The following is a 137,774-nucleotide window of genomic DNA, read 5'->3' on the forward strand; positions in this document are numbered from 1 at the left end:
GATCAGGGGCCTTCTTGGGGCCTCCGTGTTCCTGGCAGGGGCTTGTGCTGGCGGAGGGTGGTGGTGGGGCAGTGTGAGGGCCTCTCAGGGGCCATTAGCGTCAAGTGGATCTGCAAAACTCCATGCCCTTCCCGGAGGCCAGACCCATTCTGGGCATCTGCCTTTAGGGTCCTTGGAGACGGGGTGGTATGCTGCCAGGAGTTGGTGCCAGCCCTACGAGGCCTAGGAAGAGGGCGCCAGGGGCTGTGGGTGCAGGTCTAACTCCGAGTGCGGGGCAGGCTTGACGCTCTGTTCCTCCAGTCTAGAATCTCAGCGTGATGGGCTCTGCATCCCAGATAACCAGAGTCCCGTCCAGCCCTGGGGCTGGGGGCTCCCCAAGCAGAGAGCCTGGGGGCCTGGCAGGACCTACAGAACACTGCTCCCAGCCGCCCAGGTCAGCCCAGCTGCCTGTGTGAATACAGATGCCAGGGTCCCCGGTGGGTAGGAGGCCTGGGCCCAGAACGGTGGACACCCCATGTCTGTGTGGGGGACCCAGGCAGCGTCAGGGCAGAGGGCTGGGAGGTTGCTGAAGAGGGCTTTGGGGGTTGGCCGAGGCACTGGGTGGTCATGAGGGGCTGAACCTGGGTGATAGACCCTGGGGGAAGGGCCTCCATCTGGGGTGGTGGCCGGTGGGGACCAGCGGGGATCTAGCGATGGGGCAGGGAGGGGGAGGTTATGGGCGGCCGAATGCGTGGCGGAGGGTAGGAACTGCCCCTGTTGCACACCGGGTGGGATGCAAGCAGAGCATGGCCTGCCTCTGCCCCCAGGAAGTACAGGCCTGGGGGCTGGGGGAGCCTGAAATACACACCCCACCCCGGCCTTGTGGGTTCCACCCCTCCTGATGTCACCAAGACAGGGGCAGCATCCTGGTGGGGGAGGGACGAGTGACCCTGACCCTGGGAAGCAGGAACGGCCCTTCCCCCACGGGCGGGGGTTCCCGCTTCCTTAGTGTGTTTGCTGCCGGCTCCCAGGCCTGGGTGGGGTGTGCTAACCTGCCTGTTAGCTTTCTCCCCCACTTCCTTGTGGAGGAAATGGGACAATAGGAGGAACTGAGCACTGAGCTCCGAGGGGGCTCTGGGCAAACCTGGTTGCCCCCTTGAGTAGCCTGGGGGGGGTCCTGGGGGACTTCTTATGTGGGGGGCAGACTGCAGAGGGCTGGGCTGTTTCTCTGGAGGTTCAGTGAGCTCCCCTCTGCAAGGAAAGGGCCCCAAGAGCCCCTTTCCAACCCACAGCAGGCAGTGGAGAGACAGGCTAGAGACCTGGCTGTCTCGAAGTGCCCACCCTGCCATCCATGGGCTTGGGCTGGGCCTCTGACCCCTCCCCTCCCCAGTGGCTCTGCTGCCGCCCACCTGCCCCGCCTGTCCCCTTCAGCTCTGCCTGCCAGCGGTTACAGCGCCCTGGGGACAGTCCTGCCCCCAGTAGGCCCCAGAGCCTGGCCCAAGGGGGAGGGGTTCTCCTGCCCTCTTCGCGACGAGACCGGGGTGCCCGCTGTGACCTCCGACTTGTGTCCCGGATCCCCCCCTCCCCCCGCTTGGCCGCTGGGACTGCCCTGGGAGCCCGGATCCTTCCGGGGCTGCCCCTGCCTGAGCCCCCGCCTCCTTGGCCGGCGGGCGGTCCCAGGGCCTTTGACGTGGGGAGGTCAGGGAGGGCCGGAGGCCAGACCGGGGATAAAGCTGGGGGGGGGGGGGCGCGGCCTCTTCAGGCCTCCAGGACTCAGGACGCGGGACAGCGAGTGAGTGTCTGTGGGCTCCTGGCAGGCTCAGGTGGGTGGGGACTGGGATGTGGGCACCGTGGGGGCAGAGCCCAAGAGATCACGGGGCCCCGGGGTCCCCAGGTTGTCCTGCTCATGCTTGTGGCTCAGCGGGGAGCCTCAGTGGTTTCCTCCGTCAATGGGGCGAGGGGGCCTTGTCCTTGCAGAGCCCAAACTGCACACTCTCCTTCCAGGCTCTGTGATATTGCGGTGCGCCCTGGGCCTCTGGGGCGTGGCCGCCCTGCCTCAGTGGTACAGGGCGCGGGTGACCGGGATCGCAGGTCACACAGTTGGAGGTGGGACAGGGTCACAGTGCGGAGCAGGGCCCCAGGGCCGGTGGGGGGTGTCCAGCCTGGCTCTGCCCCGTGGGCAGCGACCGAGACCGCTGCACCCATGTCCTGTCTTGTTAGACGAGGGTCACGACACCACCACATGGTTGGTCACGTGTCACCACGCTGGGGCGTGAAAGGGGGTGGCAGTCCTTGCCACCCGTGGTAAGGGGGGCTGCCTGGGGTCACCTGGTCAGCAGGTGCCCTAGGGGGTGCTCTGGGGCTGGCAATAGCCTGACCCACGTGCCTCTGTGGTTGGTGTGGCCGTTAATGCGGATTGGGACTCTGAGCCTCACAGTGACCAGCTGGGCCTCGTCCAGCCCCCGTGTACCAAACGGATCAGGGAGGTGGAACCCCCAGCCCAGAAGTGAGGACCTCCTGGCCTTTGACTCCAGCTATCTTCGGGCTTCCTCAGAAAGCAGGTTCTCTACAATCGTTGATGTTTATTGTTAACGAGTGGCAGCTTAGACTGTCAGCCATTGTTATCTTGGGTTTTAATAACCCCCTGAGGGGTTGGTGCTAATTGTGTTGAGCCGGAGAGCTGCTGGGCTCTGAGTTGAGGACCTGGAGCTGGGAGGCTGGCGCTGCTGCTTGCTGCTGGGCTGCTGTTGCGGCTGCACTGAAGGGCTTGTCTGTGTTAGCACGCCCCCGGGCCCGGGCTCCAAACCGTGAGGTTTCTGTGACTCACTGGGGCGAAGAGAAGGATCCCAGGTCTCAGACAGCCCTGCTCTGCGTCTCCGTCTGGCCTCCGTGTGGAACGGGGCACTCAGTCTTCCGCCTCAGGTTGGGGGTGCGTAGGGTGAGGGCGATGGTGGTGGTGGAAAGGTCCTGGACTGGCAAGCAGTGCTAGACAGGGTGCGCTGTTCTCGCGGGGTTCAAGGGGGTCTGATGTGTCCCTTCTCGGGGACCTGTGCCATGCGTGTGTGTCCTGACTCTCTGCCCAAAGGCCACGTCCTCTGAGAAGCCTCGTGTTTACCCCCTTACCCCCCACCAGGGTCCTTTCTGTCTAACAGTCCATTGCCTGGTTGTGTGTCCTGCCACCGACCCCCACTCCACCTGGGGTCGTGGAGGTTTGCTCACTCTTGACCCCCAGTGTCCACCCCCGGAGGCGAGGAGGCAGTTGCAGGGGGGTGGTGCTCCCCTGGTGGAAGCCAGGGGAGGGGCGGCTGGGCCGTTGGCCGGTGTGGTCCAGGTGAGACCTGGTAGCCCAGTGACAGGTGGCACTGTGAAAATGCCACATTCTATCCCTGCAGGTGGCAGCCTGGGAAACTGAGGCACTGGGGGAGTGAGGTCTCTTTGCGGTGACCCCAGGGTCAGTAATGCCACCTGGATGGGGTTGGGGGGCACTCCCAGCCCCTCTGGGCAGCCACAGTATTATCCAGCCCCACCTGTGAGGGGCAGTCTAGGAGGTGGCTTCTCAGGGTGGGGGTTGGGGTGCAGAGGGGTGGCCAGATGCCCCATCAGGGCGGAGGTGGGGCAGGAGAGGGCAGGGCAGGCTTTTTGCATCTACTGGTGACTTCTTCCCTTGTGTCCCTAAGCTCAGCCTGGCACTCGGCAGTGAAGCAAGATGCTCAGTGAACACTTGTGAATTGGATGGATGAATGAATGAACGGATGCTGGCTCCCCTGTCCCCCTTGGAGGAATCCTGAGGTCCGGGGTGGGAGCAGGGGAGGCTGCAGGTAGGACCCAGGGGCCAGACTGGGCTCAGAGCCAGGGCTGAGGCCTCGGGTCGGGGGAGGGGTCCTGGTCAGTGACAGGTGAACAGTGGGGCTTCGAGCAGAGGCCGCAGCCCCAGGGGTGCACTCCCTCCTTGTGCAGGACGCCGGGATGAGCTGCGGCCAGCGTGTCACTGTGTGATGGCACAGGCAGCCTGCCTGGGCAGCTGGAGCCACCCCTCCCACGTGCCGCTGACCCTGCATGTGCCCCCAGCTGTGAGCCCCCAGCAGGAGGAGCTGGCCAGGATGTGGGAGAGGGGGCTGGCTCCGGTGGGGGCCCTCGCCGTGGGGGCAGAGGTGACACCTGGAGGGCTCCTGGTCGTGCTTCCCCTGCTGCCCTGTTCCCTCGTCGGAGCTGCTGTCTGGTGGCCACAGAGGCCCCGTTTTCCAGCCATCAGTGCCCACGGGCCCTCCTCCTGGCCGGGCAGGGCTTGTCATACCTTTTTCCGATGAGGAGCTGGGACCCCCAAGGGCAGGTGGTCCCAGACAGCATCAGGCTCAACCCCAGACCCCGTGGGCAGGTCGGCCCTCTGTCCGTCCTCTGCCCTCTCCTCTCGTGCTGGGCCCTTCAGGGGAGGCTCCAGGCCCTGCACGGTGAGGCCAGGCCAGCTGAGGCCAAGGTGGGGAGGGCCAGGGCCCCAGGAGCCCGGCTGTGGGGAAGGCCAAACCCCTCTCCTGGGTGCCTGTCCAATGGTGCCATTGAGACCAGGGAGGCTTCGGGTGGGCCTGGTGGATTCGGGGTCGCCACAGGGTTCAGAAGACCCGAGGTGCCTGGTCTGGCTCACCTGGCTGCCTGCTCTGTGCCCACCACAGGTGGCGGCCAGGCTGGGGCCCCGCAGCCTCGCCCACAGCCACCAACCTGCTCCTGAGTCCGCAGTGGCGCTGTGGCCCACCCGGGCCATGCTGGGGGCTGATGGCATGTGGGTGCCAGCCACTTGAGTTGGCAAGAGTGTACCACGCCCATGAGGCATCGTTAAACCCGGTGTGGTGAGGGTGACCCCGTGCAGCGTCTGGGGGCAGTGTGTTTGCAGCCCTCTTCTCATCCCCAGATCCTGGCAGAGAACAGGCGCCTTCCCCGGGTGGAAACTCAAGCCTGCTCCTAACAGCTCTGCTTCCAGGTCAGAGCCTGGGCGTCTCTTGACTGGCTTGGAGCTGGCACCACTGGAAAGTGGCTTCCCTTCCTGGCGGTGTCACCACTTACAGAAGAGGTCTCAAGCTCCAGAGAGAGCAAGTGACAGCCCCAGGTTGCAAAGAGTCAGGGCAGCTGGTCGAGCCCTGATGATGAGCTTCCAGTTGTGACCTGCATGCCTGTTGCCCTCCCTGGCCAGCTCTTCCAGGAAGCCTTCCCTGACCACCCTATCCTCCAATTCTGCCCTCCACAGCGCCTGCTGTGCTGGCTTAGTCTGCTCTGCAGGGTGCCTCCTGCTGGGCCCCATCCAGGAGGCCCCAGAGTAGGTGGACACATAACTCGGGGAGCTGCCCAGGGTGGAAGGTGCCGCCAAAGAGCAGCGAGCCCCCCATCACCAGAGGTGTGCAAGCTGGTGATGAGACGGTGTGGGTGACCTCTGAGGTTCCTCTGGACTTCAGGGGCTGCGATCCCGTGATGGTTTCTGGATGTTGCCCAGATCTGGAGCTCTGCCCAGGATGTTGGGTCATTTGTTCCTTCCACAATAAGTGGGGGGCCTCCTGGTGCCAGGCTCTGTGCAGAGGAGGCGGGTGGAGTTGAGCCCCTCCTTCAGGACACACGTTCCCCGGGGGTGGGGAAACTGCTCTGAAGGGCCTGTGGCTGCAGGGAGGGCAGGCGGCCGAACTTGGTCAGTGAGGGGGCCAGATCCTCGGTGCTGTGGGCGCAAGAGCAGGGGGCTCTGGGTAGACTCCCCCGGGGGGGGGGGGGCGTGGGCTCGGCCTGTTGGGTCCCCTCCCTGCCCTCAAGCAGCATGTGGACTTGGGCTTGTCTGGGAGGATTCCAGGAACGGCTCCTGCCCTGATAAAAATAGACTTCTCCGAAGGGCTTGGGATGGTGCCAGGCCAGCAGGTGGCCCCCAGGCCTGGCCAGAGTGGGTGCCCCCAGTGGAGGGGGGGACAGGGGTGCTGGTTTGCGGGCTCAGCAGCCCGGTGGGCTCTGGGTCCTGGGTGCAGGTCCACAAAGCTGATGGGACCTCTCAGCTTGTATGGATGGGGATGCAGCGTGACGTGGAGGGAGAGCAGCTTGCCCAGGGGTCCTCTCTCCAGAGGGTCAGGGTCTCCGGGTCAGCAGAACTCAGCTGGACTTTGGTTCTTCTGCTTGTCGGCTGTGTGTCTCGGGTTAAGTCCCTCGACCCCTCTGAGCTGCTATTTTATTAATACAGTGTGTCCGATGGGCTTTTCTCATGGCATGCAGCGTCCAGCACGGTGTCTGAGGGGACAGACTCTCAGGAAGCCGTCAAGATGGGAGACTGGTGGGGCCCTAAGTGCCCAGAGCTGGCCTTTAGAAAGAGGCTGCTGGAAGCTGGGGCCTAAGAGCACTGGAATGGGTGTCCCGGGCCGAGCCCACCTTGGTTCTGGGTGGAGGAGCCCTTGCCCCGGGGCTCCTGAGCTGGTGGGCAGGGACCTGGCTTGGCTGGGGCGGGGCTCCGGCCGGCCTTTCTGCCCTGCACACGGCCGTCCTCTCCTTGCCTCTGCCTGCTCGCCTGGCAGGGGTCGGGGAGCGCGGGTCCCCGGGCCTGGCTGACACTCTGGGTATGTGTGTGGGGAGAGCCTGGGACCCGGCCCTGCTCTGGGCTGGGCCCCTGGCCAGTTCCTCCCACCCCGCCCCTGCGGCGCTGACCGATGATTGCAGGGGCCAGGCTGGCTGGCTGGGAGCTGGGCTCAGAGCCGGGTTCCCAGCGAGGCAGGGCCCCTGAGGACCCTGTGTGCTGGGGGCTCTACCCACCCTGCTCCACCCCGTTCCATGGGCCCCCGGGCTGGCTGGGGCAGGTACACGGTTGCCTGCGGTGCCTGGCTGCGCGCTCTCGGGGCTCACAGTCTGCGGAGCGCGCGTGTTCCTGAGCTGGTGCTTCCAGGAGGTGAAGCCAGCACCCTGCTCGGGCTTCAGGCCTCGGCCCAGGGGAGGGTTTCCCACCACAGAGAGCCTCCTGGGGAGGGGGCCTCTGCACTGAGCACTGGAGAAAGAGCGGGAGGTGGAGACCCTCCCTGGGTGAAGGCTGCCTCCTTGAGTGCCCCCCCGCCTCAGTTTCCCTACCTGCATACTGGGGGGTTGGGGGGGAGGGAGTGATAGCAGCACCCCCAGGGGTATGTCGAGGGTTCAGTGAGGGACAGCAGTGTCTGGCACACAGTAGGTACTCAGGAAATAGAGAGGTCCTGGGGTTTGAGGCTGGAGAGCTGGGCTGGGCTCTGAGCAGGGCCAGACCAGGTGTCGGTCACCGTCCTTCATCCTGTGGGCACCAGCTTCTGGAGCCCACCTGGGCCACGAGGCACCCTCCTTTCCATTCCCAAAAGGAAGCTCGCCCTCTGGACCTGAACTGAGGTCCCCGCCAGGGCCCCGGCTCCAGCTGAGCTCCTCCGGACCTGGGGCAGCGCCCGCTCCCTGCTGGGGCAGCCGCTGGAGGGTTCAGGGCACGGCGGGAGGAAGGCGGGGTGCGCGGGCGGCGCCCCCGCCCTTGCGTTTCCCCTTCCTCCGCCGGCGCTGCTTCCTCTCCCGGCCTGGCCCGCTTTGTTTGCCCCAGCGTGCGGGCTGGCCTGTGGTTATATTTAGGCGGCAGGTGTCGGAGTCACTAGGAGTCACTACCAGCCGGGTCGCCCGCTGGTCACGGCCACGCCGCCCACGTGATGCCCGGGCGCTAGAAATAGCCCCCCCACAGCCCGGCCGCCGAGCGTTCGCGGGGAGGCCGGCGCGCCCCGCGCACTGAGCCTTGGCCGCCGCGCCCCGGCCCTGCCCGGCCCGCGCGAACGGAGGCGGCGGCAGGACGCTTGCCAGCCGGTGAGCCGGGGCCGCGAGGGCGGGGTGTGCCGGGAGGACCCCAGCCCCGCCCCGGGAAGGAGCCGCACCCTCCGCACGAGCCCCTCCCGCACCCGCCCTGCGTGCGCTGCGGGACAGGCGCTCGCCGCCGCCCCACCCGCGCCCTCCCGGCCCGGTCCTGCGCACTCCCACGCTCCCCCTCCTTAGCTCTCCTGGGACCCCCAGGAACCCTGGCCCTGCAGCCTTCCCCCATGTCGGACAGGGTCCCGGGTCCACGGAGGCTGGCACTCTGGAAGCCCTCTGGAGTCAAACTCCAGCTCCTCAGTCAGCTGTGCCACCGGGACTTGAGGCTGGGAACTCCCACGGGGAGCTCTTCCCGGGCCTAGCCTGCTCAGGGCCCTGGAAGTTCCCCCAGCCTGCCCTGGCCTGTTTACTCATCTGCGGACAGGGGCCAGGCCGGGGCCTCTCCTAATGGGTCTGGAAAGGAGGACTGTCCTGGACATAGCAGAGAGCTCAGAGTCTGTGTGCAGGGCAGCTGGGGCCCCAGGACTGCAGTGTGGGGCCGGTGGTGGGAAGGCCAGAGGGAGGGGCCTGGGGCTTCCAGGAGGGCATCTGTGTCCGGGGGTGGAGGTGAGGGTGGACGTAAGGGGTACCGGCTGGTGGACTTGGGTCAGCCCTGCCTGGGGGCCTGCTCGGTGACCTCAAGGTGGGGGTGGTGTGGTTAGGAAGGGGGGCTCTGCCCTGGGGTGGGGGCACAGCCTGGTTGAGCCTGGTGGGACAGCCTGGGGGCAGCAAGGGGGGTTTCACAGTTTCCTTCTCACCTGAGGGTGGGGGCCCTAGACGTTGAGGAGACAAGTGGGGTGTCTGGCAAGACCCCAGCTCAGCTGGGCAGTGATCTTAATCCAGCCTCAGCCCAGATCCTGACCCCATTCCAGCTGGGGCCCTGACCCCTGCCCCCAGCCAGCCTGACCCTGGGCCCCTGCCTGCAGGTGAGAGGTTTCACATGGGCAGGACTGTGGGGGGGCTCTCCAGGGACGCTGTCAGGAGAGCCAGGCCGTCTGCCCTTGCCCACGGGGTCTCCCCAGGTGTCCGGCAGGTGGGGAGGTGGTGGGTCGGGCCCTCGGGAGAGGCCTGTCGTCCTGTGGCTTCCCTGGGCCCCTTTCCTCCCTTCTGTAAACATGCATGCACGGGGACCTCCCGCAGCCCCAGGAGGGCAGGTTTTCACGTGCTGTTCAGGGCGCCTGGTGGGTGGCTCTTTCCTTGCCCACACTCCAAGCAGAAGCCCACTCTGGGATGGTGCGCGGTCCCTTCTCCCTGCCTTTGACCCCCTCCCTGGGGACCCCTGCGTAACCTTCCTGAACCGGGCAAGGGGCAGAGTGTAAGCCTGGAGCAGCCGTGGAGTCGCCCGCCGTCCACACCCCGCGGTGTCCGGGTCCCAGCTGCAGGCCTGGTCCGCACCCAGGCTGAGGCTCCAGGGGCCCAGCTGGCCTGGTTGGCAGCTGGGGAAAGGGGTGCTGGGCGGGGCAGAGGTAAGAGGTGTTGGGTGGGTGGATGGAGGACCTGCCCGGTAAGCAGGTGTGGGTTCTGATGGCGGGGCCAGGCTAAGCCCAGTGGCTGGAGGAGTCTGCTGACCACTGGGTAGTGCCGGAGGGGCCTTGGGGGCATCTTCTCTGGCCCCTCAGTTTGCAGATGGGGAAACCGAGGCTAGTGACGTGCTAAAGGTCTCCCAGCCTGTCCGTGGGGATGGGAGTGGGGCTCATTGCGCCTGTTGGGGCCCCTGGCACTGGCCTTTTGGGGCCTAGAGAGGGAGAGGCAGGCCTGCAGGTGCTTGACGGCCACCTCTGGGGCCCGGCAATGTCCCTGTTTGCGGCCCTGTCATGGTGGGACCCCCGTCCCGGCCACCTGTTGTCACCACCTTGGCAAGGGCCTGGCGGCCGGCCCCGGCCTGTGGGCTCCTGTGGGCTGTCCCTGCTTCTTTGAGTTCCTGGAGGGCAGTGGCTTGTTTGCTTCCATTGTGTGGCCAGCCCTGTGGGCGAGTGGTGGACAGCGGCCCAGGGCAGAGGCTGAGCAGAGCCTCTGGTTTCCACGGGGAGCTGCTGGGAGACGTGTAAGGTGGCTCGTGTCTGTGTGTGGGGATGCTGCCACGCTGCCCCCACCCCCTACTGTGCTCTGTCACCTTGGCTTCCATGCCGGAGCCCCTTCCCCCGAGGACCAGGGCTGCTGCAGAGTGATCTGGGCTTAGAGACGCCCCAGAGGCCAGAATTCCGCAGAGTAGGGGACTGACTGGCTGGTGGTGGGGGCGGGGCGTCATGGAGGGGCCTGGGCTTCGGGGGGTGGCTCTGTCACCATAAATGCCTTGAAATCATGTGTTGCAGTTCAGCACACTCATGGTTTCCCTGAGAGGGAAACCGAGGCCCAATGAGAGAGGGGTACGGGCCAGGACCCCTTTTCATTGCCTTCTCCCCCCTCCCCAGACGCTGCCTGCCGCTGACCAGCCTGGGATTTATGGAGAAGCCCTTGCGGGGGCAGCCCTGAGTATTGCCGCGTCCAGCATCCTCACTGCACCCGCTGCTGAGGCCCCCGCGCCTCCGGCCTCACCATTGCCCTCGCCCGCCCATGGCCCCCGCCGCCTGGCCCAGGGCTGGCTCTGCGGCCTGAGTCCCACGCCCCGCTCCAGGTCTCTCTGTACCCCAGTGGGGTAACGTGACGGAGGCCCCGCGTTACTGCCACCCGCTGTCGGCCTCCGGCTGCTGCCTGCCACCCCCACCCCATGGCAGCCCCATTGGTTCAGTTTCAAGTTTGTTCTTCCTTTAATCCTTGGGGGTCTGGGGCCTTGGAGCAGAGGTGGCCCTCTAGCCGTCCACCGATGCTGAGGGGGTGTCCCTGGCGACAGGCGCAGTGCCGGCCACGGCTTCGGCAGCCGGATTCACTTTGGGCTTTTTAGAGTTTTCTTTGCTGAGTTTTTTGGTGGTTGTTATTTTTGCTTTTGCCCCCTTGTAATTCTCCAGCCCTGAGAGGCAGGAGCTTGGACTCGGCCTGTTTTACTTCTGGTGGTGGGGGGGGGCCTCTTTTGTTCTTTTTGTTTTGTAAAGGGTTGGGTTTTGTTTTTTTATCATCCACCCGTGATCCGGGCAGTATCCTCCCCCCCACCCAAGTATTTGCACAATATTTGTGCGGGGTCTGGGGGCAGGTTTTTTTTTTTGTTGTTTGTTTTTTAAAAGCATTTTCTCTGTCTCAGACAAGCACAGGCATCTCGTGCTCCTTGGGTTCTGGGGGTGGTGGGCCCTTCTTGCGTTCACATCCCCAGCCCCATCTGCGGGCAGCAGCCATGGCACGGATGAACCGGCCGGCCCCCGTGGAGGTCAGCTACAAGAACATGAGCTTCCTCATCACGCACAACCCCACCAACGCCACCCTCAGCAGCTTCATCGAGGTGAGCATCCGGCACGCCTGATGGCGAGGCTGGGAGCCTCCAAGTGAGAGGAGAGCTTGGGATGACAGGGCCCCCGGGAGAGGCACACGAAGAGTGTGTGGGGGGCTGGGGTGTGAGGGCTGCGGGGGGTCAGCGGGGTGGGCACTGGGACCCATGCCGCGTGAGCAGAGACAGGTGCAGAGGTACTGTCTCGCCTCCTCAGGACATCCCTGTGGCTGGTGCAGTCCTGAGCCCTTTGCTGGCCATCTGGCCTCTGTACAGAGGCTGAGCAGGAGGAGAAGGGGGTGGTGGTCCCCGCAGGAGAGGACCGGCTGCTTAAACAGCCTGGAGAAAGCAGGACGGGGACAGGGCGTGAAGACCAGCTCCACAGCCAGCCCAGGCCATGGGAAGCCCATGGGCTCCAGGGGCTCCTTGGAACTGGGCTGGGAGCTCCTGGCACAGGTATCTGTGTGAGGAAGGGCTGGGCAGCAGTCTAAGCCGGCCGTGGGAGAGAGTGACCACTGTACCCCGAGAGCCAGCAGGTGAGCTGTCTGCTGCTCGTCGCCCCAGCTGCTAAGTTACTTCAATCGTGTCCGACTCTGTGTGACCCCATAGACGGAAGCCCACCAGGCTCCCCCGTCCCTGGGATTCTCCAGGCAAGAACACTGGAGTGGGTTGCCATTTCCTTCTCCAATGTGTGAAAGTGAAAAGTGAAAGTGAAGTCGTGTCCGACCCCTAGCGACCCCACGGACTGCAGCCTACCATGCTCCTCCATCCATGGGATTTTCCAGGCAAGAGTACTGGAGTGGCTTGCCATTGCCTTCTCCACATGGCCCCGGCAGATAGGACCAAATGTCTGCAGAGCCTGCCGTTCTCTGCAGGACTCCCGAAGAAGCCTGAACTCCGCAGCAATCCTTGCTGTTTGCAGAGCCTGTGGCTGTGTGCTGGGCCTTTTGTGACCTCAGACCTCCAGCCGTTCTCTCAGCAACAAGAGATAAGCCCCTCTGAGTGCTCTTCATGGCTGAACAGGAGCCCGGGCACAGAAGGACGTCAGCAACTGTGCAGATGCTAGACTAGGGAGGGAGGCAGTGGGCACCCTGCCATCGGGAGACCTGGGCTCTGGACACTGAGCTGCGGACCCTGTGGAGGAGGGCTGTCCCCCTGCAGGGCCCATGATGGGGGTCAGGCCTCAGACCGGGACCGGGGTCAGGGCTAAGTGTGGGACCAGGGTCAGGGCTCAGAGTGTGAGCAGGGTCAGGGCTCAGTGTGAGTAGGGTCAGGGCTCAGAGTGTGAGCAGGGCCAGGAGTCAGAGTGTGACCAGGGTCAGGGCTCAGTGTGACCAGGGTCAGGGCTTAGAGTGTGAGCAGGTTCAGGGCTCAGAGTGTGAGCAGAGTCAAGGTTCAGAGTGGGACCGGGGTCAGGGCTCAGAGTGTGAGCAGGGCCAGGAGTCAGAGTGTGAGCAGGGTCAGGGCTCAGAGTGTGAGCAGGGTCAGGGCTCAGAGTGTGACCAGGGTCAGGGCTCAGTGTGTGACCAGTGTCAGGAGTCAGAGTGTGAGCAAGGTCAGGGCTCAGTTTGTGAGCAGGGTCAGGAGTCAGAGTGTGACCAGGGTCAGGAGTCAGCGTGTAACCAGGATCAGGGCTCAGAATGTGACCTGGGTCAGGGCTCAGAGTGTGACCTAGGTCAGAGCTTAGAGTAGGACCAGGGTCAGGGCTCAGTGTGTGACCAGGGTCAGCGCAAGACCAGGGTCAGGGCTCAGTGTGTGACCAGGGTCAGTGCAGGACCAGGGTCAGGGCTCAGTGTGGGACCAGGCTCAGGGCTCAGAGTGGGACCAGGATCAGAGCTCAGAGTGGGACCAGGATCAGAGCTCAGAGTAGGACCAGGCTCAGGGCTCAGAGTGGGACCAGGATCAGAGCTCAGAGCGGGACCAGGCTCAGGGCTCAGAGTAGGACCAGGGTCAGGGCTCAGAGCGGGACCAGGCTCAGGGCTCAGAGCGGGACCAGGATCAGAGCTCAGAGTAGGACCAGGGTCAGGGCTCAGAGCGGGACCAGGCTCAGGGCTCAGAGCGGGACTGGGGTCAGCACTCAGTCTGTCATGAGGTCTGGGCCCAGCCTGGTCTGGGTGGCAGCACCCTGGGCTGCAGGCCCAGAGGAATCTGTGATGCCCCTTTGGCCTCAGAGTTCTGCTCCGGCCCTGCTCCCCGCACTCTCAGAATAGCTCTGTGCTCTCCTCACTGTGTCCAGTGTCCCCGTCGCATGGTGAGCAAGGTCCAGCAGCTGGTTCCTCGCTGCTCCTAAAATAGCTGCCGGGAGCGGGTGGGGGTGGGTGCACGTGGACCCCATGAAGTGGAGCGCCCCCACCCCAGCGTATAAATATCCCTGCGCTGGCTGTGGACTGACTTGACTTTTCCCCGGGTAGCTTGGGGCTTCCCCGCTGGTGTGTGGGGCCTGGCTCCCTCCTGGGCGCCCTCTGGGCCCAGGTGCTGACCCTCCCCGCCCCGAGGTGACCCGCCCCTGAGACCCTGAAGGCCCCCGTGCGGGGCCTGGCTCTGCCCCTGGGTGGACCTGTCCCTGCAGTCCGGGCTGGGAGGGCTGCTCAACACGGGGGCTCACGTGTGGGCTCTGGTGTCCTCACCCTGCCTGGGGACCCGGGATCTCGGTCTGGAAGTTGCTGGTGTGCTCTGGGGTCCTGGGCATCCGAGAGGAGGGAGGTCATGCTGGAAGTTGGGCTCCCAGCTGTGTTGCCTCAGTGGTGATGCGGGTGGGTGGGTTCCCCTGCCTGCTGCGGGGCGAGCTCAGGGACACTTGCTCCAGAAGCATCAGGAAGAGCTGTCCCACCCCCGCAGGTCCCTGAGCCCGAAAGTCCGTGCGTGAGCCGCTGGCGATTCACGCTGGGCCCCAGCCTTACTGTCCCCCGCCCAGCCCCGCCTGCCTCCTCCCTCCCTGCCAGGACCTGAAGAAGTACGGGGCCACCACCGTGGTGCGCGTGTGTGAGGTGACCTACGACAAGGCCCCGCTGGAGAAGGACGGCATCACGGTTGTGGTGAGGGCCGCGTGCGGCGGGGTGGGGGTGGCCGGCTTGGGCGGGGAGGCAGGCACGTGTGGCCTTGCTGCGCGCCGCCGCCCCCGCCGTGTGTGCGCGCAGGCTGCGTCTGGGGCCTTGGCGCCGGGCAGCGGGTGCCTCCCGGGGGCGGGCTGGGTGCACCTGGCGGGTCCCTGGGGAGGCTCTCCTGAGGCCGTGGGGAGGGACCCTTGGGGCGGTTTCCTTGGTCCCCGGTGCTGGGGACTGGCATCCAGGCAGCAGGCCCCGTGGGATGGGCCACGTGGTTCCTGCCCTGTGGGGAGGCCCCCGAGCCAGGTGACAGTGACGAAGCTGGTGAGAGGGGCCGGAGCCTTTAGGGGGACAGGCCTGTCCCTTCCCCGCTGAGTGACCCGGGGTCCTCCCGTCTAGAGTGGGGGTGCCTGAAGGGCGCCAGACGAACGCTGTAAAGTAGCCCGGAGCACAGGGCTCAGCGGCTTTCCCATGCCTCCCCGGGTGGGAAGGGGTTTGGGTTACACATGCGGTTGCCAGGCAGACCTGTGTCCTCTGGGGGCCCTCCAGGGGTGCTGAATCTGGAGCTTGGGAACAGGATCAGATGCCCAGGTGCCTGGCCTCTGTGGACACGTGGATGCACTCCTGGTGCCAAGTGGTGCTGATTCTGGGGTGGCCCCGCTGCCCCTGTGAATGTGCTCCATGGGAAGTGCACTGACTCCAGCCTCAGGGCCCGGCCTGCTGTGTGCCGCTGTGCTGGGGGCTGGGGACACAGAAAGGCCTATGTCAGCCACGTTCATGGACCAGACCCCTTGGGTCTGTGGGCCCAGAACAGCTCAGGCTGGGTGAGTCCAGAACCATGGCATGGACTGATGAGAGGGGAGTAGGGCTCCCGGGGCTGCTCCCCCAAAAAGAGCAGGGTGTTCTGGGAAGACTTCCTGGAGGAGACGATGGGGAGGAGCCCTGTAGGGGGGTGCTCTCTGGGGCCTGTGCCCCGACTGTCAGCCATACAGGGGGCTCCCGGTATCCTCCTTGCTTATCAGAGTGCCCCTGGGTAGGCTGGCCTGGGCCCCAGCTCTCACCCCACCTTCAAGTTGGGGGTCCTCACGGGCTGCTGCCTTCTGCAGGACTGGCCGTTTGATGACGGGGCACCCCCTCCCGGCAAAGTGGTGGAGGACTGGCTGAGCCTGCTGAAGAACAAGTTCTGTGATGACCCTGGCAGCTGTGTAGCTGTGCACTGCGTGGCCGGCCTGGGGCAGTGAGCCAGTGGGGCAGGGTGGCTGGCTTGAACTTGGGGACCTCTTGGCCTGGTTTGCCCTTGGGCGTGGGTGCTGAGCCCACGTCACGTGACTTCCTTCTGGGGGGGCGGGGCGGAAGTCCTTCCCAAAGTCTGATCCTGCTCCCCGCGGCTGTGGCTGGGACTTCGTGAGGGAAGGAGCTGACAGCCCTGCCCCTCCCCAGACACAAAGACCCCACACTCACCAGCTAGTCATGGGAATCGTGAATGTGGTTCATAACCGAGAATCAAGCTCATGATCATCCACGGCCAGATCTGAGCCCAGCACTTTGCTCTCCCTCCTTCAACCCTCCCACCTACACGTTTATACACGAGCAGCCTGAGGCATAGAGAGGTGGCCCCGCCCACCTGAGGTCACACCGCAGGCGCAGGAGGAGCCTGTGCCCTCCCTGGGGGCGGGAAGGCCACTGGGGAAGCCTGGGCTGCCCCCAGGCCCCGAGGGTGAAGGCGTTGGGGAGGGGGTAGGTGCCCAGGCCTGGGTGACCTGGCCCTGCCATCCGCCCAGGGCTCCAGTCCTCGTGGCGCTGGCCCTCATCGAGAGCGGGATGAAATACGAGGACGCCATCCAGTTCATCCGACAGTGAGTGGCTGGTGGGGAAGGGCGCTGGGGGTGCTCGGGGGTCTGGGTGCAGGGGGTCCTTATCCTTCCCTCCCTACCCTGCAGGGGCCCAGGGCCCTGCCAGGAGGCGCTCCTGAGCCCTGGCCCCGGGCCGTCCTCTGAGGCCTTCCCCGGTTCAGTGCAGCCTCCTGCTGTGGAACCAGCGTACCACTCAGGCTGCCTCGCCCTGACAGAGGACAGGTCCCTGTGTGTGGTCTGCTCCCCAGACTGGGAGGAGAGGGTGAGGAGAGGCTCCACGGAGGGCCTGGCTGGTCCCCTCTTGGGCCCATGGCTCCTTCAGCCTGGGGTGCATCAGTGCACACAGGCCCTGCGGTGCTGAGGAACAGGCTGGCCCACACCCATCGCTGACACAGGGAGCTGGGGCAGACACCTCTTTAAGCCTCCAGCACTCCTGACGCGGGGTGTCACTCTCCTCAGCTCTTGGGAGAGGAAGAACCCCCAGAAGCCATCCAACCCAGCCCAGCAGTGAAAGGAGCCCCCCAGTGCCACCTGCCCCAGCTACCCCAACCCCCTGGGACAGCTGCCACCCCAGGATCTTTGAGGACTGCCCTTGTGAAGCCCTGGCCCCTGGGCCCTCTGCGCCCCATTCTAGGCCCCCACGGAGGTCTCCCAGTCTCCTCTCCTTGCGGGCAGGGACTCCTGTCTGCTGCTGCCCCCGGGAAATGTGCCCCGGCGGAACAGGGTCCTGGGGTGGCAGCAGGGACAGTGGGGTGGGCGGGTGGGCACAGAGGACCTGAGCCTGCCCCTAGCCCACCCACTGTGTGTGTGTGTGTGTGAGACACGCACACAGTCCGTGCCTGGGTGTCTTCTTGTGCTGCTCCCCCGACGACAGTTTCCAGGGCACAGCCATCTCTTTCTCCCAGAGGCAGGCTTGTTTATCAGTCAGGCAGGCAGCCCTGCCTGTGCCTGCAGGAGCTCTGGCCTCCTTGGGACCCTGGCACGTGTGCACACACGCCGGGCACACGGCTTCTCTCCATGAGCCTGTGTACAGCTCTGTGCCTTGGCACAGATCTGAGGCGGCCCCAGGGTAAGGGCCAGGCCTTCACCGTCACCTCTGCCCCCATGCACCTTGCTGAGCCCGCGGTTCCCTAGTTCCAGGTCCAAGGCCTGTGGCTGGGGGCTGGGCCCAACCTGGTGACTCAGAACAGTGCAGGCTTGCTCCTCCCTGCCCATGCGTCATTGACCAGAGCCAGTCCACAGCCATGTCCGAGGTCACGGGTGGTGGGGACAGGTGACTTCTGGAAGCGCCTGGTGGGCAGTGCTAGGTACCCCCACACCCAGGCACCTGAGGGCCACCTCCTGCCTCCTCTCCTCTCCCTCCCAGCCAGCCAGCATGCCAGGCTCCATGCCTGTGGGCTCTGCTTTTGGGGGGTGGTACCCAGATAAACACAGGGGCCTTGGAAAGTGGGGACCTTGGGGTTGGGCAGATGAGGTGGTCAGCCTGGAGGAGTGATAGCCAGGTGACCTGAAGGTCAGCAGCGGTGGCTGCAGTGACTGATTCTGGCAGTAGGAACAGCCTGGGCAAAGGCCCAGAGGTGGGAGGGCTCTGTGGGTCACGGGGACCCACTCCAGCCCCTCGCGCCTCTGGGACCTGCAGCTCTGGGGCAGGGCGGGTGGCCGAGCCTGGGTCCTGCCTGACCCCCAGCTCGGTCCCATCTGCCCAGGAAGCGGCGCGGAGCCATCAACAGCAAACAGCTGACCTACCTGGAAAAATACCAGCCGAAGCAGAGACTGCGGTTCAAGGACCCCCACGCGCACAAGAGCAAGTGCTGCACCATGTAGCTCGGGGACCTGGGTGCCCGGCCGCGGGCTCAGCAGGGCTCCCGCCACGGGCCGCACTCTGCCGCTGCCCTCAGCTCCCCGGGCACACCCGCCACCAGCCGTGCAGCCCGCCCCCCACCCCTCACGGGTGTTTTCTGTCTGCCCCTCCCTCCGTCCACACCAGCAGGTGTGCGCGCGCGCGCGCGCGTGCGTGCCCACGTGTGCGTGCGCGCGCACAGCTGTCTGGACCATCCTTCCTTTTGTCTTTGCCCTCGTGTCTGTCTCTCTGTGCCCTCAGCCCTCACTGTCTCTCTGAGGCTTAATCCTCTCCAATCCCCCTGCCCTATGTCCCTGGCTGTCCTGCTAATGCCCTGCCCACACCGCCTCCGGGCAGCTCTCCTTCCTGGCCTGTTTGGGGGCTGCTGTATTTTTTAACCACTGGGCCCAGCCCCTGGTCTGCGGCCCCTCACCCTGACCTGTTCTTGGCACCTTAAATTATTGGGTCTGGGGCAGTCAGGTGTTCTGGACACTTGAAGGCAATAAAACCAGACCCTGTGGCTGCGTGTGCCTGGAAAACGGGGTGTGGGCGGCCTTGGGAGGCTGGCGGGACCCAGGGATGCTGCAGGACGCAGCCCCTCCTACCAGCTGTGCTCGGCTGCCCTCTGGTGTCCACGCTGGGTCCCTGCACTCCCTGGCTCAGGGTGCGGCCGTCCCAGATTGAATAGAGTAGGGGCTGAGGCCCAGTGGGCTCTGCCCAGTTGCACTGTTGCTGTGTTGGGGGCCGGGTCACTGGCATGGCCCCCGTGCGGGACGGGATGGGTCACTTGGTAATTCTTCTGGGCATGTGTCAGGTGGGGTGGCTGCCCCGTGTGCCCCCCACTAAGTGTCCTCACATCAGTCTTGGAAGCCCAGAGAACGGAGGGGGTGATGGTGCCCACTGGGCTTGGGGTGGGGGGACACGCCAACTCCTCACCCTGGGGCGGGGAGGGGAGGCTGAAGGGGTGGAGGGTGACCCCGGGGCTCCTGGGGTGAAAGGTCAGAGTGTGTTGGGGACTGGGCCTGCTAGAAGGCATGGATGTTGCCCTGCTCCGTAAGCAGCTCTCTGCTCTCGCAGAGCCGGGGCCGGCCCTCCCCGGGTCAGGTTGGCCGTGCCTCCCCCAGGTGGGATGGTGGCCCACCCACTAGGACTCAGGCCCTTTCTCCCGCCCCTGGCCTGCTGTGGCCGGCCTGGTAGTCAACTGTTGCTGCTGGTTAGTGGGGCAGCTCCTTTGTGCCTGGGTCTAGAGCCCTCCACCCTGCTGGTGAGGCCTGTGCTCCCTCAACTTCAGGCTTCACCTGTCTTGGTTCCCCCAGGGGCTTATCCAGTCACCATCAGCTGCAGAAGCCTCTGGGGTCCAGGCCTACCCAGCTCCAGGCTTTTACTAAGACCAGACTTCCCAGGGGCTGGATGAACTGGGGTGAGGCAGGGGGATGTGTAAGAGGCCCCCCCTGGGCTCGGGGACCCTCTTCCTAGCCAGGGGTTGTAGCAGAAGTAGGATGGGGGCACCCACAGGGCCGTGGGCAAAGTGGAGAGCTGTGAATAGCCAAACCCACCCAAAGCCCCTCCTAAAGTGGCGCCATTCAGAGACTCGCAGATGGGTGGGTGGGGCCCAGCTCTGCCCAGGGTCTTTCACTCCTCTCCCCGCTCATATTGAATGACACCAGTGAGTTTGCAGTTGCTGTATTTTTTTCAACCCACCATCCAAGTTGTGGGGCCTTGTGGGTGCAACCCCAGGTCTACCCCGAGGGGCTCACAGTCTATGGAGAGTGGTGGGAGAGCCTGACGAGGCGTGGGGGGCCTTGTTTGGCAGGCCCTCGAGGGCTGGGTCACGTGGAGGTCCCAAGGCAGGGGATGTGGGGCGAGTTCTCCGGATAGAAGCTCTGCCTGGGCCGAGTGGGGAGGGCCTGGGAGGGCACGTGGGGGGAATGGCAGGGGGTAAGCTGGACCTCCTGCTGGACAGCGGCCACCTGGGGGAGGCCCTAGGGAGGACTCCGGCAGGGAGGCTCTCTCAGGCGAGGGAAGAGCCCACCTGCCCATTGCACAAGTGGAAAAACCAAGGCTGGGAGGGGAAGGACCCGCCGAAGCTCAGGTGGGTCTTCAGGGGCTCCCTCGGAGTCCGGGGACCTCTTCTGGACTCAACCTTCCACGGGGTCTCGATGGGACAGCTGAGGCTCAGAGTGTTGAGACCCTCGCCTCAGTCATTCAGGGTGGGCCAAGCCCACCTGGAAGATCTGACTGAGCCAGGCTGGTTCTGCTGCCAACCCCAGCTGCCAGCCCTGACAGGGCTCAGGAGGCTAGAGACGGGGTGGAGGGTGACTTTGAGTCCCCTGGGCAGAGGGATACCAGCCAAGGGACCTCTTCCTCACCATCAGCCTCCCAGTGACTACGGAGCTCTAAGCTGGACACAGACGGAAGCCTGCGGGGGTGCCATGGTGAGCGACTCCACTCAGCCATGAGCCCCAAGGGCTATGGAGGCCTTGGGAGTGCCCGCTCAGCACCCAGGTCATCAGTGGGCCGTGGCTTGGCTCTGGTCACCGGAAGCCACCTGGTGGCCACAAGTGGGAGTCCCTGCCCAGACTACACAGTTTGTCTCTGGGGGACACACCGTCCGCACCCACCCCCTGGCTTGCCAGTGTCTCCGGGGGGCCCATGGGATGGTGGGCAGGGAGCGCAGAGGTGTGACGCTTCTTTGTCGAATCTAGATCTTTCTTTCAAATGGAAAAATGTCATGCAGCCAAGCTCTGTGCGGACACGGCAGGGCTGCGCGGTGCGGTGGGCACGGGGGAGGGGGCAGGGGGTAGGGGGGCGGTGGGGGACGACAGCTGGAGGTCACCGCGGTCTGGCTGCCAGCTTCTGCAGGAAGGAAGCCTGCCTGCTGGCGAAGTCTCGGATGCTGGGTTCGGGGTTCTTTTTGAGATCCTCAAAAGCTCCAGGAAAGGAGGGACGAATCAGAGGTAACCTCCACGCCCTGTCTGCCCACAGCCCTGGTGGAGGAGCGTCCTCCTTCCCACGTGGGGTGGGGCAGTTGGGCACCCAGACCCTGCCTCCTTGGCCTTCCGGGCGTGGGCGCTCCCCTTCCCCACCCTGCCTGCTGTGTTTGGGGGCCCATGCTCCCTGCTGACACGGATGGGGGTGGATGGAGCAAGAGTGTTCCCTTACTGCGGAACAGCAGCTCTGTGTCCACGTCACTGACCATCTGGGACATGGCCTGGGGGTGGTGGCAGATGGTATAACCTGCGTGACAGACGAGCATGCCGGCCAGTGGGAGGGGGCTCCCGAACCTCTCCCCCTCCCTGGCCTAGGGAAGGAGTTCTGTGTGAGGGACCGCTGGAAAGACACGGCCAGAACACAGAAGGGCCCGGCCCAAAGAACTGAACCCCTGAGACGCCCTCATTCGCCCCTCTCCTCGCGTGTCAGCGGAACCCATGTTCCAGCCGCAGTGGAGACATGGGCGAGGCTGAGGGTCGGGGTGCTCAGGCAGGGCAGGCCTGGGGGTCCCTAAGCCCGGCCCCCCGCCCCGCTCACCTATGAAGAGCGCCGCCCAGGTCTTGATGTGGTGGTGGCGGCTGTGGAGGTAGCTGAGGGCCTGCGCCAAGTGGATGCCGAACTCCTCCTGGCTGTGGCTCATCTGGGGAGCACGTTTCTGTCACTCTCTGGGGCCAGAGCCAGCCGGCCCGGGAACCCGGCGGCCAGCCGCCCACCCCTCCCCGCTGCGGGCCCTCACCAGGCAGCTCCAGAGGAAGTGGCGGGTGCTAAGGCCCTTCTCCCAGGCCAGCGTGCAGAAGACGGTGTGCTGCAGCCGCCACTGGAGCAGCACGGAGCAGCGGTAGAAGGTGAACTTGGCCTGCTGCGGGGACGGCAGGGAGGGCCGGGCTTGGGCGGCGGCTCCGAGGAAGCTGCAGCGGGCGCGGCCCTCCTGGGCTCCCTGGCTCCTTCCCGCTGCCTTCAGGCTGCGCTCTGAGCCCACCCGCCTCCCTGGCCAGCACCACGGCCCCGCTGGACCGAAGGTAGCATTCAGTCCCCATCCGCTTGGAAACTGGCTGCTTGTTTATCCCCGCAGCGGCTGGGAGCTGCAGGAAGGCTGGGCATTTCTTAATGGCCTGGTGCAGGGCACCGGCTGGCACACATAGGGCTCAGCCCATATTTCAAGTTCAATGAACCACCTGCGCCCGAGGACATGCCCGGCGCTTGAGACACAGCAGTGGGCAGGACGGACGGTGTCCTGAGCACAGACACACGGCCACATGTGAGCACGTGTGTGAGTGCGCATGTGAGCACACAGGGAGGAGCAGGAAGACCAGCGAGGGGGCCAGACCCTCCGGCCCAGGGCGTGTCCCAGGCTCTCAGGCAGGCCCTGCCCGCCGTGGGTCCCCAGCCCTGCCAAGGCGAGGGCCCGGCGCCGGGCACTGACCGTGGCGACGGCGGGGCAGCGGTCCTCCAGGTGCAGGAGCAGGGGCACCATGGTCTGGAGCACTTGGGTTCGCAGGCCGCCCAGCCGCTGGCCCGTCACCGACGCCACCAGGTCCCCGAACAGTGCTATGGCTGCTGCCCGGACCCCGTCCCGCTCCTGCAAGGCAGAGGCTCAGAGCCCAGCGGACCCACCTTGGGACCCTTCACTCCGGCGGGACGTGGGGCCCAGTCCCTCAGCAGGACCCCTTCATCAGGACTACAGGCTCCGGGGACAGACCTCAGCCTCCCCCCTCAGACATCTCTCGGGGCAGGGCTGCGCCTGCCCCTTCAGACATCTCTCGGGGCAGGGCTGTGCTTCCCACCTCTGCCGGCTCCTGGGGAGGGTCACAGGCCGTCCTCAGGGACCTACACTCATTCCTCTCTCATGCCTATGGTCGCATCCTGACAACCCACGTGTCACCGATGCTGACTTGGGAGGGCGGGCTTATCCCTCTGACTTGCCCTGAAGGAGAATCTGTCATCCACAGGGGCTGATGAGTCAGGAGGGTGAGGACGTGGGGCTGAGATGAAGGTGTGGCGTTCACTGAAGGTGCAGGGCGAGTGCCAGCGGCAGGCCCACCTGTGCCATGCACGCCACACCCGGGGAGTTGCCCTGCCCCTCCGCCTCCCTGCCCCAGTGGGATAGCGGCTTTCGAGGAAGGGAGCGTGGGGAGGCACCGCAGGGGCGCGAGATGGGGTGCCCGCCCCTCCCGGGCGCACTCACGTCATCGAAGAAGGAGCGGGCATTGGTGGCGATGCTGAGGCCCTGGGCCTTCGTGCTGTGTGCGCCCAGGCGGTGCAGCACGTCCGACACGGTGCCCATGAGGCACTCCAGCACCGGCCCGCTGTTCTGGAAGAAGCCCTTGAGGAAGGGCGGCAGCTGTCTGCGGAGCAGGCTTGCCTGCGGGGGTGGGGGCGGGGGGTGGTGGGCCACATGTGCCGGGGCTGGCTCCCTCTGCGACCCCTTCCCAGACCCCCATCCAGGCCTGGGCACCCGCACTGTACCCACCCTGCTCCATCTCACCCTGGCTCTGCCGTCCGGGGAGATGTGCTCCTAGCCCTGGTCTGTCCCCCGGGAGTTGTGGACAGACGGGACAGGCTTCCCCTCTCTGAGATCCTGGGGTCCTCCTGGGGTTAGGGGAGCACTAACCCATGTCAATGGCCTCCAGGTCCTTCCTGTCGGACCCCTTTCTGGCCAGAGGGCTCCCCTCCAAGTCCTGGAGACCAACTTTCCCTTCCTATGCCCTACCCTGCCTTTGCCCCCATTCCTGGCTTCCCCAGGGGTCAGAGGGGTCTTGGAGGCCAGACGACAAATTTGGTTGAGTGGGCACCGCTGAAGTCACTGGCATCTCACGTGCGGGGAGGTGGGTGCACCAGTGGTGACCCCAGACCTTCTAACTGGCAATGACCATTTCCCAGTCTGACATTACTTTAGAAAGGAAAAGCTAAGTTCATTTTCCGCCAGTTCTTTCTGCTCCTCTCGGGTGCAGTGTGAACTCTCTGGATGAGCTGTCAGGAAGTGACATGCCAGCAAATGAACAGTTCCTACTGTCACACACCTGATCAGGGACTCCTCGTGCAAGCTAGGCTGGTTTTGCACCTTTCAAACAAGTTTTCGGCAACTTCATTGGGTTCCTAAACTCTGTTTGGTTCTACAATATTAGATTTATTTTCAGCCTGTGAGTCACTTAACAGCAACAAACACTCTCTGAGCATCACCTGGGTGCTGGGACGGAGGTCCGACCGTGGACTGGACCAGCAGAGCAGATTTCTAACGGGAACGACACAAAGGTTCCGTGTGCCCAGCTGCTCTGCAGGGCGTCTGTCACCGCTCCCCGCACCCACTTACCTTTTTCGGGTGGAAAAGAATGTTCCCTAGGCCCTGTAGGCTCAGCACGCGGATCTCGGGGCTGGGGTCCCTGAGGCTTCGCACCAGCACGGACAGGGTGACCTCTTTGGGGAGTACCTCCAGCAGGATGGGGCTGTAGAGGAACTGGACGCCCGGGCAGGCGGGTCAGGCCTGGCAGCCTCTCGTAGGGGGTCTGCGTCTGTGGCAGCCAGGCTCTAGGACCAGGGCTGGGGCTCGGGGAGCGTGGCTGACCTGCCCCTCTCTGGGTATCTTGGTTAATGAGTGTTAGAAACCCAATGCCAAGCTGCTTCAATCCTTCAGTGCATAGCTAGGGAAATGGGCCCAGAGGGGGAAAGGGCCTTGCTGAGGTCACACAGCAAAGCTGGGACCAACATACTCAATACAGCCTGACTCATGGGGTACCTGGAGACTCAGCCCCATGGAGGAAGAGCCAGATGTCACTACAGGGGTGGCGTGTGGAGTCGCACCAGGCTGTGTCCATTACGGAAAAGACAAAGGCCCCCGCCCTGTCCGGCCACGGCCCAGCTCTCAGCCCCAGGGCCCAGTACACCCAGTGCCTGTCTGGTTCCAGCCATTTCCCTTTCAGCCTCACCGTTCCAGGGGCGGGACCCCAAGACATCAGGGCTGGGGGAGTAGAAAGACAGTCCCCCAGGATGCAGGTGGAGAGGGGCCTAAACCAGGAGCCCCTGACCGTGGGCCCCGAGGAGCTGGGAGTGGGAAGGTGGGGTGTGCGGAATCTGTTGGTCAAGGGAGGTCCTGGTGGGTTCAGCTGGAGACGGGGTGCAGGCTGTCCCTGAGGGGCCCCCAGGCCCCCACCTCCGTGAAGATGATGATGGCCGCCTTCCTCTCCCACTCCTCCGGGCTCTGTAGGTTGGGCAGCAGATGGAAGGTCAGCGCCTTCATCTGCCCGCAGTGGTTCTGCACCATGGCCCTGGGCACAGGGGGAAGGGCGGGCCGGGCTCGTGGGCACAGCCCATGTCCACCCTCCCGCCACCACCCAACCTGGGGGCCCGGCGGCCAGAAGTGCTGCTGAGCGGACTGGGCACGCCTCTGTTTGACCTTTTCCTGCTCCCTCTGCACCCACTGGCCACCCATTGGCTGCCAGGCATGGGCCAAGCGTGGGGTGGACAGGGGAGCGGACCTGCTCCGGTCCCCTAGGAGCCCATGGCCAAGGCGGGGGCCAGGTGTTGGGCAAGAGGTCTGCATTCTAGGCCCCCAGGGTGTGCCAGTGAGCCCGTGTCATCCATGCCCCTGTGCCCTGTGTGTACACGCGTGAGTCCTTGGGGCTGTGCTCACGGCAGGTCCTGGGGGCCTCTGCAGTCTGTAGCCCAGCCTCCTGGGCAGGGATGACCCAGGATGGGCCCCTTTCCCTGGCCCCGCCCCTCCCCTACCTGGCGAGGAGGCCCACGCCCTGTGGGTAGGTGTGGATGGTGGCAAAGAGGTCCCAGGCGCCCTGCAGCTCCATGTGGGCGAAGTCCCGCCAGTGCCTGGTGGTGAACAGCAGGCTCTTCAGTGCCTTCAGCGTCGTGCTGCGGGGGAGCAGAGGGGTCACTAGGCAGCCTCGGCCTCGGGGAGAGTGCCCACCTGCCCTGGGTGGAAAGGTGCCTCCTGGCTTCTGTCTCTGCTCCGGGCCTGGCAGCACCAAGCCTCTCTGGGACAGCTCGCTCCTGCCCTCCTTCAGCAGAAATGTTGGGGTGTAGAATGGGCAGGGGCTGTCCTGGGAGGGGGGTGGTTCCAGGGGGAAGCTCCAGATAGGCTAGGCGCGTGGCCAGTGGGAGATGCCTGCAGCTGGCTTTTCAGGGCTGAGGCTGAGAGGACAGGGCTGGAGAGAGAAGTAGAGATATCGGGAACAGTGGTTCCCCAAGTTGCAGGGTGGAGGGGGTCTGACTGAGCCTTGACAGACTGTGGTATTTGAATGTGGGGCTGAGAATGCAGGGGGAGTGGACGGGGTGGGAGGGCAGCTGGGGGTGTGGGATTACGGGAGCCCAGAGAGTGCCGGGACCCTGAAGATGCGGGAAACTGGCTTCTGCTGGCGGCGTGTTTGCATGGGCTCAAGACAGTGCGCCGGACTGCGGCAGGGTGGGACCGCATGCAGGTCAGGGACTGTTCCGCCCGGGGCCCTGTCCTGCTCACACAGCCCTGCCAGGGCCCACAGAAGCAGAGTCCAGCCAGGCTCCGGGCTCCATGCCTGCACAGTGCTCTCGAGCCACAGGCCCAGGGCTGCCCCAGGCCCCACAGGGTCAAGGGCCCCGGAATAGCTCTGTGGTCTGTCTCCCTGCCCAGCCACCCTGCACCTGGTGGCTTCCCATGGACCTGTGAGCGGCCCCTGGAGTGAGGCTGTCAGCTCTGACCAGGCGCCACTCTGATCAGATTTGCAAAACCCGACGTGAAGGGATGAAATGCCACTCCGTGAGTCCCCGGTGGCGCCAGCACAAATGTCAGCGGGCCTGTTCTCTCGCCTCAAGCCGTGCCACCAAGAAGAGGCTGCATTTTCTGGGTCACTGGTCTCAGCCGGAGTGACGACGGCTTTGGGAGAACGGGGCTCTGGGCACGGTGGTATTTTGTCTGCTCTGTGAGGACTCTTGGAATCTTCTGGTCCCACGGCACCGTGGGGTCACTGTGTCCCCACAGCTGTACCAGGGCATCCGGCTGGTGGGGCGTCCTTGGGGCTCCCTTGCTGATTCTTGGGGTGAATGTCCTCCCTCGTGGGGCCCTAAAGACCATGACCCCCAGCCCAGGACCCCTGGCCTTGCACCAGGAGCTGTGTCACCTGAAACCCACGCAGCCCCATGACCGACAGAGAGCAGAGCCCCTGGGGTCCAAGGCCAGCCGTGCAGGACTCCCCTCTGTTCCTCCTTCAGCCCCAGGGGGGCCGGGGGCAGAGGGCCCTGAAGATGAGGTGGGGCTGGAGGGCAGGGTGCGGAGGTGGGGAGCCCGCGGGGTCCGCCTGGAGCTGGGGCTTCCTTGCGTCAGCGCCCCGGGACGCATCCCCAGGCCGGTGAGGGACTGGGGCGGGACCTTTCTTCTCCACCTGGAGCCCCCCAGCCGGACGCGAGCCTCCGGAGGCAGTGTGGGTCTCCTCATGCTTCTACGTCTCTCCAGTGCCGACCAGGTCCTGTCACTCCCTCGATGTGGAGCCCCCGTGGCTCCCCCCGCTTCAGGGTCCCCTCCTTCCTGTCCCTTCTGCTTTGGGGTCCCCCTGCCTGGAAGGCTGTGTGCTCTTCCTTCCCCACACGGTGACCTCTAACCGTCTTTCAGGTCTGTGCTCAGAGTCGGTCCTCAGGGACCCACATGCAGGGGCACCCCTGTGTCTTCCCCGCGAGGCTCTGCCTCTCCTCAGGGCCCTCTCCAGGCAAGGTCACCGGGCCGTCCCCGGACCCTGTCTGCATTTCCACGGGGTTGAGCTCCCGAGCGCATGGGTGCCTGTCCGCTGACAGCACGGTCAGGGGCAGGGCACGCACCGTCTGTATCCATTAGTACGAGTGGGGCCCCCACTACACTTAGCAAGTATCGACCGAATGATCCACGGTCTGTTAATCCTTTCCTCTTTTCGACCTCAGAGCGGGAGGGCAGCCAAGGCTGAGGGCAGGGAAGGAGGCCGGTCCGAGCAGGACTGTGGGGACTCCAGGCTGGGGCACAGCACCTCCCCATCCATCCCTCCCTGCTCAGGGATCCCGGCTCACTCCCTGTGACGTCACAACTCACCGTGAGTCTGAGGAATCAGGGGGCCCCCGGGGCCCGAGACCACGGCACCCCAACTGGACAAATCCAGGAGAAGATGCGTGGGCTGGGGTCCTGACTTCCAACCCTCAACTGATGCCCAGAGTGTCGGCTGCTCGCCCAGGGTCGCCCTAGCATAGAGGCTGCCCAGTCCTCTGCTGCTCCTGACCCTCCCAACACCTAGGGAGGGCCCAGCCCCTCCCACAGAAGAAGAAACCAAGGCCGTGAGACGGAGCAACCAGCTCGGAGCGCTCACAGCAGGGTTAGGAGGCGATCTTAGATCTCAGATCCAGGTGGCACACAGCATGTCATTATTCATTGCTGATTTTTACTTGTCAACTGCCAAAACCTAGGATCGCGAATACAGTTTAAATAAAAGAGCTTTAAATTAAAGCTTTAAGTTGAAAAGAAGACTAATCAGGAAGTAAGACAGAGAAGGAAGCACCCTGTGCCACAGTGAGAGATTGCTCAACAATAACTTTACAGACTCTCAGCAGGGCCCCAGCCAGTCAGTCCTAAAGACATTCAGTCCTGAATATTCACTGGAAGGCCTGATGCTGAAGCTGAAGCTCCAGTACTTTGGCCCCCTGATGTGAAGAACCAACTCATTGGAAAAGACCCTGATGCTGGGAAAGATTGAGGGCAGGAGGAGAAGGGGACGACAGAGGATGAGATGGTTGGATGGCATCACCGACTTGATGGATGTGAGTTTGAGCAAGCTCTGGGAGTTGGTGATGGACGGGGAAGCCTGGCCTGCAGCAGTCCATGGGGTTGCAAAGGGTCAGACACATCTGAGCAACTGAACTGAACTTCATTTACGAGCTTCCTGGCAGCCAGGGCAAAAAGGGAAATGTGTTGGCTTATGCCTCTAAGTGGTCGATGGGCACGTCTTTGGAATGAGGAGAAATGAGATGCTCCATTAGAGTTAAAGAGACTCAGCCCATAATGGATGAAACAAGAGGAATGAGAAGTCCTTCGTAGGGCAGGATGGACATCAACTTGAGAAGGAGCTGGCTGAGAACTGACCAAAGCAGGAAACGTCTCTACAAGAAAGGGGTTCTGTTCATCAGAGTTGCACAGGAAGGGGAGGGCCCCACAGTCAGAGCTGGAATGGGTGCTTGTGCCCTGGCAGGAAGTGGAACCAAACCCTCACTTGTTGGTCCCAGGGGCCAGCCCAGCTCAGCAGGATGCCAGGAACCTCAGAGGCCCAGGACTAGCCTGACTCTGCCTTGAGTCTTGCATGGCTGTCACAGGTATGGCTGCAACCTCTCCCCCCGACACTCTTGGGGGCAACCACAGGACAGTGGGTCTCTCAACAGCTGCACCCAGATTCTTCCTCGGCACCCGGCTCCCTCAACGGTACCATTGCCTCCTCCAGGCATCGGACTTGGGACTGCAGTGCTCCGCCTGGGCAGGGCTGCCCTCTGAGACCTGGGAGTGGCTGCAGACCTCCTCACCGTCCTTGACGGCTGGCCAGCATCACTGCTGATTGGCCTGCCCCACTCTCGGGTCCCTGGGGATGGTACCAGTATTGCAGCTGTCCTCTGGGGAAGGGAGCCCAGGTCCCCTCCTAGCTCCAGGGAGGGTGTGACCCCAGACCTGCTTAGTAGGAGTCCCACCTGCCCCCGTGGCCAAGGCGATTGGTTCAGGGGTGAGTGTGTGAACTAAACTGGGCCCATCAAAGCCGAGGGAATGAGCCCAGGGTGCCAGTCTGTTCTGTGGTTGCTGGGCCCCCACCCTTCTCTTTGGGAGAATCTGCCCAGAGAGAAGCCAAGACTCGAGAGGTGGAGGGGGAGGGCTGACGCTGCTGGAGCATCTTGGTACAGCTGGGTCTGAGCAGGAGGCCCCCGGCCCCCCAGTGAGATGACAGACACCCTTGCTGTCTGGGGGAGAGCCCTGCATGAGACAGACGTCCCTGCTCCCCAGAGCCTCCATCGTACGGGGCACGGGTGACAGCTGTAGATGGGAGAACGTAACAGTGTGAAAGCAGGACTGCTCGTGCACAGAAGGCGGCTGGGAGCCATGGAGGTGAGGCTGTCGGGAAGAACGTCCCAGGAAGAGGGTGCAGCAAGTGCAAAGGCCCTGAGGCAGGAGCGTGGGGTCCGAGGAATGGCAGGAAGACACTGAGGCTGGAGCAGAGGGTGCATGTGGAGGGTGAGGGTGTGTGGCAGAAAGGAGGCTCTGGAGGTGATGGGGAGCTAGATGCAGGGCCACTGGACCGCTGGAAGGATTCGGCCCTTCTCGGAGTTGAAAGAAGGGGAAGAGGAAGGGAGGATCCTAAGCACAGGTGAGGCCTGGTCTGACTTGGGGTGGTGGGCAGCAAGGGGGTCAGGGGAGGAACAGGTGGAGGCTGGCCCCATGGGGGCAGGGGAGGGAAGCTGATGGATGGAGGCGGTTCATCAGAGCTTTCTCCTAACCCTCCTATTTTGGGGAGGAGAATGTTTTATTAGCTTATTAGGGAAGATTCATGCATTTTGCATGGTTGATTTGCATAAAAAAGAACTTTATGCACATTCGAATTCAGAAGCAATATGAGAGAAGTGACTTTTTTTTCAGTGATATGCCTTGGGGAAAGCTGTTCAAACTGTCAAATTGTGTGAAGCACATCGTAATACAAACAAATGAATAGAGTCGGCCCCAGCGGCTTTTAAAGACTCGCTTAATGGATTTCTCAAGATGCGCCCTAGTGCAGGGGAAGGCCAGGCGGCCAGCCAGTGCCACCACCCGAGTGAGGGGTGGGGCGCGGACCCTCCCACACGAGTCCTGTCCACGCCGGCCAAGGGTGCGCACTTGGGGGAGGCCGATGACTGTCCATGACATCAGAGGCATAAGGCGTCGGGGTTGAGCACTCTGTGCAACAGGACCTTGTGGGCATCTGCCTGCAGGGCCAAGTGATCGCTGGGCAGACACCCCTGCCATTCTATGGGCTCTCGGTCAGCAGCGCACAGACACTGTGTGGCTCGGGGGAAGCCTCTGGCCCTCTCTGAGCCTCAGTTTCCTCATCCGTCAAAGGGGAAGGCAACACTCATCTCTCAGAATCCCCGCAGGGACCATATTTGGGTAAGATACGCTGTGCCATGTGGGCCCCTGGAGTCCCCATGGGTCAGCTGTACCCGGGCGTCTAGGCTGCCAGGCACCTGCAGTCCAAGGAAGCAGGATGCCCACCTGCCCTCCATGCTGACTGCTGGAGGCAGCTGTGTTTGGAATCATGTCTATTGGGGATCCAACTGTGTCCCCAGAAACCATCCAAGTCCTGACACTCATTTGGGTCTTTGCAGATGGAATCAAGTTACAATGAGGTCAGTAGGATGGCCTGAGTTCACCAGGACTGACGTCCTCATAAGAAGAGAGCAATAGACACAGAGACACATGGTGAAGCTGGAGGCTGAAACGGGAGGGGGACGTCTACAAGCCAGGAGCACCCAGGAGACGGGGAGGAGCCTCCCCTGCAGGTTTTGGAGGAGCGCGGCTCTGCCAGCCTTGGATCCGGAGTGCCAGCCTCTGGCACCGTGCGAGAATACCCGCCTGCAGCTCTAAGCTGCCCGGCTGTGGAGCTCTGTCCCTCAGCCCTGGGAAGCCCATGCACCGCCTCTCTGGGGCCCAGGCCTTACCTCTGGGGGTCGAACAGGGCTGTCTCGTGGGCCTCCTTGCCGGGTTGGGGCTCCTTGGACAGGTTCATCTCCAGGAGGTAGTGCGTCTGGGAGAGGAAGGCCAGGAGGAGCTCGGGAAAGGCCTCCCGCATGGCCTGCTTGAACTCATGGGCGAAGTGCAGCTCGCACAGCACGTTCATGGCCTGCGGGGGCGGCAGGGGCTGCTGAGGGGCCAGCTTCCCACAAAACCCACGCCGACCTTGCCTCCCTGTGTCTGCCCGCTGTCTCCGGGACCACAGCCAAGTCCCCGCGTGAGACGTACCTCCTGGGGGCGTGGCCCGCTCTCTGGACCCTGCATGCTTCCCGCCCGCCCCCTCCCATTGCCGACCCTGCAGGCGGGTCCTACAGCCCACCATCCCTGTCCACTCTGCCCTCCGCCCTCAGTCACTGCCTTGTGTCTGGCCCCTCAGTCCCCTGGGCTGTGCTCCCTGCAATGCCCCCAACACAGAGCCTGGCACATGGCAGGTGCCCGTGAATGAACGCTGGGTGGGGGACACACGGTCCTGGAAGGGGGAGCTACCAGACAGCAGCCCCAGGGCCTCCCACACCTGGAGAGGGGCCTTGGGCCCAGAACATTCTCAAGGTGGGGGGGAATGAGAATAGGAGGGCAGGACCCATGAAGGCAGCCCTGCTGACCCCATGCTGAGTCTGGTTTCCTACAGGGAGGGTCCGGGTCTGGGGGTGTCGAGGGGCCGGGCTGATGGAGGGCTGGCATGGAGACAGGGTGGGCTTCTCCAGGCACCAAGTGTGGCTGTCACACCCCTCGGCTGGGGGCAGCAGCTTGCCTAGGAGCTCTGCCCACTGCTCTGGGGGCTGGGGTTGCGAGTGGGTTCTCAGCCCTGGATCAAATGGTTGGAGCACAGCTGCGGCCCCGTCAGAGTCCAGCCCAGGTGAAGCGTGTTAGGAAACAAGCCTCCTGTTCCGGGGGCTGTGCAAGCAGAATCCAGGCTTGTGGGGCAAGCTGGGGGGAGTGGTGGGCAGTGGGTGTGGACTTCTACAGGAGGGTGGGAGCTGCTGGAGACAGTCTCTAAGATTCCTCCAGAACCCACGTATGGGGGCAGGGGTTCACTTGTCTCTCCATGCCCTTCCTCGCTGCCTGAACCTGGCTGGAGGGGTCCAGGGCCTTTGGTTGGGAAGTGGGGAGCTGGGCCTGGACCCAGGGTCAGCTCCCAGCTGGGGCCACCTTGGAGGCCCCCTCATCCAAGCCAGGCTGGGCAGGACAGGGCTTTCACAGCCTGAGTATGGGGCCCCCCCTCCCCGGGGCCTGGCACACACTATGGGTGCCTCACACCCATGTGTGACTGAACACACTCGAGAAGGCAGCTGGGACGGCATCTGGGGTGGTGGGGGCAGAGACTCACAGCCAGGGAGCGCAGGTAGGCCTTCTCCTTGGGCTGGCGGCTGCCGCCGCTGGTCCTAATAAGCAGGGACCGCTTCTGCAGCCAGCCCAGCAGCTTGGCCAGCACCAGGTGGCTCACGGGTTGCTCGGCACCCAGGGCCCTCCACAACCGGCAGACGTCACTGCAGGCAAAGGGTGGCTGTGAGGGTGGCACTGAGACTCCGGCCCGCCCAGCCTGGGTCACAGCAGCAGCCACCATGCCCAGGGCCTCAGGTGCCTGCAGTCGGGTGCCTGGGAGGAAGCCAGGCTGGTCCTGAACTGAACCCTGGCAGGATGGGTGGGTGAGATGGGGAAGGGGCACGCGGACTGGGGCCTGGACAACAGTGTGTGCAGCCCCGGCTACAGCAGAGGTGGGGCTGGCTGCCCTGGCCCATGGTCCCGGGTCTTTCCTCTTTGAGGCCCCTCTCATCCCAGTGGCAGACTCTGTCACCCTCCATGGCGCCTAAGTACAGTCAGGACAAGTCTAGCTGGTGCCCGAATCTATCAGCCTCTGACCCCTGCCCTCTGACCTCTAGCACCTGCCTGCCTTCCCTCCTCTCTTGCCTCTGGGCCTCCTCACAGGACCTGGTCCCGCTCAGCCTTTAGGGCTTGCCATACAGTGGCCATTTCCTTCTAGGCCTGGGTTTGCTGAGGACCACCAGCTCCCTCGGGCCTGACCTGGGCCAACTTAGGGGCCGTCACTGGTGTATGTAGGGCTTTGCAGAGTCCTTGTGCCCATTTTGCACGAGGGGAAACTGAGGACTAGAGACACGGTGTGCCCTGAGCAGGGCCCTGCCTCATAACGGGGAGCTGATATTGGAGGTCAGGCGTGTCTAGTCCCATGGCCTTTCCGCCTGGTCTGGGGATGTGGCCATCAGGGAAGGAGTGTAAGTGGAGATGAGGCCTGAAGTCAGCCCTGCAATCCCCGAGCTAAGAGGTCAGGGGACAGGAAGAAGCAGCCAGGAGGCTGAGCAGTAGCAGCTTGGGAGGTCAGGCAAGTGTGGGCCTTGAAGCCATGTTAAGGAAGCATTCCCAGCCCAGAAATAAGCCCACACAGACGTGCTCAACTAATTTAAGACAAAGGAGCCAAGAATATACAATGGGGAAAGACAGACTTTTCAACAAATGTTGGGAAAAACTGGTCAGCCTCATGCAAAATAATAAAACTGGACCTCTATCTTACCCCAAATACAAAAATTAACTCTAAATGATTAAAGACTTGAATGTAAGGCCTGAAACTGTATAACGCCTAGAAGAAAACACAGGCGGCAAGCTCCTTGTCAGTCTTGGCAATCAGTTTTTGGATCTGACACCGAAAGCAGAGAGAACAAAAGCAAGAATCAACAAACAAGACTGCGTCAGACTGAAACGCTTCTGCAAAACAGTGTGAGCCGTCGACAGGATGAAAGGTGGCGCAGCAAATGGGGGAGAGTATCTACAGACCACACTTACAAAAGCGGGTTTCAGTGTCCAAGACACATGAAACACACACACAACTCAACATCAAAAGTAAACAAAAGCTCCCCACACCGTCCAATTAAAAAACGGGCGGAGGATCTGAACAGACACTTTCCAAAGAAGGTATACAGACGGCCAGTAGGTCCATGAAAAGATGCTCTGCGTCTCTCGTCATCAGGGAGATGGGAATCAAAACCACAATAAGCTGTCAGCTCACACCTGTTATCAAAACGATGGGGAATAATGAGTGCTGGCCAGGATGTGGAGAAAATAGAACCCTCATGCTCTATTGGTGGAAATGTAAATTGGTTCAGCCATTAAGGAAAATAGTATGAAGATTCATCAAAACACTAAAAATCGGACCACCACATGGCCTCATTTATGGGAATTTATATGAAGAATATGAAAACACTAATTTGAAAAGATATGTGAGCCCCCATGTTCACAGCAGCATTATTTATAATTGCCAAGATAAGGAGAAGACATAATTGCCCGTCAACAGACACATACATGCTGTTGTTGTGTAGTTGCTAAGTCACGTCCAACTCTTTTGCAACCCCCTGGATTGTAGCCTGTCAAACTCTTCTTGCCATGGGATTTCCCAGGCAATAATACCGGAGAGGGTTGCTGTTTCCTTCTCCAGGGGATCTTCCCTGACCAGGAATTGAACCCACATCTCCTGCATTGACAGGCAGATTCTCTACCAATGAGCCACCTGGGAAGCCCTGTGCATGTGTGTGTGTGTATGTGTATAAAATGAAATATCATTCAGCCATGAGAAAGAAGGAAATCTTGCCATTTGAGATAACACATATCAGCCCTGAGGGTATTGCTGCTAAGTCACTTCAGTTGTGTCTGGCTCTGTGAGACCCCATAGACGGCAGCCCACCAGGCTTCCCCGTCCCTGGGATTCTCCAGGCAAGAACACTGGAGTGGGTTGCCATTTCCTTCTCCAAGGTATGAAAGTGAAAATTGAAAGTGAAGTCGCTCAGTCGTGTCCGACTCTTAGCGACCCCATGGACTGCAGCCTATCAGGCTCCTCCGTCCATGGGATTTTCTAGGCAAGAGTACTGGAGTGGGGTGCCATTTCCTTCTCCTGAGGGTATTATGTTCAGTGAAATAAATCAGAGAAAGAAAGACAAATACCACATGATCTCGCTTATACATGGAATCTAAATGAAACCAAAATCCAACCCAAGGAAACAAAACCCAGGCTCCTCTCTACAGAGAACAGGTTGGGGGTTGCTAGAGGTGAGGAGTTGGAGGTAGGCGAAACGGGGAAATAAGTCACAGGGACGTAACCCAGTGCGGGGCGACTGGGATTGCTAACAATGTACTGCACGTTTTCAGCTTTTGCCACTTTACAAGTTCTCGTCACAGGACAAAGATCTGTACCTAGGAATGATGATGACTGCTGACTAGACTTACTGTGGGGATCGTTTCACACTCCCGCCCCCAACAACAAAGAAATAAGAAAGAGAGAGTTCCTAGGGGGTGAGAGTGGTTGACATGAAGACATAGAAGAACCTGAAAGCTTATCAGAAAGTGACAGAAGCTAACCTACAAAGGCTACATGGGACGATTCCAGCTCTATGACGTCTGAAAAAGGCAAAGGTCAGTCTTCATTCCAATCCCAAAGAAAGGCAATGCCAAGGAATGCTCAAACTACTGCACAATTGCACTCATCTCACACGCTAGTAAAGTCATGCTCAAAATTCTCCAAGCCAGGCTTCAGCAGTATGTAAACCGTGAACTCCCAGATGTTCAAGCAGGTTTTAGAAAAGGCAGAGGCACCAGAGATCAAATTGCCAACATCCGCTGGATCATGGAGAAAGCAAGAGAGTTTCAGTAAAACATCTATTTCTGCTTCATTGACTATGCCAAAGCCTTTGACTGTGTCGATCACAATAAACTGTGGAACATTCTGAAAGAGATGGGAATCCCAGACCACCTGACCTGCCTCTTGAGAAACCTGTATGCAGGTCAGGAAGCAACAGTTAGAACTGGACATGGAACAACAGACTGGTTCCAAATAGGAAAAGGTGTACGTCAAGGTTGTATATTGTCACCTTGCTTATTTAACTTATATGCAGAGTACATCATGAGGAACGCTGGGCTGGAAGAAGCACAAGCTGGAATCAAGATTGCTGGGAGAAATATCAATAACCTCAGATATGCAGATGACACCACCCTTATGGCAGAAAGTGAAGAGGAACTCAAGAGCCTCTTGATGAAAGTGAAAGAGGAGAGTGAAAAGATTGGCTTGAAGCTCACCATTCAGAAAACAAAGATCATGGCATCTGGTCCCATCACTTCATGAGAAATACATGGAAAAACAGTGGAAATAGTGTCAGACTTTATTTTTTTGGGCTCCAAAATCACTGCAGATGCTGATTGCAGCCATGAAATTAAAAGACGCTTGCTCCTTGGAAGGAAAGTTATGACCAACCTTGATAGTATATTAAAAAGCAGAGACAGTACTTTGCCAACCAAGGTCCGTCTAGTCAAGGCAATGGTTTTTCCCGTGGTCATGTATGGATGTGAGAGTTGGACTGTGAAGAAAGCTGATCGCCGAAGAATCGATGCTTTTGAACTGTGGTGTTGGAGAAGACTCTTGAGAGTCCCTTATACTGCAAGGAGATCCAACCAGTCCATTCTAAAGGAGATCAATCCTGGGTGTTCATTGGAGGGACTGATGCTAAAACTGAAACTGCAATACTTTGGCCACCTCATGCGACGAGTTGACTCACTGGAAAAGACTCTGATGCTGGGAAATGTTGGGGGCGGGAGGAGAAGGGGACGACAGAGAATGAGATGGCTGGATGGCATCACCGACTCTGTGGACATGAGTTTGAGTGAACTCCGGGAGCTGGTGATGGACAGGGAGGCCTGGCATGCTGTGATTCACGGGGTCGCGGAGAGTCAGACACGACTGAGCAACTGAACTGAACTGATGGAGACAGTCAAAAGATCAGAGGTTGCCAGGGGTTTAGAGGGAGGGAGGGGTGAGCAGACAGCGCAGGGGGGTTGGGGCCACAAAGCTATTCCGTTTGATACTATAATAGTCAATACCTGTCATCGCACATTTGTCCCATAGAATGTACATCCCCAAGAGTGGGCTCTAATGCAAACTATAGACTTGTTAACAATAATATATCAATATTGGTTTATCAAGTGTAATAAGTCTACCACACTGAGGCAAGATGTTACCAAGAAAAGAGCCTGGCAGGAGAGGGAAGTAGATGGGAACCTTGCAACTTCTGCTTAATTTTTCTGCAAATCTAAAACAGCTCCAAAAGAAGTCTATGAAAAATAAAAGTGGAAAGGGGCATACAATATAATCCTAAAGAAAGAACTGATGTTACTAGATTTAGGTTAGATAGAGAATCTAGACCTAAAAATCTACATTAATATCAGGCCAGTGAAAAAACTCTTCAAAGACTATATGCATCATGATGCTCTTTATATAAATTATAGAAACTGCAAATAAAATGTTTTGGAGAAGGCAATGGCAAGCCACTCCAGTACTCTTGCCTAGAAAATCCCATGGAGGGAGGAGCCTGGTAGGCTGCAGTCCGTGGGGTCGCTAAGGGTCGGACACGACTGAGCGACTTCACTTTCACTTTTCACTTTCACACATTGGAGAAGGAAATGGCAACCCACTCCAGTGTTCTTGCCTGGAGAATCCCAGGGACGGGGGAGCCTGGTGGGCTTCCGTCTATGGGGTCACACTGAGTCGGACACGACTGAAGTGACTTAGCAGCAGCAGCAGGAATATATTTGGATGCAAACACACTATATAAAATGAAAGAAAAAGAATGGAGACCCTTGGGTGGGTGAGCAGGGGATGGAGCCAGTGAGGGTGGGCAGCCTGGTCCTTAGGTGCAGCTTATAACCAGGGCCCTGGCATTTGTCCAGACGAGGGCCTCCCAGGTGAGCATTTGATTACCGAGAAGAATCCCTGTTCTAAGTAAAGAACTAAATTAAAGAAAGCTGGCCATGCCTAGAGCCAGGGTGGGTGAGCGTGACAAAGCAAGGGTTACTCCCAGTCCAGCTCTGAGGGCCAATCCAATAAAACCAGTCGCCCACGGGTGAATGAGGAAAAAGAAAACAAGGGAGCTTGGTGATGATTCTAAAGTTTATGGAGAAAGGCAAAGGGCCGTGAGTGGCCAGGACAGCCTCGCAGGAGGAGGAGGAGGAGGCGGGGAGGCTTTCTGGATGAGGGGGCGTGAATCGTTCTAAAGCTGTAGGAATGGGAACCTTGGGTGCTGGCCTGGCACAGGCAGCAGTGCCGGGCAGAGAGCCTGAAGGCAGGGCCCTGCACACGGTCCTCAGCTGGGCAGTCGGAGGGCTGAATGAGAAAGGCAAAGTCTTGGGTTTTTTTTTTTTTTGCCTGTGCCATGTGACATGTGGGATGTTAGTTCCTCGAGGAGGGATTGAGGGCCCCCTGAATTGGGAGAGCAGTCTTAACCACTGGGCCACCAGGGAAGTTCCCACACTCTAGGACTTTTATAAGGTAACGTCTGAGAATAAATGATGGACCTGGGAACTCCTCTTCATGAAAGGACCTAGTGAGGGAGAGACAGGAAAGCTGCAAAGTGGAGAAGATATGTAATATAATAATCAGCAGAGACCGTGTATCCAGATTACATAAAGAATTCCTAGAAATTGATAAGAAAAAGAGGGATAACCCAACAGAAAAATCTGTAGGATACTTGAACAGGCATCCCGAAGAAGATGTCCCAATGGCCAAGAATTGCATGAAAAGATGTACAACCTCATTATTTAATCAGCAAAATGAAAATTAACATGGAAATATGATTAATACCACCCACCAGATTGACTAAAATTTTGATGGTTGGCTAAAAGGTTGATGTTCAGTGTCAGTGAAGACATGGAGTAACAGGAGCTACATATACACAAATACCGTGGGTGGGAGAGGTGGTTTAAGCATGTTGAGAGTATTTTGCATCATGTTAGGTGAGTGACATGTCTGCACAAGGAAACTGAGCTTGGGTGTGTCTCAGGACACACGTATGTGCAGCTTCACAGCAGTGTTAAGCACAGACCCAGGCTCAAACGTCCGTCCACACTAACAAGGGTAGCTGGCGTTTACCAAGATGGGACATGACACAGCAACTCAAAGTGAATGAACCCCAACTAGACGTAACCTAACGGGATGAATCTTAAACACAAAATGTTGAGGGGAAAAGAAAACAGACAACAAAAGCATCCTGGAAGGGTACGGGTCACACAATCCTGTTGATGCTTTCGGGACACACCGCCCTTATTCCATGTGTTCCCAAGAAAGGGAGGCATCCAACAGGGGAGTCTAATAGGGGCCCCATCATAAAGGCTGGGCCCCACGGGCTGTGTGTACAGGTGACCGGGATGAAGCCAGAGAAGATGAAGAGCCTGTCCGGCAGGAAGACACAGCGAGAAGACCCGGTGCTCACTCAGCCTGTGAAGGGAAGGAGGGTGTGCCTGAGAGTCTGGACCACAAAACCGGCCCGGGGCGCTGAATTCACACCACCCGTGCGGGCCCCCAAAAGCCCTCCTGCAGGGACTTTAAAATGTGCACTGGCCTCCGGCTGAGAGTGCCCCCAGGCGACTGAGACCCCCCACCCCGTCAGCCCGGGAGAAGGCGCCATCGGTGCAAACTGTGCTCCGCTGCATGGACGCTGACACTTGAGAAATGTGCTGCTTAGCACTGGGGAAACGAGACACAAACTCCGGGATGGGCAAAACTGACCTATGGGCCTGAGCAGCCGAGGACAACGGTGGCTGCCGGGGTCCCCGCACCTCTCCAAATGTCCTTGAGAAGCAATACAGCAAGAAGCAAAGGAAGGCCACACCACACCACAGTGCGCCCTGAGAGACGCTGCAAGCAGGGGAGAGCTACCCGCCCCGCCTGTAGCGCCTCGTTCTCTCGCCCAACCCTGCTCCTCCGCAAAGCCCTGCGGCAGATAAAGGCAGGCTGAGAGAAACCCTGGGGAGGAGAGGGTACGGGAGCTGCCAACAGGGCTCGGAGCCGATCTAAATTATCTTCAGGAAGACGAGGTCCATCTTAAGCCTGAGGCTATGAAACAACAAAAAGAAGGGGAGCAAGTAAACCAAAGCAGGGATCCCAGGAAAGGGACTGGAAAGGATGCTCGTCTGAAGGGCAGCCTTCAAGACACACAGCTTTGGGGAGGAAAGAAAGGGCAGACAAGAAAGACGTACCCTTTGAAATTGGTTAGTGAAAGGTAAAAGTGAGAAATAGGAAACATTCAAGGAGCTGCACGAGAAAAAAAGCACCCCCGAGAGTGGAGGATACACAGCCCTCTCACCTACCACCGAAACTAAAAATCTGCTAAGTTATCTGGTCTTTGTTACGCTGACAGAAGAGGGTGCCATTGAACTTGAAATCCTACAAAACACTCCAATAGTGTATATAAACAGGAGAAAAATTAACAGAGTCACAGAGTTATTGCAACCCTTCCTTGGAAAACAGAAAACACAGATCCAATAAGAAAATTCCTCCCCTAATAAACAATCATGATGCAGAAAAAAAGTGTAAGACAAAGGCTCTCCTGCAGGTCAATATACTCAAGCAAGCATTTAAAGACGGGAAAAACCACCCTGCCCTGAATTATAAATTCAAAAAGGACCAAGAAACACCCTCTAATAAGAAAGGATAAAGAGAGTTGACTGAACTCGGAAGTGGTGCTCAAGAGAGATACGACTCAAGTGAAAATTTAGAAAGGAACATTGAGGAAGAGCAGAGAGGCCAAGACAGTAAAGGTGAGTTTAAGAGAAGCACTAAGGGGCACAGAGAAAGACACGGGGACGGAAGACAGGCAAGGGAGGAGCAGCATTTGAATCTCTGGAGTCTGGGGAGAAGGAGACAAACAATGGGATGGAACCAATACTTGAAATTATAACCAAGAGAGAAGTGGGTGAGGGAGACTAAGAGGCACAAAGTCCCAGCTGCACAGCGGGGGAGGCTCGGGGGTGGCGCGGGCAGGGGGCGTGCAGTGGAGAGGCAGCGCCTCTGCGCGCGGACAGCACTGTGGAGCGCGTGGAAACGCAGAATCGCCACGTTGCTCACTAGGCCCTGCTCGGTGTCGCAGGTCAGCTGCACTTCAAGACAAGCGAGCGCACAGAGAGGCCAGATTTGTGGTTACCAGAGGCGAGGGGTGGGGTGGGGGAATTAGGTGGAGGTGGTCTAAAGGCCTTCCAGTTGTAAGATAAAGAAGACTAGGGGTGCAACACACAGCACGATTAATGAACACCGCTGCATACTTCCATGTGGAAGTTACTAAGAAAGGAAATCCTAAGAGTTCTCATCACAAGGAAAAACAATTTTTCTTTTATTTTGTGTCTATATGAGATGATGAACGTTCACTAAATTCTTGCGGTAATCATTTCATGATATATGTAAGTCAAATCATCATCCTGTACACCTTAAACTTATCCAGCGCTGTATGTCCAATTATGTCTCAATAAACTGGAAGAGAAAAATTACAACCTAGAGAACTTTCTAGAAACGTTAGAGACGTAAATCTACATATTCAAAAGACTTTTCAGGTACCCGGGAAAATGAACACAGAATGGTCCAATCTTGACATTTCTTAGTAAAACTGTTGAATTTCAAAGATAAAGAAAACAATTTCCAAAGTCTCCAGGCCAAAAGATAACTTACAAAGACAACAAAACCAAACCAAACAAAAGCACTGTCATGAGGCTTTTCAAAAACAAAGCAAGGCAACACCTGAGCAGCACTAAAAGTCACTTAGAGGCTTCCCGGGCAGGCCAGTGGCTAAGACTCCATGCTCCCAATGCAGGGGGCTTGGGTTCAATCCTTGGTTGGGAAACTAGGATCCCACATTCTGCATGGTGTGGCCAAAAAACAAAAAAACAAACACACACACCAAAAAAACAAGTTAATAAAAGAAAGTGTGAACCAAGGATTTTATATTCAGCCAAGCCACCTTTCAAGTAAACAACTTTCAATATAAAAGAAGCTAGGGCATTCTGAATCCATGAGCCTTCTTGAGGAAACTGTCAGAGCATTAACTTTGTCAAGCTAAGGGATGACCTAGAAATCTTTGGCAAAGGGACTTAGGGTGAATGTCTGCATGCACTAAAAACCAACGTGGGAGGAGGACAGTGCAAATCCTGACAAAGAACAGTGCAAATGGAAACACAGCTGGACAGGGATGAATAATCTCACTGGTTGTTACATGGGCGTGGGTGGGAGTTTAAGGATATCAGTAGAAATGGGTAAACCAGATGTTAAAGAGTTAAACAAGGAAAAAAGGGAGTAAGGACACTAAAATAGGCTAGGAGTACCAATTAGAACAAAAATACACCTCTTCCTAAACAAAAAGCAGCCAAAGATCAAAGAACACACATTGCACAGAAAAACACGTAGCAAACAAAACGCACGCAATGACAAAATATGATGACAGAACTGAGGTTGACACATCAGTCGCATCAATAAATGCAAATGGACTCAACCCATCTATTAACATAAAAGGATTTTCAACCTGATCATAGGTCAAGACCGAACTACGTGCTATAAATACGATGACACCTGAAACAAATGGATCCTGAAAGGTTAAATGAAAGCACAGACAAATGAATATGGGCAAATGTGGAAAAATGGGCAAGTGGGGGACGTGACTCTGATGAGAAAATGGAATTCAAGCCCTTCAAGCATTAACTGTGACAAGGCAGGGCACTTTTTAGTGCTGAAAGTCACGATCCATAAAGAAGATATAGCACTTATGAATATGTATACACCAAATAACATGACAACCTTATGAAGTACTAATAAAAACCACAGGAGATGGAAGGATACATAGATAGAATCATATTAATAATAGGAAACTTTAACACACCACTCTCAGTACAAGACAGATCAAATAGACACAAGTTAAGTAAGGAGGTAGAAGATCTAAACAACAGAATCGATAAAGTAAATCTTTATAGCAAATCCTAGACCTGATAATAGAAAAGAAAAAAAAAAAAACCCTTTCAAGTGCCCATAGAATATTCACAAAAATTGTTTAAAAGATCAGTAAATTACATAAACCAGAAATATTTGGTGACACTCTCTGATCACAATGCAATAAAACTAGACATTGCTAATAAAACAAAAAGTCCCTTCCATATGAAAATTAGAAATCATCCTGGAAACAGGTCCTGGGCTCTGGGAGCTTGTGAGAGTTCTCTTCTGGTGGCTTCCAATTTTTCAGTGGTATGGAAGCAAGGTCGGCGGCCGAGTGTGAGGCGGGGGCACGGGGGGGCAGAGGCGCTGGGGGCTGCGGAGAGGGGAGGGCTCCATGGAGACGTGCGGCTGGGAATTTAGGGGGTGGCGGCACGCTCTTTCCTGCACTTGGCTGCACAGGCGCAGGTGTGGAGTAGACGGAGCCAGGTGAGTTTTGCAAGCTGAGTGTGACGAAGGGGCCCAGGGGCTTGGGGACTGTTCAGGGGGTTACTTTGACACCGGGAGGCAGGTTCTATGCTGGCAAGTAGGGAGGTGAGGACAGGGCGGGGCCATGAGGAGGTGAGCAAGGCAGTGAACGTGAAAGTCCCGGAGGGCAGAGGCTCACTGGTCGGGGGTGGGGGGGGCGGGTACCAGACGGAGTGAGGCGGGAGAGGGGGTCAGGGTAGGGGACAGATGCTTAAAACTGAAGGTGACTGAGCCGAGGCTATGACTGTGGGAGGGGGAGGCTGAGGGGGACGGGAGAGGAGGTCCAGGTCTTGGGGCATCAGGGTGAGCGAAAGATGCTGGCACCCCCAAGATCAAGGCAGCAGGAGTGAGCGAGAGGGAGTCGGCAACCAGGAGGTACAACCTCAAGGTTCCAGGAGTGACCCAGGGCAGCTGTGTGGTGGCTGGGTAAGCAGGTGGTATAGACTGAAGACCTGGGGCTCAGAACTGGGATTTTAGAGATAAGGTACTGTTCTCCAGGCTCAGGGGCCTGGGGACTGTGGTGCCACTGGGGGGTGGGGCCAGGGTGAGGGTCCCTGGAGGAGCAGGAAGGATGGAGAGGGTTTGGTGTTGACAGGGGTCTTGCCGGGAGCACCCAGCATCCCAGGCCCCTCTCCGCCAGGTGATGGGTGGTGGTGGCTGGGCGGGGTGTGTTATGGGGTCACCGAGAGAAGGGACGGTGGTGGTGCCTCCCCAGGGCTGGCCCCAGGAGGGGCACAGTAAATGAACAGGTAAGTGCTCCCTTGGGGCCCCCAGCCCTGTTCATGGGCAAGCAGGAGGGCAGGCAGGGTGCAGAGGTCCTGCCCTCTGCCTGGGGGAGGAAGGGCGGTGGGCACTGGGGCGGGGAGGGAAGGAGGGCTGGGCACCTGTCCAGGGTAATGGAGAAGTCCAGGAAGGTGGCCACCAGCTCGGAGGTGTGGTTCCGGGCCAGCAGGGTGATGGCCTGCAGGGCATTTTCCTTGGCTTGGGGGATGCGGACGAAACAGAGCTGCAGGTGGATGGCACGGCCCAGGCTGGCAACCTGTGTGGGGAGGAAGACTACGGGGAGAGGGCTGGTCCGGGCAGGGGGCCAGGCCCCACCGGGGGAGCCTGAATGGGGAGGGAGGAGCTGCCCTGATGGGCATGGAGCCCCTTCAGGTAGAGTGCTCTCCTGAGGGGGACGCACAGCCCTGCCCTGGGGGCTCTAAGAGGGAGGTCTGACGGGGAAGGTGCTTCTCTGCCCTGGACACGAGTCAGAAGGGGACCCCCGGGCTGATAGGGGGACAAGCATCATCTGCACAACATTTGGGGTCGTCCATGTCTGTCTAAACATTGCCCAATCACTGAAGGTCAGACACACCCAGGGGCTAGAGCCTCTAGCCCCTGTCTTGGGGTTGCGGGGACAGGGTGTCTGCCCTATGTTCAGATGACATTGTGTCCTGGGCATCACTTTGGTACCTACTGCTCTGATGTCTGGCAGGCCCCTCCCCTTCCACTTTCGGGTCTCATTACTCATCCATTCATGCCTGGCTCCAAGAGCACCCCCCCCCCGCCAAGGCATCAGTCATCCTCCATCTGGGAGTCCCCCCAGGGGCCCGCGCTGCCCCTCCTCATCAGTCTGGAGGCAGATCCAGAGCTCCTGGAGGGTCCGGGCTGGGCCTTCCTCCCCCCCACTCCCATCCTATCCCCACTCCATCAGCCCGTGTCTGCCCCAGACCCTGCAAACACCCCCCAGGGCCCCGGGACACCTGTGTGGGCCATTTCATCCTGCATTCACTCACTCACTGGGACCCATCAGAGGGTGGGGTCTGGGTCTCCCCCTCAGGCCCTAGCTTGGGGACTCCGCCTGGGACCCGCAGCTGTAGCCCCTGGGTGCCGATGCTGGGCCCGCCCCCCTGCCCCCTGCCCCATCCTGGCGGTCCCTCCGCGGGAGGCCCCACCACCCTCACAGTCTGCAGCTTGGCCTCGTGCTCCTGGATGACAGTGCGCAGCATGTCGGCGGCCGCCTGCACGCGGAAGGGGCTGGTGGAGCCCAGGCCATCAACGGCCGTCCAGATGAGGTCAGTCAGCTCTGCCCTCTTGAGATACTTCATGATCTCCTGTAGCGGTGGGAGGGAGGTGCCGTCACCATGGTCCCCGGCGCTGGGCACCCGCCTGCTTGGCTGCACTCATACCCCGTCTCAATGCTCCAGGCTCCCCAAGTCTCTAAGCACTGCCAGACGCCTGAGCCCCACGCCTCTGGGGCCCCAACAAGGGCACCCATCTTGCGGTGTGCTCTCCTGCACGTATCTCTGAGCCAGCCACAGCCCAGGGGCAGGAAGAGAGGGTGTGATGACCAGCAGAGGGGCAGGGACACGGCTCCTTCCTCACTCAGACCTCAGGGCTGTTCTGGGACACGCCTGCCCCGGCCAGCCTCATCCCTGCCCTTCCTCTGCCAGGTCCTCAGCTCATCTATTAGCCTCTGCCCAGGTGGCCACTCCCCACTCCCCTCCTTGCAGAGTTTTACCAAGAGCAACTCAACTTCAGATCTTTGAAGGATCTTCAGGGTCACCTTCACCAAGCCCCAGGCCTGGGAAGGCAGATGAGCTGCCCTCATTCACGGCGCCCGGGAGGGCTAGGCAGGGCCAGGCTGGGTCCAGAAGCCAGGGCTCCCATCCCCTAGCAGGGCTTGCCAGGGAGCCCGACTCTGCTTGCTGCCCACATTCTCCTGGGAGGGGGCGTCCAGGGAGGTGGGTCATCTCCCTAGTCCCTGAGCTGCTCTAGGGGGATGAGGGTACTCTCGGGGAATGAAAGGTCGAGGGGTGGGATCCCTGCTCCACAGCCTCAGACCATAGTCTCCAAGAGGGAGAATGCCCAGGTGGAACCTTCAGGAAAGACTTAGAGCAGTGCTGCTCCATATGGTAGCCACCAGCCATACCAAGCTGTTTAAATTTAATTACGAAAAATTCAGGGAATCCCTGGTGATCCAGTGGTTAGGACTCTGTACATTCACCGCCTAGGGTGTAGGATTGGGAACTAAGATCGTGCACGCTATGTGGTGAGCCCATAAAAGAAAATGAAGCAAAATTTAAAACTCAGTTCGTCAATTGCACCAGCTACATTTTTTTCTCTTTTTAATTTGGCTGCACTCGCTCGGCTCGAGGGGTCTTAGTTCCCTGTCCAGGGACTGAGCCGGGGCCCCAGCAGAGAAAGCGTTGAGCTCCAACCTCTGGACACCAGGGAAGTCCCTGCACTGCTGCATTTCAAGAGCTCAGTAGTCACAGAGGGACAGTGGCCACCTATGTGGTGCAGATACAGACACTTCATCCCTCCAGAAAGTTCTGTGGGAAAGCTCTGACTCTGAGCAACTGGTAACCAAAGGAAGACAGAACGCTGGTGGTGGAGTCATGCTTGGGAAGGCTAACTGAACACTAATGCTTGAGAAGATGGTCGGATGGTAAAATGTTCCTGGGCACTTCAGGGCATTTGTTGAGATGTCTGAAAGTCTGTTAGGATGTTTGCATGTACAATAGATATAAAAATACATGAATGTTAGAATAGTCATTATTAACAGAATCTTATTGTTCTAAAATTTTGGTAAACTGTGAGAATGTCAGTTTACCAGTTATCGATTAGGAGGTGAGGATAATTTTAATGGCATATTTGTTCAGTTCAGTTCAGTCCCTCAGTCATGTCCGACTCTTTGCAACCCCATGAACCGGGGCAAGCCAGGCTTCCCTGTCCATCACCAACTCCCAGAGCTTGCTCAAATTCATGTCCATTGAGTCGGTGATGCCATCCAAACATCTTATCCTCTGTCGTCCCCTTCTCCTCCTGCCCTCAATCTTTCCCAGCATCAGGGTCTTTTCTAGTGAGTCAGTTCTTTGCATCACGTGGCCAGAGTCTTGGAGCTTCAACATCAGTCCTTCCAATGAATATTCAGGATTGATTTCCTTTAGGATTGACTGGTTTGATCTCCTTGCTGTTCAAAGGACTCTCAAAGTCTTCTCCAACACCACAGTTCAAAAGCATTAACTGTTCAGCCCTCAGCTTTATTTATGGTCCAACTCTCACATGCATACACGACTACTGGAAAAACCACAGATTTGACTATACGGACCTTTGTCGGTAATGTCTCTGTTTTTTAATATGCTGTCTAGGTTGGTCAGAGCTGTTCTTCCAAGGAGCAAGCATCTCTTAATTTCATGGTTGCAATCACCATCTGCAGTGATTTTGGAGCCCAAGAAAATAAAGTCTGTCACTATTTCCATTGTATCCTCATCTATTTGCCATGAAGCGATGGGACTGGATGCCATGATCTTTGTTTCCTGAATGTTGAGTTTCAAGCCAGCTTTTTCACTCTCCTCTTTCACTTTGATCAAAAGGCTCTTTAGTTCCTCTTCACATTCTGCCATAAGGGTGGTGTCATCTGCATATCTGTGGTTATTGATATTTCTCCCGGCAATCTTGATTCCAGCTTATGCTTCATCCAGTCCAGCATTTCACATGATATACTCTGCATATAAGTTAGATAAGAAAGGTGACAATATACAGCTTTGACGTACTCATTTTCCCAATTTGGAACCAGTCTGTTGTTCCATGTCTGGTTCTAACTGCTGCTTCTTGACCTGCATATGGGCATATTTGTAGCTAAAAGTAACTTTTAGTGTTAGAATATTAGACTACTACGTAAATCTGGTTGATCATTTGTTTTACGATTGTATTTAAAGTTGTTTGCTAAAATGGTAAATTTTGGTTAAAGTTCTAGTATTAGAATGTTTTTGAGGAAATTCAATCTGGAATGATGGTTAAACTCTCAGAATCCCAGAATACTACAATCTCAGTTTTGCTAAGTACTTGTGAATATCTTCTTTTAGCCCAAGGAATGAAAAAATGTGAGCTGGAGGTGGCAGTGATGGTGGTTCTGTGGTGATGGTGTCGGTGGTGGTGGTGGTGGTGGTGGTGATGGTGGTGATGGTAGTGATGGTGGTGGTGATGGTGGTGGTGATGGTGGTGGTGGTGGTGATGGTGGTGGTGATGGTGGTGGTGGTGGTGATGGTGGTGGTGGTGGTGGTGGTGATGGTTGTGTTGATGGTGGTGGTGGTGGTGATGATGGTGGTGGTGGTGGTGATGGTGGTGGTGGTGGTGGTGATGGTGATGGTGGTGATGGTAGTGATGGTGGTGGTGATGGTGGTGGTGGTGGTGATGGTGGTGGTGGTGGTGGTGGTGATGGTGGTGGTGGTGGTGGTGGTGATGATGGTGGTGGTGATGGTGATGGTGATGGTGGTGGTGGTGGTGATGGTTGTGTTGATGGTGGTGGTGGTGGTGATGATGGTGGTGGTGGTGGTGATGGTGGTGGTGGTGGTGGTGATGGTGATGGTGGTGATGGTAGTGATGGTGGTGGTGATGGTGGTGGTGGTGGTGATGGTGGTGGTGGTGGTGGTGGTGATGGTGGTGGTGGTGGTGATGGTGATGATGGTGGTGGTGGTAGTGATGGTGGTAGTGATGGTGGTGGTGATGGTGGTGATGGTGGTGATGGTGGTGGTGGTGGTGATGGTGGTGGTGGTGGTGGTGGTGATGGTGGTGATGGTGGTGGTGATGGTGGTGGTGGTGATGATGGTGGTGATGGTGGTGGTGATGGTTGTGTTGATGGTGGTGATTGTGGTGATGGTGGTGGTGATGGTGGTGGTGATGGTAGGATTGTTGGTGGTGGTAGTGACAGTGGTGGTTGAGGTGGTGGTGAAGGTGGTGATGGCTCATGGTAGCGATGAAGTTATAGTGTTTACAAGACCACGTGGGGAATGCAGGGTAGACTTGGGACAAGAACCCAGGTCTGTTCTCCACCCCAAACCTTCTCAGAACCGCCATCCTTGATCAGCAGACCCTCCCATCCACTCCCCTTTCTGTGCTCTCTCCGTCACTGCTTCCTGTTCAAGGAGAAGCCGAGCTGAGTGCCCCGTCCCTGTGCACTGGGGACCCTGCAGGGTGGGGCAGACTGCTCTTCCCAGGTCCTGGACCCTATGTTCCTAGTCACTCCATCCACCTGAGAGCCCCAGTGCTCCAGGACCCCTTAACCCCTGGGCGCCTCTGAGCTGGCCCCAGGGAACCCTCCCTCCAGCCCTGTCTCTTCCCCTAGTCCAGGTCCTCAGGTGTAAACAGAAGCCCTGCCTGGTTTCCCCATCCTGGCCCTGGACAACTGATGTACTGGCTCCAGGGCTTTAGGCTTTTCCCTATTAACCGTTTCCGGATTGGCCTCAGTGGGCTGACAGTCACTGCAGCTGCAGAGAGCACAGTTCTGGAGTCAGACAGGGCTGGATTCAAAACCCACTGGGCACCTACTAGCCAGGTACTCCCTCTTCATCATTTGGTTCAAGCTGACTCCACTGAACGGGTGTTTACTGAAGCCTGATTCTACCACCAGAGCCTGTGTTGGGCCCAGGTGGGACTCGACTTCTGGCCCGGAGGTCTACTGGGCAGACTGACAGACACACTCCACACAGGAGTCGTCATTAGTCATGGGTTCAACAGCAAGAGGGGCCACCATAGCGGAGACATCATGAACTGACCACTCCAAACATGAGGCTCTAGGAAACTCGGCCAGTCCAGCCAACGCCAGCATCCAGCCCACATCCGGGGTCCCAGCCTCGCTCATCTTCAGAAAAGGCACAGTTCACACAGATATGGACGGTCCCAGAGACTCGGGATCTCACTGAGATGACAAAAGGGAGCCGGGGAGATGCTGGACACCCCAAGCCACTGACTAAGGAGGGCCTGGCTGCGGGAGGTCAGATGACAGCGGAAGAGGGGAGACATGGTATGCCTTCAAAGGAGGAGGGTTTGGCTCTCAGAGGATGGGGAGAAACCCCGGGAAAGTGAGGAAGTCGAGGCTGTATCTGCAGAGGGTCACCGAGAAGGACACCGTTTGGTGCCTCAGAGGATGCCCACCTTGGGAGCTAGCCAGCCAGCACCATCTATTAGGAATTCCTGCTGGCTGGAATTTTGTTGGCATCACTGCCCATTTCACGAGGAAGACTGAGGCGCAGACGGAAGGAGCTTGCTCAAGAGTGCACAGCCGCGAGAGACAGAGCTGGACTCAAGCCTGTGCTGCTGACCCCAGTGTCTATCTCCAGCCCCTGCTCCCCCAGCTCCTCCTTCCCAGGAGACATGGTCCTCCAAACCTCTAGTTAATTACCAGAGATACAGGTGAGATCCTGGCCTCGGTTTTAAACTCACACTCTGGCCTCAGGGGGAACCGCGGCAGAGGGGTAGTGGTAGGGGTCCGAGCAGAGCATGGCCACATCCCCCCACCCAGATCTGCCCAGGATTCTAAAGGCTTTGACCTTGATGACTTGGGAGCCGCCGGACTGTAAGAGATGGTCCTTCAAGGGTGCCACTTTGTAGCGGCTTGGGGGAGCAGCCTTCTGGTCCCTGCTGCTCCAGAGCAGGGGTCCTTCTTTGCTGGCCTGGGGATGGTTCTGGGGGCCCGGTGCTTGCTCCTGCGAAGCTTTTCCTCCTGGTCAGGGGTGGGATGGGGCAGGGGTGAGGGTGGGCAAAGGTGCCTTGGGGTCTAGGGCGGGACCTGCAGTGGGTGGGGTGGGGTCATCTCAAGTCAGGGTCACGCCTCGGTCCAAGTTTAGGGTGGGGAGTCAGTGGGTCTGCAGGTCGTGACAAAGCCATGACTGTGCTGCTGGCTGAGGTCAGAGGCTGGGTCTGGGGGAGGTCTGGGGGGAGCTGGGTTCAGGAGTGCTGGCGTGGGTTGGGCTGAGGCTGTGGCCGTGGTGGGAGCGGGTTCTCCGTGGGGACCCTCAGAGGCTCACCTCTCTGGTGCATGAGGAGCTTGTAGAGAAGGTCCACTCCTTCCAGGCTGAAGCGCCGGGTAGTCTTGTCCGGGTCCTGGCACAGAATCCCCAGCATGCCCACCAGCTGCCCAATTTGTTTCAAGTCCTCTCTGAGCTGTAGCGAGAGTGCAGAGAACCACTTACACAGATCCTAGCAGCCACGCACTCACCCCAGCATGGCTGGCGTCAGAAAGGATCCCTTCAAACTCTATGCAGGGCCGGGATTCAGGTCTGGACAAAACGTTTCTGTTTAGTTGCTCAGTTGTGTCCGACTCTTTTGCGACCCCATGGACTGGAGCCCGCCAGGCTCTTCTGTCCCTGGGATTTCCCAGGCAAGAATACTGAAGTGAGTTGCCATTTCCTTCTCCAGGGAGTTTTCCTGACCCAGGGATCGAACCTGTGTCTCCTGCATTGGCAGGCGATTCTTTACCACTGAGCCACCGGGGAAGCTCCCCAGACAAAATGTTAGGGGTTGCCAAAAAAGCTCAGGACACAAGAGAAAACTATCTTAATGCAATATTTATCGAAACCAAAATGGATGCTAAAAAACCCGTCTGAAAGAGTTTCAAAGTTTTCAATAAAGACAGGATCTGAGCCTGCACGTCCATGACCTTGCCTCACTCACCTCACCCTAATCCCAGCCCTGGTTCCAATAAAGCTTTATTTACAACAACAGGTGGCCAGCCCAAGGGCCACAGTTTGCTGATTTGATTGTTTAAAACATCCCATTAAAATATTTATCTTGCTTGCAGAGTCTTTTGGTGCCTCCACAAGTGTGCCCTAGGCAAGTGCCTGACTTGCCTCTCCCAGACCCAGTCTTATGTTGCAGAAGTTGATTTTGAGTAAGTGGAAGACACGTTGAACCCCTGCAGAGGGGTCCTCCTCACCAAAGGAATGCTGGAGGGGTCTGAACACTGAAAGCTTGCCTTTGGCAAAATGTGCCTGTTTCCCAGCCGCCCACCTGCCTTCATTAGAAAGGCATGCCCGCTGGGCACCAGGCCGAGGAAATAATTTCTCATCTCCCTGTGAGTCTCCCTGAGGAATTGATGCTGATTTTGGCTGATAAATGCAGAACCACTCACTCCCTGAACGCGTGCTGATGCTCACTCAACCCAAGGGCGTTAGTGACAGATGGTGGTTAAGCTGTGATCCGTGAAACGACGGAGATTGTGATGGACGAGGGCAGAGGGACAGTGGCTGCTCCGCACAGAGCTGCCTGCCCTAGTCTGGGGCAGGGCGGCACTTTTAAAGTCTCCCATTGGACACCCGCTGTGTCTCTCCGAGGAGGACTCCTTTCCTCCCATTTCCCTGAGAGACAGGCTCAGGGTGGACAACCTGCCTGAGGCTTCAGTCTGCGTTGGCAAAAGCCCAGTGTCCTGGATCGGGCGTCAGGGAGCCTGGGTTCAGCCTTCATCTGGGAGGCCTTCAGCAGGGGCCCCCCGACTCCCAACCCTGGCTGCATCCTTGTGTGTGAGGAGGAGGAGTGCCTGGCCAGGTCACAGGGGACTCGGGGATCCTGCCTGTCCTGGGGGCAGGGACCCCATGCGCCTTGGCAGGCTCGGGCGGGGGAAGAGCGGCTTGGCGGGTGTGGGCCTGGGGCCGGAGAGACGATACTCACGTCCAGGTGGAGGTTGTGGCTCAGGAATTTGAGGAGGCCCAAGCAGCTGTGGACAGCCCGCTGCCGCTCCTGTGCCTTCTCCGACTGCAGCCAGACGTACAGGTGCTGCAGGTGGTGGGGGCAGGGAGGGGGGCGGCCGCCTGGGATCCCAGCTCCCGACAGGCCCCGCCCCCAGCCCAGACCACACCCTAAGCCACACCCACTCAAGGCCAAGCCACACCCTCGGCTCAGGCCCCTCCCAGTCCCAGCCCCGCGCTGTCCACCACTCATCCTATCAAGCCTTCCTCCTCTCTTTTCACTGCCTCTGCTAATCCCTCTGCTCCAGGCCGGCGTTCCAAGAGGTGTTAATTCTTTCTCTTGTAGCTGACACGCACCTCCTACTGAAAGTCTTTTGAGCCGCCAGGTTCTTAACCTGTTTCTCTGCAATGTATATCTTTCCAGAACAATGCTTTTCTGTGCACACCGTAAAGGCACAGACTTACAAAGAAATTCAAACACATACTGAGACAGGTTGAACACTTCTTAAGCCGCGTTTGAGCCTTTTTGTTACGGGGATGGACGATTCTGCCTCTGGGTGAGGATGAAGTGCTGGGAGATCCTGTGACTCGGTTGTGTCCTGTGACAACGTTTTCTCCTGGCCAGGCTCACACACCCGACCCCGACTTCCATCTGTGCTCCCCAGGTCGGCAGTCCCTGCCGCAGCGGCTCCCCCTCAGCTCCACTGGGCCCCGAGCCTGAGATGGCCTGGCTCCTGCTGACCTAACCTCACTCTGACCCACTGCCGCCAGCTCTGTGCCCACCCCAGGATCCAGCCATGCAGAACCTCCCTCCATTCTCGCCCAGTGTGCTCGCTGGGCTGCTCAGCTTTGCTCCTGTGTGCCCTCTGCCCTGGGGTCCTCTCTGCCCCTCCTCTGCAGAGGCCTGCTAGCCCTGACCTCCACCCTCCCAGCAGAGGCAGCCTCCCCTGTCTGGGCCTCCCCTGACTGTTGGCTTCTCTCCCTCCTATCAGGGAAGGACTCTGGAGGGCACTGACAGAGTGGGAGTGGTAGGCTTGGGAGACGCCCTTGAAGCCGGGAACCTGCTGCAGGGGCTGTCCTCTCAGTGGGAAGGAGGGCAGGTCCCTCCGGGGCAGGGCCATGGCCTCTTTCCTCACCAACTCGCTTTGCTGTGGCCTTCATGGCACACTGGCCATCAGGCTGTGCTCACTGCACCTGCCCGCCCCATTTGTCCTAAACCACAGTGATCCCTAGAGATGGACAGCCCTTGTCTAGACCAGTCCCATGCCCGGCTTAGGCCCTGCGTCCTCTGCCCCCATCCCCTCCCCGCACTGCCCCGCACCCTCACCGACAGCAGGAAGTGCAGCTCCTTGGATGTGGGGTTCTGCATGATGAAGCTCTGCAGCATCTGCTCCAGGGCCTCTATGGTCTCCTTGTAGAGGGTCTGTGTGGGGCGTGGAGCAGGTCAGGGGGCAGCTGAGCCCCAGGGCCGGAGGGAAGGTTGAGGCCTCCTGGGGGGCCTATGTGCATCAGCCTCTCGCTGCCCGCTTCCTGCACGCTCCCCAGGATGGGCTGCACACCAGCGAGCTCACATCATGCCCAGGAAGGGCCCCCCCAGGACCCCCACTGGGCAGCCGTGGAGTATGGGTGGTCTGGAGCCTGCCCCAGGTCACAGGATTCTCAGTGGCGAGAAGATTTACGAGCATGTAACCCGCTCAAGACCTGGCCCGGAAGGCTCTCATGTCTACTTGAATGCTCTGCCATTGCCATCTTGAAATTCTCAAAAAGGTTTAAACAAAGGCCCCCGTTTTCATTTTGCACTGGTTCTGCAAACACAGGAGACCCTCAATCTTGGCCGCTTGGCAAGTCAGGCGTGCCCAGGGAGGGAAGGGCCACAGGGAGTATCCACTGGAGGAGAGCCTTGGGGCGCTGGCCGTCAGCTCCCTGGGGGCCACTTCAGCTCACTGAGCCTGCCTTTGTCACCTGAGAACTGGGCTGGAGCCAGGCCCCTGTCAGGGTGGACGTGGACACAGGGTGAGAGCAAACAGGAAGCCCCAGCCCAGCGCCTGGCTCCCGGCTGCACTCCCTGAGGGTCTGGCTGTGGGGTCATCACCTGGTAACCCGGGCACCTTGGACTCCCACAGGGTTGGATCTAGGCAGACGTCCTGCTTCTGGAGAGCCGCTGCAGTGGTGTCGCCCTGGGTCCAGGGGGCCCCTCACTCTCACCCACACCCAAGCTGCATGTCTGCCGGATCCATCCTGGATTCAGCCTGGGGAAGTGGCCTAAAGAGCCCGGTCCAGAGGCAAAGGGAGGAGATCAGCCCCGCCTCTCCCTCCCGACACCTCCACTTCTCTGAGCTGGTTTCCTCGCTCTCTGGACGGGTTGCTGCTGGGAAGCTGAGCTAACGCAGTTGCTGGGTGGGCCTGGCGCCCGGTGAGTGTTCAGTTAGCACCGGTTGCCGGCCCTTTGCAGTGGGCGGGGCGCCTGGCGGCGGCGGCGCCGCGTGAGGCTGCACGCGCCCCCCGGTGGCGGCTGCCCGCAATGGCAGGCATCTCCCCGCAGTGCGGCTTGCTTGGACAGAGCTTGAGAGGGTGGGCGGCCGGCCAGGGGCGTGGAGCGCACATCCGAGCTCCTTCTTGCAGCCACTAGCGCGGGCAGGACCAGACCAGCTGCAGCGGCGGCGTGGGTGACACTCAGCTGCACGCTGTCAGTGCCGGCAAGAGGCAGGGAGGCTACCCATTCTACGTGCAGAGCGCTGCTTTGCCCACACGCGGGACACCCAGGGTTTCCTTTCAGCCTCAGTGCTAAGAACCATAGCTCTTGGATCATCACCCCCTTTTTACAGGTGGGCTCAGAACAGTTAAACACCCCCAGTCCTGGCCTACGGTGGGAGGTGGGTGCCTCAGTGGCCCCCTCCCAACCCAAGAGCAGTATGCAGGACTTGACATTCTTCCCCAGGGAGCCCCTCCGGAAGGGGTGCAGGTGCCAGGCTCGCACCTGTATGTTGGGCGGCTCCAGAAAGAGGCAGGTGTGCTCCTCCAGGGCCTCCAGCAGCGGCAGGGACATCACGCTGCGGAGGCTGACGGACAGAAGCCGAGATTTCGTCTTCAAGTCCAGCGGTGGCCTCAGCTTACTGTGGCGACAAGGTGGGGAGGGCGGGGGCCTCCGTCAGACGGCCACCTGCCTCCCAGGGTGGCCTGCGCTGGCTCAGGTCCCTAGCCCTGCCCAGGAGGGCCTTGACGCCTGATGTCTCCCACCTCGCTGTCCTGGCTGACAGCGGATGCTGAGCAGGGCACTGTGTGGGGCCAGGGAGCCTACCAGAGACTGATGATGATGCGAATGGTCTGCTGGCGAGTCGGGGTGCACAGCGTGTCCTGCGGCTCCTTCTCCATCAGAAGCTGCAAATCCCGGGCGAGGGCTGAATCTCTCTGCATACCTGGGCCTGTCCCACTTCTAACACCAAGTCTCCTTCCCGCCTAAAGGCCTGGGTGCCCAGCACCCCTCTAACCTGCAAGATTCTGCTTCTGCTCTGGATCCTCACGGGGGGGGGCCTCTGTGATCTGACCCCCCCACGTCCCCCCACCACCTTAGACAATTAGAGCATAGACTTTAGAATCAGATGGATCATGCCTGAATCCTAGCTATCCACACATGAACTCGCATGACCCTGGGCATGCCTCCAAACTGCTCTGAGCTTCGTGTATTCACAAGTAATATGATGCCATTGCCCTTGTGTTAGGTGGGAAGCAAGGCACACAAAGCAGTGTGTCTGGGTCACAGGAGGGGCTCAGAAAATGAGACCGTTATTGTTGTCATTGCTACTGCATAATTATTTATCACTTGTGAGTTTCCTCCACCATCTCACAGGTTTTGCGAGGCCCAAACCCCTAGTAACTAGTGCTGCAAGCTAGGTCAGTATTGGCAGAATGGATGGTGCTGGCCTTCCGGGGTCTCAGCCACATCAGCTGTGTGGTAGATATTCTTGGCCAGCTCAGGGTCACTGTAGGGAGCGAGTCACGTGAGGGCCGTGGATGTGCCTCCAGGTGTGAAAGCCTGTGAAGGGCTTGTCCACGCTCTAGAAGTCCAGCTGGCCCATCTATTCCAATGGTGCCTCTCGTGAGTGCTGCTGTGTGAGGCGGGTGCCTGGTCCATCCCTGGGGAGCCCTTCCCCTGCCCAAGGACCTTGCACTCACCATCAGACACTCGAGGAGCTCGGACACTTGCAAGAACTTGTAGCTTTGGGCACCCTCCTTGCGGCTGATGGCCCCCACCAGCATGAGTATGGCCGTGAGGAAGCTCTGCTTCAGGGTCTCGTCCTGGGGTCAGACAGCAGAGCAAGGGGGCAGGTCGGGGAGTGGGAGTACCAGAGGGAGAGCAGGAGGGCCACTGTCACACATGGCAGCAGGGCTGCTGCTGATGGGGGGACAGCAGAGACCTCCGGCTGGGGCCGCATAGGCCCTGGGATGGGGGGACCCGTGTGATTTTAACAGTGTGAACAGCTGGTGATGCTTAAGTGTCAGAGGTGCCCGTAAGGAGCCCAGTGTCCAGCTTCTCATGATATGTGGCTACCCCAGGTCCAAAGGATCAAGTGTGCAGTGGCCTCACGGGGCTGCCTGGCCCTTCACTGTTCCTGGGGAGCCGGGTCAGGGGACTGTCATCACGGGGCATCCAGTTCCCCCGAGTGAGAACCCAGGGCTTGCTTTCAGGGGGGAGGCGGAGGGCTGGGATCCTCACGAAAACCCATGAAGTGTTAGGTGGGAAGGATGAGGAGGAGGCCAGGCCCACGTTGGGGTGGGGTGGGGAGGTGGGCTCTGGGGCCCTGGGAGGTCTAATCCTGATCCCGCTCTGGTGGGCTCTGGGGCCCTGGGGGATCTAGAATCCTGGCCCTTCTCGGGTGGTCTCCGGGGCCCTGGGGTGTCTAGAATCCTGACCCTTCTCTGGTGGTCTCCAAGGCCCTGGGAGGGCTAATCCTGACCCCACTCAGGTGGGCTCCCGGGCCCTGGGAGGTCTAATCCTGATCCTGCTCTGGTGGGCTCTGGGGCCCTGGAGGATCTAGAATCCTGGCCCTTCTCTGGTGGTCTCCGGGGCCCTGGGAGGTCTAATCCTGACCCTGCTCTGGTGGGCTCTGGGGTGGGCTGGAGGCCGTACCCAGGAGCTGCAGTGAAAGAAGAAGATCATCCGGGACAGGATGTTGTCCACCCACGGGAGAATGTGGGCCCTGGCCTTGTCCGCCATCTGGCCGTAGGCGAGGAGGATGGTGCTGCTCGCCCACTTCCACCGCAGGTCCTCTGAGTTCTGGGCACAGTGGGGTGGGGGCGGGGCAGGTCAGGCACACGGGGGCCCTGCTGAGCCTTCCCCTGGGGGGCGGTGACGGGAGGCACCCCAGGCACTAGCGGGGTCCTGGAGGCAGGGTGGACTTCAGTTTATCTCACAAGGAAAATAGGGGAGATGGGGCTGTCTCCCTGGGGGCGGCGGGCTGGGTCTCGTGGGGTCACTCGGAGGTGTACCCGGGGGTGCTTGTCTCTGCTAGAATGGGCTGGAGTCAGCTCCTCACCCTTCCAGCCTTGGGGTGGCCCTCCCCAGGGGCCCAGGACCTGGCCCCCCTCTGTCCCATCTCAGGCTGCAGGGGCCTGGAGGGCGTGTCTGGACCTAGAGAGACAGTGTTGGGGCACCCGGCGCGTTGGCTCCAGGGGAGAGCCAGAGAGTGGGGGCCCTCGATGCCCCTTGAGGACACTGTGATCCCGCGGTCCGTCAGTGACTAGACCCTCTCTGGGGGTCTGAGCCTCGGGTCCCAGCCGCTGCTCTGCCCCCTGCCAGGTGCAGAACTGCGAGGAGGAGGCCGGGCCTCGGCCGCGGTCCCAGTTCTCACTCATCCCCCCCTTCCTATCCTGGCTCGCCTCCTGGGGTCGCTCCACTGCTTCCGCCTCGGGGGCTCCCCAGGGCTGGCCTCAGGCCCTCGTCTCCTGCTTTGGACGAGGCCCAGAATCAAAGAGCCGCCAACCACCACGCGGCAGGCAGGCAGGCAGCCACGCGGGAGCTGTCCCTGGAGCCCCGGCCGTGTTGGCCTCACAGCTGGGCTCCCTGAGGGGGCACCATCGAGGAGGGGGAAATTGCGGTGCGGGGGCCACGCTGCTGCTGCAGAGGTGGGCCGGAGGCCCGGGGGCGCGGCCCACAGCCTTTCCCCCTAATCGGCCCCAGGAGCCCCCACCCCACGGAGGCCCAGCGTCCCTGTCCGCAGTCCAGGCCTCTGGCCGCCGGAGAGCCAGCACCTTGGGGGAGAAGCTGTTCAGGCTCCACCCGATGCGCGTGCTCTTGCCAAACTGCTCCAGGACAGCCCAGACGTGGTCCAGGTGGCGGGCGGCGGCCATCCCCACGGTGAGCGCGATGCCCTGTGCGGGTGGGGGGCAGGGGTCACTGATGTGGGCTGGTAGGATCTGGCCTACCCCTCACCTGGGTGTGTGGAAACTGAGGCCCAGGGAGGGAGGGAACTTGTCCGAGGGCACAGGGCACCTGCCTCCCACCAGCCTGGGAGGACACACACATCTGAGTCCAGCCTTGTGGGGCGTCTCTTTGTGGGGCTGGAGGCGAGGTGGGGTTGGGGGAGAGGTGACTCTGTGGAGCCCTGCTACTGCTGCCTCCCCACCCCCAGGTTTCAAGCCCCACGCCAGAGCAGGGAATGAGGGTCCAGGTAGAAGGAAAAGGACACAGCTGTGATGGACTCAGGGTGTGACCAGGGTCAGGGCTCAGAGTGTGACCAGGGTAAGGTCTCAGAGTGTGTGACCAGGGTCAGGGCTCTTAGTGGAACCAGTGTCAAGGCTCAGTGTGTTGACCAGGGTCAGGGCTCAGAGTGGGACCAGGGTCAGGGCTCACAGTGTGACCAGGGTCAGGGCTCAGAGTGTGACCTGGGTCAGAGCTCAGAGTGGGACCAGGGTCAGGGCTCAGAGTGGGACCAGGGTAAGGTCTCAGAGTGTGTGACCAGGGTCAGGGTTCTAAGTGGAACCAGTGTCAGGGCTCAGAGTGGGACCAGGGTCAGGGCTCAGAGTGTGTCCTGGGTCAGGGCTCAGTGTGTTGACCAGGGTCAGGACTCAGAGTGGGACCAGGGTCAGGGCTCAGAGTGGGACCAGGGTAAGGTCTCAAGAGTGTGTGACCAGCGTCAGGGTTCTTAGTGGAACCAGTGTCAGGGCTCAGAGTGGGACCAGGGTCAGGGCTCAGAGTGGGACCAGGGTAAGGTCTCAGAGTGTGTGACCAGGGTCAGGGCTCTTAGTGGAACCAGTGTCAGGGCTCAGAGTGGGACCAGGGTCAGGGCTCACAGTGTGACCAGGGTCAGGGCTCAGAGTGTGACCTGGGTCAGGGCTCAGTGTGTTGACCAGGGTCAGGGCTCAAGAGTGGGACCAGGGTCAGGGCTCAAGAGTGGGACCAGGGTCAGGGCTCAAGAGTGGGACCAGGGTCAGGGCTCAGAGTGGGACCAGGGTCAGGGCTCACAGTGTGACCAGGGTCAGGGCTCAGTGTGTTGACCAGGGTCAGGGCTCAGAGTGGGACCAGGGTCAGGGCTCAGAGTGGGACCAGGGTCAGGGCTCAGAGTGTATGACCAGGGTCAGTGCTCAGTGTGTTGACCAGGGTCAGGGCTCAGTGTGTTGACCAGGGTCAGGACTCAGAGTGTGACCAGGGTCAGGGCTCAGAGTGGGACCAGGGTCAGGGCTCAGAGTGTATGACCAGGGTCAGGACTCGGTATGTGACGAGGCTCAGGGCTCAGGGTTTGATCAGGGTCAGGGCTCAGTGTGTTGACCAGGGTCAGGGCCCAGAGTGTGACCAGGGTCAGGGTTCAGAGTGTATGACCAGGGTCAGGGCTCGGTATGTGACGAGGCTCAGGGCTCAGAGTGTATGACCAGGATCAGGACTCAGTATGTGACGAGGCTCAGGGCTCAGAGTGGGACCAGGGTCAGGGCTCAGTGTGTTGACCAGGGTCAGGGCCCAGAGTGGGACCAGGGTCAGGGCTCAGAGTGTATGACCAGGGTCAGGACTCGGTATGTGACGAGGCTCAGGGCTCAGAGTGGGACCAGGGTCAGGGCTCAGAGTTTGACCAGGGTCAGGACTCGGTATGTGATGAGGCTCAGGACTCAGAGTTTGATCAGGGTCAGGGCTCAGTGTGTTGACCAGGGTCACGGCTCAGAGTATGACCAGGGTCAGGGCTCAGGTCAGGGCTCAGTGTGACCAGGCTCAGGCTAAGCCTGTGCTCAGGGTCAGGCAGTTGGCACTGAGTGGCCGCTACAGCCTTACCTCCCTCTGCTTGGGCCACTGGTGGGACGTTTCCAGCAGGGTTTTCAGGTGTGTCCTGACCGCGGTGCCGTTCTCTTCGGCTTGCAGCATCAGCCCATAGTAGATGAACAGGAAGGCCTGGGGAAGCCCTCAGCTTCCTGTCTGAAGCCTGAACCCCTTCTCAGCCCCTGCCCACCGGGCGACCTGCCACTTCCCCCGTGCAGGCCCCTGCACCGCTCTGCTTTGTGACCAGCAATCCCTGGCCTGGTGATGAAGCGTCAAGGGTGTGGCAGCAAGTCCTACCGCCCGGCCCCCGCCCTCTCTTTCTTCTGGGGCCTGGGGCTTGCTCTGGTTGTGGGGCCCATGGACAGAGCGCTGGGCCTGCGCGGTGGGCACCAGGGGTGCGGGTGTCCCACCTTCTCCGGGGACTGCTCCTGCTGTGTCTGGTCAGGCTTGGTGAGTGCCTCCAGCAGCTCCTTGGACCACCCTTCTATGTTCAGAAATGGCACCGACTTGCTGGCCATCTGTGAGCAGACAGGGGTGGGTGTGCAGAGGGTCTCTGTCTCCACCCTGTGAGTCTCCCCCAGTCCGGCCCGCCCCCAACCGCTTGGGGTCCTGACTCCGCTGTCCTTCTCCCCGCTTCCCTCTCCTGAGGCTCCAGGGTCCGCTCTCTGACTTGTTTGCTTGCCCTTGGGGATGAGAAACTCATGCTTCAAGATGCCCCTCCCTGGAGAGTCTCAAGGAGGGGCTGGAAACCAGGAGCCTGACCATGTCCCCAGGGCTGGGCCGGGGTTCGGCTGTCAGAGAGGCCCCGTGGCGTGTCCCCTCAAGGTGGCTGCACCAGAGTGTGGGTGCCTGGGGGGCAAGGTTGGTCTTGTTTGCCCATGGCTGTCTCCCCAGCACCGAAAACAGTGCCCACAGGTAGTTGACACTCTGTCAGTATTTTTGAATGAATGAATGAACCAATGATCTAATAAATGAATGAGAAGTCCCTTCTAAACATAAAGTCCTAAAAGCCCTAACACTGCATCATTTTATGATGATAAATACACAGCCTCTCTATTTTCAGTGTTCCTGGTTTCCACAATACAAGTCGTCTAAGATTTTGATCCTAAGATTCTTTCTGATGGAGAGACTCCTTCTAATTATGCTCCCAACCCAAATACCTTAAAAGAAGAAAAGGCTGGTAAATGTGAAGATAAACATTTCAAGAAGTTTGTTTAGCCAAATCACCATAAATTATGTTGAAAGACACAGTAGTTTTTTTTTCTTTCCGTGATCTGTTGCCAAGAATTAATATCATTGACAAAGAGCACTTTATAAACCAATAAGAAAAAAATGACAATCCACTTAAAAATAGAGATATATAAACTCAACCTTACTAATATTAAGAAATGGAAATTAAGATGATGTATCATTTTGGCCAAGATTGAGAAATAGCAAAAGCTCCACATTTTGGAGGTGATTGAATCACGTTAACGTGCAGGTTTGGGCAATGTTAACTAAAATTTATATCGGAGAAGGCAATGGCAAGCCACTCCAGTACTCTTGCCTAGAAAATCCCATGGATGGAGGAGCCTGGTAGGTTGTAGTCCGTGGGGTCGCTAAGGGTCGGACACGACTGAGAGACTTCACTATTTTATGCATCCATTTCCCCAACTAATTCCGTTTCTGGGGATCTACCCTAAAGGAGCACTGCTGCTGCTGCTGCTAAGTCACTTCAGTCGTGTCTGACTCTGTGTGACCCCATAGACGGCAGCCCACCAGGGTCCCCTGTCTCTGGGATTCTCCAGGCACTAGCAGGGCCATACTCGGAGACAAGGGCGCCCTCTGCAGGCAGGACCGTCTGCACCCCCTCTGGTGATGCACCCTTGGACCTGGAAATGGAAACTGCTCTAGCCTAGGGCTTCCCTTGTGGCTCAGATGGTAAAGAATCTGCCTACAATGCAGGAGATCTGAGCCCTATCACTGGGTCGGGAAGATCCCCTAGAGAAGGGAATGACTACCCACTCCAGTACTCTTGCCTGGAAATTCCTATGGACAGAGGAGCCTGGCGGGCTACGGTCCATGGGGTCGCAAAGAGTGGGACATGACTGAGTGACTAATGCTTTCACTGCACATTAGCCATCTCCACTCCTCCAGCGCTTCCCAGGTGGTGCTGGCGGTAAAGAACCAGCCCGCCAATGCAGGAAGCATGAGATGCAGGTTTGATCCCTGGGTCAGGAAGATCCCCTGAAGGGCATGGCAACCTACACCTTGTTGCCTGGAGAATCCCATGGACAGAGGAGGTTGGTGGGCTACAGTTCATAGGGCCGCAGAGAGTCAGATACATGACTGAAGCGGTTTAGCATGCACACACAACAGGGCAGAATCTAGAGGAGCCTGTCTGCCCCGGTCGTGCCCCACACCTGGTCCATTTGCTGGGGTGCAGCAGGACCTGGGCGGCTCTCCCACATGCCCACAGGACAGGTGTCTGCTGAATGCCCAGGGAACCCTAGCCTCCTGGAAGCTCCTAATTTCTCCAGAAGCACCAGGGGCTTCTGTCCCCTCCCCCAAACCTTCGGTGTCTCTTTTTTGTTCATGGCAGCATGTTCCAGCATTTGGGGCCAAAGTGGAGCCCAAACTGCTACAACACTGTTTATGGGAATTAGTGTGAATTCTGCATGTTTCTATAGCAGAGATAGTCATCTATCTGATTCTGCATCAGTCCTAGACCCTGCTAAGAATGTTTACAGAATATATAAGGTGGGCCCCATATTTCTTTTTGTATTTTGAAATATTATGAAATTTGAACCACATCTGTTTCCAGAATTCTCTTTAAAGCTTTAAATATTTTAATATTGCGGTCTTTTTGACTTACAGTGAGACACAGGTATCATCACTGTGCAGTGCAATGAATTTTGACAAACGTACGTGTGTCTCAGCTCAGTGCAGTCGCTCAGTCGTGTCCGACTCTTTGTGACCCGGTGGACTGCAGCATGCCAGGCTTCCCTGTCCATCACCAAGTCCCGGAGCTTGCTCAAAGTCATGTCCATCGAGTCAGTGATGCCATCCAACCATGTCATCCTGTCGCCCCCTTCTCCTCCCGCCTTCAATCTTGCCCAGCATCGGGTCTTTTCCAATGAGTCAGTTCTTCGCATGAGCTGGCCAAAGTATTGAAGCTTCAGCTTCAGCATCAGTCCTTTCCGTGAATATCCAGGACTGATTTCCTTTAGGATGGACTTGTTGGCTCTCCTTGCAGTCCAAAGGACTCTCAGGAGTCTTCTCCAACACCACAGTTCAAAAGCAACAATTCTTCGGTGCTTAACTTTGTTTATGGTCCAACTCGCACATCCACACGTGACTACTGGAAAAAACCATAGCTTTGACTAGACGGACCTTTGTCGGCAGAGTAATGTCTCACCCCATCAATATGTGGACCATTTCTGACTGCCCCAGAAAACTCTCTCATGATCACTCCTAGTTAATCTCCATCCCCACAAGACCGGTTTGATTCAGTTCGCCTGCCATAAGGTTAATTTTGCCTCTTCTAGAATTTCGTATGACTGGAGTCCTGCGGTGTGTGCTTTTCTATGTCTGGTGTTTCTTAAAGAGACATGCTGATTCAGTCTCTGGCTGTGGTCTTCGGTGCTGCGAGCGGGCTTTCTCCTGCGGAGGGCTCCTCTGAATTGCGGTGTGCGGGCTTCTCACCGCAGGGGCCTCTCTGCCTGTGGGGCTCGGGCTCTAGAGCCTGGGTTTCATTCCGTAGCTGCAGAGAGGAGTCTCAGCAGTTGCGGCACTTGGGATTACTTGCTCCTGAGCATGTGGAATCTTCCCGGACCAGGGACCAAACCAATGTCTCTTGCATGGCAAGGCGGTTCTTAGCCACTGGACCCACCAGGGAAGCCCCGTGTCTGGCGTTTTTTCCCTCAGTGTGTGTTTGAGATTTGCCGTGCTGCTGCACGCTTGTTCACGTTGACACCTCCGTTTCTCTTCTTTAATTATTTCATTTCTGCTGCTCAGCATCAGTGTAACTCGCTCTCCTGTCTCCAGTTTCCTCAGGTGGGTGACAAGTCAGTGATTTTAGATCTCTGGGAGGGGATGAGTCTGCCTCGCACAGGCTGTCTCCAGTCTGAGGCTCTTGTGAATAAGGCTGCTGGGAACATGCTTCTGGGTGTAATTTTGTGTACGAATGTTTCATGCCTCTGGGGTTAGTACTGACAGTGGAACTGCCGAGTCCTAACGGTATAAGAAAACGTCAGCTTTCCAAGCAGGTTTCCCCATCCCGCCCGCAGCGGGCACTTCCCCACCAGCATTTGGCTGAGCCCTTCTTTCTCCTCTGAGGTCTGTCCGTGGGGGGTGGAGGTCGCTCCCACATGTTAACTGACATTTCCCTGAGGATTCAAGATGCTGACCGTCGTGTCTGTGGCTTTCGGTCATTCGTCTGCCTTCCTCTGTGACACGCCTACTTAAATCTTCGTTCACTTTTGCAGCTGGGCTGTTTGTCTTTCCTCCCTGATTTTTGGAAGAGTTCTTCACTTATTCTGGATACAATCCCTTGTCAGAGATATGTCTCGTGAATATTTTCTTCATGTCTCTGATGTCCCTTTTTTCATTTCCTCATAGTATTGTGGGATGAGCAGGAGCTTTAATTCAGATGGAATCCAATTTATCCATTTAAAAAATTTTTTATGCTGAGTGATTTCTGGGTTCCAAGAAATATTTACCTGCCCCAAGATAAAGGCAAGATTGTCTCCTGTGTTTTCCTCAAGAAACTTTTTTGTTTTTTAATACTTAGGCCTTGGGCCCATCTCAAATTAGCTTTTGTGAATGGTTCGAGGCAGGCATTAAAGTTCCTTTTTACCCCCCAGATAGGTGATTGTTGCAGAACCATTTGTTCAAAAGACTTTCCCTATTAAATTGCTTTGGTACCATTAAAAATAAATTAATCCATCACATAAGTGTGGTTTTATGTTGGAGTTTCTATTCTATCTCTGTCAATTCTCACTATCTTGTTGATTGTAGCTATATAGGAAATCTTGAAGTCAGCTAGTGTAATTCTTGTAATTATGCTCTTTTTCAAGATTGTTCTGGCTATTCTAGGTCTTTTGAAATTTCCGTATAAAATTTTATAGATTTTATTTAATTCTATAATGAAGTTGGTTGGCATCACCACTAGCAATACACAAATCAATTTTTAGAATTGACATCTTAACATTATTGACTCTTGTTATCCATGATCATTTATCTGCATTTATTTAGGTTTTATTTAATTTCTTTTTGCAGTGTTTTGTAAAGATCTTGCCCATATTTTGTTAAATTTGTCTGAGTCATGTTTTTAATGTGACTGCATCATAGTTTTTTAGAAGTTTATTTTCCAATTGTTTATTGTTAGTACACAGAAATTCAGTTGACATTTGCATATTGATTCAATTATTAGTAATTAATGGTCCCAGAGTTTAAAAAGCTGTGAGACTTTCTGTGTATGCAATCACGTTGTCTGCAAAGACAGCGTTTCATTCTCCGTTGAAATCCGCGTATCTGTCTTCACCTGTCTGTTACCTTACCGCCCTGGCTAGGACCTCAGTGCAATGTGGACCAGAAGTGGAGACTGCAGACCTCTTTGCCTATTCTGATCTTAGTGGGAAGGGGTCATTCACTCATCATTAGGTACGTGAGTGGTAGGGTTTCCATAGATACTAGTTTCCCCCTACTCCTGCTTTGTGAAGAGCCTCCCTCAATGTTATACTGGGACTTAAAAATATACACGTGGTCTTCATCTTCTTCTGAAACCCTTTCCTAAGTGATGAGAGCAGTAAAGGTGTCTTTTGTTGTTCACAAGAAGCCTGGTTCCACTTCTGGAGAGCCCCTGGATGAGGGCGAGTTGCCAGGAGAACCAATCCTGGATCGACAGTTGGAACTCTGACCCACCTCTCAACCTTCAGAGAGGCGACAGGGTGAGAGGTGGACTTTCATTATCAGCCGCCAGCGGTTTCGTGACTCACAGCTATTAACAAGGTCTCTGTAGAAACCCCAAAGGGCTGGGATGTGAGAGATTCCAGGTGGGTAAACAAAAAGGCAGATTTTTCTTGCTAATCTTTTGCTAAATATTTTTGAGTTCATCTTCATAAAAGATATTGGTCTGTAGCTTTCTTGTAACGTCTTCTTCTGGCTTTGGTGTTGGAGTTGTGCTGGCCTCACAAGATGCTTTCAAGAGTGTTCCTTCTTGCTCTATTGGCATTATTTCTGCATTAACTTGTGATGGGCTTCCCTGGTAGCTCAGATGGTAGAGAATCTGTCGGTAAAGCAGGAGACCCAGGTTGAATCCCTGGGGTGGGAAGATGCCCTGGAGAAGGGAATGGCAACCCACTTCAGTATTCTTGCCTGGAGAATCCCATGGACAGAGGAGCCTGGCAGGCTGCAGTCCAAAGGGTCGCAAAGACACGACTGAGCGACTGACACTTTAACTTGTGATAGAATTAACCAGCGAAGCCTGTGGGAAGGTTTATAAAATATGACTCCAATTTCTTTTATCCAGGGCTACTCAGATCCTCTGTTTCTTCTCTTGTCAGTTTTGTGGCTTGTGTTTTCTAGGGAATTTGTTTATTCAATCTAAATTGCCTAATTTATTGGAATCATAAATGTTTAAAGGTTGTTCAGTGATATTCTATCTTTACTGATAATGAATATTTTTTATTTTCTTGGTCAGCTTATCAAAGAAATTATCACTTAATATTTTTGAAAAACCTATTTTTGGTTTTATTTACTCTCTATTGATTGTCCATTTAAAAAAAATCATGATTTTTCTTCTACTTTTTATTATTTTCTTTCTTCTACTTTGGGCTTAATTTGCACTTTGGGGGATGGCTCCTTAAAATGGAGTTTAGATAATAGATTTTATCTTTTTTCTTTTCCAGTCTGGGCATTACAAATATAAATTTCTTCTAAGCATTGTTTTTTGTTGAGCCCCACAAATTTCCAAATTTTCATATTGTGCTTTCTTTTTCATTCATTTCAAAATATTTTCTAAATAGTTTCAAAATATTTTCCTTGTGATTTCTTCTGTGGCTTGTGGGTTATTTAAGAGTGATGTCTAATTTCCAAGTTTTTGGAATTTTTCCAGATATATTTTTGGTACTGATCTCTAATTGATGTTCTGGACAGAGAATGTACTCTGTTTGATTTCAGTCCTTTTAAATTTATTGAAACCTGATATATGGCCCAGCAAACAGTCTGTCTTGGTAACGTTCCATTTACATTTGAAAAGAACATCAATTAGATCAATTTGGTTAAGTATGTTGTTCAAGTCTTCTATGTACTTAGTGATTTTCTGTCTTATTTTTCTATTAATTACCTGTATTGCTGCTGCTGGCGCTGTTATTCCCACTAAATGCTATTTAATTACAACTATTCTGCTGCTACTATATGATGATAATAACTAATGCAGTGAGTGAGGGCTTCCTGTCTGTCACGCACAGTGCCAGACACCGTGTAGATTATTTCCTATCATTTCACAGCAAGCACTGGGGGTTGGTACTTTCACCCCCATTTGATAGAGGAAATAAGGTACAGAGAGGCAAAGTAGGCCATCCAGGACACACAGCTGCGGTTGGTTGAATCTGGACTTGAATCCAGGCCTGCCAGGCCCGGCGTCCCTTCTCCCGGCCATGTGGTGTGTGGTTGGAGCGGGAGCAGCGTGACACCCGTCCTCGCCGTGACAGCTTCAGTCCCCACCACCCTCCTCCTTGCCCCTCTGCTCTCCCATCTGGCCTCTGCATCCTCTCTGGGCCCCTCAGCCATGGACCCAGACCCCAGGGCGGGCGGGAAGGGCCTTGTGTGTGTTGGACACTTGCTCTGTGTCAGGTGTCTAGAGACAAGTTCACATCCTGACTCCCAGGGACCCTGCTGCTCCTCGGTACCAGCCTTCCCTTCTCTCCGCCTCCTGTCGTGAGCCTCCTCCGCCCTCCCAGGGCTGAGCGGGTGCCCACCCTCGCCCCCCATCATCCCCGCAGAAGGCCCCCGTGGCTGGGCTCCCTCCCTACCTTGGCCAGCTGCTCTTCCCAGTCAGCCTTCTCTCCCTCCTTGAAGAGATTCTCTGAGGGAGAGAGTGGAGGTGGCGGTCACTGGAGGCCAGGTCCTGTGTCCACGGCCGGGGCTGGATCTTGGGCTCCATCTCCCCCATCCCTTGGACATGAGTGAGTCAGGGCTACATTGCCCCGTGTGTGTCCGGCTCCCTGGGGGAGGTGAGCTCTGAGGCTGGTGAGCTGGACTTGGGGGTCCAGAGCGCTGGGCTGGCGTCATGGTCCTGCCATCCATGCTGTGTGACCTCAGGTGGGTCAGCTTCCCTCTCTGGGCCTCAGGCTCACCGACAGTGGAACAGGGGTTCCCTCTGGGCATGGTCCCTTGGGATGTGCTTGGGTCTCCTCAACGGTGGGAAAACAAGGCCCAGAGAGGGGCACACTGGGCGGCTGGAAAGCCTTTATGGAGCTTTGGAAATCCAGCCTCAGAAAGAGGGGCCACTTCGGGGATTGCTCTGGGGGTTCTCAGAGGTGACCCGAGGCACAGAGGGACCTCCACCCAGCCTGTCAACTCCAGGGAAGGGGTGCAAAGACGAGCCAAGCTGAGGCCTGCTTCCTCCCAGCCTTATTCCCAAGCGCAGCCTCTGAGCCCTCCCCTCTGGGTCGCCCTGGAGACAGCAGACCCACCACACCCATTTCTCCCTCTGAGCTGAACCCCCCCAACCCCTGCCGCTGAGGCTGTTGACTAGCTCCTTCCTAAGGCCCCGAGGTGTACTCACATCATTTCCTCCTCAAACCCCTACTCATCCTGCAAGGCGTGGCTCAGAGTTGTCTGCCTCCTCTGGGATGTCCTCCCTGATGCCCACCAGGTCAGAAGTACCCCCCAGCTGGGCAGCAGTGAGTTCAGCTCGTGCTTGTGAGTGAGTGAATGAGTGCCTGGTGAGAGGTGAGTTTGCCTCCCTACCGAGGCTGTGAGCTCCCGACGGCAGAGACGGGCATGACAGGAACTCAGAGTGTTAGCTGAGCCTCATCCTGGTGAGACCCCCCCATGAGGGCTCCCCAGGGGTCCTCACAGCCCCCCCACTATCCAAGGTGGCTCTTCCAGTGGCTCAGAGGCAGCAGCCATGGAGGAGGAAACAGAAATATGGGCCTCCCGGGCCTGTGACGTGTGGCTGGGTGCCCAGGGCTGTCGCAGTCTCTGTGAGCTCGGCCTGTCCGTCTGCCGGGAACCAACGGAGAGGACCACGGACCGTGCAGCAGTGCAGGCCTTCCTCCTAGAACCTCCTCGTTCGGCCCTGGCTGTGTCCAGGCCTGTGGCTGAAATGCTGAGGGCAGGAGCGCAGCCTCGTCAGGACGGGCAGCACAGATGGGCCGTGGGGGTGTCCGGGCCGCAGCCTGTGGCCGTCTGGATGGCTTCCCTGTTGAGCAGCTGATGCTCGGTCCTGAGTGTGTCCCGTGGGTCAGCAGCCCTGCCGGCCCCCTCCTGCTCTCTTCACGGCCTGCCCCGCCCTGCTAGCCTGCAGACAGGGGGTGGCCGGGCCCACACCCCGAGGGCAGGACATACCGTCAGAGGCCATGATGCCCATCACGTAGAAGAAACTGCGATGTGGGAAGATGCCCAACAGGACCTCGGTCTCCAGGTGCTGGGCCACCACCCGCCACGAGTGCCTGCAGATGGCCACCAGCAGGTTGCTGGCTGCGTCCTGGTAGGCCTCCTCCAGCTCCTGGGTAGGGGGCAGAAAGGAAGAGTGGGTGGTGAGATGGTGCCTTGACATCTCACACATGGGGTCTGGTTTGGTGGGCAAGACAGCTACTGTCAACCCAGGTTTTAGATGGAAAACTGAGGCTGAGGAAGCCCGACACGCAAAGTAGGCGGGTGAAGGTGAGGCTCATCCCCAGGGCTCAGGATCACACGTGAATGTTCACATCCATGGGCCTTTTCCTGATCCAGAATCCCATCGTCGTTATCCCTGCTGCGAAGCCTTTGCACATATGCTGTGTCTCCCGCCTGGAACACAGTGCCCGCTTGTCCTGTCCATCCAAACGCGAGTCCATCTTGAAAGCTCGCTCCAACACCTACACTCTGGACACGCATCCTGAAGGCTCTACTCAATGGCATCTCTCTCCGGAACTCCTGGGAGCTTAGGACAACATCACGGCCTTGGAGTCTTAACTCTTAACCACCAGGGATTCAGAAACAGAGTCTCTGCTTCTGTCCCGAGATCTCTGGCCTGAGGAGTCAGTGTCAGCGTCTCGGGGGCAGAGGCCCAGCTGGCCAGCCCCCTTGCCCTCCTTGCACCCCAGCCAGGCCCACCACGCCCTACTGGAGGGGCAGCCTCAGGCCGCCCGGCGCTGTGTTGCCACACTCAGGGCTTATTCTCCGTGCTGTCTGAGTCATCATATGAAATCGTTATATCGTTATGATTTGTTGAAAAGGTGACTATGAGGGCTTCCGGTTAAGATGGTGGGTTGAACCTGATTTTGCTCTTTCAGGAACAGCCCTCAACTACTCTACATTTAGGAGATTTTTACAAAGGGTGATAGCCAACCCTCTGGGTGAGGTAACTGGGCTGAGCGCTAAGCTGGCGGTGAGGCAAGCTGAGAACTGGCCCCCACCAACACCACACGTGGTCTGGTAGAAATCCTGGGGGGTGCGTCTCCCAGATGCTTACAGCTGGGGAGGCCGGGGAGAGGGTAGAGTGTGTGCGAAGTAGTCCAGTGCCCAGATCTCTTCCCCACCCTGCACACCCGCAGGGTCTCTGGAGAGGCCAGGCTGAGGGTCTCTGGGTGGGGAGGCCAGGCCTGCGAGGGTGGGGGACAGACACTTCCTGGGTCAGGTTCTCCACTCTGCCGCACGGGGCTGAGCCCCAGATCAGGTCTTCCCCGGGAAATCTGGATGGCCCGAGAGGAAAGACTCTCAGGGATGGGGACACATGGAGGACAGAAGGGGGCTCACCTTGTAACTCTGCAGTGGACCCCAATCTCATCACCCTCCTGTGTGCCCAGAGCACCTTAGCAGCTCCTATGCACAGGCAGATGGCCACACAGAGAAGGCCGCGGGTGCGGGAGGGACCAGAACCATCGCCAAACCCGCAAACCGGATGAAACCCAGAGAAAAGCTACTCAGAGGAAATAGAGGCCAAACAGAGAGAAAGCCTGAAGCAAACCTGTCCCTTTAATATCCTGAGAGACAAGAGCTGACACTGCATCTGTGCAGCTATTAAGCTGATGAGATGGGAACTTTCTGAGAACAAAGACCAAGACCAAAGCGAAAGGCTCACGGAAACGCACAGAGAATGCAGTCAAAGGTGTGGAAGGCGACGGCTCCTCAGAGAGGAGCACGAAGGGCGGGGAGGCGGGACGGGCGCACGAGGAACTATGGAGAGCTCTGGGTCTGTGAGTCAGGCGTTCCTGAAGCCTAGTACTGAGAAGCCCAGGAGACGATGTCCTGGGGAATCAGGCAAGCGTCTTCCAGAAGCAAAGGACCCAAGCAGCTGGGCTGCAAGGATGCAGGACCGCCCAGCACAGAGGCTAAAACGGACCCAGAGCCAGGCACGTGCTGGGCGTTGTGCAGGATGGAGGCACCAGGAGGCACGTGCTCTCCCTGTGAGTCCTGGACCGGCTTGTGCACCCAGAGAAGCACCTGCCCCCACCTGCTGGGGGATGTGCGGTCCAGGTCCAAACCTGTGGTCTTCAATAGGTGGAGACCCAGAGGCAGGCAGCCAAGGGCTGAGTCACTGCCTGGGGAATGGGTGGGATGCACAGACCAGCCAAGAACTCTCTGAGACTCATCTTTCTCTGCTGTAAAGTGGGTGCATGAGGTTGTCCCTCTGAAGGGGCTGGTGGTAAGAAAATAAGAAAATCGGCAGAATCGCTTGGTCAGCCACAAGGCTGGGCATTCTCAACATTCTTTGGGTCCCTGCGGCAGCTGCCTGCACCCCAGAAGCCTTTGTGGAATGGCCTATTTGCTGGGGGTGGGTGGTGGGGGGAGACTCACCGTGATCTTGGTCATGTTCTCCAGGGCCAGCTGTATGAAGGACTTCTCCCAGGTCTCCTCCAGGAACTCACTGGCTCTAATGACCGCCCCTAGGACGTGGAAGAGCTGCAACTTGTGCCGGGTGGAGATCTGTGGGCGGCAGGGTGGACACAGGCTCAGGGACTTAAGTGGGGAGTCGCCATGGGAGCAGCAGTGGCGGGGGGTGGGGGTGTGTGTGTAAAGAGGCCAGCGAGGAGATAGCATAGTGGACGCATTTGGCCATCCATGCAGCGACACCTTTGTGAACAGCCCTGAGCTAGGTTCTGCAGAGACAGATGAATAAGCACTTGTCCCCATCCTCAGGGAACTGCCAGGGGATCTAAAGAGCATTCTACCAGTTCATCCATTCTTTCTTTTATCTATCCATTCATTAAAAAATCCAGATAGAGCTTTCCCCTAATCATCCACCCAACCATCCCTCCCCTGTGACTTCAGGCAAATCACTTCCCTCCTCTAAGCGTCAGTGTTCTCATCTCTGGGAATCACGATCGTTTATCGAGAGACTGTTCAGAGGATGGTCCACATATGTTGGTCTACTTTCCACCCACCCCTTGCTGGCTCGCTGGACACATGGGGAGACTGGCTTGCCGCAAATCATGACTCTGCTGTCCGGAGGAACCAAGGTCCGAACCTGCTTTGGGTCTAGCCCTCCCCTCCCCTCCGCACGCCCGCCCTGAAGAGCCCTAACTGCTCCCACCTGCTGGTTGTTTACAAAGCAGTTGTGAATGGTTTCTAGCACCAGGTTGGGGTCCCCTTGAGCCAAGGTCTTGATTTTCTTGATGATGGACCTCAGGTGTGAGTCTGAACCACCGAGGTCCCGGAGCAGCTTGAAGCAGATGGCTGAGGCAGAAGGCGTGAGGTGGGTGCGCTGTGGGAGGGCCACGGTGCACCAGCAGGGCCTGGCGCTTAGGGGAGGGCGGGGCCGGGCGCGCAGGGCAGGGCGGGGCCGGGCGCTCAGGGCAGGGCGGAGCCTGGCGCGCAGGGCAGGGAGGGGCCTGGCGCTTAGGGGAGGGCGGGGCCGGGCGCGCAGGGGAGGGCGGAGCCTGGCGCGCAGGGCAGGGAGGGGCCGGGCGCGCAGGGCAGGGCGGGGCAGGGCGGGGCAGGGCGGGGCCGGGCGCCCAGGGCAGGGCGGGGGACTCTGGGAGATCCTGGGACTCCTAACCGCTCTGCCGGTCCTTCTGAGATCAGAAGCAAGAAAGCAAGCAGGGAATGCATTCTCGCTCACTCGTGCAGCACTCGCTCCATTCACTGGTTCAGTCTCCTTTTCACCCATCCATTCACCCGTTCATCTATCATCCATGCGTCCGTCGATCTGTCCATCCATCCATACATTTATCCATGTCTTTCTATCCATCAGTCCACCGGTCCACCCACCTGCCTGCTCATCCTTATGCTCATTCATCAGTCCATCCATTAATAAATGTACCCATCTACCCACCTTCGGTCCATCCGACCTTCCATTCCTAAATCCATCTATCCATCCATCTACTCGCTCTTCACCCATCTACCCATCCATCCTCCTATCTGTTGATGAATCGAGCCTTCATGCCTCCACCCCTCAACCCTCCCTCTTTCCTCACCCCTGCATCCTCCATCCAGTCACCCAACATTCAGAGGTGTTCATTTATTCTAAGACTGTGTGTGCGGCTCCAAGGGGAGTGAGGGCCTGGCTCCGTTCTGAAGGAGTCTCCAGCCCAGGAGAGCCCTACCCAGGATCAGCGGACTTGAGTTCTGTGGGGAAGTTGTATAAAAGGCCCTGGGCACACACAGAGAGGAGGGGTGATAAATCCTAAGACAAAGGGGCAGTCAGGACTGGCTTCCCAGAGAAGGTGGCATTTTAGCTCTGCCTACACGGATGAAGGCAGGTCATCCTTTGGAGGAGGGGAAAAGCATTCCGGTGAGAGGGCCAGGTGTGAGCTGAGGTTCTAGGGTGTGAACGGTGCTGGAGGAGAGTGGCGGGGAGGGCTGAGAGAGGGCACTTTGGGCTTCTCATAGCGTCCCAGGAGGTGTGGAGAGGCCAATGAGGAGGCCCTGCTGACAGTTGCACCAGATCCACGCCTCTTGACACCCCAGGGTCCTACAAGGAGGGCCGGCTCTGGCCCTTGTCCCCAAGACTTCCTCAGGGGGAGGGACTGATGGGGTCTGGTGGAACCGAGTCCCAGGGCTGGGGGTCACCTGCATTGTAGGTTTCCTCAATTAATGTACTGCTGTCCTTGGGCATCAGGGTGGCCTGGCTGCTCTGTGACTTGCAGAGCAGGATGGTGCTGGGGTGACTCTGTCTGTCCGCATGGGCAGACTTCTGAGGTACCTTCATGTAGGACTGGTTCTCTGTGAATTCAGAGATGTGGGAGGAAATTCTGAAAGGGAAAAGAGGCCTTGGGTGTATGCATCTGAATGGCCCTGTGTGTTTACGGAGGGAGGTGCCATAGAGGCTGAGAGGATGGTATTATCTAAATGGAAAATTCCAAAGAATCTAAAATCCACCCTACCGGAACTAAAAGTGAATTCAGCAAATTGGCAAATATAAAGTCAGCATACAAAAATCAGTCATGTTTCTAGGTACCATCAACGAACTGGGAATTAAAATAAAAAGGTACTATAAACAATAGCACTAAAACATGAGATATTTGGGTATAAATGTATCAAATAATTGTAAGATTGATATACTGTAAAATATACTGTTGAAAGAAATAAAGACTTTAATAAATGGAGCAACATACCATGTTCACAGATTGGAGGACTCAATATTGTTGTCTATTTTCTCTGAATTTATCTACATATTCAACGCAATTTTCATCAAAATTCCAGAAGCATTTTTTTATTTTTGTAGTAGCCAACAAATTGTTCCTAAAATTTATATGGAAAAGTAAAGGAATGAAGATAGCCAAATGATTTTGAGAGAAGAACTGGAGCGCTGATACTGCTGATCTGGAGGTTTATAATAGAGTCATAGTGATCAGTGCAGTGTGGTATTGATGAAAGCCCAGAGACAGAAACAAAAGGAGCAAACTATAGAGTCTAGAAGAAGACCCACACGCATTACGGTGAAGGTGCAAAAGCCATTCAATTAAGAAAGGATAGTCTATTCAATAAATGGTGCTGCAGTAACTGGATAAACACATGTAAAACGTAAACCCCAATTTATATCTCACTACAAACATAAATTAACTCAAAGGTGGTCACAGACTTAAAGTGAAACCTCAAATTCTAAAACTTCCAGAAGAGTCTCTTTAGGAGGATATCTGTGATCCTGAGCTGCACAAAGAGGTCTTGTATGTGACACCAAAGGTACCATCCATAACATAAAAAATTGGGAAATAAGTTCACGAAAATTAAGAATTTCTGCTTTTTGAAAGACAGCTACAACAAATGAAAAGATAAGCTTTGGACTTGGAGGAAGAGTTTGCAAATCACATACCTGATAAAAGACTATGCCTGAAATATACAAATACCATATGAACAAAACACAAACAACCTGAGAAAATACAGGTAAAAAGATTCAAATGACATTCCACTAAAGGAGAAAAGCAGATGGCAAATAAGCCCATAAAAACTGCTCCACACCATTCCCCACGAGGGAAACAAATTAAAACCACAGTGGGATATCGATACACATCTACTAGAATGGAGAAAAGAAAAACCAGAAAATACCAAGTGCCGGTGAGAAGACAGAGTAACTAGAGGTCCCATCACTGCCCGTGGAAATGCAAAATGGTACAGCCAGTGTGGAGGGTAGTTTGGTACTTTCTTAGAAAGGAAAACCTACATTTACTATCCGACTCAGCTATTCTACTCCTAGGCATTTACCGAAGTGAAATGACAACGTCACACAAAAATCTGTACACAGATGTTTACTGTGGCTTTATAATAACCCCAAACAGAAAAAATCCAAATGTCCTTCAACTGGTGAATGCACAAAACACTGTGCATTTTATTTCAGTATCCACAGAAATACTACTCAGCAGTAACGAGAGGGGTGACTGAAGAAGGGGACCGCGTGCAGGAGGCTTAAGTGCACTACGCTGCATGAGAAAACAGACCCCCAAAGCTGCCTGCTGTCTTGTTCTATTTTTGTGACATTCTGAAAAGGTAAAACTGTACAGACAGAAAACAGATCAGTGGTTTCTGGGGATAGTGGAGTTGCTGGAGGATTGATTGCGAAAAGCGGCATGGGGAATTTGCAGGGGGAGATGGAACAGTTTCATAGTTTGTGTGTGGTAGTGAATACACCACTGTATGAGTTTGGGACCCTGCATGAGTCCCAATCTAGAACTGGGACTTCCCTGGCTGTCCAGCAGTTGGGACTCGGAGCTTCCACTGCAGGGGGTGAAGGTTCGATCCCTGGTCAGGGAACTAAGACCCCACATGCTGCGCAGTATGGCCCCCAGAAAATTAAGTTAATTAAAAAGAAAAAGCTTGTAGAACTGGACACTGACAAGGGTGAATTTCACTGCATTTAAATAAGAAAGAAATAGTTTAGCGACTGAACAACAACATAGCTTAAAAAACCAAACCAAAGAAATAAGAACAAAAATGACCCCCATCTCGTCTCCTTCTGCTATTTCTTTTCTCTTAAACATTTATTTATTTTTTACTTTTTGGCCACACCTCGTGGCACGCAGGATCCTTGGGGCATTCAAGATCTCATTTCCTCAACCAGGGATCGAACCCATTCCCCCTGCAGTGGAAGCTTGGAGTGTTAACTTCTGGAGCACCAGGGAAGTCCCTTTCTCTGGCTTTTTCTTGCTCACTCCACCCAACCCAGGTGCAGAGGGTTCCCGCTGTTGCTGAACCCGCCATGCACACTTATACCTCAGGACCTTTGCACTGGCTGTTCCTGTTTGGGGACCATCCTCCCTCCAGAGTGCTGCTCGGCTCAGCCCCTCACCTCCCCTCTTCACTTCTTTGCTCAGTTGTATTTTTCTTGATGAGCTTCTTTAAAATCTGACCCTCGCCTCGCACTCTCCACTCCCTAAACCTGTGGATTTCCTCCCGGACCCCTTTCCACCTGAACACTATAATTCTCTGGACCATGTCTAGTGTTTATTGGCTGTCTCCCCCACTGGAATGTAAGCCAGGAGACAGGGCTCTTCATGTCTTCTTTCCAGCTGTGTCCCCAACACCTGGAACCGTGCCTGGTATTCCTAGCAGGGACTCAGCAAATGTTTGTGCAAAGAACAGTAGAGTGACATGTCCAGAGCAGCCATCAGCCGCGCCGGGCTCTTCTGGGTCCAGCCTTTCCAGCTCACTGGGAGCCTAGCGGCCTGTCCTCTGCAGCCTCCGCACCGGGTCAGCTGCCTGAGCCCTTCCGGCTGAGCCTGGGCCTCCGCTCTCCTGTCTGCCCAGAGTGTGTGTCCTCCCCCTCCCCGTCCTCCTTGACCCCTTGCAGGGGCCACGTGAAGTTGCCTTCTGCCTGCTCGCCATGGTCAGCGCATCCTAGGGTAGGGGGTGTGTCCCCCGGCTCCCTGATGACTGATGGCCCTCCTTGACTCCCCCTGAGCTCACAGAAACCCTGGTGGCTCCACTGACCAACCCCTGGGCCTTTTCCTTCCCAGTCCCCCTGGAGATGTACTGGCTGTTTCTGGGTCCCCCGCATGTCCCAGGGAAGGCCCGGGGCGAAGGCCCAGTGACTGACCGAGTGAGTGGATGCTGCTGGGGGCGTGCTCTTGGGAGAAGCCAAGGTCAGCCTCGGACAGTGGGACTGTCCTCCCGCCTACCTGGAGCTGCTACCTTCAGCTCCCCTCCCAGCTGGCCTTCCTGCCTGGAGTGTGGGGGCCTTCCCCATCCCTGGCCATGTCCAGCCTGAGGACCCTCTGCCCCTGTCCACCATCTGCCTCTCTGGGGACCAGTGACTGTGTAGTCAGCAGGGGATTCTCCCAGACTGTACTTTGCCCCACCACCCACCTCACCAGCACCCCCACTGGTGCCAATGAGCAAGGGCTTGTGTCAGGAGCTTGATCCTGTCTGCCCTGTCCTCACACCAACCCCATGAGGTGCTGAGACACAGAGGCTCAGCGGCCCGCCCCAGGAGAACACAGCCTCTGCAGGACAGCGTCCGTTCAGACTGGCTGCGACTCCAAAGCCTGCATCCCGGGGGTGTGACCGCTGGGGCTCAGTACACACACCGCCCCTCCTGGAAGGCCCCCCTTCCTACGTGGGTACTCAGTCTCTTGGTCGTGTCTGACTCTCTGTGACCCTATGGACTGTAGTCCGCCAGGCTCCTCTGTCCATGGGATTCTCCAGGCAAGAATACTGGAGTGGGTTGCTGTGCCCTCTTCCAGGAGATCTTCCCCACCCAGGGATCGAAACTGAATCTCTTAAGTCTCCTCCATCGGCAGGTGGGTTCTTTACCCACCAGGGCCACCTGGGAAGCCCCCTCCTTCCTATGGCCTCTCAGAAAACCAGCCAGTCGCGTGCTGCTCCTGGAGGGCTCAGCTTTTCTCACCGAACGTGGCCCCTCCTGCACCCTGGAGGGGCCTTGACCGTTCAGGGTTGACCACAGCCGCAAGCGAGATCTGTGTCTCACCACAAACCTGCCCCCTCCAACCCCCCCAAACCCCGGGTCCCGTGGCGACCAGGATTGAGCGTATTTTAAAAGACAGGAGAATAGGAACGCAGTCAGCAGACAGCTGCAGGGGGAGCGTCTTCTCGCCCCAGACGTGAGGCGGGACGTGGCAGAGGGGAGACCGGCCTGAGCACGCAGGCAGAAGCGATGGTGCAGAACAGAAGAGCTGCGTGGTGGGGCGGGGCGGGGCGGGCGGCTCCCTCGGGGACAGACACGAACATGGAAGCACAGGTGAGAACCTCACCTGGGCACCCCCCGGACAGCCTGGAAAGCCGATCTGCCCCAGTCCCCACGCAGCACACTGTGGGCCTGGGGGGCTGGGGACTGGAGAGGGAGCCTGCCCGCCAGCCTCTGACCTGCTGCTGGACTCAGGAGACAGAGCTGCCCTTGGGCCCACCTGGGGAGCAGGGAACCCCGAACCAAAGGCCACAGAGGACCTTCCCTTTGTGCACATCCCTCAAGTCTCTTAGAAAACAGGCTGCTGCACCCTCTCGATGAGGTCGAGGTTCCGGGCAGCAGAGGGACAGCATGCCCACGCTCTGTCCATCCGTCCACTCCATCTCACACCGTTGGTCTCCACAAGCATCGGCAGCCACAGGTGGTGTGACGGCAAAGGCCGTGCTGGAACTTGAGCCCCCTCTCTCTCCCTGCACCCCATCGCACCGCGCTGCCGTCCCCCAGTCTCCTCTCCACCAGGTTGAGGGCTGCCAGGTGGGAGTCCACCCCTAACTCCCACTCCAGGCGGCTGCCGGCACTCTGCAGGACCCCTCCGTCCTGGGCCCAGGCCCTGGGGGTCCGCCCCTTGCTGCCTTGCCCTGTGGGGGACCCCTGCCCGGTGCTGGGCTGACCTGGGTTTCTGGGACCTGCCTGAGAAGGTCCTGTCCGTCCTGGCGTGGCTGTGTATCTTTTGTGAATGCTGCGCATCCATGTTGGGGTGCAGTCTGGAGGTGCTGCTCACTCTCTCCTCAGGCCTGGCCGAGCAGCTCTATCTCTGGGGTCCCCCTCCCCCACCCCAGCCAGCCCTGACCTCACCGCTGAGGTCACAATGCTTGCAGCACCCACGGCACCTTGCAAAGGACAGGGCTGTGGAATCAAACACTGTGTCTGGGCACAGCCCCCGTGTATGTGTGTGTGTGTACAGCCCCCGTGTGTATGTGTGTGTGTGTGTGCACAGCCCCCGTGTGTATGTGTGTGTGTGTGCACAGCCCCCTGGTGTGTGTGTGCACAGGCCCCGTGTGTGTGTGTGTGTATACAGCCCCCGTGTGTGTGTGTGTGCACAGCCCCCGTGTGTATGTGTGTTGTGTGTGCACAGCCCCTGTGTGTGTATGTGTATGCGCACGCGTGTATGTACACTTATGTGTGTGTGTGTGTGTGTGTGTACAGCCCCGTGTGTGTGTGTATGTACAGCCCCCCCGTGTGTGTGTGTGTACAGCCCCCGTGTGTGTGTGTGTGTGTGTACAGCCCCCGTGTGTGTGTGTGTGTGTGTGTGCACGCGCATGCATGTGTGTACACCTATGCCCTCAGCGAGTCCCTCCACTTCTGGCTCTTAGTTGTCTCCTTCTGGACACCTGTGGACCTGGCTGACACCCTGCTGCACCCTGGAGACGCCCCGAGGCAGGAGGCCCAGCTAAAGCCCGCCTGGATTCCTGACCCAAGCGGCTGCAAGGCAGTAAACGCGTGGAGTCTTAGGTCCCTGAGTCTGCGGTTGTTTGTTCTGCAGCAACGGGTAACTTACTGTGTGCTCCGTGTGGGAAGCAGGCAGAGCTGGACTGAATGGCCGCCCAGCAGAAGCCCTCTGGGCAGGTCCGCAGTGGGCTTCCTGCTCGTGGTCCCCTGGTCCAATTGTGTGGCTACAGGGGAGCTAGGTCCCGAAGACAGACCAGGGCTCCCAGCAGGGACCTTTGTCAGCAGACTCCACTGCCGGAGGCCCCAGGGTCTTCCCGTGTGGAGGGGCCACCGGTGAGGAGGCCCCAGGCAGTGGACAGCTGGTGTCTGGATCTGCTGGTGGGCCGGCGCGCTCTGGGGCAGCCCCTGCCCAGCCGGCCCTGATCTTGAGGCGTCCTCGCAGCTGTGCTGTGCCCGCAGCCCCTGTGTCCTGGAGACACACACGTGTGGGACCCTGGCCACGTGCAGGAAGCCAGAGAGTCAACAGACAGCAACCGCCTACCTCTGAGGCCTTGGGGGCACTGCAGCCGCCCCGGGGGTCAGCCCCACAGCTCTGGCTCTGCCGGGCAGGCGACCTTTCCAAGGCTGTGACCTCTCTAGAAATAGGGGCTGGTGATGCCCCTTCCCCAGCTGGTTTTCCCTGAAAGGGGCTTGGCAAGAGATGGGTGCCCAACACGGCACGGCTGACTTGGTGGGCAGCCGCACCAGGGCTAACTGCAGCTGAACTTCAGGATGTCCCACGAGATGGGGCTCCTGGATCTGCACGCTGTGCAGGGAGGAGCCTGAGGCTGAGAGTGAGGATCGGGCAGGGTCCTGCTCATCCAGGCAGCCGGGGGATGGGGTTTTCCCCAAGCCTTTGGCTCAGCTCGCTCTGATGGGGGCGTGTGGGGCAGTCCCGTTTGTAGCCCGGTTCGCCCTCTCCCATCCTTCAGCACCGTGAAAGGGACTGTTGAAAACCGGGTCCATGAATCATGAAGGCGGGTCCCTGGGAGCTGGACCCCACAAAGCTCCCAGAACAGGTGTTGACAGTGACCCTTTCTCAGGGCTGGGCCCTGACACCTCCAGGGTGGGCCCCCCATAGCCACTCTGTCTAGTGGCCTACAGACTTGTGTGATTAGTGCTTAAATGCTCAGCAATGTTGAGGGTTGCTTGTTAAATACCACCATAGAAGCCTACAATGGAAGGGACGCTAATAAAAACAGAGGTAATAAGTGTCCCTAGCTCACCACTTCTTGCTTGTTGCATGTATTTTACTGTCACTCATGTCCTAGAGGTGATCTATGTGTCTCTGTCTGTATATGGGGCGGTACCGTGGATCTCTGCCAGACTCTGTGCCAACCATCACAGGGGCGGCAGGGGACCAGCTGTAGTGGGAGCCTTTACACCACGGTCACGGGCAATGCTGCAGGTCAGGGCCTTTGGTTTCTTTCTTTTTTGGTGAGCCATTGTTGGACATTGACAAGGCTGACCGGGCAAGGTGGGCCAACCAGTTCCTCCCCTTAGGAATTTGGAATTGGGGCCAAGAGGGAAGCATTGGGTTGGGGTTCTCTATAGCTGCCCACCCCTCCTTAGGGCTCCAGGCAGAAGGGAGGAGAAGGCAGGGTACAGAAAGAGGCTGGCCCCCAAAGGGATGAGCCGGGGTGGGGGGTCGGTTCCTGGGCCCTGGCCCCAGAAATTCCCCACGGGCCTTCTGGGCTCTTGGAACATACCTGGGTTACAGGGAGGCAGGTTTTCCACAGAACTTTCTAGCAAGCCCCAGATGGACAATGGATGAGCTGCCGGGCGGGGGCGGGGGGGGCACTCCTGTTCCTGCAGGGTCCAAGGGGGGGCTGGATGTTAGGGTGGGAGTGGATGAGCCTCCTGTGGGGACAGGCGTCAGCCCCAGGGGACACTGAGACCTGGGTCTGATCCTTGTCCAGCTCCTGCTACCCTTCACCACGTTTGAAAACGGTGAGATGTCAGGGCTGCAAGTCCCCGGCTGGGTCATTCCGCCCGCCTGCTTCCCCCATGAAACTCTCAGGAACTGGGGAGCACCTTCAGTGCCAGGGGGGACCACCTCTGCCACATGTGGGCTCCCAGCCTCATGGCCACTTTTCATAGTAACCTGGAGGACGGGTGTGCTCACCTCCCTGCGATGGGGATGATGCTCAGAGAGGGTCAGGAACTGGCTGGAGGTCACACAACAGCCAACGGTGGAGCCAGGTTAAAAACCAGGCCCTCACAGCTCACCCCAGGGTGAGCACGAGGCCAGTGGACCATCGCGCACCCTGCTCCGCAGGGTACCCGTCCCTCCCCAGGGGCCTCGGGCCAGCTCCGCTCCAGCCTTCCCGTCCCGCCGACAGATGGCGCTGTGGGCCCAGGCAGGATTCGAGGCGGGGGACCCCAGGGGCGGGCCGTTCCCGCAGAAACGGGCTCGCCATCGGCCACAGCCCTCCTGAGCGCAGAGGGCAGGTCGCGGGTGGGAGGGGGGCCTCAGCGTCCCACCGCCCAGGCCCCTGGCGCACCGCGGCTCGCGGGCTCCAGCCTGGACCCCTAGGGGAGGAGGCTGCTGCTACTGCCCCAGAGAGGACGGGCCTGACCCAGGGCCCAGCAGCCCTGCCCCTGCCCTGCTACCCAGGCCGCTTCTCTCTGCCCCCTTCCATGCCCACCCCAGCCCCCTCAGTTCCCAGCCGCAGCCAGGCCAGCCCTGTGAGCCTCTACAATGCCTTCCTCCTGGAATGTCCTTGACAAAGAGTCTTTGCTGGACCAAACTTTAGCCGGGCTCCGGAACCTTCTCCTGGGCCCATCCTTGCTCTTCCTCATAGTGCAGTTCTAGCAAGAACACCGCTCCCTCTTCCTTTCCCCTGCCCTGCGCCCCCTGCCTCTGTTCAGGGTCCTCATCCTCGGCTCTCTCCCAGGTGAGGTGTGAGCACCCAGCCTGCCTCCGCAAGAACCCTGGTAGGTGGATCTAGCTAGACTACCCCTACTCCTAATACCTCCTCCTAGTTACTTTCCATCCACTGCCCGCCCCCACCCCCTCCGCCCTGCCCCTTGGCTGTAACCCCACTGCATTAAGAGCTGAGCTCAGTCTCTCCCCCGAATGGCCCATCCCTGCACCTGCAGCCAGCCGTAACCGCACGTGCACGAGCCTGGTCTTCGCCCGGTGTCACCCCGCCCCTCCACACCCCTGCTTCCTAAAGAAAAACCTGCACTCTCCTATTCGCCCTTGGGGACCCCAGCCCAAGTCACCTCCTCTGAGACACCACTCCTGACTTCTCTGGGCTCCCAGAGCATTTATTCTCCCTGCAGAGGTTGGTTCAACAGGAACTTTGAGTTCTGGGAGGTGGGGTGGTGTCGGCCGGGGTTCTGATGGGAGATGACTGGCAGACAAATTCTACCCCCTGAGGATGGGTTCCCAGGAGCACAGTGGCTACATCAGACTGCCTGACACCCTCCTGAGGTATTTAACCATCAAACACAGCAGGCCCAGGGCTCCCAGGTGACTCAGTGGTAAAGAATCCACCTGCAGTGCAGGAGCTGCGGGTTCGATCCCTGGGTCAGGAAGATCCCCTGGAGGAGGAAATGGCAACCCACTCCGGTCTCCTTGCCTGGAGAAGCCCATGGACAGAGGACCCTGGCGGGTTTCAGTCCATAGGGTTAGAACTGGGAGCGACTTAGCAGGCTGGCAGACAGCTGGCCCAGCCTCAGGAGCAGAGCTGGGAGTCCAGTCCCACGCTCCAGGCCTTCCTGGCTCAGGGAGTTCCTCCCCTGTGGAATGTCCTGTGGGGGAGCAGTGAGGGCACCTGCCTGATAGGCCCTCAGGCTCCCTGGCCCCTGAGGTCAGTCCATGTCCTGCCAGCCACCCAGGCTCACTGGGCTCTGCCCATGCATGCAGTCTAGCTCTAGAACCCTCCCTGCCCTCCGCCGGGCCCTGCTCCAGGCAGCTCCTGCCCCTCCCCCAGCCAGGGGCGGATCCCTGTTGGCCTTCTCTCCCCACAGGCCCTGCACCCCATGAGGGTGGACACCCAGAGCCCCCACCATCCATGCTCCAGCATAAAGTTGGCACTGACAATGCGCCCACTGGGCGAAAGCAGCAGCTGAGACCTGGCTGCCCAAGGAGGGGTCCCGCCTTGTGTCTCTGGGGCTCTCGGGGTGGGGGGCAGTCAGCAGAGGCCCTGGCATCCAAGCAGGTGGGCAGCCAAAGGTGCCTCCTGCTCTTCCAGGCTCCCTCCTTCCTCCACACCCCTCTCCTAATCTTCCACAGAGAAAAAAGGGGAAAAAGGCCAAAGAAAGAGGTTTTCTTCTCCACTTTCTGAAAATGAGATTTTAAAAATAACCAAGAGGCAGTGCAGCGCCAGGAGGGGATTAAGTGGGGAGCCTGGGCTGCAGGGTCTGCCTGCCCCTCCTCCTCGGCGGGTGCCCTGCCCGTGGCCAGCAGCCTGTGCCCACGCCACACTCAGCCTGGCCCGCTCGCTCTGCCCTGCCCTCTGGGCAGTGGGGGGCCGGGGCAGGGGACGAGCTGCTGAGAAGGGAGGTGACTGTGGAGATGGAAGAGGCAGGAATGCTTGGGTCGGGACCCCAGGCTGCAGAAGGCCCCCACTGTCCCTCGGTGCCGCTCCCTCGACTCACTGTTCAGCAGCTGCCTGGCCCCTGGGGGCGGTGTCTCATCCCCGGGGTACTGTGCCCGTTGCCGCCACAGGGTGTCTGTAGGGGCCCGTCCTCAGACCCTCCTTCCCTCCCTCCCCGTGGCATCCCATCTTGGCTCTCAGCGTCAGTGTCATGGCTCCACGAGGCTGACCTCGACCACGGGATGGTCTCCGGGGGTTACCCCTGCCGCTGCCACCCCACGGGTCCCTGAGAGTTTCCTCTCATCCTCATCCCAACGGCTGTCTGTTTCATGGCCTTGACCTTTGCCCTCTGTGCAGTTAGGCTGTGAGCTCCCTGAGGTGGAGGCTGGGGAACTATGGGCCTGCCCCATTCCCATGCACTGGGCTCTTCCCGTCCCGGGAGCTCCATGCCAGCCCCTGTGTTTCTTTGTCTGAAGGGCTCTCTGGCCCTGGTGGGAGATTCAGGGAATCACCTCTCCGGGGAGCAGCACTTAACTCATGACTGATCGGGTGGGTGGGTGACTAGGCCCTCACCTTCAGACAGGATGGCCTGGGCAGGGGCGCTGAGCCCCAGCGGCTCCCGGAGATGACCACTTAACCTGAATCGCCCTGATTCACCCGCCTCCCTCTGTCCTACCACGTGCCCTGGGGTCAAGTCCTGTCCTCAAATCGTTCCTTACGGCCTGGAGCGAGGCTGAATAATGGCCTCCCAAAGAGAGCTATGTTCCAATCCTTGGAACCTGTAATTGTTACCTTATATGGCAAAAAAAAAAGGGGGGGCTTTGTGGCTGTGATTAAGTCAAGAATCCTCCGATGGGGAGATTATCCGGATTATCTGGGAGGTCCCTTAAAGCGACCACAGGCATCTTTATGGAGACGGGCAGGGGGAGTTTTATCACAGACAGAAGAGGAGGAGGCCATGTGCCCACGGGGCAGGGGTGGGGGTTGGGGGCGTGGGTACCAAGGGATGCTGGCTGTCCCCAGGAGCAGGGAGAGGGGGGAGCCGGTTCTCCCGGGAGCCGTGGGAGTAGCACGGCCAGTGATGCATCCCAGTGATGCTGTCTTAAACCACTGACTGTGGTGATTGTCACAGCAGCACTAGGAAACAAGACAGCGTGCTTCAGGGGGAGACTGGACTACTGCACGCTGGGTCTATCCTAATCGTGGAGGCAGGCCGGCCAGCAGCTGTCCCTTCGAATGCTGAGCACCCAGCCGCCCAGCTGCGACGACATTCCCCAGCCTCCCTTGCAGCCAAGAGCAACCACGTGACTTAATTCTCACCCTGGCATTTGAGAAGTGAAGTGCACAATTTCTGTGCTTAGTCGCTTAGTCGTGTCCGACTGTTTGCGACCCCATGTTCGCCAGGTTCTGGCTGCAGAACACCAGGTTCCTCTGTCAATGGGCTTCTCCAGGCAAAAGTACTGGAGTGGGTTGCCATGCCCTCCTCTATGGGATCGTCCTGACCCAGGGATCGAACCCAGGTCTCCTGCACTGCAGGCAGATTCTTTACCATCCGAGCTACCAGGGAAGCCCAAGGTTACTGGAGTGGGTAGCCTATCCCTTCTCCAGGGGGTCTTCCCGACCCAGGAATCGAACCGGGGTCTCCCACGTTGAAGGAGGAATTTCACCAGCTGAGCTACCAGGGAAACTGCTGGCCAGAGAGGGTCCCCCACCCTCCTCTTCCTGGTGGAGAAGGAGATGGGAACAACAGTGGATGAGACCACGCCCTCAAGGGGCAGAGCCACAGTTGGAAGGAGCCAGGCCTGCCCTGGAGCCCTGGATGCCTGGATGGCTGCAGGTGGGCCTGGACCGCTGGATGGCACCACCTTATTGAAGTTGCTCCTTGTTGCCACGGTTTGGCAGTTACCCTATTACGCAGGGCTTGCGTGGCTGTTAACAGGCCTGTCTTGTCCAGTGTTCAGTGACCATTTGTGGAATGTCAGTGTCTGGTTTTTCTCCTGTGTTGACCCCACCATGCGGATAGCAAGCGGCCACCCAGGGTCACCGGGCTGGGCTGAGCTGGTACGACGTCTGCCCTGAGAGCTGGTGTCTGGTGGCCCATGTGGCTGCAGCACAGGACCTTGGGAAGCAGGCCGGTCCTTGAGACACAGGCATCCTTCAGCTGCCTTTGAGGCCCAAGGGCTGGCCGTGCTCCCACCCACCGGGCCTCCCCCACATCCGAGTCCACGCCTTCCTGGCCAGGGGCTACGGACGCACTGGTAGGTGTGAGGCGGTGAGTGCCAGGCAGGGGTCTGTGTCTGTGCTCAGCTGTGTCCGACTCTTTGTGACCTCACGGACTGTAGCCCGCCAGGCTCCTCTGTCCATGGGGTTTCCCAGGCGAGAACACTGGAGCAGGTTGCCAGTTCCTACTCCAGGGGATCTTCCCCACCCAGGGATCCAGCCTGCGTCTCTTGTGTCCCCTGAATCGGCAGGACTCTGTACCACTCTTTCCTTTACCACTAGCGCCACCTGGGCTCTGGGTCGCCGCTTCTCAGGATCACCCCTGGCACTCGGGACCCGGGTCTCCCTGATGGAGGAAACGGTCCCCAGGTGCCTGTGCCCAGAGCAGCTGGCCATCGTGGGTCAGGAGCTGTGCTGTGGGCTCACATGGGGGTGAACGGGAGGGAGCCGTGCGCTCCTCTCTCACCAGCTTGAGGAACACAGGGGGATTCTCTGTATCCTGTGCTGCCCCTGTCGTTTTGTTAGTGGACTTAAAACACGCTCCCCAGGGCTTCCAGAGGAGAGCTGGAGGCTGTCCAGCCCCTTGCCGGGCTCCAAGCTTCAGAGCCAGCAGGGAGGGGTTAGCCCGGGCAGGTCACTGGGGTGAGGACGGAGGTCTCCGAGCACCAGGGTGGGGTCCCCACGGCTCCTGAGAAGGGCCAGGTGAGCCGTGGGGGGTCAGGGGAGAGGCCCCCGTGCCTGCTGACCCTCCCCCCAGCCCCAGGGCACTTTCAGGTGGGGTCCCTTTAAATGCAAGGTTCTCTCCTTCCCAGAAGGCCCCTCCCCCAGTCTCCTGGGCAGCCAGGTAAACAAGCCTGACCTCAGGCTGCTGACATGGCTTCCCCCTGTTCCGGGGACCCCAGCCCGGCAGGTCTGCCCCCGTGTCCTGTAGCCACTCCAGGTGAGACACGCGGAGGGGGTCGGGATGGAGGAGAACGGGGCGCTCGTGGCAGCTGGGTTCTGCGAACGTGGGAGAGAAGGCAGCACCCCCACCTCTCCCTGGGGGGTTCCCCAGGATCACACAGCAGGGCAGGGTAGGGTGGGGACCCCGGGGCCCTGCAGCCCATGGACCCTGAGCCGGGGCGCGGGCCAGGGCCCTCCTCACTCCTCAGAGCCCTTCCTATTCATTCTCTGGCCCCCTCCCCCCACCTCCCTAAAAGCCCAGGGCTCGTCCCAGGTCCTCAGAAGTACAAACTCTGGGACTTCCCTGGTGGACCAGTGGTTAAGAGTCCGTGCTCCCAATGCAGGGGGCGTGGGTCCTATCCTTGGTCAGGGAACTAGACCCCACATGCCACGTGGTCAGCAGTAACAAATGCAGACACACACCCATACGGGGAGGGCTCTTATCCCCCCCACCCCGTGGATTTTGGGGCCTGGACGCTGACCGTCTCTCCACCTCTGCTGCCATCGCATGGCCGATCTCTCCCTTCTGCTGGCCCCTCAGTCCCCCAGATGCCTCTCTGAGAAACGTGTCCCCAGCCACCCATGCGGTGGTCATGCCTTACCAGCATCCAGACTGCAGCCCGGCGCTGACCCCAATCTGGGACCAGGACTCCAGCACTGTGGGCAGAACCTTAGTCCACTGTTTGCAGCCTGCTTCCTGCCTCCTCCCCGCCCTGTCCTGCCCCCTCACGCCCCCATCCAGCTCTGCAGTGATCATCACACCCGCACCACACCCTCCTGCCCTGGGCCCTCTCTCATCTGACGGCACCCCTCCGCCCCAGCTCTCTGCCTAGTCCTTGCGGGCACCTTGCCGGGGATCAACTCAACCAGGCTGATGCTCCCGTTACATTCCTGGCTGCGAGCTGCAGGGGGGACTCCGTGCCAGGGTCCCACGGCATCCCTCCTCTCGTCCAGCCCCTCCCCTCTCCCAGCAACCGCCTCGCACCCCTGCTCCCAGGGCCCACCCTCCTCTCCCTCTGCACACTCAGCTGCCAGCCTTGCGCCCTCTCTCACGGAGAAACAGGACCCCCACAGGCTGCGGGCATGGCGGCCGCCCACCTGCAGCTGGGCCCATGGGCCCCGTGCTCCCCCGCCTGCTCCCTGCGTGAACCGCCCCCTCCCAGCCAAGGCCCAGCCTGGCCTCCTGCACATGGCCATCACTCCAGCACCTCTCCAGCCTCCTCTCCTGCATTCTGACATTTTCTCTTTACCAGATCTTTCTCATCAACATAAAAGCATGCAGCTACACATCCTGTCTCCTGACCCCACTTCCCTTGCAGCTACCGCCCTATTTCCCTGCTCCCCATTTTTAGCAAAAATTCAGGAAAAGGTTATTTATACGTGCTGCCTCCTGGTCTTTCCCTCCCGTTTGCTCTGGAACGCAGTGGACCCAGTGCCTCCTTCCTGGACTTGGCCACAGCAGCTCTGGTCAGGGTCGGGGGTGACCTCCACGCTGCTGAACCCGAGGTCAGTTCTCAGGTGCCCTTTGACGTGACCCATCGGCAGCTCAGGGGCTTCCCAGGTGGCGCTAGTGGTAAAGAACCCGCCTGCCAATGCAGGGACATAGGAGACGTGGGTTTGATCGCTGGGTTTGGAAGATCCCCTGGAGGAGGGCATGGCAACCCACTCCAGTATTCTTGCCTGGAGAATCCCATGGACAGAGGAGCCTGGCGGGCTACGGTCCATGGGGTGGCACAGAGTCGGACACGACTGAGAGACTTACACGCAGTGTGTGCGAAGGGGCAGCGCAGGGTTCCGCTGACTCTCAGGGCCCCAGGCTCCCCTTCTCCTCTCACATCACTGTCGCTCCACCTCCTCTCCCTGACCTGGGGAAGCTGGGGGCCAGGCCGGCTTCTCAGGCTTCTTCCCTCTCTGTTCTCATGATCATGTCCAGTTCTGCAGCACTGAGAGCATGGGTCTTAGCTACTGGACCGCCAGGGGCTCCCCTGTGGCTTTAAATGCCATCGTCTCCCAGGAGTCTGTCTGTCTGTCTCCAGCCTGGACCTGCCCCACCTCAAGCCCAGACTCCAGCTAACTCTCCTCTGCACCTCTTCCCCGGTCTGTCTGAAGGCATCACTGGTCCAGAATTAGATTCTTGAGCCCCTAGCCCCAAGTTGCTCCTCTCAGTACATGGGGCTTCCTTTCCTCCAGTGGCTCAGGCCAGAAACCGCGTGTCCTCCCTTTGCTCCCCTTCCCTTCCCCCACCAGCCCCTCCATCGGCAGAGCCTGTGGGCTCCACCTTCAAGACACATGTAGAACCAGCACTTCTCCGCTGAGCCCCAGCCCCTCTCCCCTGAATTGCTGCCCTGGCCGCCTTGTGGTCTGCGTGGCAGCCCTTACCCCTCACCTGTCTGCTCCGCAGCCACCAGACCCACCTGGCTAAATGCCGGTCAGGGGTGGTCAGTCCTCTCCTGCCTCCCGGGGCCCTCCCCCCTTCTCCACAGCTCTCCTCACCCCCGGCTCATAGCAACACCCCAAAGCCTCTCCCCACAGCCCACCTGCCTGCTGGTGCTAAGGTCAGTGGTGTGGACACCGGTGCAGTGCTGTGCCTCCGGCCACTCACCCTGGAGGCCTTCAGGGAGGAGGTGTCCTGGTAGACAGGACAGGCTGCCCTGGGTGGGGGCACAGCCATTCTGCCCACCCAAATCTGAGGCTCCTGCAAGGCTGCCTCGGACCTGTCCAAGGTGCTGAGTGCAGTGGGCCCCAAGCCAGCCCCTCTGGCCTCACACCCTGCTCAGAGCCGGTCCACGGCCTCTCCTACCTGGGTCTGTGGCTCTGGAAGCAACCACTTTGGTGCTGAGCTAGAAAGGCACTTCCCACTGACAAAGAGGGTCACAAAGGTTCGTGACCTTCTCATCCACAAGGATGGCAGAACAGGCTCGACTGTTTTCATTTTTCAGATGGCGAAACTGAGGCTCAGGGAATCCAGAACCCAGACCAGGCTCTCCCAGGCGAAGGAAGGACCTCTGACCCGGGTCTGCTGGCTCCTGTCCCTGGCCTGGGAGAAGCCGAGTGTGTGTTGTGCACAGCTGTGGCAGAGCCTGGCATACATAGATGCCCCAGGGTACTTACAAGGGGAGGAGAGTCATTGTCCAGGGGCTCCGAGCAGGAGGGTGTGGCACATGGAGTGCTCCTGTGGCCATCAGTTCAGGGCGGGTCTCTCTGGGTCTGCATTCTCACCAGGAAAACAGTCTGAGTGCTGTCGCCCCTCACAGGGGTGTGCGGGAGGACCTGAGAACTCACGGTCAGAGCCTTGTATGGGTTCATCCATCGACTCCTCCCAGGACCTCCCCCCGAGTCCTGCCTTGTCTCCAAGGAGCTACCCAGTTGGTCCTGTATCCCCAGAGGCTTATCTATCCCCAAGGAGGGCCTATGGCTGCATCTCTGAGTTCAGGACCCCCAGAACTAAGCACTTTGCTGAAGGAAGGAAGGGGGCGGGGGGAAGGGTCTCTCCTAGCAGCTCACAGAAGGTGTGTGGGCTTAGAGTGGCGGCTTGGGCTGCTGCCTGGGGCTATGGATGGATGGGCCTCACGGGTGCAGAGGCCCCCAACCAGGGGCAGAGTGCTGCGTCCACACACATGTGATATCTGAGAGTGGACCGCTGGATTTCACCAGACCCCCGCTCCTGGGAATCCACGTGTGAGTCAGCGATCAGACAGGTCCCCATTTCTCCTGGAATGTGCTCCCAGAGAGAGGCAGAAGGGGGGTGTCCCACAGACACAGCGCCAGCCCAGCTTCCAACCAGATCCGTCTCCCTGGTGAAGATGGTCAAGCTGGTCGGCCCCTGGGTCCCAGATCCCTGTGCCCAGGCGGGGCTCCCCGCTCCCTCCATCTGTTGACACAAGGCCAGCTCTGGCCCCTCCGTGCTCGCCCTGCTGAGTCCTCCTTCGAATTCACCCTCACCTGGCTCTGTTCCCCCTCCCCCTCCCCCTCGGTCATCCTCTGCCCAGGCCCAGGATGGACTTTCCACTAAGAGTCATCAGGTCACCCCTGCTCTCTGGGGACGACCCCAAGTCCACAGCAGGCTCTGCGTGGTCCCCGCCAAGCTATCCAGACTCCTCCCCTTCTGGAACTTTCCGCCCAAATAGTATGTAGTGGCTATATTCTAACACACCCCTCTGGGCCTTTCTGCCTCTCACGGCTCCTTAGCGCTGTCCCTGGAAATTAGTCTCCCTCTCCGGCACCCCTTCCCTCTCTGTCTCCACGTGGCCCCCCCTGGCCTCTCTGGCTCAGCGCGGTGGCTGCGGGAGTTGCTTATCCCTGGCCGCTCCTCCATCCCTGCCCGCAGGCCCCGCCGCGCCCCAGGAGCCCCAGTTCCCGGACATCTACGGTGGGGACGCACAGCTGTGGGAGGCGCACTTCCGCGGCATCGGGCGCGCCTACCGCGCGCTGGGCAAGGAGAACGACTTCGCCATCCGCGTGCTCACCGAGGACTTCACGCTGCCCTTCCCGTTCGCCTGGCCGCCGGGGCCCGACCCGGCCCGCGGGCCGCTCTTCTACGACCCGCACGACCGCACGGGCTTCGACTTCCTGCTGCGCGGCCCGGGCGCGCCGCCCCCCGCGCTGCTGCGGCCCCTGCACAGCACGGCACAGGCGGCGCTGCGCAAGAGGCGCCTGGAGCAGCTGGCGCTGAGCTACCCGCACGCGGGCGCCGGCCCCCGGCCCGGCCTGGTGCTGCTGGCGCCGGTGCCTGCTGCAGCGGGCAGCGTCTTCCCGGGGCCTGAGGCCGCCTCGCCCGGCGGGGGCGCCCCCCGGCTGGGCTAGCGCGGTCCCGAGATTGTCAATAAAGCGTACAGTGCCTCTGCTTCTCCTTCTCCAAGGCTCTAGGCAGACACACCTGGGCGGGAGTCTGGTGCCAGCCAGATCCTCGGGGGTCAGGTCCGCGGTGGTGTGGGATGTCCACTTTGTCCCAAGTGGATAATGAATCAAGGCGGGAAGTTGGAGTGGCAGCTGGGATGGGCTGGCCAGGCCTGGAGCGACTGTAGGGGGGAGAAGACCCGGGATAGTGGGGGGGGGCAGTAAATGGCCCTCTGGGACCCTGGTCCCAGCCTCTTGGTGGGCCTTGGCACCCCCACACTGAAGGTGAGGACCCTGGGTCCCTGCGCTCCCGGGAGCAGCTGCGATTTGGTTCCCGTGCGACTGCAAGTTCAGCAGGGGTCCCGTCTCCCAGGACAGGGGCGCATCAGGGTCGGGGGTGGGGCACGGATGGAGAAATGGGAGGGAAGGGACACAGCAGTTGCAGCGGGGGCGGGGGAGGGGCGGGTAGGATGTGTTGGGGAACCAGGTGCCAGGACCCAGACATCACACCGGGAGTCCAGTCCTGGGCTTTCCTGCCGGCCCTCTGTACTGGCTCTGCAGAGAAGAGGGTCCTCCTGCTCCCCACTCCCACCCCCACCCCTCTTATGGGGCTGAGCGAGCGGCTGAGGCCATCGGTGACCTGGCCTCCATCCTGGGTGTCTCCCTCTGTAGGTGAGAAGCTCTGGCAGAGGCCAGACTATCATGGGCTCCTGGTGCTGGGCAGAGCTGCTGGACGCAGGACCCAGGTGACCTTCTCCTCCCACCTGCCGGCAAAGGCCCAGCCTTCCTCTTGTTGGGGGCTTGGATCCCAGGCAGTGCAGGAAGCAGGGGGCTGGAGGGCACCTTCTTACTCAAATACAGATGGAATTGGAGCTTTTTTTTTCCCTTTCTTCTAATCCAGGAGTTATTTATAGCGTCCTGGTGGTGGGCAGAGATGGTTTTTCCAAAGTGTGTGCAGGAGAACCAGTGACAAGAAATGCTCAGCTGTGGAGGACAGGGGCTCAGGCTCTGCAGGAGGGGTCCTCAGCTTCCCCCTTTAAGACCCCTGACCCTGCTCCAGATTCCTTTCTACTTGTGGACTGTCTCTTCAATTTTTAGAGACGTATGGTGGTTACACCGCGATCCTCATGTGTGTGACTCCTGACGGGGTAACAGAAATGACGTTAGGGATTCTGTCAATATCCCTATGTTGAATACTAATTGTTCGGGTTCCCCAGAAGCAGGCCCTAAACGTGGATTTGGGTGCAGGTGCCTGGTGCGGGCGGTGACCCTTGGACCCGTAGGTAGGGGAGTGAGGAGGTGAGACAGGGAAGGGAAGGAAGCCAGTGAGGGGCGTGCTGTGCTGCTAGGTAGGCCTGCAGGCGGGCGGAAGTCCCTCTGGGGACCCTGGGAGACTGCGTGGGGACTGCTGCACCGCCATCCCGCCTGCGGGCCGGGGAAGCCAGTGTTTAAGCTCTGCCTCTCTTGTGCTGTGGGGACCAGCCTGCACTTCACCCAAAAACAGCATACATGGGGAGGAACTGTTTAGAAACTTTTATAAGGTGCCAGAGTAGCTTTATAACTGTAAAGTGTGATAAGAATTTGGAGTTTATGTTTAGTATATTCCTTAAATAGAAATTTTTCTAGCAATGTATTTTTAATGTAGTTTATGGAAGTATTGGGGCTTCCCAGGTGGCACTAGTGGTGAAGAACCCGCCTGCCCACGCAGGAGACACAGGAGATGCAGGTTCAATCCCCGGGTCCAGAAGGTCCCCTGGAGGAGGACATGGCACCCCACTCCAGTACTCTTGCCTGGAGAATCCCATGGACAGAGGAGCCTGGTGGGCTATAGTCCATGGAGTCGCAAAGAGTCAGACACCATTGAGTGACTTGGCATGCACACATGGAATATTCGTCTATGACGTGTTGGAAATAAAAACGTGGCCCTTTCCCACCTCTAGTTTGAGAAGTACTGACCTAGGGGGGAAAGCTAAGTAACCAAATAAGTAATCTACTAAAGAAACAAACGTGATTAAAAAAATAAAAACAGCAGTAAGTACGATGAAGAAAAGGAGTAAGGACAGGCCCCATTTCAAACAAAGTGGTCATGAGGGCCTCTTGGAGGAGGTGACATTTGAGATTGGAAGAGTGAGGAGAACCCGTCACTTGAACATTTGGGGAGGGGGCTCCAGGCAGAGCGGACAGACTGTGCGAAGGCTGAGCAATTAAAAATAAAAGCTTCAAAGGTCACAGGACTGGAAGCAGGGGGTGCAAGGCCAGAACACAATGAGCAAGAAGGGACTCTCACTGGTGAATCGCCGTCCCCTTATGGGGAAGACTCTAGAGTCCTCCCCACAAGACTCTAGGGTCCCAAAGCCCTTTCATGTTTACTGCATCTTTTCATCCTCCCTGTGGTTCCATGAGGTCAGTGGGTGGAAGAGGGCCCTGGGGCCTAGAGAGGGGAAGGAACGTGCTCAAGAGCATAAGCCAGCATATTATTAGAACTCCACATTATAGCCACAAAAGGCCTGGCTTCAACAGGCTTAAATGGCAGAAAGTTAAAAAGAATGGTTCATGTAACTGGAAGATCCAGAAATAAACTGAGATTCAGGTAAGGTTTGACCCAGGAGCTCAAGGTTGGATCTAGCCCTCAGACTAGCTTCCTTAATGATGGCAGCATGCCTGATGCGCCTCCTGACTTTTCAGCCTCCCTGGCCACTGACGAGGAGAGAGGCCACTGGCGTCCCAGAGCTCTCATGGAAGAATGGATCCATCTCAAGCCCCTAGAAGCTTCCCTGAATGGCCTATGGGTCCAGTAGGGTCGCGTGTCTAGTCCCAAATCAGAGAGTATCCTGTACTGACTGACCTAGGCATGTGTTTCCTGAACCAACCCCTATGACCAGGGAGTGGAGTTACCCTGACTGGACTCTAAGAATACGGCCAGGAACAGTATGGGGGGTCTGCTTGAGGGGAATGGAAGGGATGCTGAGGAGGTGACTCCTATGTCCATCACAGCCAGGAGGTGTGAGCCCTGGGGTGTGGCCCCTGGGCTGACTTTTTTTTGTTTTGCTAAATTACATGTTTTCTCTTCCAATTAAGTATGCTGTTACTGGAGAAAAGCTTGGGTCAGAAATGGCCACAGCGGGACCTCTACTCTTTCCTGTGAAGCAAGGCTGATCATCTAATTTGTCTCCTGACCACCCACGCAGTGGGGGGGGGGGGGGCATTCAGGGATGGGAAGACTTCCTGCATCAAGAAACCTGTGGGTGGGGGAGTTGGGAGGCGTCAGGACCTCTGCTCATTGTCCCTTGGATGAGTGTCTGGGCAGCCCCCTCCGGGGACGCAGAGTCTCCTGCTGCCCTCTGTACAGACTGTGCTGTGGAGCCCTCACCTGGCCTTTTTGCTCTGGTTGCTAGGATGCTCAAAGCCCACCTGAGCCCCTCTGCCCTAGCTTTCCTCGGGCATGACCTCCCAGGTGGGGTGCCTCTGCCCTCTGGTCTCGCTGTTTTATCCTGGGCTGGCTTTCGAGTCTTAGGCTGAGGGGATAAAATCTTAAAAATGATGCTTCCAATTATTTTTGAAAATTGGAGAGAAACACCTTCTTTTGAATGTTGCAGACCCTTTCACCCCCTCTGACTTGCCAGAAGATTCTGCCGTATTCTCAGAAGCAAGCCTGGTGTTCTGCACTGAATATCGCGGGTGTTGTGTCAGGGGCTGAGTGCTGTGACCTTGGGGCCTGGTACTTGCTGGCGTGGGCAGTGGCTGCCTCCCAGGCTCCGGGAGACAGCGTCCCTCTGCTCGAAAGTGGGGCCCTCTATGCACCGGCGCTGCAGCCCTGGGTCAGCACTTATCCAGAGTCTCAGGCCCTCAGTGGCAGGTGGGAGCATGGTCACAGTGCTTCTGGGTGGGACACTGGGTGGAGGTGGGGGAGCTCATTGTTCGGGCCCCTGGGTCGGCCTGGCATGCAGTGGCAGCCTCAGAGGGCCAGCTGTTTCTGCTGGGACTGTCCGCTCTCTGGCAGCTAGCCTCGTCCCCTTGTCGTAACCCAGGGTGGCTGCTGCTCCTCTGTCCTGCTTCTCCACCCTGGAGCCCAGTGCACACCTCCTCTCCACATCCCTCCCTCGGGGCACTGGCAGCCTCGCCAGGTCATTCACACCACCGCTGGTGCAGCAGTACTCAGCGCAGGCTGCGACCTGTCAGTGGTCCCGCAGGACCTCTGTCCCTAGAACCTGTTTGTGGGGGCTGCTCTGAATGTTATGAATGTGACTGGGGGCTCTCAGCTTGCTGAGCAGGGAAGCTGGGCATCCTGGGGTCCCCGGGGGAGGACAGGAGTCGGGGTGTTAGCTCAGAACCCGAGGCAGGTTCCCTCTAACCTCCTAGCCAACACAGCATTCCCAGGGAGACAGGAGACGCCACGTCCTTCCATGTTCCAAGGAGACGGCTCCCATTTGATGCCTGCACTGCTGGGAACAGGGGTCAAGGCCCCTCCACCCCTTGCCTCTGCTCCAGTTTCCTCGGGAACAGACTCTGAGGAACAGTGAGAATGTTTAATTAATTGCAATTACAATCTTCAAAGGAAGCCGGGAGTTGAAACTTGTTCCTAATTACTGTGTTACAATGTCGGCCGGCTCCCCAAATTGATCGTGTTAGAATTTCCGATGGAGGATTAATTGAGTTGCTGCGAGGACCACTTTTCGTCCCTCCCCCTAAGATGCGGCCTGTGCTCAGCCTGGAATGACAATGAGGGAGGCCGGATGGGGTCTGGAGGGAGCTCCCAGCCCAGGTCAGGGCCACCGCCTCGGCCCTGGCTCAGGAGCGGGGCTGTGGGCTGGACGAGCGCAGGGACACCCAGGGTGTCCTGATCCTGCCTCTGGAATCTCCCTGCATGGGGGCTGCTCCTTCAGCCCCCTGTGTTTAGGTGAGGCCTGCGGCTAGTGCTGGCCAGCGAGTCCTGGTCACTGTGACATGCGTCTCTTCGGGGCCAGAGGACTTCCTGCTGGGACAAGACCCTCAGGAGTCTTTCCTTCCTCTGCCCTGTGATCCGTGGCCCTGGAGACAGTGCCCCCTCCACCGTCATGCGTCCTGGAGGCGCCTGTAGTAAGAGTGAGAATCGCCCATCATTGCCCCAGCTCCTGAGATTCAAAGGGTGTTTCCTCCCGCGGCACGGTCTAGCACCTCCCGACTGATACAGCCTCTGCGGGCGAGACTGTGCAGGCCCAGAGCCAGATGGGACAGGGGCCCTTGTTCAAAATCAGGAAAATGGCAGGATGATGATAGCAGAGCGTTAAACCGGCCCTGGAGTGTGACTGCCCAGGTCACCGGCCCCAGACGCTGTAGAACGAGAGGAGGGAGCTGTGAAGAGGCCTCGTGGAGTCAGGTTCTGCGGGGCCCGTGGCAGGAGAAGGGCGTGGGCCGCTCTCCCTGTCCTCTGTCCTCCTGCAGAGCCAGCTGTCCTCCCGGCCTGTCCTCAGGTGCCTTCTGCTGCTTTCCATGGAGTTGCTGAGCTGTTGTCGCTCCTTTTCAGATGGTCTCTCTGCTCTGCGACCTGCCCTGGGTGTGGGGTTGCAGGCCCCAGGGACTGCTGCCATCCAGGGCTGCTGAGAGGCTTGAGGGGTTTCAGGCAGGTGAGGGAGGAAGGCACCAGAGAGGGTTTTGATCAAAGCCCCCAGGGAAGGAGGGTGGGGGGCAGACTCTGAGGAGGGGAGCCCAGGAGGTGAAGGATGCTGGCCTCTTGTGTGGGGTCAGGACCGAATTAGCAGAACTTTGGCTCGTTCCACGGTGGGTGGGCTTGGAGCAGAGCAATGGCAGCATCTCATTAATTCTTTAAAGTATGCATTCATAGGGGTGGTGTTGATTTCACCCCCAAGGGGAAAATCTGGTTCCTGGGGGGCGGTTCTTAACTCTGGTTCTTAAGATTTCAGTGAAGAAATCTTATTTGTTATGTTTGAAGCACATACATACTAGGCATGAAGTACTCACACAGAGATGCACAGTTCATCTGTGGTCTTAAAATGTCATGGGGGGCAAACTAGGAAGACATGTCTAGAAAGACTCCTTAGGTGCTGAGGGGCAGAAAATGAAAGAAGGTTTGAGAAGCACTGGTCTAGAAGGATCACTTTGCTGCAATGGGTTGAAAATAGCTTTGGGTGCGGGTTCCACAGAGGCACTAAAAAGTGGAAGTGTTAGTTGCCCAGTCGTGTCTCTTTGCGACCCCATATTCTGTAGCCCACCAGGCCCCCGTCCATGGCATTCTCCAGGCAAGAACACTGGAGTGGGTTGCCATGCCCTCCTCCAGGGGATCTTCCCGACTCCGGTATCAAACCCAGGTCTCCAGCATTTCAGGTGGGTTCTTTATCATCTGAAGCACCAGGGAAGTCCACAAGAGCTAGAGGCAATTGCAACAATCCAGATGAGTTGTGCTGGAAATCCGAGAGGAACCTGGGAGAGGGGTGCGGCTTCAGTGCGATTTCCTGAAGGTTAGAGAAGGAGAGGTGTCAGGGAGGCCCAGGGTTTGGCCGGGGGCAGCAGGAAAGCTGGAGCTTCTATCCTCTGGGATGGGGAGGCTGGAGAGGAGGCCGTCTGGGGAGCCTGGGAGACTCCAGTGGTGGTGGCGGGCTCAGCTCGTTGGAGGCCTCAGACAGATGGGTGTGTTGGGGACCCAGGCTCAGCGTGGCAGGAGGACCAGCCTGGTGATGGCTGAGATGTTTGAATGGCCGAGGAAGCGTGCACTTGGAGCACTTGAAGTCCCTTGGCTTGGTCCGTCCTCAGGCTTCTCATCTGTGAAATGGGCACTCTGTCACTTGGCCTGAGGCTGGTTTTTCTCTGTGGGGCAGGGACTGTCTCCAGCAGGAGCTGCTGAGGCCCATTTGAGGCCCCAGTGCTGGGCTGTTGCCGGGGTGTTGAGTGTTCTCATGGCCTTTAATTATTGAACGCTAACGAGCCCTGAAATTAAATTAAAAAGAGGAGCTGACCGCCAGCATCCCTTCTCCTCCACCATGATGGAGTTAATGGGGATCCTGGGGACAGGCCAGGGCGAGGGGGGGGTGGTGTTAATGAGGGCAGGGGGGCCGGAAGTTTGCAGGGTGTTCTGTCATTCAGGCTCAGGTCATTCTGCCGGCTCCTGTGGCCCAAGGAGAGAGGGCAGGGCCCGCCCCAGAGCGTCCCAGCCCCAGCCCAGGCCAGTCCCGTCGTCCCCCACTCTCCCAGCTTGGGAGACTCCGCTCTGCCGCCATGGCGGGCAGAGCGCCCAGCAGGTTCCTGGTTCGGTGTCCGTGCTTGCTCTGATGGCCCTGAGCCGTGGCCAAGCTCGCTCGCCTCTCTGGCCCTGGTCTCCTCTTCCGTGGGACAGAGGGATGGGTACACCGGGTGGGGTCAGCTTGTAGCTGAAGGAAAGCGTGGGTGTGCGCCCGAGCTTAGCCGCGCTCCGGCCGCAGGACGGCTGGTCTCCCCTGGCCGTTGAGGGCTCCCGTCTGGAGCCCCAGGCACCTGGGTCTGTGGTGGGCGAGCGTCCCTGGAAGGGGCCTGCGTCCTCTGACCCCAGCCCGGTCATCAGTCCCTGGCCACACTGGCCTCCGCTGGTTCCCAGGCCCGAGAGTGCTGGAGGACGCCCCCAGGAGCACCCGCCTCCCGTTCCACGCGCGTTTGTCACAAAGCCGTGAATATGCCAGCTTTGCCCGCCCCCTCCAGGCGAACTTCCTCCACTTCTGCAGCGAGTTCTACATTAATCACCACTAATTGCTAGCGGGAGTCGTTTATGTCAAGAGCCATTATTCCCGGGAATAAGGAGGGAGAAAAGACGCTGCCTTCCAGGAAGCCTGGCGTTGGCCCTGGGGGAACAACACCAGGCCCCGACGAGGGCCCCGGCCCGCCCGGCCCCCTTCCAGCGGCTCCAAACCGCGTGCGACAAACGTGGGCCTCTGGCCTCTGCTGGATACTCAGAGGAACGAACGCACCCATCACGTTCACGTGGTTTTCTTGAAGTTGTTGTGAGTCTCCTTGAAACCAAGGAGAGTTTTTTCTTTTTTTTCCCTTTTTGGCAACAACAGCTGGGAATAAGTTGACACTTTCTAAAAACTGCCACTTCTTGCTTGGGGAGGGAGCAGAGGAGGGAGACCCCTGCTGGCCGACCCCCCGGGCCCAGCCCGGAGCCTGCCCGCCAGGCCCGGCCTGTTCCGGGTTTGCTACTGGGAGGTGAGGGGTGGGCCTCAGCTACAGGCTCCAGGGGCTCACTCCCAGCACCCAGGGGATGCACCGAGGGCTTTCTGCTTGTCTCACGTGTTGAACGTTGTTTCTGCTTTTTCATTTTTATTGGGCCTGACATCAGCTTATTTAACTGGAGTATTTGATCGGTATTTTCTTATAAGTAGGGTACGGTGTCGGAGAAGGCAATGGCAAGCCACTCCAGTACTATTGCCTAGAAAATCCCATGGATGGAGGAGCCTGGTAGGCTGCAGTCCGTGGGGTCGCTAAGGGTCGGACACGACTGAGCGACTTCACTTTCACTTTTCACTTTCCACTTTCACACATTGGAGAAGGAAATGGCAACCCACTCCAGTGTTCTTGCCTGGAGAATCCCAGGGACGGGGGAGCCTGGTGGGCTTCCATCTATGGGGTCACACAGAGTCGGACACGACTGAAGTGACTTAGCAGCAGCAGCAGCAGGGTACGGTGTCTGCTGTTTGTTAATCCTGCCTGAGGCCACACCTGTGAAGACTGGGGCGTGAGAACAGGTGGGCACAGGCTGAACGCGCGTGTGCCTGCGTGTCTGTGCCCGTGTGTGGGTGTGCGGATGTGGGCCCGTGAGCGTGCTCATGCACGCGTGTGTGCACGTGCATCCGTGCGAATGTGGGCCTTTGTCTTAGTGTGTCTGTGGTTGTTGTACACAAATAACACAATGGTCTTCAAAGTTCCTGAAGCCCCCCTACTCCCTCCACACCCCAGCTCTCTGAGCTCTGTGATTTTAGGCCCATTTTATCGATGAGGACACTGAGGCTGTGAGGGCTTAAAGGGCTCTCCTGAGGCTCCCGAGCTGAGAACCAGCCCAGCTGGGACTGTGTCCACAAGGCCCCATTGAAGGTATGGAAGTTGCTGCTTGGAGGGCCTGGGGGCTGGGGGCCAGGACACAGGCTCTGTGGCCCTTCCTGCATCCTCCCCTCCCCCTTCCTGCATCCTCCCCTCCCCCGTCTCCCCCTTTCCCCCTGGCTGGAACCTTTCACCAACCCCACCCAGGTCTGTCTTCCCCCCTCTGAGCCTGTGCTCCTGGGTGAGCAACTCGGAGCCCACAGAGGCTCAAAGGCAAAGGGCAAACTGCTGTCCTCCTGGGCCCTGTCTGCCGATGGCCCTGGGGGGTCGGTGACTCGTCTCTCACCCCCACACCCCCCACTGGGCACCCGGCACCTCTGTCCTGTCCACCTCTCTGGCACAGGTGGTCTCCCCGTCACACTCGCTTACTTTGCACACCTCCTCCAGGAAGCCTCCATGGATCCTCCTGAAGTTCAGGTTGGCATCCCCGGGACTGTTGTCACTCTGAGCGATCTGCTCTGCCATGGCTGTCTGTTTCTGGCAAGGCTGAGTGCTGCGTGTCCGCGTGCATGGCGCTGAAGCAAATGCTCTGAGGTTTCCTGCATTGGACTAGAACCTCAGGCCCAGGTCTGAGCCCCACCCTCTGCCCTCAAAGCTGACCCCTGCCCCGTCCCTGGGGGGATTGCAGGCAGGTTCCTCACTGCGGCTAATGCCGCCCATGGGTGCAGGCCTGCTCTGCGGACGTGTCGAGATCCTGAAGCGAGTGCTCAGCGCAGCCAGGCGCGTGCCCTGGTGGCTTGAGGATGTCTGCTGTGGGTGTGGGCGGGGAGGCGGCGGTCTGCACCCTCCCGGACACCACCTGAAGGCCGAGTCCTGGGGGCAAGGTTGGGAGTGACTCTCACTCTCAGTCTGTAAGTCTGGGGCCTGGAGCAGGGAGCTCGCCTAGTGGCTGATGGAGGGTGGAGGGGCGGGCTGGGCAGGGCAGAGGGAGGAGGGAGCGGGCTGAGGAGGGCTGCAGGGGCTGGCCCCAAGGGTGAGAGGGCGGGCAGCCAGCCATGCCCCTGCCTGGGCTGGTTTTGCCTGGCTCCCCGCTCCTCCTCCAGCTGGCATGCTGGGACGCGGGTGGCCCCGAGCGGGCCCTGCAACGCTCCGCTCTCCTGGCAATGGGGCCCTGGCCCCAGCCATTCTGGAGCCAGAGAGCCGGCAGGTAGGATGAGAGCGCAAAACCTCCTGCCTGGGCGCCCAGGAGAGCCCGCCAGGCATGGCCCAGGTCCCAGACCCTGAGGGCCGCTCCAGAGGCCCGGGAGCCCTCTCCATGCTGGGGCACCCGGTGTGGACAGTCAGCTCACGGTCAAGTGGCCTCAGGCCCCAGGCGGTCGTGTCCCTTCTTAAATGCCTTGCAGCCTGCCGATGATGGCCCAGCTTCTCCGCCTTGATCCTCCCCTCCTCCTGGTCCACGTGCTGCTGGGGCGGCCCGGCTCCTTCTTCACCTCCTGCCTCCCGCATGCAGCCCCGGCCTCAGAGAGACTCAGGCTCACACGCAGCCGTGTCCCTTACTAGCTGCGCCATCTGGGCGAGGGTCTCCTGGCCGCCGAGCCTCTGTGAGACGAGGGTGGTGCAGAACCAAGAGAGGAGGGAACCTGAGACTGCCGACTGGGGCCCCAGAGAACTCGGGGAGCTGGGTGGCAGAGCCGGTCCTGCCACCATCCCTGCTGGGAATCTCCAGGTCTCCAGGCGTGTGGGGCCGCCTCCGCAACGCTTGGGAGTCTCAGCGAAGGACCAGATGGTGTTGTGAGCATTTGAATAAGAGCTATTTGCAGTGTTGTCGCCATAAAAAAAAATTCCTGCTTAATGAGCAAATGCATGTCGGTAGCGAGTTAAAGGCTCTTGGATGTTTTAAATATTATGTACGTCGTGTTCGTGTTAACAAACCTGATTTTTAATTACACCTTCCTCTGCTGCCTGGCTGGGCTGAGGGTAGGGGAAGGGAGAAAAAAAAAATCAGGCAAAACAAGTGTGGTTTTCTGTGAGAAGCGACAGCCAGGCTCTGCGGATTCCCCCCTTCGCAGACATGGCTGTGACGGCTCACAGACACCAGAGCTGGGCAGGGATTCGGTACTGCGCCGAACTTCACTTCCGAGCCCTGACCCGGGCAGAGAATGAGCGCTGATCCCTGGCTGAACACTGAGCCACACACTGAGCCCTGCTCCCCGACCACAGGCTTAGTCCTGATCCCAGCCACACATTGAACGCCCACCGTGATCTCAGGCTGAGTCCACATCCTGGGCACTAACTGAGCTTTGACCTTGATCGTGGTCTGAGCCCTGATCCCAGACAAGCTCGGAACACAGAGCGTGTTCACTGATTCACTGACTGAGCCCTTAGACACCAACGACGCGCTCCCTTTGCTGGTGTTTCAGGGGGAGGCTTAAGGCTTCAGGAAGTCCCCTCCTTCTCCTTCTCCCTCCCTCGATCTGTCCTCAGTGCTGACAGGCGAGGGGCCTTGTTCCCACCTCAAAGACCTCCTCCTCTTGGGTCCGTGAATCCCACACTGAGCTCATCACCTGCTCACCTCTGCCTTCTCCAAACCCGCTCTCCTCCCGGCCCTGCGGGTTGACCGGGCTGGGAATCCAGGGCACACTGCTTGCTTCAGTCTGTCCTCATGGGTCCCTGGACCCTTGAAGGGACAATGGCTGTTGTCCATTTGTAGTTCTGGCTCCAGGCTCTTAGCCTGGAAGGCAGGAGAGTTTTATCATAAGTTTTCTGAATGCATGAGCAAGCTGGTGCAGCCTCAAGGCTGGGTCCCTCTCAGGTCAGCCAGGCCCATGAAGAACTGAGCCCAGGAGCACTGGGGCGGCCGGCCCGGGGTCAAACTGTCCTGTCCAGGCAGGCCGGAGTCTAACCTAGTGCAGGGTGGTGGGCTTGGGCCTTCCGTGGGCGTTCACTGAGACCTGCTGAGAGCCGATGGGTTCTGGGTCCTGGCGACACACCATGGACGAGAGGCTGACCCGCCTTCCAGGAGCCTAGGTCCCTGGGGGACACACAGGCAGATGCTCCTGGGTGGCGATGGGGGCTGCCAGGGTGAGGGGGCAGCTACTACTCTTTGAAGACACAGAGATGCAACGTTGCCACCGAGCCTGGGGGCAGGAAGGTGCTGGGGAAGCAGCCTTTGAGCACAGGGCCGGGCTGGGCGAGTGCCCGAGGGAGCCCGGAGACCTGACCCAGGCTGGTGCGCAGTGGGGCCCCGCGCCGTTATTTCTGGGCTTCGTGTGTGCGGTGGGCTGATAATTCACTCCATGAGCCCAGCCTGTGAGCCAGGCACTGTTCCAGGAGGACAAACAGTCTCCCTGCCCTCCTGGGGCTTCCGCCTTAGCGCCCCAGTTCTGAAAGTGGGGGTCCGTGGAACCCTGAGTGGGGCCCCCAAGATGCTGTCAGGGGAGCCACAAGGTCAAAGCCGCCTTCACGGTAACACTCAGATGCTGTTGTTTGCCTCTTCTGTGTTGGTGTTTGCACAGATGGTGCAAAAGCAGTGACAGGCAAAGTGGCTGATGTTTGGGCACGGATCGGAGGAGCAGCGCCAAGTCCTGCTCCAGCGACGGGCGTCTCCAGGGCCACACACCTGCAGCCAGGCCCTGCGGAGGGCAGCCAAGTCAGCTTCCCTAAGGCTCAGGGCTCTCCTTTCAGCCGTAAGCAGCCGTCTGTGCAGGCGCTCTGTGAGGGGTGGGAGGCACCACTGTGGTGGTCTCGGGAACAGCCCTGGGCCTCTGTTTTGAGTTACAAGCTTGGCCAGTTGCCTCTTCCCTGGGAGAACACAGCCCTGATTGCCATCCCCAAGTGCGGCCTCAGCATCCTGATGTCAGCCCCGGCTCCGTGACCCTCTGAGGGCCCTCCTGGGCCTGGGTCCTGGTGACCACAGAGGACAGAATTGCTGGGGATAGGAACAGCCCGGGGCAAGGCCGCAGCATCAGGGGACACGGGCGCAGACCCGACTCCACCCACGAAGCCCAGTGGCCCTGGGGGTTGCGACCTCCCACTATGTGTCCTCTCATTGAGAACACGGGGTAGTTATATCCTCTGCGAGGTCTTCTCCCAAGTCCAAGTGTTTGTAAAGTGCCGGCGTAGGTAGAGGTTCTAAAAATGGCCCAGTCATCACTGGGAAGAACAATCTTCCAGCAAACGTTAGGAGATGGGCCCCAGTGGTCTGTTTTCAAGAGGAGGAAACTGAGGCTCAGAGTGGGAGCTGACCTATCTGGGGGTGCCCAGGCTGGCCACCCAACTTGTTGGGGCCATATGGTGCCTCTTCGTGCTTGCTCTCTCAGACCCCCAGGGCCCTCCGAGTCCTGCACCTGGCTTGTAGCTCAGGCCTTGCAGGCCCCATTTCTCAGGGTGGCTGTCCCATCCAGAGCTGGCTTCCTGGGCACTGTCCTGAGCACTGCCCTCTCATCACCATGTCCTGCTGACGGGGGGCCAGGTTGGATGCCCAGAGGGAAAGGGGCGCTGAACGAGCAGGGGTGAGGGGCAGCAGGGGCGAAGGGAGACAGCTTCTGGGTGGCTGAGAACCTCTGTCCCATGGATGGGTGTGTGTCTTCCCTGTGCCAAGCACGAGTAGGGGGCCAGAGGGGCTGCAGGGCTAGCCTCGGGGAACCGGCAGGCCCCAAGGACCACAGTGGGGCTTAGGGCTTCTCGTGGTACTATTCGATTTCAGCCAGGGAACCAGGTGTGTCCAGTGCTCCTGGCAGTTACTCACCCCTGCTCTCTGCACGTGGCACAGCACCAGGTAAGCTGCGAAAGCAGGGTGACGACTAAGAGGCCTCTTGTCGGCAACTGCGCGAGTATCCTGTGGCCCAGGCAGGGTTTCAGTTAAGGCCGAGTGGGGGCTGGAGGCTTGGAGATGAGCCCAGGTGGTAAAGAGGGTGACCTGCACGGCTGGGAGGGGAGTGCTGGGGTGGAAGCTGTGTGTCAGAGGCAGTCTCGGGAAGGTGCAGGAACAGCCTTCCGTCAGGGAGCAGCCTGGGTCCTGGGGTGGGAATGATTTGGTGTGTTCGGTGAGAGGAGGCGTCTTAGGGCTGGACTGAGGGATGGGGACTTGGGGGAAGATCAAGGGAGGTCTTGGCCACGCCGGGGACCTAGGTTTTCCTATGAGCGGGATGGGGGTCCCGGTGGCTTTGGGTGGATATTTTTAGAGGATCTTCTGGCTTCTCATGGGCCACAGAGCAGTGCGAAAGGAAGAGTGGAGGCAAAGAGGCCCTGGCCTGTGATAGGATGCTATTGAGAGGGAGTGACCAGGCCCCTGGAGGGCGTGGGGGAGGCAGATGGCAGCCGCTGGGGTTCCTCAGGGCAGGCGCGGTGCAGGCGTCCGACAGAGTCCCAGCCTCGAGCTGGGGGCCCCTCCAGGTACTTTTGTCGTGGAGGCTGCAGCCCTCTCCCAGCAGCCCTGCTGGTGACCTGGGCCTGGTGGGACCCACTGGGAGGGACAGACCAGGGCGTCAGGATCTGTGGACAGGCAGAGGATTGAGAGGGGCTCACTGGGAGGAGAGAGCAGGCCTCGGGGAGGGGGCGCCGCAGGGGGGAAACGCACCCACAGTCCTAGGGGAGCCCTGGATCCCAGGTTCCTCAATTGCTGTCCCGTGAGAGGTTCCTCTCTCCCACTCCCAACCCCTGGGGAGCCCTGTGAGCCCCAGGCACCTTTGACCACACCGGGGGTCTGGGCCGCTCTCTGAGCTTGGTGAGCCCACCTGACCCCAGACTCGTTGGAGGGTGGGGGTTCTCCTCCTCGCCGCCCCCTGCCAGGCCCAGCATGCCCAGGCTCTGCATGGCTGTGGATTGAGGCCGCCTGGACAGAACATGGGCTCGAGGGCAGCCTGCATGGCGTGAACTCACTGGGTTCCCAGACTGGCCTTGTCCTTGACCTTCGAGTGACCTAGAACCCTCAAGGCCTTCTCTGAGAGGCCACTTGCTAGTGAAGGGCCAGAGGATTCCCCCAGCCCCTCCAGCCTCTGTCTTCTGGGATTCTGAGACCCTCCCCCCTGGCAGTGAAGGGCAGGGCTGGCTTGTCCCCGGGTGTCAGAGCTCCTGGAACACTCACTCTTGGAAAGAACACGCTGCACAAAAATAGCAGCCCTGTGCCGACTAACATATGCTGCTTCCCGGGGGGGCGGCAGGGAGGGGCGAGGGCCCCTGACGGCTCAGGGCTGGAGGCTTCGCCACTCCCTGGGAGGGCGTCTGCGTCGCCAGCACTGACTGGAGATGGCAGATGGGCTTATGAGGCACCTACTGTGTGCCATTTATCTCTGTCTGTGGTCTGGTGCTTCCTGAGGACCCGCGGGCAGGTGGTGCTGTTGTGCTTCCTTCAGGTAAGGAAAGAGAAGGGAGAACGGCCATGGGATGGCGAGGTCACACAGGGGAAGGGCAGAGCCGAGCTATAGGCCTGACCTCGAGGGAGGGGCGCTGCTGTCGGCGAGGGTGGGACAGCCCCCCCACCCGTCCGCCCACCCACCCATCCAGCCGCTTACTCATTCACCCACCCAGCCACCCACCCAGCCACCCCCCCCCCCGTCCATCCTTCTCTCTTCTCTTTCTTGTCTTCAGTTGCAGCCTTGTCGATTTGCAGTGTCGTGTTCGTTTCTGGTGTTCAGCAGAGTGATTCAGCTCTACATACATGCACACACGTATATACGCATACTCTTTTTCATATTCTTTTCCATGTGGTTTAGTACAGGATATTGAATATAGTTCCCTCTACTATGCAGCAGGACATTGTTGTTTATCTGTTTGATATATACTAATTTCTATCTGCCAATCCCAAATCCCTAATTTATCCCCCCCACCCCCTTTTCTCTTGGGTAACCATGTGTCCTGTGTCTGTGAGTCTGTTTTGTAAACAAGCTCATTGTGTCATATTTCAGACTCCACACATGTGTGATATCAGATGATATTTCTCCTTCTGACTTACCTCACTTAGCGTGATAACCTTGAGGGGCGCCCTGTGGCTGCCTGTGGCCTTACTCGACTCTCTTCTAATGGCTGAGGAGCATTTCGTTGTCTGTGTGTACCTCATCTTCTTTATGCACTCCTCTGTCCATCCGTCCATCTTCCCTTCCGTCAGCTACTCGACTGAAGTGAAAGTGAAAGTCGCTCAGTGCGCCCGACTCTTTGCAACCCCAGGGGCTATACAGTCCATGGAATTCTCTAGACCAGGATACTGGAGTGGGTAGCCTTTCCCTTCTCCAGGGGATCTTCCCAACCCAGGGATCAAACCCAGGTCTCCCAGACTGTAGGCCAATTCTTTACCAGCTGAGCCACCAGGGAAACCCAAGAACACTGGAGTGGGTAGCCTATCCCTTCTCCAGGAGATCTTCCCGACCCAGGAATCGAACTAGTGTCTCCTGCATTATTCTTTACCAACTGAGCTATCAGGGAAGCCTCAAATTGTCCTCACTCACTTGTACCCTAGGCCGTAGCAGGGAGCCCTCTGGGCCTCAGTTCCCCCTATGATACAGAGGGGGCCCCCTTGAGGCCCCCAACTCTCAGGCTGAGAGTGAAAGTCGCCTCCCCAGCTCTGCCCGCTGCCGGGGCCACTCAGCTCCTCCGTGTGCATCCAGACTCAGTCCAAGCAGCCTGCTTCTCCCCTCCGCCAGTCCTCCCGAGTCTGCCTCCATCACTCCCCATTTGGGTTCCTCCTTGGTGCTCCCAGCCCGCCCTGTGTGATGTGGGCCCTGATCAGATGGAACGCCACATGAGGCCGAGGCCACAGGGTTCTGTGGTCAGGGATGTGACTTTACGTCTCTGAGGTCTGAACAGGGCTGGACACCGCACTGGGTTGGGGGGCTCCTGGAAATCGTCGCCTGGGGTCCCAGAGTCTTTCCTCGTGTGTGTCCCGGCTTCCACCGGCTGCAGCTCAGGTCAGCCTCCTCTCTGGAGCCTCAGGACGGCAGTCAGGAGGGTCAGGGGAGCACAGGGAAGGGCTCCTGGCCCAGCTCAGGGGGCTACACACGCTCCTACAAAGCTTCTTCCAGGTGTTTTGGTGGCTGAGCTATTGATGGAGAAGCTGGAAGCAGCCGGGCAGGGAGTGAAGATGAGAGCAGCTCCTGGAAGAGAGAAAGGAGCAGTCATGTGAGCGCTGTGGGCGGCCCTGCTGCCGTCTCCCCTGGAGCTGGATGAGGAGGGACGGAGCAGGATGACTCTCCTCTTTTTTCTCCATCACAGGAGGCTCGCGGTTGGACGGGGAGCTCAGAGAGGACCACCCGAACCGCCGCCCTACCCCGGAAACCCCTGCCCACACTGGGAGAGACGGACAGTCCCCATCTGTGGGGTGAGGTGCCTTCGGGAGCCCCAGAACGTCTCTCTCACTCCAACAGCCCCCAGACTGGCCTCCTAGGGCTTCCAAGCGACCTGGAAACAGCATTTCCCTTGGGAGGTCAGGAGCAGCGTGTCAGGGTGGAAGGGGTCTCAGAGTCTCTAGGATCAAGCCCTGATGCCAAGGTCTCACCCTCTGTGCATGCTCACCGGTGGAGAACGGGAGGGTCCTGGGACCCAAGGCTGCCTCCAGGTGGGCCCAGCGAGGTGCCCTCTTAGTGAGCAGAGTCTGAGGGGGCCCGCCTTCCCTATGCAGGTGTGGTCACCGCCCCCTGCCCAGCTTCTTCCTCACCTTGTTCGTCACCGAGACGCCTCCTGGAGGGGCAGGGCACCCTGGGTGGGAGCCTCTCCATGTGACCCTCCGCATGGCGGGGTCTTCCCTAATCGCTTCACCATCCCACCCAGTGGCCGCTCAGGTCTGGACCTGCAGACCCGTCCGCTGGAGGTTGGAGGCTGGGGTGCCGACCCCTGAAGGAGTCAGCCCCACACAGGATGCTTCTCATGCTTTGATCAGCCGACTTCACACTGGCTGGGGAACGGAAGTGGAGCCCCCTTGAAAGGCAGATGGGTCCCTTGCCCTTTTGGAAGCCAACATGTTTGAAGGGACCTGGAATCTGATTGTTCGCTGATAGAGGCCAAGCTGCCGCACATGTAAATTTCCAATTAAAACAGAAATTAATCCTCTCCCCCAACTACCTGCTATCTCTAGCCGGATGAGTAAAAGTTTTATTCTGCTAATTAATGTTATCACCCGTTAGCTTTATTTACATAAGCAGATATAATTCACATGGCTTTGCAGAAGCTGATGGGGAAACTTAAAAATATATTTTTTTTAAGTTAAAAAAATTAATTACCTTGATCCTCCCTCTTGTATTCTAATCACAGACTTGCAGGTTTCTTCTTTGGTGCTCCCCCAAACCCCTGGGTTGGTGCCTTCTTTGATGAGTGGGAACTTGTTCCAAACAGAGAGAGAAAAATTTGAAAATTGAGCAGCTTGGAGGGGAAGCCAGTACCAGTCTTCATATGAAAGGCCCGATGGATGTGATAATTATTTATGGTTTCTGGCGTTGGGTATTTCTGTTACCCAGTTAAATAGACTCCAAATACCACATTAAAATCTTGCAAAGATTAATCTTGGCGGATTAATAAATCACAGCAACTGCTCTGGCATTTGGCATGGTTTGGGGGGAGTTTGCGTCTGTTTGGTGACTGCACCTTCAGTCGCCTCCCTGCAGGGTCCAGGTCTGGGCGTCCCCCGAGGGGAGGAGCAGCCAAGATACATGGGGCAGGATGTCCCAACCCCTGGGCTGGAGGTTTCGTTCCTCCAGGGCTGTGCTGAGGACCCCACTCGACTGTCCCTTTACCCTGAGGAAACGGAGACTCAGATGTTCTAACAGGCTGCCTGTTGACTGGAGACTGGCATAAAATATTATGAGTTGTCCTGGGTGGGAGCTGTGCAGTTGGTGTGACGGTCAGTCATCAGACACTTGGAGGACTATATGCTGGACCAGTGGTCCCAGCCTTTTTGGCCCCAGGGACTGGCTTCGTGGAGGACAACTTTCTCACGGACGGGGCGGGGTGCAGGGGATGGTTCAGGTGGTAATGTGAGCGTGCGGAGCGATGGGGAGCGGCTGGTGAGGCTTTGCTTGCCACCGCTCACCTCCTGCTGTGAGGTCTGGTCGCTAACAGGCCACTGATGGGTTGGTCTGTGGCCCCGGGGTTTGGGGAAGCCAGCTCTTTATGGTCTGCCCTGTGGGTATGGCCTTTTACGGAAATGGGATCTCCACAGATGGAATCAAGATGAGGTCATGGTGGAGGGGGGTGACTACCAATTGAAGGGCTGTGTCCTCTTCGAAGCGGGAAGGCTGGAGACAGGCACCAGGTAGGGTCGGCATCCCGTGGAGACACAGAGTCTGCGGGAAGAGGCGGAGACTCAAACCAGGACCTCACGCCAAGGGGGCTGGGAGAAGGAACGGGCCCTCCCTACCCCAGGGCTTCAGAGGTCCGCCTTCTAACACAGAGTCTCAAGACTTGTGTCTCCAGCCTGGGTGGGGATGAGTTTCTGTTACATGAACCCACCCAGACTGTCCTAGGAAACCAACACAGCTCTGCAGAGTTCCCTATCTGGAGCGGGAGACAGACAGACAGTCAATACTCTTGGAAGCATCAGGAGTCTCCTGGGGTGGGCGGAGGAGTGCAGGCCGCCTGCTCCAACCTGGGGGGTCAAGGAGGGCTTCCTGGAGGAGGGGAGGCTGGGCTGAGGTTGGGTGCTGGCAGTCAGTTGGGGGTTCAGGCTGGTGGTCTCTGCCCAGCGCCCCAGCCCCACACCTCTGCCTCTGCCACCCTGTGACCCGGTTGCCCTTCCACTGATTCCCCCCTTGGAGGTCCGAGTCCACCTGGCAACCCTGCCCGTGGCCCTGCCCGTGGTCCTGGGAGGGCCTCTGGGCACCCAGCTCTCCGCTCCGCCCTTCAGTGTCCTCCCATTCCAGCCACCAGGTGGCTCCTTCTTCCTTCCCCTACCAGACCTGAAGCTCCTCAGGGCCTCACCCCACACTGTGTCCCCTGTGTGTCCCCTGTCTGTCTCCCTCCCGCAAGTGCCTGGCAAAGGTTGGCCAGACTCTCTGACGGGGCCCCTCCCCCTCTGGTGGGTGCAGGAGCACAGGGCACCCTTGGGTGCGAGCCTGGCTCTCCCCAAGTCTGAGGACTGGGCTTTGCGGAATCTGCTTCCCCTCCAGGGCCTCATGTGCCTCAGGGCTGACATGGCACAGACACCGCGGGGAGGCCTTGGGCAGCCCTGAGCAGCCGTGGGGCCTGGACCGTGCGCCCATCCCCCGTCCCAGGTCAGTTCAGTTCAGTGGCTCAGTCGTGTCCGACTGCGGCCCGTGGACTGCAGCATGCCAGGCCTCCATGTCTGTCATCTACTGCCTGGCAGGGGGAGGCCTGACCGTGACCATCCCCTCCCACCAGCCAGCCTGCATCTGGGATCAGACGTCACTCTGATCTGAGGCTGGGGCTTCTGAAGAGCCCCGGGCAGGTGAGAAAGGACAGGGCTTCTTTCAGGGACACGGAAGTCAGCCTCACTTTGAAGAAACCCCTTCCCCACCAGCCCCACCGGTGCAGAGAGCAGCTGCCAGAGTCTGAAACAGCGTCCTGCCCCAAGAGAGATTGGGGTGTGTGTTTTTTCCCCTCCTTGAATGAAGGAAAGAAATGATGCTGAGTGGAGAGTAATTACCCAAATTGAGGCGGAAATCAGTCGTGAAAGGAGGAGGAAAGGAGATCAGCTAGGAAGTGCCCCCACCCCCACCCGCCGCTCTGCCTTCTCCTCCCGGTCAGGCCCCAGGATGCTGTCGTCCAGGTGGTTCTGGCTCTGACGGCCTGGCCCCTCCCTGCCCCCAGCGAGGGCCCCAGGGGTTCTCATCCCCCACCTAGGGTCTGCCAAAAAACAAAATTCTACGAATGTTGCCTTTTAGCTTCACAAGGGTTTCCCAGATGTCCCTAGTGGTGAAGAATTCGACTGCCAAAGCGGGAGACCTCAGAGACATGGGCTTGATCCCTGGGTGGGGAAGATCCCCTGGAGGAGGGCACGGCGACCCACTCTAGTATTCTTGCTGGAGGAGCCCCTGGACAGAGGACCCTGTCCATGGGGTCACAAAGAGTTGGACACAACTGAAGCATCTTAGCATGCTTAGCACTAACGTCATAAAATGGTAAAAATATCTTAAAGGGGCAAGGTCATAGAGTTCTTTTTCTTTCCTCTTTTAAAAATTATACTATTTTATTTTTTTGACCAATTCAACAAGGAAAGACTGAATGACACCTTTGAGCAAGTGAAAGCAAATGCAGCTCACCCATCACTGTCTCCAAGAAAACCTCGCCGACATGCAGGGCGTCTGGAACGTCTCTTCTTTTTGGTGGAAGCTGAGGCAGGGATGTGACTGTTTGCCCGGTGACCCCACACCCCACGAGCGCCTTGGTACCTCCCTGAGGGGGCTGTTCTCAGGGGCAGAACCACCTCAGTTGTTTGAGGAGCCTGGAGCCCATTTCTGAAGCTCAGAGCCCTGGTTCTGAAATTTGGGAAGTGGTTCTGTAGATGCCTGGGTGTGGAAGTTCAGTTCAGTTCAGTTCAATTGCTCAGTCGTGTCCGACTTTTTGCGACCCCATGAACCGCAGCACGCCAGGCCTCCCTGTCCTTCACCAACTCCCGGAGTTTACCCAAACTCATGTCCATCGAGTTGATGATGCCATCCAACCATTTCATCCTCTGTCGTCCCCTTCTCCTCCTGCCTTCAGTCTATCCCAGCATCAGGGTCTTTTCAAAGGAGTCAGCTCTTCGCATCAGGTGGCCAAAGTATTGAAGTTTCAGCTTCAACATCAGTCCTTCCAATGAACACCCAGGACTGATCTCCTTGAGGATGGACTGGTTGGATCTCCTTGCAATCCAAGGGACTCTCAAGAGTCTTCTCCAACACCACAGTTCAAAAGCATCCATTCTTCTGTGCTCAGCTTTCTTCACAGTCCAACTCTCACATCCATACATGACCACTGGAAAAACCATAGCCTTGACTAGACGGACCTTTGTTGGCAAAGTAATGTCTCTGCTTTTTAATATGCTCTCTAGGTTGGTCATAACTTTCCTTCCAAGGAGTAAACGTCTTTTGATTTCATGGCTGCAATCACCATCTGCAGTGATTTTGGAGCCAAGAAAAATAAAGTCAACCACTGTTTCCACTGTTTCCCCATCTATTTGCCATGAAGTGATGGGACCAGATGCCATGATCTTAGTTTTCCGACTGTTGAGCTTTAAGCCAATTTTTCCACTCTCTTCTTTCACTTTCATCAAGAAGCTCTTTAGTTCTTCTTCACTTTCTGCCATAAGGGTGGTGTCATCTGCATATCTGAGGTTATTGATATTTCTCCTGGCAATCTTGATTCCAGTTTGTGCTTCCTCTAGCACAGCGTTCCTCATGATGTACTCTGCATATAAGTTAAATAAGCACGGTGACAATATACAGCCTTGACATACTCCTTTTCCTATTTGGAACCAGTCTGTTGTTCCATGTCCAGTTCAAACTGTTGCTTCCTGACCTGCATACAGGTTTCTCAAGAGGCAGGTCAGGTGGTCTGGTATGTGGAAGGGGGCAGGTCAAATGTGAGGGGCCTACTGGGCTGCCACCTCAGAGTCACAGTGGGTCACGTAGACAGCCAGAGGGATCGCTGTGAGGAAAACCAGTTAACTCTGAAGAAAACTTTTAACCCCAAATAATTTATTGAGATATAGTTCACAGTGAGATATAGTTTATGGGCTTCTCTGGTGGCTCCACTGGTAAAGAATCCGCCAGCAATGCAGGAGACCTGGCTCAATTCCTGGGTCAGGAAGATCCCCTGGAGAAGGGAAAGGCTACCCACTCCAGGATTCTTGGGCTTCCCTGGTGGCTGAGCTGGTAAAGAATCCGCCTGCAACGTGGGAGACCCTGGTTTGATTCCTGGGTTGGGAAGATCCCCTGGAGAGGGGAAAGGCTACCCACTCCAGTATTCTGGCCTGGAGAATTCCATGGACTGTATAGTCCACGGAGTTGCAAGGAGTTGGACAAGACTGAGTGACTTTCACTTTCACTTTCATAGTGAAACTCATCACTTACCGTACAATCTGTCCATTTGTGATGTACAGTTCACGATTTTAAGTATATTCTCAGATGTGCTGTCATTTTTAGAACATTTTCATCACCTCACAAAGAAACCTCATCACTGCCACTCCTCAATCCCCACCGCATTCCCTTCGCAGCCGTGAGTCTGCCCTCGGCTCTGAGCATTTCCCGTTCCGGGCGTTTCCTACAAATGGAGTCACACACGTGCGGTCTCCTGTGTACACTCCTCTCACCGAACCTCTTGTTGTCAAAGTCCATCCACCTGGTGGCCTGGGTCAGGGCTTCATCCTTCCTTTATGGCCAAATCACATCCTGCCATGTGGATGGACCACATCTTCACCAGCGTCGGGTGACGGGCCTTCGGGCTGTGTGCACCTTTGCCTGCTGTGGATCCGGCTGTTATGAATGTCCATGCACACGTGTTTGTGTGGGTGTGTGCTTTCGTTTCTCTTGGGTACACACCTCGGGGCGGCATTGCTGGTCACGTGGTAACTCCACTTTACCTTTCGGAGGACTTAACAGGCTTTCCCAAAGCGGCTGCATCATTTCCACACCCCCCTGCCGCAGCTGTGTGTGAGGGTCCACTCTTCACCTCCTGCGCAGTACTTACCATCTGTTGTTTGATTCTGACCATCCTAAAGGGTGTCATGTGGCATCTCATCGCGTGGTTAACAATTAAGCCAAACTTTCACAAACCTGCTTGAACCCTGAGCCCCACTCTGAGGAGCCAGGGTGTAGAACAGGGTGTGGCCCCACTTTCACAGCTCGGGACACGCTGGCCTGGCACAGGGCTGCTGGGGGTGGGTGTAACCTCGTGAGTTGGCACCCAGGACCTGCGTGGGGCAGTGCTTAGTGTCAAGTAAACCTAGGAATGAACGAGCAAGAGGGTGAACCGGGGCGGGCTTGGGTCTCCACATGGCCTCCTGAAGCTGGAAGGAGCACGGTGCTGGAGATGACCTGGGAGACCCTGGACAGTGGCTGAGAGCTGCAGGGCCCTGGGGATTCCTGGATGCGTGGTCCTGGCTGCTCTGCCTCCATTTCCCCAGCTCCTCGGCTGGCTTCCCTGAGAAGCAGTCTCTGTAGGTTGGTGATGGGGGTGCTTGTCATTCTTTTGGGGGCCGGAAGGGGCAGTGAGCATCTGGTGCAGCTGTGACGGGAGTGTCTAATCCCAGGAAGGCGGCAATGGTGGAGTTTTAGGTGCCAACATGGACCATCAGAGAGGTGTTTTTCTCAAGGGCAGCTGTCACGCTTCATTTCCTGCAGCCTCTGCAGGGGGAGAAGCAGGGTAGAGCTGGACCTACTCTTGAACCCATTTGCTGGATGTGGAGATCGAGGGCAAGCGAGCATGAGGGGAGCACTTTTGGTCCTTCCTGTCGCCTTTTAGCCAGTTCCTACCTCCTGGGTGGAGAATTTGGCAGCACAGGCTGTGGACAGCCCAGCTTCAGTGATGTAACAATGCAAAGGTCTGTTTCTTTTCACTCAAAGTTGCTGCAGATTGGCAGGGGTGAGGCTGGGGGCTGCTCCATGGAGTCAGCCAGTGTCCCAGGATGATAGAGCTCCGCCTTCTAGAATGCTCTGAAGGGGGCAGAGCAGCGGGGAAGACAGAACCTCAAGCCAGTCTGTGCGGCCCAGAAGAGACATGATGAGTCCCTGTGCAGCCCACCAGGAGGTGGGGGGGGCAGAGTGTCGGGGAGCTCCACCGTCCTGTCACGGGCCCTGGCAGGAGACTCTCAGGGAGCCTGTTTCCTTAGCTGCTGGGATGGGGGGCCCCTGTCTACTGCTGCGGTGTGTGGACCTGAACCACGGTCACGGTGGGGTCAGAGGGCACCTGATGCAAGCCTTGAGCCCAGCCCTGGGCCTGGACTTGGGGGCCGGGGGCCGCTGTGCCCTGTGGATCTTGGGGTGGGGAAGGGGCTGCGGGGGGTGGTTCTGCAGCAGGCTGCGTCACTGGGGGCGGGCCGGGCCCTGAGGCTCGGAGCTCCTCTCCAGAAAGTGACATTTGGAAGGAGGCGGGCCTGGGGCTCACTTAACATTTGAGTGCTGCTGCTGAGTGCTCCCGGGGGTGGCTGGCAGCGACATTAGCAGGGATGCAGGAGTTGGCACAGACATGCAGGCAGGATTTAGGGGTCCAGAGGGAGCTTAGCAGGAGGCTTCTTTGTCCTCCGGCCCCTGCGGGGAGGGAGGGAGGGAGGGAGGCGGGCCAGGACGACGGCCTGGGTCTGGCTCTCCACCCTTCCTGCAGCCCTGGCCCTCGGTCCCCAGATGGGACCACATGCTGGGTCAGGGCTGATCCCACCCCTCACTCCACCAGCTGTCACCCAACCTGTGAGCTGACATACAACCTGGCCTCTCCTACGGGCCCCTCCCTCCTCCACCCCCGGCTTATCTGCCCCGCTCTCCCACCAGGCCTAAGCACTAGGGGCCCGGGGTGGTCTGCGCTGCAGCCCCACAGACTCCGAGGAGGACGGCTGGTGGGGGGACCTGGAGTTGGGGGCCAGCTCCACCCCCCCCCCACCCTGTGCTCTGATTCTGAGGAGCAGGGCAATCCCTGTGCAGTCTCCCTCACCCCCAGTGACTCCAGTGACCCCCGTGACTGCAGCAGCATCAGCTCGCAGCCCCTTCCCCACACCAAGCCACCCTGGAGCCCCGTGCCTGGGGACCCACTCTGCGCAGTGTGCCAGCCGACACCTCATACATGATGTGTGGGGGGAGGGGGGAGGGGTGGGGCTGGAGAGGGAGAGGGGGAGGGGTGGGGGAGGGATGGGGAGGGAGTAGGGGGCAGGGCCCCGCCCCGGGCCAGCTGCAGAATCTGGGCTGGACTGGGCTCTGGGCCCCTCTAGGGTCCTCCCTGACTGGCTCCCAAAGGAGGCCCTGGCAGCCCCTCCTCCACAGCTTGAGGCTGGGTCTGTTCTGGGATCTGTCCAGGAGGAAAGGGCTCAGCTCCTGCTTGTTCCCATCTTGGGCAAGGAGGGCCTGAGAAAATGGCCCAAGCCTCACCTGGCTCCTGACCCCTGCCTGGGCCGCCTGCGCCTCAGTTGAGGGTGGGGGTGTCTCTACCTCCACTGCGGCCACCTCCGTTGGGGCACATGCCCTGGGTCCTGGGGGCTTGCCCTGCTTTCTCGGTGAGTCCCCCTGCCTGTTGGGATGCCTCCCAAGGCTCTGGACAGCTGGGCCTCGCCCTGGGAAGCCACCTCCTCTGTGTGTCCCTGGCTGATCGCTGGTCACTGTGGCCTCCACTGTGTCTCCTGCATCTCCTGGAACAGCACCTCCAAGGAGAAGGCAGCGCCCCTCTAAGGCCCAGTGCTCTCCTCTCTAGCACCCAGGACACAGACCAGGATGCCCAGGCTCTCAGACCCTCATCTAGGCCGATTCCTCTGCCACAGCCTTGTCCCTTGTCTCTGCCGACACCGGCTGGCCTGTGAGACCAGCTCCAAGCTTGCTTCCTCGGGAGGCTCTGCCCTGGCGCCTGTGTGGGTGAACAGGCTCCTCTGTGTCCTGTGCCTTCCCAGCACCCGTCAGTCGTGCCCAGCAGGGAGCCTGGAGCAGCAAGGAGTCCTTTCCCTCCAGGGGCCCAAGGGCGCAGAGCTGTCTTTATCCTTCAAACCCCATGTCAGGTAGTGACCTGAGGACTGGGGAGGGCACCCTGCGGTGGGCAGGATATACCACAGGTGAGCAGAGTGACCCTGATGTGAGGCTCAGCCTTATCCCTGACCTGACGCTGACCCTTCTTGGGTGAGGTGGCGGGGCCAGCAGAGGGGCTGGGTGTTGGCCGCGGACAATGGGGCTGTGGTATCACGGGGAGGGCCAGTGGAGGTGTTGATCTGGGAGCCCGAGCAAGCTGGGCTGGAGCGAGAGGACGAGCCAGGAGCCTGTTGGTTATGCAGCCTGGTGCCCGCAGCTGCCGTGATGAGGGAGGGAGGAGACGCCCCTGGGAGACGCCAGGAGGAAGATCTGCCTGCTCCTTGCAGGTGGTGGCCGATTGCCTGGGACACAGGTGGCCAGGGGGCCAGCCCATCCAGCACCCATGGGGATCTTTTTAAAACCCTAACTTCAACTTGTGGCATATGAGCAAGCCCGGAGGGGAAGATGGCCTGACAGCCACAGCCAGAAAGGCTCCTGTTTGGTGTGGGGCTGGGTGGGTGTGGGGGAGACACCGTATTTGTTTCTCAGGACTAGATGCCGGATTAGCACACGGGCAGTGTTTGTGGCATCAACAGAGTCTTGGTGACCTCTTGCAGGACCGCCGTGTACAGTTGCTCAGGTTGCACATCTCACAGTTTCAAAGTGAATAGTGACCCCTGGGCCATACGACTTTATTTTGTGTGAGGTTTGAAACTGAGGGCTGGCCCAGGTTCTTGCTCTTCCCTGCTATGCCAGTAAATGCTGATGCGACTCCTCCTTTAGGTGTGCCCAGCTCCAGTGTCCCCACGTTTGGGAAACCTCAGAGTGTCCCCGCTACCCCCACCCTGGGTAAAGCTAATTGCTGCCTTTTTCATTGTGGCAGGCCTCAAATGTCCCTGGACTTTCTTCCTTCCTGTGTCCCTGTCCCTTTGCGATGTGAGCTTGAAACTCTTCCCATCGAGAGGCAGAGTCAGTTTTCCACCCTTTGATGGTTTTGGCTCTTTGGTCTGCTTTGGCCGATGGGAGACGTGACCTGAAAGAGGTTTGAAAAGTGCTTCAACTTTGGAATGAGTGTATCATGAGGCTCTTGGGAAGCCAGGGACGACCACGTGAATGAGCCTGGGCTAGTCTGCTGGCTGATGAACAACACATGGACCAGTTACCTCTACCTCCCGCGTGGACAGCCAGCCAGATGCTGAACACGGGAGTGAGGCCAGTCGACGGCATGTGCATACCTGAACCCAGACAGTGTCTGGTGCAGAGATGAAGCTTCTGGTGGAGTCCTGTTCACATGACCCGCCCAGAGGACGGTGAACAAACAGTTGATTGTTGTTTTAAGCTACTTAACTTGGGGATAGTTTTAAAGCAGCAGCAGCTGACTGATACACCTGCATTCCCACTGCCCTCTATTCCCACATCTCTGTTACTGCTTGGATGATCCCTGTGATGGTGACATTATCGTGGTTAAAAGAACAAGCTTCGGTTCTGATGACTCCTGCTCTGTGGCCTGAACATGTGAATTAACATCTCCGAGACAGATTCCTCATCTGAAAATGAGGACTAGAAACACGAGACTCCAAGCTCCCTGGCCGTTGTAACGGGAAGACTTAGAAAGAATTTGCAGTCTTCGTACACGGTCAGTAGCTAGTATCCTCCCCTGCTGATCTACACACGACCCCTCGTGGCTCGTCCCACGGTGCCTGGGACCTGGACAGGCAGGGCCTTGTCTGCCCACAGGGGTGCTGTGCCAAGAACTCCCATGGCTCAAATATCCTTGCTCCTCTGAGGCCCTTTCCCCCACACCCCGGGGACTCACCCGTCCAGGGTGAGCTGCTCTCCCAGGATTTCTGGGAAGACTTTTATTCTTCATTCATCTTGGCATTTATGGTTGACATTCCAAGAACAGTCAGACAAGATGAATGTCCCGTCTCCAGGACCCAGGGGTGACTTGCCTCCCTCGCTGTAAATCCAGTTCTACCTATCGGCACCGTCAGGCGTGCCTGCATCGGGCGGGGAGAGGGGCGGCAGGCGCTGGTCTGCAGGGGACCGGCTACTGGAGGGGATATAAGGCCCTTAGACCGGTGCGAAGACGCCTGGCTTGGGGAGCCCGGCGTGCGCACACCACCTGTCCTCAGGGCCACCCCAGCCTGTGCATCACCGAATCTCAGCCCCGAGTCAGCCTGTGCAGCCTGGCTGGGGGCTGAGGGCTCATGCCTGTCGCTGCTGCCAGCGCTCTTGTGTTGGGACCTCTGACTGCGGTTGCAGTTCCTGTTGGACGGGGTGATACCCTGTGGCTTGCACTTAGCCCTCACCCAACCGCACACTTGGGTCTGGGCTGGTGGTGCAGAAAATGCATTTGCACACACATGTGTGCTCATAGATTCAGATACACACATACAGAAACGCACGCCGTTATGTGGACACAGTTGGTGGCCATGGAGAGCCAGGATGCAGCCTGTCACATGTGCACAGCAAGTGAACCCACCTTAGTCTCGGGGGCAGCCTTTCCAATCGTTTGTGGGGTGAGGGGCCCTGAAGTTGCCTCTGGCCTCCCCCAGGTACACCTGCTTGAACATTTCCTGGGCCAAGAGGCCAACTCCCATGCCAGCTGACTGTCCCTTCTGTTGCCAAGGGCAGGAAGGGCTCCTGAATCCTCTGAGATGGCCTTTCCAGCCTGTCCCCGCCCAGCCGCCAGGCCCTGGGCCCTCGCCAAGCCCGGGCTGGCACAGGCTGGCAGCTGATGTGTTTATTTGCTGGTGGCGGGGGTGGGCGAGAAGGCCCGGCAGTAATTGGTGCATTTTGTAAGCAATCATCTGCTGGCACCTTCTGCCTCAGCGTGTGGGCTGCCCGGTCCCGTTAATCATGGTCTGCGGCCCCAGGCCCCTCTCCTGACAACCTCATTTCTCTCCCCTGGAAGGATAGAGCCATCCCGGCCCCTAATGGTATTATCTGTTATTCCTGGCCACCCTGCTCGCTCCAGGCATGTGGCCAGAGCCAGGGCCTGTGCACAGGGCAGGCAGGTGGGCATGTGGGTGGGCGGGGGGTGGCAGGCAGGGGATGGCTCTGGACCAGGGCTGTGGCCGGCCAAGCCTGGCAGGGGTGTCAGAGACCTCGTCTTCAAGATTCTCTGCAGAGCACTGATCTGTTTCCGCAGGAAGGAGACAGGTGGGAGAAGCGAAGGCCACCCCCCCGCCGAGGTCATGCAGCTGGGCAGGTGACACGGACCCCAGGTCCCCCTGATTACAGCCTCTGTGGTCAGACCGGCTCTGGAGCCTGCACTCACTGCAAACTGAAAATCGTATTAATACTGTCCAGATGGTGAAGCTCCCCCTCAGTCTCCTCACCTCTGAGAGGGACCCAGGACACAGCCCAGAATGGGACCTGGGGTCCGGGGGCAGTGAGTGGGTGGCGTCCAGCAAGGGTCCCGCGGAGAAGTGTGTCCGGCATCATTGTCAGTGTTGTTGTTTGTGACGAAATGACGGCATGTGTGGGAAAGACAAATGAACCCCATGCAACTAACAAGCAGCCCAGAGTGTGCCCATGTGATTAATTCCCTCATGGCTCTGCCAGGCACTCACACATGCACATCAGCATCAGAGGTGCCAGGTCTTTGCAGGGTGTAGACCCTACCCACCCTGGGCCCCTCCTGGGTTCACTCAGACTTCTGAATTCTCTTCCTGGGCCACAGAGGCTGGGCAGGGTGTTAACAGGAGCAGAGAGAAGGAAACAGGATTTGCATTTCTGGGTGAGATGTCTCCCACATCCAGCTGGCTCTCCAGGCTGAGACCAGATCCAGCCTGCTGTCTGGGTGCTGGCTAGACCCCTCAGCTGACCTCCTTGGGAGCCAGGGTGGCTAGGCTGATGACCCCCAGGAGCCAGGAGAGAAGGGGCGACAGAGAATGAGACGGTTGGATGGCAATGTCAACTCAATGGACACGCGTCTGAGCAAATTCTGGGAGGTGGTGAAGAACAGGGAAGCCTGGCGTGCTGTAGTCCATGGGGTCGCAAAGAGTCAGACGTGACTGAGCGACTGAACAGCAACGGCGGCAAGAAGCCGTGGCTGAGGGCTCAGCAGGCACAGAGTGGAGGCTCCCTGAGCCGCGGTGGGCAGGCCTCCCTGGCTTCTCCCAGTAGCCTGCGCCACGCACCCCCCACTTGGGGCAGCTTTGCTCCAGGGGCCTGTGGGTGGTCCGATGCGTGCAGCCCCTCCCCTCCACCTCTGGGGCTCTGCCTCAGTTTACTCTATGAGGACCACTGCTGCGGCTTCCTCAGTGGTCCCTGCCTGCAGCCTCATCTGCCCCCTCCACCCGCAGCCATAGTCGTCTTTACCTTGCCCATCCTTCCCGTCTCAAAGCTCCAATGTGCTGCCGTCTCTCCCTGGTCTAAACCACAACCTGGCGGCATCTGAAGGTGTGGGTTTCTGGACCCGCTCTCCTCTTCCAGGCAGCTTCCTCCCTGGCCTTCCCCAGTGGCCTGCTCTGATGCTGGGCCCCCAGCTCCCTCGTGCACTCCTTCAACCCCCTCTCTGTCCTCAGTCATCTATAGCTCCTTAGTACCATGGTCTTCAGACTGGACTGGAGGGACTCGGGTGACAGGCCCCCAGTGCTTCAGCCCCATCCCCCGTCAGCCGCCTCCGCCCCCAGACCCTACCAGAGCAGGTTCCTTGAACTGTGCTCTGGGTGGGAGGAGGAAGGGAAGGAGCGGCAGGCAAGCTGGGAATCACTGCCTCCTGGGGATTCAAGTGCTCTCAGCCTGGTGCAGCCTTGCCAGGCCTGCAGTAGGAGCCCCACGGGAGTCAGTATGGTTCAGACCTCGAAATCCTGAGCTTGGGGCTTCTCTCTCCTGGCATAGGGGGTGACTTGTGGCCCTCAGACCTCCACACATTGCTGTGTCCATATTCCTGGGCTCCCTTCTCTTCCCAAATGACTGCCAGGGGACTCCTGGGGTCACCTGTTGGAGGCCCCCAGAGAGTCCTTGTCTGTAGCTGAATCATCTCAAGAATTGAGTCCTGCACATTCCTGCTGGAGACCTGAGGGTCCCCACTGGCCACAGGGGTTGATACTCTGGCCCTTGAAAGTGGGTGAGGTTTTCTCTTAGATTGGAGTTTTCCCACTGTACCCACAGACGCTCTAGGGCTGAGCTAGGAAGCCTGTCTTTGAGGGAGACAAAGGTCCTTTCGGTGCTGGCTTTGTCAGAGGGGTTCTAGGGTGCTGCTGGTGGACCAGGTCCCAGATCTGACCCACCACTGCTGTGACAGGAACCCCGACGAAGAACCTGGCTGCTGGGGTTCAAGCCCCGGGTCCTCCAATCATTACTGTGTGGCTTTTGGTAAGTTACTTAGTCTTTCTGAGCCTGTTTCCCTATCTGCAGATCTGGGAATCTCTACATTTGTGACTTTATAACAGGTTCAAGGTGCTTAATATATAAAAGGCTCCTGGATTTAACCAGTTCTGTTGGTGGGGCTTCTGGGTCCCATCCCCAAGTGTGATGTGGTCCCAGCCACCAGGGCCAGGCCTGGTGTTTGCATGCCCCCTTCTAATAGCTGTGGTCATAGCCACCCTTTGGGGCTTTGAAAAGGAATGGGACCTCGCTATCATTTTGCAGAAGAGCAAGGCTTTCTAAGATCAAACCGCGAGGCTCTGATACAGTCTCAAAGGGGTATCGATCTGTCAGACATGCGGGCTGGCAGCGGGCAGCTCTCTGCAGCGAGAGCCCCTGGAGAGGGAGATGAAAGCCCCACCTGGTCGGCTGTCTTGTGTTCTGAGTCGTCTCTTTGACCCTGTAAAGAGGGTCAGGTTCCAGTGCTTTTGAGGGTGGCTGCTGCCAAGCCCTCTTCCAGAACACCAGGAAGCAATTGTGGAGGCTGCCAGCTCTCACTGGTGCGTCCGGGCAGGGTGGACATCGGCCACCGGATAGCCTCAGAAAGAAAGCAAAGTTGGACGAGTCAGAACCATGGACAGCACCACCAGAAGCTGGAACTTGCTGCTGGCCATGAGCTGGCTGCCTCAGAGGGGGACAAGGTGCCCGGGGAAGCAAAGAGCGGGACTGGGCATGCAGGCTGCTTGTGGGGCTGTCACAGGTGTAGAGATGCTGGGCAACCAACTTCTGGTCAGATGACCACTGGGGAGGGGGCAGAGTATCCTGCACCTTCCTAGGGCTCCTTGAACACAGTTACTCTGAAGCTGGAGGCCCAGGGAAGGACTAGTGGGGGAAGGTGGGTGGACACCCTGGCTCAGTGGCCTACAAGGGCAGTGTCTGTGCGCAGATAAGCAGAGAGGGGGATGCCTTTGGCTGGGACATGCACTGTCGGTCAGTGGCAGGCTCCATGGGACCCCTTGGAGGGGACTTTCTTGCCCTACACTGTACCAGCTTAGTCATGCTTGTCCCTGGAAGCCCCCAGGACACCCAGCCTGCACAAGGGCAGCCTGGAGGATGGAAGAGTCATTGCCCTGGATGAGGCTCCATCTGTGGGCCAGGAGTGGGCAGACAAATGTCCAGCCTCCTGTCTCCAGGGGGCACTTCGGAGGGTTGCTCAACTCCTGAGTTATAGCCTCTGAGACCTTGTGCATCCAAGGTGACATCTCTGCTGAAGTTGGTCAGCCCCTTACTCGTGGCAAGGATGAGAGTCAGACTGTGGATAGTCTAAGTGTGAATGCACCAGCTGGGTGATCTGAGGCTCAGCTCTTGGCCTGTCTGAGCCTCACTCGCCACATCCGTGAAGTGGGGGCAGTGACACCTAACACCCTGGGCTTTGTTAAAGTGTGAACAGTGTGAACAATGCTTCCCTGATAGCTGAGCTGGTAAAGAACAAGGTAAGACTGGATGAGCATGAGACTCTGCAGTTTGAGTGCTGTGTGTGGGGCGGGTGAGGGCTGACCACACAATGCTTATCCAGCCCCGGCATCCATTTTGCTAGGGGGCCCTTATTCTCAGGCTCCCCTCAAAGTCTCCCAGCAACTGTACCGTGAAGATAACAGCCTCTGCCCCACCGTTTCCTCCTCCTCCTCGCCGCTGCCCACTGCCCATACTGCCTGGTCAGTCTGGGAGGTGGGCTCTGCTCTGGGAAGAGCTGCTTTCAGGTGCCGTCTGGGAGGGCGGGCGGGATGGCTTGTATGGATGACTCAGCCATGCTGCGTATGGAGGGGGGCCTGTGGGGAGATGGAGAGACATACGGCCTCCCCTCTTAACGACCACGTGGCTGCAGCAGGGCACGCCGACCACGCAGGCCCTTTATGTGCCCTCATAAAACAGTGGCTGTAATTCTCTCCTGTCACTGCCTGGTGCAGCCTCAGGGACCGCGCGTGCTCTCGGTCACTTCTGGGGGGCACGATTCCTCCTTGGAGCTGAGTGGCCTGGAGAGTAATGTCCTCCCAGGGGACGGCAGTGTCAGTGAGGTGAAGGGTCTGCTGAGGCCAAGGGGGTTGTCCAGCGGGGATGAGCGAGGGGTGTCCCGAGGATCCGAGGGGTGTGTGGCCGGCTTAGCCAGCAGGGCTGGGAAAAACTGCAGAGGGGACAGCAAACCCGCTCCTCTGCATGGCCTGGGGCCCAGCCCCTCCCTGCCATGCTCAGGTGTGTCTGGGGTCTGTCAGTGCAGCTTGGTGCCCAAGTCGGGGTTCTGGGGTACACCTTCAGTGCCAGGTTGGGGGGGTCCTGCCCTGACCCAGGAGGAGTCTGAGTGCTGTGTGGTCTCACAGTGGGGTGTGTGTGTGGACATCCCCGGATCAGACATGTTTGAGCAGATGGTTTATGTCCATGTGTCTGTCCAGGAGAAGGGATAGGAGGCAGCGTTGTCTGAGATCATTTCGACCTGGAGTCCCCTGGGAGTCTGTGTTTGGGAGGGACTGCTCTTCGTACACCGTTTGATGACACGGTTACTCAGAGGGGTGGCTGAACCTGTGCAAAATCATGCTCTCTTCCCTGCCCCATCGCTACCACCTGGGGGCCAGGGAGGCCGTGGGGCAGGACAGCAAGGCTTGACCCCGGGCAGAGGCCCCAGACTTGCCCAGGCAGAACCAAGGCAAGGGAAGGGGCCAGCATCCCCTAGGAATACGGAGGGGTCCAGTTGGGGTGGGCGGCGTGGAGCCCACTGGCCAAGCTGAACCAGGAGAGGTGGCCAGGGGTCCAGGGCAGAAGCCCCTGCCAGGACCAAGTGCTGCCCTGGGTGTGGCTCCTGGGTCAGGGGCCCTGGAAGGGGTAGGATTTGCCTGTGGAAGCAGGGAGGCCCCATCAGTTTAGCCAATACCTCCAAGGGGCCCCTCTCAGTCTGTTTTTATGGAAGAGAAGGGTTCCTCACATCACGGACTAGGTTTGGCCAGGTGGGGGGTGGTGGTGGTGAGGTGGGGCGGCCAAGGGTGGTGGCCTCAGCGGGGCTGCAGTATGTCAGGTCTAAGTTGGAAGCCTGGCTCTGTCCTGGTTATAAAGACCACACTCTTTTATTTTTTTAAGATTATTTAATGTGGACCATTTAAAAAGTCTTTACTGAATTTGTTACAACGTTGCTTCTGTTTTATGTTTTGGTTTCTTGGCCCCAAGGCATGTGGGATCTTAGCTCCCCAACCCGGAGTCAAACACTCACCGCCTACATTGGAAGGTGAAGTCTTGACCACTGGACCGCCAGGGAAGTTCCGAGAGCACATTCTTGATGCAGACCTGCCTGCACTGAGGCCTTGACCTAGGAGGCCGGCTCCCGGGCGCCTGACTTCCTGACTGAGCAGCTGCTGGATGTGTTGGGCTCAAGTCCCCAGTGGATGCAGCCTCCTCGAGCCCCTGCTGTGGGGAGGCGGGGACCTCGCAGGTGCCCTGTGGGCAGGGGATCCAGCGTCTGCTCCCCTTTGGCACTTCCTCACCTCCGTGCCTGCTCCTGCCCGTCTTGTTCTGCTTGCCCTTTCCGCTCTTGGCCCAAATGCTGCTCTTCCCAGGACTTTGCCCTCCATCTCCTAAGACATTTCTCCTCTCTTAAGACAGTTCAACCACAGCAGCACCACCAGCCTCAGACTGCAGACCTACTATGTGTCAGGCACATGCTGGGGCCAGAGTGTAGGCCCCACAGCAACTGGGACATGTTCTCTTGAGCCCCTAAGAACCCCTTGCTTGGTTGCAGTGCCCAGGGTGAGTGCCCAGGGACCCTCAACCTGAATTCTTGGGCTCTCAGCCTTCCAGGGCTCTCATCTGAGTGGCTCACAGATGGTTCAGAGGGTCCAGGACCACCTGAAATCATCCACAGATTTCCTGTGTGTACTCTCTCTCCAGGGGAGGTTCCCGGATCTCAGCAGGAGCTCAGAGGGGCCCATGCTGAGAAAGGACCAAGCATCCTTTTTCCGTCAGCTGCCCCAGGTGGGTGCATCCACACCTGTGTCTTCAATGGCCACTGTCCTGCCCAAGCCCCTGATGCCAGGGCGGACCCCCAGCCCATTGCCCAGCCTGAGTGCCAGAGTTCCAGACAGCTCATGGAAGCCTCCAGGCACCTGACTGGGGTTTCCCCACAGCCTTCCAGGCATACAGGTACAGTCTCAGGACTGGAGTCAGGCCTGAGTTCACGGCTGGGGCCTATTAGCCAGAAACGTGTTGGAGGAAGGCTCCAGGGTTTCTGGGTCCCTCCCCGATGGGTAATGTCCAGTCTGTCCTGAAACATACTGCAGACAGGCCTTCCTGCCTTTTCCAGGGCACGGGTCAGTGGAATGCATCGACTCCCTCCGAGAGGCACTGCCCTGCTCCGTCTGACGGTGTGCTGCCTCTTGGCCTTTTCTTGGCCTCCAGGCCCGCGCTGGGGACGGGTGATGCTCTGAGGTCTGAGAACAATGCAGGCGTGTGCAGTGTGGGGGCGGGGCAGGGAGGGCGAGAGGGAGGCAGTGGCCTGATTATTATGGAGCTGGCACTGCTCATAAAGTTCAATCAATTTAAAGCCGTTTTCTGGGTATTAAACTTCACTACCTGCTTCATAGCCTGGTCGTGAGCGTGGGAGTGGGTGTCTGAGCCTGAGCCACCCTTCAGAGGTGCCTGACCTGAGGCCGGCAGGGGGTGTGAAGGTGCCAGGGCCTCCCATGGTGTTGCTGGGACTAGGTGGGCTAAACTTGGCCCCAAACCACGGGTGGGGCAGCTGTTCTGGGCCTCCCCACTGGCCGGTGTTGCTTTGAGCAGGGCTGGCCAGGTGGTCCAGCCTTCAGCGCCTGGGGAAGTCTGTCGGGAGGCGGGTGGGCAGGGCCAGTGGCTCCCCGGGGGTGGCAGCCCCTGCCCAGGCTCGCTGTGCCCAACAGCTCCTCCTAGCCTCCGCAGGGGCTGGGGAGGGGCCTCCTCCCATCTGTGTGTGGGAAGCGCAGGTTCCAAGGGACCGCAAGTGGGTGCGGGTCACATTGCTGTGATAGCAGACTTGGTGCCCAGGGGGCCCGCTTATCAGATACACAGTGGGTCAATCACATGGGGTCCTCTCCCCACCCATGCCCCGAGGAGTGAGGCAACCCCGAGTCTGGGCAGAGGTGAGCACTCCTTTCATGATGACAGGAAGCGGCAAAGCTGCTTGCTAGTTCTGTTCCTCCCCATAAACATGGGGGCACCTCTGAGCCAGGAGACTACTGGAGTGAACCCACAGCTCCTGGCAGGGGTGATTCATAAATAGGGGTGGGATGGCTATGGGCCCTGGGGTCACCTGCTCCTTCCAGACCCTGGTGGTGTCCGTCTGTCTCCCCATACCAGCCTCCCAGCTGTTTCTGGTGACCTTGACCTGCTAGTTCATGGAGCCTGGGGTGGACCCGGCTCATGTTGTAAGCTGCCTGGAGTGGGTCTGGCTCAAGCCACTTGGCCTGGGCTAATGCTGTTTCCCGAGGAGGGGACGGCCCTCATCCAACCCCTGGGGGAGTGAAGGGGACAGTTTCCAAACTGGGCACGGATCAGGCTCAGGGAGGCAGCTCCAAGGTGCCCCATGGGCCCCCTCCTTCTTTCCTTCATGTAGCGAGCCTTCATTAGTCACTGCCTGTGTGACAGACGTGGCGACAGGAGGCAATGAGTAGGGGATGTGTCTGTCCTGGAGGGAGAGAGGAGCCACAGTGGACAGCCCCAGCCAAGAGGGGTATTTCCTATAATGGGGGAAGCCCTGGGGCTCATGGGAACCCAGAGAGGACTCTGGAAATGGGTGTTGAGGGTTGAGTAGGAGTTTGACAGGGAAGGACAAGGAGGGTCATTCAGCGCATATTGACATGCCTGTGCAGTGGCAGAGGCACCATCAGCTGTGTGGAGCTTCAAATAACCCCAAGGAGGAACTGATAGAGGGGCACGTGCACTGAGGGAGTCCAGAGGCAGATGAGAGGTGTGTATCTGGGAAGGCTTCCTGGGGGAGGCAACTCTGATTCAAGGCCCAGAAGGGCTGGAAGTGTCATTGGTAGATCTTCCAGCTGAGGGACTGCATGGCCTTTCCCCAGATCCCTCCCCCAGGTTTGTCTTCCCACAGGATCACCATAGCATCTCATCTTTGTCTTTGCAATACAGCCTAAACCCACCCTGGTGGGACTACATCAGAGGCAGCTAGACCTCCTGGAACTATGCACATCCTGCCCAGGAAACAGAGGGGTTTCCCTTCCCAGCTAGGGTGCTAACACCCTGCGGCTCAGCCTGTGGGGGTCCAGGCCTGTGGAAAGACCATGGGAAGCCATCGTCCCTTAGAGGGGTGCATGGCCCAGCGACCACAGCTGGCTCTGTCCACAGATATCTTGTTGAACAACAATTGAAACCAATGAAGCTACGTGTCTCTAGGGCATGCGCTGTGCCCTGGGCCTGGGGACTCTGCTGTCCCCACTCTCTCTGATCCTCGATAACAGGCGTTCTAGGATGAAGAGGAGGCTGGACGAGATTGAGTGACCAGCTGAGGGGCCAGTTGCACCAAGCAGGAGTGTCAGGACCTGGATCCGGTTCTCTGGGGCCAGACGCCACGTTGCTTCCAGACTCCTGGGTGGAGAGGGTCATGCGCTATGACCTCTCGTCCTGGGCCTCGGTTTCCCCTCCTGTCAAGGGGGAGGGGTGACCTGGTTGCTCTCTGGGCCCCTTGCCAGGGCCCATCTGCCCTCACACCTGGGCAGGCCCTGCCTGTGCGCCTCAGCCAGAGCCTGGTCTCTGCGCGGCTGGCGGTGTCCCTCTGCCTCCAGAACCCAGGCTGGCCTCCTGCCTGGGCCCCAGCGTCCCCCTGAGGGGAACAGGCATCCCAGACTCCCTCCAGGAACCTGCCCTGGGGCGGGGAGAAGGCTCCGCTCTTGCTTCCAAAAATCCTGGCACACTTGCCTGGAGTTGTGGGTGGCAGATGGAAGCTGACAAGTTGAATAAATTAGGACCCGATCACTTTTTAGCAGACGTCACATTAAACATCTTGAGGCCCCATTAGGAAGGTGCATCAGGCAGTGTGTCGGGCGGAAGTGGGCTCTCCAGTGTCCATGGACGGCTCTGGGATGCCAGGCCTGTTGCAGTGTCTCCTGAGGCTGCTAGGATGGTGTTGCGGCGGGCTTTCAGCTGCTGGCCCCCTGGCGGGGTCTGGCTGCCATCACTGCTGGGGGTGAAGCCCAGAAGGGTCCCCTTTCACTGACCTACCTGCTTTGACAGCTGGGGACTCCCAGGCAGGGCAGCACCCTGGGACGTGTCTGCCAGGGGCGAAGTTGGTCCAGGGGCCCTGTGGCTCCTGCCCCGTGGCTAGCTGGAGCTTTTCCTCGTGAGCTGGAGCTTATGGTCTCAGGATTCTGAGAATCCAGGTTTGTGCACTCATTTGAGAAACGGTTCCTGGGGACTCTGGGAGCCAGACACTGTTCTGCCCTGACAGCCGTCACTGCAGCAGAGAGAGGACTGTCCTTTCCATTTCGCACGGCCCTTCCCCTGTGCCCAGCCTGGGGTGTGCTGTGCTGTGCTGAGTTGCTCAGTCATGTCTGACTCTTAGAGACCCCATAGACTGCAGCCCACTAGACTCCTCTGTCCTTGCAGACTCTCCAGGCGAGAATACTGGAGTGGGTTGCCGTGCACTCCTCTCGGGGATCTTCCGAACCCAGGGATCGAACCCAGGTCTCCTGTACTGCAGGCGAATTCTTCACCATCTGAGCCACCAGGGAAGAAAGCGCTTTGAGGTTACGTAGGCACAGTCCTGGTGACAACTCTCGAGACAAGAATGCAGTCTCCACTTCACAGGAAAAGAAGCTGGGAAGTCAGGCAGCTGGCCTGTGAACCGAGGCAGGCTGGTTCGGGTGCCCCTGCTCCCAAACCCCACAGGATGCAGGCAGAAAGCAAACAGGAACCTGGCCCCCATAATCCAGAAAGCTCTAAGATACAAGGGCAGAGGGACTATGTGGCTCTGCTGGCCTGGCGGGCTGCTGCAGGGGCTCTCGAGGGAGGGAGCCTTTGAGCAGAGACCCTGATAAAGTGAAAGCATGAGCCCCTCTGATAGGGGGCAGAGAGCTCTGGACAGAAGGGGCCCCAAGCAGAAAGGCCCCGCCAGGCGGGTGTGCTGGAGAGGGGGACAAGGGGGGTGTCAGCCCCGAGCCCCAAGGAGGGGACAAGGGAGTGAGCGCAGGGAGGGCTGGCCCTGGAGGGACAGGCGGACACAGCCAGGAGCCTGTTCACCTTGGCACAGCTGCTGGGGTGGCTCCCGGTCTTAGACCAGGTGACACATCCCACTGGGGCCCCGCATGTCCTCTCACACAGGGCCTGACTTCTCGGGGATATGTGCTGGGATCTGTCCTCCACAGACTTCCAGCCTCATGCCCCCCCCATTAGGATCCCATCACCCTGACTTGTAGTTCCACCAGCACCCCTTTTCACCAGTGAGTTAGCGGGTGCCGGGCTGTGACCACGTCTCAAGAGCCTGCTGTGTGTCCAGCATCTCCCTGGACACTTGTCACTGTTTCCTTGAATGCTCCCGCATCCCGTAAAGCAGTTCTTATTAAGGTCGCCCCAAGGGAGACCAGAAGAGCTGTAGGGCTGGACAGGCTGAGTTTGAGGGGCTTGTGAGATCCCCAGGAGCGGGGCCGTCTGGGTCTGGAAGCTGGTGGGGTGGACCAGGCAGGAAGTGAGAGCCCCAGAGATGGACTGGTCACTCCCCAAGAAGGGGGGCCACGCCTTCGGCCTTCTCAGGACGCCTGGGTCAGCCCCGTTCTGATGACGGGCAAACCAAAGACTGTGGTCTTGGGGTGGGGGTCTGGCCTGGACCCCAGTGCCTGGGCCTCAGCTGCCGCCATGAGCAAGGCACTGGGTTCTTCCTTTTGATCAAGTGGCTCTGGAGACGGTTCAGGGTGCTGTGAGAATCCTGACGAACTGGCTGTTTGAATTCAAGCCCCAGGATGGAGAAAAAAGGAGTCAGAGTTTGCAGCGGGGCATGGAAGCGGTGGGGTGTCGAGGCGGCAGGCAGCTCCTGTCTCCTCCTCTCGTGGGCCCCCAAGAAGGCCACTCCAGCCAGGGGGCTAGGAGGGACTAGGGGCTGAGAGCCGGAGGCCTGCAGGAAGGGCCCCTCGAGTGGACACAGAGCAAATGGGGAGGGGGGCTGTTGGGAGGGCCTGTACCAAAGTTTCTCCCAGTTTTGTGGAAGTTTCCCCCATAGGAGGTGCTGAGGTCACTAACTCCTGAACCTTGTCACACCCTGAGCTCCGATCTTAGCCCCATGCTGAGCGCTGCCCCCTGTCACAGGCTGAGTCTTGATCCCTTCTCTCCACCTCCGCCCCCACTGAAGAGATCACAATCTGGCCCCAGGGATGAGGTGGACGTTCCAGACATAGCTAATTATAACACAAGACTCGATTAATCTGTGCTCAGCAAGTCCGGGAAGCCATCCACGCAGGACAATCCACAAAGGTTTCCTGGAGCAGGAGGATCAGTGATGTTGAGGCTGGGCCTTGATGGTCACAAAGAACAGCCAGCTTGGTGATGAGAAGCATTTGTGAATATGGAGGTTGCACAGACAGGGGTTTCTGGTCCCCAGATGTCAGGGTGAGGGAGGGAGTGTGAGTGCAAGTGTGAAGCTGCTTCAGCCGTGTCCTTTGTGTGACTCTTTGTGACCCCGTGGACTGTAGCCCGCCAGGCTCCTCTGTCCATGGGATTCTCCAGGCAGGGATACTGGAGTGGGTTGCCATACCCTCCTCCAGGAGCTCTTGTCGACCCAGGGATCGAGCCTGCATCTCTTGTGTCTCCTGCATGGCAGGTGGGTCCTTTACCACTAGCACCACTGAGGGAGGGGGAGCCAGACGAACTCTGTCAGTCCCCTGGGCAGCGCCACCCTGCGCCCACCAGCCTGCCTCGAGCCTCAGGGCCGCAGCCCCACCCCGTCCATCTCCAGTCCCGCAGCCCCAGGAGGAGAGGCCTCCAGCCCTACCCTGTGGCCGGTCCCCCTGTCTGTGAGCTGGCGTGGTGGGGGCTGAAGGGGCACACGGCTGGCATAGGATCCTGGCCCCTTTCCCGGCTCTGGGAGCTTTGGGAGAACTCCTCCCCCTCCCTGGCCCCACTTGGTAATTGGGTGGTTGGACTCAGCAATGTCCAGCCTAATGTTTAGTTAATCCCACCTTCTCCACGTGGGTGGGTGTGAGATACAGGTCTCGTGTTCTGTGTCTGGACACACGGTTCTGCCCTGGACCTGAATCTCCAGGTGTAGTCCTGGTGCCTGGGACTTACCTGCGGACCCGGCCCCTCTCCAAGGTGCCCGGCCGCGATTCAGGCAGCCAGGAACGCTGGGCCCAGAGGTGCAGGAGTTGGGGCTCGGGGTTGGGGATGGGAGAAGGCAGGGAGGGGGGTGGGGGGGGCCTGGCTGCCCCCTGGGGCCAGGGAGGGAGCATGGCTGCCTGTCTGTTGCCGCTCCGCGTAGCACTAATTACAGGGACATCCCAGAGTGGGGTTCATTGCTGAGCCCATCAATATAGGATCTGTCACGGAAGAAAAATGTTGCGTTTTGTTTCAAAGACCTTTCCTTGATCTCAGCTTGCAAGGAAGAAATAAAAAATAAAAAAGAGAATCACACAACAGAACAAGCAAAACCAAAGGTGGCCAGAGAATTAGTTTACGAAGACCCTGGGACGTGCCGCCTCCTGGGGTGACTGGGCCCCCAGTTGCCTTGCCAGGTGTTTTGGCCGCTGAGAGGCGGCCCTGGCTGGACCCCAGGCTGTCCCAGAACACAGTCTGCCCCTCCTCCCCACTTTCCTGCTTGGGGCCCCGGGGGTGAGCCCTCGGGGTGCTCAGAAGTCACTTGTTGGATGGAACTGCAGGCAGCTCATTGCAGGTCAGCCGTTTCTCTGAGATCTCAGAACCCCAGCCCTGTGGCTCCCTCCAGGTCACCTCACTGCAAATGGAGGGGTTCAGATGGGGGGTCCCCGGGAGCAGCACCTCCTCTGGGCCTGTTCCGCAGTTCTGTGACTCAGCTCCGTGGTTAGACCTAAGTGTGCAGTGATTCTGTTCCGGGCGTCTAGGGCTCCGTTTTGGTTCCTGTGATCCCATTACTTTATTCTATGATCCAGGCGCATATTCCATCACTGTCGTCCGTGAGTCGAGGGCTCTGTGGGTCCTGCGTAGAGGCGGGCTTCAGGGGGAGGACGGGAATGACGGGGGTCAGACCGAGCAGCCCCCTCGCTCGACCCCCGCGGGCTCCGCTTTCCCTCAGGACGGCTCCCGGGGCAGCTGGTGGTCCTGCCACTGTTCCACCCAGTGGGCAGATGAGACCTCTCTGGTGGCGGGAGTGGGGATCTGCACCCTGAGGTGGGGCACGTCTGTGGGGTCCATGCTCCCTCCTCTGTCACCTCCCAGAGTC

The 137,774-nt window shown here is 58.5% G+C and overlaps 3 protein-coding genes across 5 annotated transcripts; 2 read left to right on the plus strand and 1 right to left on the minus strand.

The window, feature by feature from the left end:
• Window positions 1-1,668: 1,668 nt before the first annotated feature.
• On the plus strand, window positions 1,669-18,449 carry LOC129560271 (protein tyrosine phosphatase type IVA 3). 3 transcript variants are annotated; one of them, XM_088844479.1, is made up of 6 exons: window positions 1,669-1,771; window positions 10,245-11,203; window positions 14,131-14,223; window positions 15,339-15,469; window positions 16,014-16,088; window positions 17,792-18,449. In XM_088844479.1, exons 2-6 carry the CDS (start codon window positions 11,099-11,101, stop codon window positions 17,907-17,909), a joined length of 522 nt encoding a protein of 173 aa, XP_088700605.1. In that variant the 5' UTR covers window positions 1,669-1,771; window positions 10,245-11,098; the 3' UTR covers window positions 17,910-18,449. The 3 variants fall into 3 exon arrangements, with proteins under 3 accessions (XP_088700605.1, XP_088700606.1, XP_088700604.1); XM_088844480.1 differs by having other exon boundaries at window positions 1,686-1,802; XM_088844478.1 differs by lacking the exon at window positions 1,669-1,771 and adding an exon at window positions 7,637-7,791.
• A 2,308-nt stretch (window positions 18,450-20,757) lies between these two features.
• On the minus strand, window positions 20,758-81,124 carry LOC129538948 (maestro heat-like repeat family member 5). Its single transcript, XM_088844481.1, has 31 exons — window positions 81,045-81,124; window positions 75,807-75,988; window positions 74,329-74,471; window positions 73,593-73,721; window positions 71,160-71,319; window positions 69,620-69,672; window positions 62,015-62,122; window positions 61,620-61,736; window positions 59,612-59,731; window positions 58,491-58,637; window positions 57,536-57,658; window positions 56,661-56,740; window positions 56,340-56,475; window positions 54,690-54,785; window positions 53,346-53,450; window positions 51,707-51,842; window positions 51,230-51,402; window positions 45,854-46,009; window positions 44,798-44,952; window positions 32,979-33,138; window positions 31,579-31,760; window positions 29,567-29,569; window positions 25,639-25,776; window positions 25,064-25,178; window positions 24,227-24,370; window positions 23,102-23,278; window positions 22,340-22,495; window positions 21,653-21,775; window positions 21,454-21,556; window positions 21,088-21,162; window positions 20,758-20,855 (listed from the first exon to the last, which is right to left on the minus strand). The coding sequence occupies exons 1-31, from the start codon at window positions 81,122-81,124 to the stop codon at window positions 20,758-20,760; spliced, it is 3,873 nt and encodes a 1,290-aa protein (XP_088700607.1).
• An 8,342-nt stretch (window positions 81,125-89,466) lies between these two features.
• Window positions 89,467-94,413, plus strand: LOC148775293 (uncharacterized protein C8orf90-like). Its single transcript, XM_088844622.1, has 2 exons — window positions 89,467-89,568; window positions 93,898-94,413. The coding sequence occupies exons 1-2, from the start codon at window positions 89,502-89,504 to the stop codon at window positions 94,371-94,373; spliced, it is 543 nt and encodes a 180-aa protein (XP_088700748.1). The 5' UTR covers window positions 89,467-89,501; the 3' UTR covers window positions 94,374-94,413.
• Window positions 94,414-137,774: the final 43,361 nt, after the last annotated feature.

Source organism: Moschus berezovskii, chromosome 16 (genome assembly GCF_049115385.1).
Source record: "Moschus berezovskii isolate FMDL1 chromosome 16, NW_MosBer_1.0, whole genome shotgun sequence".
Taxonomy (NCBI): Eukaryota; Metazoa; Chordata; class Mammalia; order Artiodactyla; family Moschidae; genus Moschus; species Moschus berezovskii.

What these genes read in the sequence shown, in the direction of transcription:
- LOC129560271 (XM_088844479.1), top strand. Translation starts at nt 11,099, where the DNA reads ATGGCACGGATGAACCGGCCGGCCCCCGTGGAGGTCAGCTACAAGAAC. An exon ending in AGGACGGCATCACGGTTGTG is followed by an intron (nt 14,224 to 15,338) that starts GTGAGGGCCGCG and finishes TGCCTTCTGCAG; the next exon opens with GACTGGCCGTTTGATGACGG. An exon ending in TGCGTGGCCGGCCTGGGGCA is followed by an intron (nt 15,470 to 16,013) that starts GTGAGCCAGTGG and finishes CCATCCGCCCAG; the next exon opens with GGCTCCAGTCCTCGTGGCGC.
- LOC129538948 (XM_088844481.1), bottom strand. Translation starts at nt 81,124, where the DNA reads ATGGATGCGCAGCATTCACAAAAGATACACAGCCACGCCAGGACGGAC. An exon ending in AGGAGCAGTCCCCGGAGAAG is followed by an intron (nt 61,737 to 62,014) that starts GTGGGACACCCG and finishes GGGCTTCCCCAG; the next exon opens with GCCTTCCTGTTCATCTACTA. An exon ending in CTGGGCGGCGCTCTTCATAG is followed by an intron (nt 21,163 to 21,453) that starts GTGAGCGGGGCG and finishes TCTGTCACGCAG; the next exon opens with GTTATACCATCTGCCACCAC.
- LOC148775293 (XM_088844622.1), top strand. Translation starts at nt 89,502, where the DNA reads ATGGCTTCCCCCTGTTCCGGGGACCCCAGCCCGGCAGGTCTGCCCCCG. An exon ending in GTGTCCTGTAGCCACTCCAG is followed by an intron (nt 89,569 to 93,897) that starts GTGAGACACGCG and finishes CCCTGCCCGCAG; the next exon opens with GCCCCGCCGCGCCCCAGGAG.